Below are 121896 nucleotides of genomic sequence, written 5' to 3' on the forward strand. Positions count from 1 at the left end.
GGCACAGATGTAACCTAGCATTGGTACACTCCGGCTGTGGCAGGTATTTCAAATTGACTCTTGTTCTCAGGGTTGTTTTTATGAGCACCTTGGATATTCCCCTGGGGGCTCCTCTGACCACAGCTTCCTTGAAACAGGCAAGACCTCCACCTTAGCTGGACACTTCTACCCCCACCCGACCCCCAGCCTCACCTTCAGCCTCTGAATCTGATGGCACATCTCCCCCTTCTTTGTGCTAAGGCTGACTGGTTTAGGCAGAAGGCTTCTTGGGCATGATTCTTTTTAAATGACCCCAGGCATATATTCCTACTAAGGGTTTCATACCTTTAAGATGCCAAGGAAAAGGTTAAAGTTACTTTCCAAATACAGTTCCTTATTCTAATACCAGCAAACTTTTCCAAGTATTTCTGTGTCCCATGGAATCCAGAGGATGCAAGTCAAATTCTCCATGTTGTCTCCCTAAAGCCTTCCTTACTAGGCCTGAGGCAAAGTAAAAACACCTGTCCCACCAGTCTCCCAGGGATGCAGGCAAGACGCACGACACATTGAAGATTCTTTCCATGAGAATCTTCCAAATCTCAACTAGCTCCTCAGCCCCTTCGGTTTTAGCCCTTGTATAGCCTTAAGATAGGCAGGGGAGTAAGGATCCACAGAACTGGTTTTTAGACCTTCTTTGTAATTCTGGCATTGATGATCTGATTCTAACGCTGAACTCTGGAATATGGGGATAAGTGGGGCCCTCAGCTGAAAGTAAGTTAGAAAGAATCCTGTTTTAACATCTGGTTAGAAATACAAAAATATTATGTCTTTCCATGGCTATTAGGAGTAAATGCCAACTCCTTAACATGTTCTATGGAGGGCTGCGTGATGTGGCCTCTGCTTGCCTCTCCAGCCTTGTCTCCTGTCACTCTTCCCTGGGCTCAGTCACACTGGGCTTGCAGGTCCTTAGATTCTCTAAGCCTTTCCTACCTCACAGCCTTCAAAAATGCCTGGAATGGTCTTTCTCCTACCATTCTTTGTCTTCTCATTTTTCAGGTCTCAGTTTAATTATTACCTCATTACAAACGACTTTCCTGAAATAGCTTCCCACCCCCAATCCATTATTCTCTCTTATATATACTATTTTACTTTACAGCATTTATCACAAGTTATATAATTGTGTCTTTACTAGTTTGTGGCCATATGGCCACAGACTGCTTACCTATTTACCAAGAATTTCCATTTTCCTCCAGGGCATACGATTGGACTGCATTTCCCAGCCTCCCTGCAGTTTAGAGGCAGCCACATGACGAGTTCTAGCCAATGGAATGGAGGCAGAAAAAGACCACTTCCAGGTATGAAAGCCTTCCAAGTTTGACTCAATTACCATTGTGAACCTCATCTAGGAAAGCCCAGGGGAAAGGGGTTTTGCCACTTACTGACTGTGTGACCTTGAGAAAGTTGCTTAATCTCCCTGTTCCTCACTTTCTTCATCTGTAAAGTAGAAGAATAATATCTACCTCACTGAAGGGTGAGGTTTAAATAAATGAATAAATGAAGGTGCTTAGACTAGAACAATGGCTAGTACATAGTAAGTGCTCAATAAATGCTGATAATATTGTTATAATGGGATTTTATTATTATGGAATAACTAATGATATCAGCAAACATATGAAATAAGAGAAATACAGATTTGCAAGGCTTAAATTGATAAGGTAAAGAAAACAGACCTTTTTCACATTATAAAGGAATTTTTAAAATCATAACCAATAAACATGTATTAGGATGAACAGAGCAGGACTTGACTATGTGTGAGGTAAGAAGTAGCAGAGAAATTTAGAATTAAAGGCTTAGAAACTTCTGCCAATTAAAGATCAATCAGCAATAAGAGTAAAGGAATTCTGAGTAGGTAACATAGCCATTCAGATTTGATTAAAAACCAAAAAAATCAGTTTATATACCACTTTTCAAGAACACATCAGTGTAAAGTTAAAGCACATCTGTATTTTTCAATACCAAACACCCACCTAATCAGCAAAGACAGATGGGAGCCCTTTCCTCCTGCCCCTGCCCCTTCTACATCGCATAACCACCATATCCCCCTTTTACTGACGACTTCTATCTGGGAATCAGCAACATCACTTATACTGTAGCCCAGGCTTATCAAACTAGTGCAAGGCCAATATATTTGGCCGAAAAAAAGAGTTTCCACAACTGCAGGTGCTTGAGTAGCTAAGATATGTGTTAAGAATCAAGTCTTCTCTAAAGATAAAACCCAAACTTGAAGCAAGTCACTGGATAACTTTGATAAACTTGCTTTTAAATCTGTTGCTTGTGCGTTTACCTCAGTTTCCTTTCTTACATGTTATTGGAAAAAGATTTTTTTCCTTTATTTTTTATCATCCACATTATTATTGTTTCGGGTTTTTTTTTGTTTTGTTTTTTGTGGTTTTGTTTTTGTTTGTTTTGCTTCATAGTAAAACCATCAGGGTGAGATTTTGACACAATCTCCTTTGGCCAAACTGACTTGCCACACACGTAGTGGTCTTCTTGTTCCCGCAGAGCAACTTCCCATCTTTTCTTACCTAGTATTTTGAAGTGTGCCAAAGAAGGGAAATGATACTGGCTGTCTCGACATACCTTAAGTCTTGACCCCACTCTACCTCAAAAAAAAAAAAAGCATTTTTATAAAGATAGCTCTTAGGATTTAAAGGATAACTTTACACGAGTAAAATTAAATGTAGCATTAAAATATCAGACTAAATGGGCCCACCCCATATTACTACTGTAATTCTTTTCAGTTTGAAAGTGAAAAACCACAGATATGGACTAAGGTTCTGCTTAGAACAATTTGTGTTATAAATGGACTCACTTTTCGTAACAGATCTTCCCTATCCACTTATTTAGGAAGTACTCTGGTAAAACAATTGTTAAACCCTTAAAAAATGTTTTTTAATCTTAACCAATTCTACTGAAACCTAAATATTCCTTGTTAGAAAGATTATAAAAATTATACTTTCCAACTGTGAAATTATATTGGATTGCATTAGTCATGATAATGACAGTAATTATCTATGGGCTATTTATTTGAAATATATTAACTGCATCAGATTTAAACTAGAAAGCCCCTGAGTTTAAGTGTTCAAAGAATATGTAAGCTAAAAGTTTAAATCCAGTTCATCATTCATTTTTTGTTGTTAAAGAAAAGATCTTTTTGCTATTTTAAGAATCTCCTTGGTTAAAGATTTTGAACACAGTGAAAAATCTATATGTCTCAGACACTGGGCTAAACAAGAAGGTCAGGTTAAGGTTACAAGAGGCACTTCTCCAACTTCTCAGTTTTAAACCATAAATATACTCAAGTAATAAAGGAAACAACATTGAATATAAGTAACCTGGACACTCATTATTACCATAGTGCAAAATTCAAGGTGTCCCCTAGCACACTTGACATTTTCATCACTGGCATCAGTTAAAGTGAAATGAATATATAAATTTCAAGAATATAGTATAAATATATTTCTTCCCTACAAGAGCATACTTTCTGTATCAATCTTAATCCCTCCTTCCCTAAAATTGCTTGAAGTACCACCATCCTCTCTGTCATGGAGGTTTATAATATTGGAGTCTTTTTTTTTTTTTTTAACTTCTTTCCTTATTCCACCACCATATGCAATGAGTTGCCAGGGCCTATTGATTCCAGCTTTACAATAACCTCTCATGAGTCTTCTCTTTTCTAACGACTCTGCTAATATCCTAACTCAGAGCCTCATAACCTATTGTCTGCACTGCTGTAATAACTAGCCTTCTAACTGGCCCTTGCATTAGCCTCTCCCTAGCCCAATCTATCTTAAACACGCCTGTCAGGTTAACGTTCCTAATGAACAACTCTGATTTTTCATTCCCTTGCTCAAATACTTCACAATCTACAAAATAAAGTCTAGACTACCCAGCCTAGCATTTAAAACCAGGTTCTGGCCGCAGTCTATGTTTCCAACCTGTTTTTTTCTACTCCTTTTCATAGCTATTTTTTCCTTTGTTTCAACTCAGACTCTTCTCCTCCCTAACTTCGTGCTTTCCTGCCTCTCTCTGTTGGCTCAAGGCGGAAATGCCTTTCCTTCCTCCTCTGCATTTGCAGATCCTACGCTTCCTTCAAGGCTCAAGGTCCAGCCTGATGCCACATCCTCCACAAATCCTTCTCTTAATGTCTTCTCTGGAAGTAACTGCTTCTTCTGAGGTACACTGGTAGTTATGTAAATGCCTCTTTCTCAACTTTCTTCTGTTTTATTTTCCCTACTCTCAACTCCTTGAGAAGATCCAACTCTTATTTGCTCTTGTATCCTTGAATTGAATATTTGCATTTTGGTCAACTAAACAAATAAGACTTGAATAAATAAATAAATAAATCCAATAAACAAGAGGCATTTAAGGCAAATACGAATTTCATGTAAAAGAAGACATGATCTAATGCACAGAAAAATACTGAACGATATTATAGCTAGACACCAGTTAAAAAAAAGAACATTGGAAATGAATAAATATTTATATCTAGGTAATAATATAAAATAATATTTTCTGAGAAATATCTCCTCAGAGTATTTATTCTAACTGATGCAAAATTTTACGAGGAGTTTTTAATGGACAAACATGCCTAATCCTTTCATTTCTACTTTCTTTATTATTAATACTAGCTGGTGCTGCTGATTTGGCTCTAGGTAGTTGAAATAACATTTGAAACATCATCAGTTCATATTCAGGCCAACAAATATAAAATTGAATTGAATTGAAACACCATCAATCCAAATATAACCAAACCCATCACCTGGTGATTTATTTCCTGAAAAATAGAGTCAAAGTCTGTTTTTGTTTTACTCTAAACTTTTGAGATCACCTTTAAAACATCATCAAATTCATTTTTTTCACACATGCCCAGCAAAGAGCTTAGTACATAGAGAAACAGTCACTAAATATTGAATGAATGAATCTACAAAATAAGAGTGCTGATAGAATTTGTCAGCAACAAACTCTGAGTAATAGTGCTGTACTCAGAAATCAAGCCAATAATGAGCTGGACAGAAAATAGGTGCTCAGTAAATATTTGTTGAATTTAATTAATATAATTTTAGAGCTGGAGAGGATCTTAGAGATGATTTGCCTTCTGTTAATTTCTCTTTCCTCAATCTTTACACAGTGCTTTTGCATATGTTTATTGAAGCACAGTATTAGCAAGTATTTATTTAGCTTTTCTCCATGTTAACTCCTTGAAGGCAAAGACATTGTGATGACCCACCTTCCCCAGGTAGCCTGATGTCTGGCAGATTGTAGGCGCTCAAATGCTTGCTGAGTGAGTGAGAGCTGGTCTAGACCTCTGACACCCAATATGGCAGCCATTAGCCACATGTAGCTATTTAAGTTACTTATAATTAAATAAAATTTAAAATTCAATTCCTTAATCATACCAGCCATATGTCAAGTGTTCAGTAACCACATGTGGCTAGTGACTGCCATATTGAACAGAACAGAGAATATTTCCATCATTGCAGAAAGTTCTATTGGACTGTGCTGGTCTAGACTATTTCCCTCATTTTGCAGAACAAAATGAGCTAATGGAAGTTGTCACCTGCTCAAAATTAAACCATCAGAAGCAGAACTGGGATTAAAACCTGGAACTCCTAAGTCAGTGTTCATTGTTGTTAAGTCGCAACTCTGACATTCTAACTTAGGGCTAGTGATATTATGAGAAGCGTGGTCTTTATCTTATGATTGCCATAGAAGCTATTTAACTTTTGCTTTGTAATTGATCAATTTGCAGGTGTTATAAACAAGAAGTTCTCTGTACCTCTGGCGTAAAGGAGAAAATAACACTAGTTTTAAAAATGCTTTCCAGGTGCCTAGCTACACAAAATATCATAATATTCTATTGTGCCAATTTAATTAGAAAATGCATAGAATAGGTTCTGGTTTAATGGTTGCTTTTTGGTTTCATTTCTTTAAAGCATTCCTCTTTGGTTTACTAATTTATAAAAATTACTTGGATCTAAATCAACAAATTAATAAGGTTTGTTCAGATTTGAGATTCAAGGTTGATTTGGTTTGAATTCTTAGAAGATTTTCTCACCTGCTTTTGAGAGCTTCAGTAACTTCTAAAATGCTCTTAGAGAAAGAGCCTCATTTTCTACAACTTCCATAATCTGTTTATGAAATTAGTATTTAGTGTTCTCTGGAAAGAGAAATCTGGTTCTGCCCAATAGGAATAATTATAAAGAGGTAAGGAAGTAATCATTCCCATGGCAACCCTTATATTAGACTATGAAGGAGACATGGAAAGGAAGGACCAAATCAAAATTTAAGGATCCCCCAAGTGCTATCAGTCTAGGGCACTTAGGCTATCACACTCGCCCAGTGAAAGAACACTTCTTAATCCACTCTAGTTATGTCCCGACTGGAAAGAGGTTGTTGAATAAACATTGTGGTTTCTGATAGAAAAGTATACAATCTAGTGTTTGTTTTTAAGAATCACAAAGGCAATTTGCTATCTTTCCACAGAAATTTGAAAAAAGGTAAAAAGAAGTACTGAAGAGATCAAGTTTCAGAATTAAAGGAGGCATCTCAGAAAGTAATCTGTTTCTTTCGCTGAAAGCTTTTATCCTTTTATCCAGGCAGACTAGTATTCAAGACAACTAAATGTCAGTACTTAGGTATCAATAACGTTCTTATTTAACTACAGAACTAAAAAAGGAAGATGTGTTTTTATTGCCATATTTCCTTTGATGTGAAATTAAAAAGATTTTGCTTGGCTGGGAATGTTATTATTCAAACTCCTGTGTCATTCTCCTATAATCATTCCTCAATAAAGCTAGTATAGTTTGGTTTTAGACAATGGAAAATTAAGGCAAGTATTTGATTTACCATCCTTAGAATGTATGCTTTTGCAAACAACCCAGTATAGGAGTGCTTCCCAAAAATGAATAACATATAGGAAAAAAAGCCATGAACTCCCAATGTTAATTTAAATTATTATAAGATTTCATAAATGGGGCTTCCCTGGTGGTGCAGTGGTTGAGAGTCCGCCTGCTGATGCAAGGGACACGGGTTTGTGCCCCGGTCCGGGAAGATCCCACATGCCGCGGAGCGGCTGGGCCCATGAGCCATGGCCGCTGAGCCTGCGCGTCCGGAGCCTGTGCTCCGCATTGGGAGAGGCCACGTCGGTGAGAGGTACGCGTGCCGCAAAAAAAAAAAAAAAAAAAAAAATTTCCCTTGACATCAAATTCCAAACAGTAGATGCCAGAAGAGAGGGAGGACCACCTGTGGGAGGTTTTATGGGCCAGGCCTGGAATTGGTGCCATCACTTCTGATCACATTCCATTGGCCAATGGAATGCAAGTAAAAGTAGGGCATGCATATTCCAGGAAGTGTTCTTAAAGGGAGGGAGCATACCTTTCTTCCTTCTGAGCATGCCTTGCATCTTCTTGCTGGTTGGAATTGAGAAATGGCTGGAGGTAGAGCAGCCGTCTTAGACCACAGGGTAAAAACCACATGTTAAGGATGATGGAGCAACAGAGCTTGGGTTCCTGATGATCATGGAGCTCTCCTACCAGCTCTGGACTCTGTACCTCCTGTCTTTACTCAATTAAGAAAGAAATGAGCTTCTGTCATATTTAAGCCACTGTTGTTTTGAGTTTTCTTTTATTTGGAGCTGAACCTAACTTTAACTTACATAACTATTCTCTAGCTGTTCGGTACGGTTACTTTTTCTTCTGCCCACTCCTCTTAGTTGGAGACCACTTATACTTCCTTCTCACAGTAGAGGGTACTATAAGATCTGTCAAATCTCTGATACAAGTAGTCTTAGCACATGACTAGCACCTTTATCGTTTTACCTGAGAATTAAAGCACTTAGGATTGGTCCATAAATTCATATCATTTCAAGAAACACTTATTGAATACCCACTAATGCCAGGTATTGGGCTAGATACAAGAGATACAAAGATGATTAGCAAACCATCCCTGCCTTTGAGGAAGTTTATTATAGGTATTGGGGTAGATATTTAGATCTGCTGCCTCAATTTCCATTCCATTATTCTATTTGAAGAAGTTGGAAAGCTAAAAATTATATTCCTCAGACTCCCTTGCCACTTGAATTCTAGATGCAAATAAGGTCAGCCAAATAGATGCACTTATGAAAAAAATAGGTGCAAGTGAAATTCAGGCTATCTTCTGGCTGCTGTGGCAAGTGGGTGCTCAAAAGCTTTTTCAATCTTATTTCCTTTTCTTTGAAGTACAGAGCACCTTGCAAGCAAGGTGTGATGACATGTTTGTGGCATCTAGACCCTTCATATGGGCTCCATGGTGGTGGCAACAGCAGCAGCAGTGTCCTATTGTCAGTTTCTCATCCCAGCTACATTGTAAATTAGTCAGAATAGGCTAGCCTAATGCTTTAGTAACAAGCAATCCCCCAAACCTCAGTGGCTTAACACAACAAAAGTTTCTTTCTCACTGACAAAAGTTAACTGCATGCACAGCAAAGGAAACCATCAACAAAATGTAAAGGCAACCTATGGAATGGGAGAAAATATTTGCAAATCATATATCTGATAAGGTGTCAATATCCAAAATATATAAAGAACTCATACAACTCAATAGCAAACAACAACAAAAATCCAATTTTAAAATGGGCAGAGGGAGAATTCCCTGGCAGTCCAGTGGTTAGGACTCGGTGCTTTCACTGCTGGGGACTGGGTTCAATCCCTGGTCGGGGAACTAAGATCTCGCAAGATGTGAGGCACGGCCAAAAAAAACAGTGGGCAGAGGAATCAAATAGACATTTTTCCAAAGAAGACATACACATGGCCGACAGGTACATGAAAAGGTGCTCATCATCACTAATCATCAGGGAAATGCAAATCAAACCCACACTGAAGTATCACCTCACACTTATTAGAATGGCTATTATCAATAAGAAAAGAAATAACAAGTGCTGGCGAGGATGTAGAGAAAAGGGAACCATTGTACACAGTTGGTGGGAATGTAAATTGATACAGCCACTTCAGAAAACAGTATGGAGTTTCCTCAAAAAATTAAAAATAGATCTACCGTATGATCCAGCAAGCCCACTTCTGGGTATATACTTGAAGGAAAGAAAATCACCATCCTCAAGAGATATCTGCACTCATGTGTTCATTGCGGCATTATTTATAATAGCCAACTCATAGAAAGAAACTAAGTGTCCACCAATGGATGAACGGATAAAGAAAATGTTATATATAGATATAATTCGACCATATAAAAGGGCATTTTGCTATTTGCAGCAACATGGATGAACACTGAGGGCATTATGCTAAGTGAAATAAGTCAGACAGAGAAAGACATATACCATATGATCTCACTTATATGTGAAAACTAAAAAAAAAAAAGACACAGATACAGAGAATAGATTGGTAGATGACAGAGGCAGGGGATGGAGGGCTAGGCAAAATGGGTGAAGGGGGGTCAAGAGGTACAAACTTCCACTTATAAGAGAAATAAGTTCTGGGGATGTAATGTACAGTATGATGACTATAGATTTACTGTATTGTGTATTTGAAAGTTGCTAAGAAAGTAGATCTTAAAAGTTCTCAACACGAAAACACAGAATTTGTAACCATGTGAGGTGATTGATGTTAACTAAACTTATTATGGTAATCATTTCACAATGTATACCTATATCAAATCATTATGTTGTACATCCTGGACTAATACAATGTTACATGTCGATTATATCTCATTAAAACTGGGGGACAAAAGTTTATTGCTGCTGTGGGCAGTTGTTCTCCAGGGGCTGACTCAGTGATCTGGGCTGCTTCAATCTTGTGGCTACCACATCTTAACACAAGGTTTCCTCCATGATAATTGTAGCAGGGAAGAGAAAGTCTAGAGAACTGCTCAAAAGCTTGTCACTGTCTCATGCTGGAAATGACATATTACTTCTCACATTTTATTGGCTAGAGCTAGTCACATGGCCCTACTGAACTGCAAGGGGATTGGGAAATGTAAACTCCCATATGCCCAAGAAGTAAAGAAGGACCAGATATTAGTGGCATCTGATAATGTTTGCCACAAATGATGTGACTTGAATTCAACAGTCTGTTGACTTCTACTCCACCAGCCCTTCCAAAGGTTTCAGAAGCACTGCATTGCCTGACTGATATCCCTTTGTTTCAGGTTTCTACAGGGAACCCTGGCTGAATCAGGTGTGCGCTGGTAGCCTTCTGTCCCCTAAACTCCATCACTCTCCACCCTTCTGTGCCTCAGGAGGCTATCCTCTACCAGCTGCATCTTCCAGGTTCCTTTGCCCTCTTGCTTTGGTTGGTTTTCGATCATGCGAGGTACCAGCAGGAGATCAGAAAGCAGGAGGTGAGAGAGGTCAGGATGTTTATCCCCCCTCCTTTCAACTCCCCACCAGACTATGGGTTCCTTACTCTGCAGTTCTGTAAAGAATCCTTTCATTAAAATTTCCTCATTTAAACACTTTGAGTATGATGTCTGATTCTTGCCTGGACCTTGACTCATACGCGCTGTTTAATAATCAAACCACGAGTCTAAAAAAAGAATACTAGACTCCCTTCCTTCAGTTTTACTGAAGCTGGAGATCTTTATATACTTCAAATCTGAGTAGATCATTCCTGTTTTAAAACTTCAATGGCTCCCTATTATATTCGCGGCACCACACACCACTCTAAGTTGCAGCCAGACTGAACTACTTTCAGTTCCTCCTGCAGCATGGTCTCTCTTCCTCTGAGCCTTTGCACACGCAGTACCTTCTTCCTGGAGACTGCTCTCCACCCCCACTCTCGCCATTCAGACATAAGCCCAGAAAGTTTTCCACAACCCTACTTATCCTAGTTCAATGTACTGTATTCCCCCAGCAGCCTCTATTAACCCACTGTCATGTAAAGATAGAATTCAATGTTACACTGTACCGCAACTGCCTGCTTACTTACCTGTGTCCTCCGATAGACCCTAAGATTCCGCACAGAGACTGCATCTTAGATCTGTAGGACTTATCAAGGTGCTTGGCACATATTAAGCACTCAGTAAATCTTGGATAGTTCCTGAATGTCGTTGAAAAAGCTTGAACCCTCCTGCTCTAGCTACTGTCCTTTCTCTTTTCATTCACTGACAAAAATCAGAAAAAAAAAAATTAAGTCACCTACCCCACATGACTACCTACCATTCACTTCCCAGATTGTTACCCAAAAACTGGGTTTGCCTCTTGGTGGGTGTTGAGCCAAAAGACACAAAGAGGAGGAAGGATTTATTACTTGCAACAAGTAAGGAGAATACTGGGGATCTTTCCCAAAGCAGTATCTCCCCAACAGCAAAACTGGGGAAATTTTAAGCTAAGGGTACATGTGTATTCATGAAGGGGCTTGAACAGAGGAGAATTCAGCATAGAATTGGGGCAAAGGTGGACAGAGCCCAGGCTTTAGTTGGTCGAAGCCAGAAAAAGTCATCATTCCTTAGGTTCTGATCAGTCTGGGGTCTCAGCATGTAGTTACCATCCTCCACCTGGGTGAGGGGCCTTAGTTCCTGCAGAACTCAAAAATAAGTATCAGATTGTAATGTACATCCCTTGAGGAGGAACTGGGACTCTGTTTTATTGCTGAACTATTGTTACTTGACTGCTTTCCCTTTGTCCTGCATTCCCTCACTTCCCTTAAGATCATTAATTACTGACACCTGTTCAAGGGCAATTATTGTCTCCAGGCTTAGATCCCAAAATGGCTTAGGCCAAAAAAGGGCTTCTCTTATGTTAAGAAAACCATGCCTGGTTCTTTTTTTCTCCAGGGACCCCCTACCCTATCTGCTTACAAGACCATTTTAATCTTACTTTGCCATCACCTTTTATGGAGGCTTCTCTTGCCAAGATTACCAATGACCTCCTAGAACTTCAATTTAATAGCTTCTTTTCAGTCCAAATCCTCCAGGATTGCTCCGCAGCAATACAGACTACCCTCCTCTACTCTCCATAGATCATAGACCTACCTCTCTCTCCCCCTCTCTAATTGATCTGCTTGCGTATCTGTATTATAAGCCCCTGTGTGTCTTGTTCATTTGTATCTCTAGTCCCCAGCACAGTGCCTGGTACACAGTAGGTATTAATAAATATGAATGTTAAATGATTAAAACTCTTTCTTGGTTTCCAGGCCATTTATCTTCCTTGATCTCCTCTTTCTCTGTTTGTTCTCAGGCGCCTTCACAAGCTCCTCTTCCTCCATCTACCCATTAAATATTCTTCAGAGCAACTCATTTTTATCCATTCTTGGGACTTCAGCCATCAGGGAAAATGCTCTAAATCCCAAATGCATATATTCAGGCTTAACCTCTCCCCTGAGCTAAGGCTGCCCTTCTCTCCCTGGATGTCTCCCAGTTCAAATAAATGTTCATTATCGCTTCCAGTTCCAACCTGCCTTCCTCCTGCTTCCAGCCATCCAACTAGTTTTCCAAGTTACAAACCTCAAAGTCCCGTTTAACTCTTCTCACTTCCTCTTACCCTTGTCCTGCTGGCCAACCAGCTATGTTCACTACCAACCCCCCAGCTCCAAACTCCTAAACTCTGTCCCTGGGTCTTTACCTTCATTTCCTCCACCTGGAACACCTCCCCTCCTCCCACACCCCACCTTGTCCCAAATCCTATTCATTCTTTGAAATTTAGAACACTGGTTAACTTCAATTAATTGCTGCTGCTTCTGAGTTCGAGACAAACTGCTTCTTCATTCTAAACACACATGCTAGGTTTGTTTTTTAACGACAGATTTGTATGTCTCTCACTAAATCATAAAACTCTTGAGGTCAGGGTTTTTCTGTTTTTTGAGGGTTTTTAAAATAAATCATTGGGTCTAGACAGTGACTAATATTTTAGGCGATTAAAAAAATTTTATGTGAATGAATGCATGAATAAATGAGTGAACTGGGAACGAGAATCTCTTCTATGGTAGCCTTTCAGAGAGATTACGGAGAGGGTTATAACTCAGACTGAAAACACGATTATGTAACCAAGTAGGCAATATACATTGTAACAACATACACCTACCTGCCTATAGAGGGCAGGTAATTGCTATGCATCTATGGAGACTTTATTTTTAGGCTTTTCAGTTCCCGGTATAGACAGACAAATTTTAGAAAGGAAGGTACTATTTTCATCCCGTCTGTACTCTTTTATCCGGGATGACAGGAATTAAAGAAGAAACAAGAGAATACGCCTGTAGCAGTACAGTGCCTGAGTCCTCAACACATTTTAATCCTTTCCTTGTTCTTCCTCGTTTTATATTAGGAGGCACATGAATTTAGAGTACCTAAAAGAAATTTTAGTTTTAGGATTTCAATTTGACGAAAACAACGTCGTGGAGATTCTGATTAACCCTATTAACCCATGACTCTCAAACCCAAGGGAAAAATATATCAGTGGAGGGGAAGGGGAAGAAAGGGGGCGGAGCAAAAACTGAAAGAAAGGCAGAGAGGAAGCTGTAGAAGGAAGTTCGTTTTTGGTAGGATTTGTCTTTTTTTAACCCCAGAGAGGGGTGACGCTCTAACGCCCAGAACCTCCACGCCCGCCCTCCCTCTTCCGCCCGGCAGTGCGCTGCTGGACGCTGCCGCTAGGGGCGCCTCCGACCCCGAGGAGCTGAGGAGGCGGCGGCAGCGGCAGCGGCGGTTCTCGGAGCTTCGCCTCCCCTCCTCCCAGACGGGCGGCGGCGCCGGCTGCAAGCTGCACACCGAAAGGGCGCCCACCGCTCAGACGAGCTGCAGCACGACCGCTCCCCGTGGGTGGGCGGGGTCCGCGCAACGGCCGCCGCCGCGCTCCGGCCGGGGCTGCCGCTAGAGGCGGCGGCGGCGGCGGCGGCGGCACCGGCCCCGGCAGCGCCTCCACGCGCAGCTCGCAGCCCCGGCCATGGGGCTGGGCGGGCCCGCGGCTCGGCCGAGTTGAAGCGGCGGCGCCGGCCCGCGCGCCCCTTGGGGCCGCCCCCGCACCCCGCTCGCCGGCGTCTGGCTCTCATGATGATGAAGAAGAAGAAGTTTAAGTTTAAGGTGGACTTCGAGCTCGAGGAGCTCTCCTCGGTGCCCTTCGTCAACGGGGTCCTCTTCTGCAAGATGCGGCTGCTGGACGGCGGCAGCTTCACCGCCGAGTCCCCCAGGTAACGCGCCGGCCGCTGCTCCCGAGCAGCTGCGCCCTCGCCTGCCCCGCAGGGGCTTGTTGGATGGGCAGCATCTCTTGTCGTGGCCCATTTGCTCCAGGAGGGCGGCCAGCCTCGTGAGCTCTTCTTTCTCTAGGGACCCGTCTGAGATCTGTCGGGAATGTATCGATCTGCGAAAGTGCTTTGCAAATGGGTTCTCGGCTGGGGTAAGCCACCTGTGCTCGTGATTCCAGATGGTTCCTGGTATCTGTTCTTCCCTCCTAAATTCTCTTGGAATGGGAGCGATGGTCAGAAGGGAGAGGATGCTTCTGGTTTCTCTTTTAGACCTTTCCATATTTGTGAGATGCAAAGTGGAACTTGAGCTGTTGTTAAAACAAAAATAACCCAAACTGCTCGAGTTCCAAGAGCGCCCGCTCTAAACCGAAGCCTGTGCTTTTAGCCTTTCTTCTTCTCCGTGTTGGTTACTGGGGGGCGCTGGAGTCCAGGACGAGGCCGGGGTAGGCCTGGTCAGGCTTGAGTCAAGTGTTCCCTGGCACAGACAGCACAACAGTTTGTGCCTCATCTCAGAGCTGCGTGTCCAGTTACGCGCTAACACGCACTGAATTGCCCGTCTTGAGGCGACCGCTAATGGCTCTCAGTGGGGAGGAATTAGAACCAGAAGGAGAGCCAATGCCCTGCTCTCATTTTGAAATGAGCCCCTGGGCACTCCCAGGGAGTGTCGTTGGCAGGTTACAGAATCAAGTTAGGAGTGGTAGTGTTCCTTGAGTCATTTCAGGGATATTTGTAGGTTGACAGATCTCTCCTAGGGTAAATGTTCCTTAAGAAAAGAGAAAATTTGCGGAATTTTAAAAAATGAACTTTTAAGTTCCTGAGATCAAGGAATAAGGCTCATAGTTAATGCTTATTTTGCTTAGATGTGCTGTTCATGGACTTCATTTTTACCCTAAAAAATATTCTGCTTTACTTTTATCTGTCACCCCTATTAATAATGTAAAGGAAATAATGTCCATGGGTTGTGGAATTGGGACCAGAAAATTGTCCGCAGTGGCAATATTGAAGCCTATGAAAGCCAAAAAATGTAAATGTCTAGTTGGCCAAAGCAAAGGACGTATGAAGCAATACTGATTCTCAGAATTAAAAAAAAAAAAAAAATCAGCTGAGCGTAGTTTTTTAGATTAAACTATGATGACACATCTACACAGTCATTTTTAACACATTGGTAAGAGAACACTGTAACTCAGAATGGTTGAGCAAATATTGTACCAGCTCTTAAGGTGCTGAAGTCCAAAGCCAATTCTTGAATGTTCTGTAGGTGCAAATGAGAGTCTTACCCCGTTCTTTGGCAAAGTCCCACCCACCACTCTGGCAGTTAGACCAGCTCTTCTGGGCCAGTGGTGACACCTGGTGGTCAGGGTACTTCCCTGCTCCCTCCTTTCTCCCTCAGATTATTGGTTTGGCTTGCTTGTAAATCAGTTATTCTGGTATTGCAGACAGTCATTTATTCAGCAAATAGGTATAGGCTAAACCTTTTAAATATCATATTTAATTCTCACAGCAAGCCTATGAGGTAGGGATCCCCATTTTGTAGATGAATAAACTGAGATTCAGCATAACTAACTTTCCCAAGGTCCCCACATCTGGAAGGTGAAAAGCCAAAATTATAATACAGGTCTCTCTAATTTCAAGCAGATTGATGCCATGTAAAGGAGGAAATTGTGCGTTGTGCTGAAGATGGAGTTTCCCAATGGTTTTAACAAGCAAGGGGTGTAATCTGATTTGGAATTTGCAAGATTGGAAAGGAAAAAGCAGAGTATCCTGTATTAAATTTACCCCTTTTTCTTCCAACTAAACTGTGACTTTAATCAAAGTCAGTTAGGTTAAGAGTAGTGCTCTGTATAACCAACCAAACAACACCCATATAGTTTGGAGGGAAGTGATTCATAAGAAGGAGCATGTTCCTTGTTAGGTACAGGTAGTTGGTGTAAAGCTAAGACCAAGATTTTGGAATGAGGTGGATCTGAACCTAAATCCTAGCTCCACAATGGCAAACCTGGGTTGGTTACTTAGCCTCTCCAGGCTTCCATCTATAAAATAGAAACCATCACTCGCTTATGGGGGTGTTGTGAGGATCTAGTAAGACGATGCATCTAAAACAGCTACCACAGTGCTCTGGCACCAACTGACATTTAAAAAGAAGACAAGGAGCTTGTCTGAAAGGGTTTGTTTCCTTTACATGTTATACTTAATTTTTTTCTCCTGGCAACTATGCAAGTTTTGATTTCAAAAAGCTACCTCATTTTAGAAGAAAAAAGAAAGAAAACCAGAAATACTTAAGGATGTGAATTATTTAAAAATTGCATAACTTAAGGCAGAAATGTAGAGAACAAACGTATGGACACCAAGGGGGGAAAGGGGAGGTGGGATGAATTGGGAGATTGGGATTGACATATATACACTAATATGTATAAAATAGATAACTAATGAGAACCTACTGTATAACCCAGGGAACTCTACTTAGTGCTCCGTGGTGACCTAAATGGGAAGGAAATCCAAAAGCGAGGGGATATATGTATACATATAGCTGATTCACTTCGCTGTACAGAAACTAATACAACTTTGTAAAGAAACTATTCTGGGACTTCCCCAGTGGCGCAGTGGATAAGAATCCACCTGCCATTGCAGGGGACACAGGTTCTATCCCTGGTCCGGGAATATCCCACATGCCACGGAGCAACTAAGCCCGTGGGCCACAACTACTGAGCCTGCACTCTAGAGCCCACGAGCCACAACTACTGAGCCTGCGTGCCGCAACTACTGAAGCCCACATACCTAGAGCCCGTGCTCCGCAACAAGAGAAGCCACCGCAGTGAGAAGCCCGTGCACCTCAACAAAGAGTAGCCCCCGCTCGCCGCAACTAGAGAAAGCCCGCATGCAGCAACGAAGACCCAACACAGCCAAGAATAAATAAAATTAAATCTTTAAAAAAGTAAAAAAATAAAGCAACTATACCCCAATAAAAAAAATTTTTTTAAAGGCATTTAAGTTTTAAGTGTTAAAAAAAATTGTCATAACTTTTCATTCTTGGGTACCAGCCTAGGCAGTGCATCTCTAAATAAATGCTAGATTTTAATTTTTTAAAAAATCACCTGTACCTCTCAAAAATCAAATATAGTTAACACTTAAAATTTCTCCCATAAAAATATGCAATGAACTACACAGAAAAGGGTTAACTTAGCAGGCCCAAGACTGCTTTCCTGAGAAAGGCCTGTTTACAGTGTTTTTGCTGGCATCTGGGAACCTGAATGTTCAGCAGTTGCCTACAGTGAATCAAACTTTGGAGTGGCTCATTGTGCCTAGACTACAGTGTGATTTGTGCTGAATACTTTCTGGGAGTCTGGAATTTTGGCCTGTTCTAGGCAGAGGGTGCCTACGTGACCAGCCCGGAGGTGCCTATGTGGGGGGAGGGTACCCTTAGGTACTGCATTTCTAATGAGTTTCCTTGGTAGACACATGTGTTGTCACAATTTGATGTTGGAGAAATTGTGTTCTGGATGACTCCACTGAGAAAGAACTCTTGGAAGCTTGCACTTGGTTTCTGAGGACTTTGTTCTGTGCCCCTTTCTCCTTTGCTGATTCTGCCTTGTATCATTTTGCTGTAGTACATGTACGATATATCTTAGACATGGGTATGACTATATGCTGAGTCCTGAGTCCTCCTAATGGATCACTGAACTTGGGGCTGGTTGTGGGGACCCCTGATGCATGAACCTACGTAAAAGAATAATTCATTTTGTTAAAGAAAAGCCTTGGAGGTACATAGCAAATAATAAATATATTTAAATATATTTTGTTTTGTGCGAAAACTAAAGATGAAGATCATTCATTGTTTACCAAATATTAATTGAACATTTACCAAGTTTCTAGCTGCCCGTCAAGGGCAACAAATATAAGTACAACAAATATAAAGGCCTATAAGGCAATTACCTCTACTTAATGAAATTAGATCATACATGGATAATTGCTTGGTGATAGGAGACAGTATGATTTAGTGCCTAATCAGTGGGTCACACAATGTGAGTGTTGTTGAAATTCTGAAGGTAAAGAGTTTGTTTACAGCTGTAAAGGTTACTGAAAACCACATCACCTTTTCAGTTGTGCATGCTGGAAGGATGAAGTGGCGTTGACAGGGAAGTGTGGGTGGGAGGACTGATTGAGCAAGTTGGCAATAGCAGTTGGTGATAGATCAGCCTGACTGCTGAGAGAGTTCACATTCAACTTCTAGCAGAAGATAGAGACATTGAATGCAATTATAAAGAATTTACTTTCCACTGCTTATAGGATAAAAGTCAATCTAATTACTCCAATAAAGATGTTAAAAAAAGTCAATCTAAGATTCTTGCACTAGGTTGTAATGTAATTAAAGTGATGTTTAAGCTGGCTGGTGGGCTGATGCTCTTTGGATTCAAATGGGGATAGATTAGAAATGAGGAGACAAATTAGGAGTCTATTAAAATAACCCAGGCAGAAGTGAATAAGAACCTGAACTTGGAGGCTTCTCATGGAAGTAAGTGATGAAATGAAAATTCTATGACAGATGCCTTGATGACATGACAGAGTAAAGAAGTCAGGAAGAATCTTTGTTTTATTTTGCAAGGGGAATATACATATCGTTGGGGAGATACGAGGAGGTCAGTTATATGTTTAACATACTACACTTAGTGGCAGCCTGATAAGCAGTTGGAGACATATTTACTGTGGATTTCTTAGCTCTGGTCTATTGTAAGTAAGCCTGTGTACTGGATTTTTCATTTAAAATTTCCTTACACTGTTTTGCCCTTTTAAAGATTATTAATGAAAATTAATCTTAGAAGGATCCAGTTTCTCCTGGGAAGGTGTATCCAGTGAAGATGTTAGAAAAAAAAAATAAAGACTTAAAAGGTACTTATTTGTATACCGTATGCTAACACATATATATGGAATCTAAAAAAAAATGGTTCTGAAGAACTTAGGGGCAGGACAGGAATAAAGATGCAGACGTAGAGAATGGATTTGAGGACACGGGGAGGGGGAAGTGTAAGCTGGGACAAAGGGAGAGGGTGGCATTGACATATATACGCTACCAAATGTAAAATAGCTAGTGGGAAGCAACCGAATAGCACAGGGAGACCAGCTTGGTGCTTTGTGACCACCTAGAGCGATGGGATAGCGAGAGTGGGAGGGAGACGCAAGAGGGAGGGGATATGGGAATATATGTATACATATAGCTGATTCACTTTGTTATACAGCAGAAACTAACACAACGATGTAAAGTAGTTATACTTCAATAAAGATGTTAAAAAAGGTATTTATATGTAATACATGTTATTAAAAAAGGTCAGATTTTTACATATGATAGTTAATAAAACACTCAGAAAATACATTGTATGATTATAATAATCTAATAAACTGAAGCCAAATTATTGCCTAATAAAATATTTTTGAAGACCTTTCAAAAAGACAGAATGTTACATTAAAATCTTTTCAGAGCACTCTTCCTTTGTAAAAGCATTCACATCACTTTAGAGGTTTACTAAGACTATCAGAACAAGTTAAATAATTTCTGGTCTGCTTTAATAAAGAAATATAATGAGAAAATTTTCCTGTATTTTTTTAGGATTTCCAAGTTTGCTTTATTTTTTTCATCTTTTTTTGTGCTCATAGCTAAATCCTTCTCTAAGTTTCACATGAGCTTGTGGCAGAAAACCACATGTGAATTCAGGGAGTGTCTGGGAAGTTTATGAGCGTATCTGTGTTGGATCTTTTACTTTGGAAACAAGTTGAAGGCGTTTCTTTCTCTTTGGCCAGAGTCTCTTCATGTTTTCAAGATTTTAGTTCACTGCACATTGTGTACTTCTTTTTAGTAACTTTTTTCCTTATTTCAAAAATAACACATATTCATGTGGAAAACTTACAAAATAGAAAAGCAAAAAGAACAGAAATTGCATATAAATGAACCAGCTAGAGATAATCACTTATTATTTTGATGTATAACCTTGGAGACTTTATTGATCCGTACACACACATATATATACACACACACCCTCCACACACACTTATCACATACTTTTTTTTAAAAAACCAAAATGGGATCATACTATACTTATATTTTTTTTCATTTAATATATCTTCCCGTATCATTAAGTATTCAATTACAGACTTATTTTTAATAGATGCATACCATTCCATTGTATGGATTTCCATGGTTTGCTGGACAAAGCCCCTTTTGAAATAGTCTTCTTTGCTTTCTTTTTTATTAACATTTTTATAAACACACTAAATTGAGCATCCTTAAAGATGTGCACATCATTGTTATTTTTTTAGGATTCACACTTAGAAATGGAATTATTGAGTCAAAGGGCAGTTTTAAGACTTCTGATATATGTATATTATTAACTTGCCCTTTGATACATTAAATTGACTTTTTTAAGATGAAAAAATTAATAATAAGTAACAAATACAAAAAATAATGCTGTTTGACCATATGGCACAAAATTATTTATACCCTGACCAGAAATGAGGTCATCTATTCGCATTATTATAATAGCTATAAAAATGGTAGCTGACGCTTAATTGAGCTAGTACTTTTTCAAAAGTAGCTAGCACTTTGCCCATGTGTCAGGAACTTTTCTAAGCCTTTACAGCCTCAAAATAATCCTAGGAGGAAGGTACTATTACTACATTATCACTACTATTACTACTGCTATTACTCTCATTTTATACCTGAGGAAACAAGCCCAAAGAGGTGCTGAAAGTTAACGCAGCTAGTAAGTGGCAGGGCAGGGAGGCAGTCTGGCTCCAGGGTATGCTCTTAATCACAAAACTCTGTTGCCTCTCAAATTTTATGTTACATGTTTTCTCATTCTTATGTTTTAACAAAACAGTAGATAAATATATATAGTATGACTTTTTCTGAATGCTAGTCTGAGAAAACTGGTTCCAGTGTGTGACACCACTAAACAAGTCATTAGACCTGGCCCCTTTAGATTTGTCCAAAGTTATTGTATATGAAAGATGAGAAACATAGTACTCATGCACGTACTGTTTTTTTCAAGGTGTGACTTTCCAGTTGTAAGTCCTCAAAATTGTTTCATTACTGGATTGTTGTACCTTGTAAAACTGTTATTAATGCCATTTTCCACTAGTAAGTTAATAGTCACTATTGTATGTCTAAGCCTTGCACACTAGGCAGTTTATAAATATTTATTGAAAGAATGCAGATATTTGGAGAAAGGATCTGTTGTAGCTTTGCTAAGAATGACAAATACACAGAGATTCCCAAATTAAATACATGGGGAAGTCATATGGGGAAGTATATGCTGTCCTATGTACACAGCTTATAAAGAATTAATGTTCAATTTGGGGTGTCAGCCTTTGAGGGATATTATCAAGTAGAGATCCAGTAAGATCAAGTAAGATTCTGAGGAATCCCGAACTGTGTTCATAACAGGAGACTGGGGTGAGTCTCAAGGGAAGATGATGGTGTTCAAATACTAAAAATTGAGCATGTGTACATGTATATTTTACATTCCTAATTTTATGTATTACAAAATCCTTTTTATAGATGTGTTACCTCCTGTTGGGTTAAGATATAGATCAAGTTCTGTAACACATATATTTGAAAAATAACAAGTGGCTTAAACTAGGTAGAAATTTATTTCTCTCACATATAAAAAGCCCAAGCTGATGTGGTAGCTCTGACCCATCAGGTTATCAGGGGCCCTGACTCTTTATCTGGTTGCTCTGTTATACCCAACCAGATATTGTTCTCACCCCCAGGGACTAAGTTGGCTCACCCCGCGTCCGAATTCCAGCCACTGGGAAGGAGGAAAGGGGAATGGGAGATCCTTTTTGCTCACAGCCTGTTGACCAGAACTTGAGCACGAGGACACATCCAGCCCCAAGGAAGGATAAGAAATGCCGTCTTTGCTGGGTGTCCATGTGCCCAGCAAAAGAGTCAGTTACAATAAAGAGAAGGGGAAGACGGCTATCAGAGGACAGTTAGCCTCTGCCACTCCTCTCTTTTAGAGAAGAGAAAGTTGATCTGCAGAAAAGCCACACAATTTGTTCAAGATCACACGTTGATTAAATGAAAGATATTTGAAAGACTGTCCCATAAAGAGGGAATAGACTTATGCTGGGTACATCAGAGGAGAGAACAGGACCAGTGGGGAAATGTTGAAGATGGCATGTTTCTATTCAATATAATAACAGAAAAGATAATCTGTAACATTTAAAAGAAGACGGTAGTTAGTGAATTGGCTACCTTGTCCATTTGTCAGGAATGTTATCCTTCATTAGAAGGATGGGTGATCTAGGTGATTCTTAAGGCCCTTGCTAACTCTAGGTTTTCTATGATTAAGCTTTCAATTTTATTTCCTAATACTACTCTTTCTAAACCTCCCATTTTAGCCAAGACTGGTCAGTTTATATTAGCCAAATATGTGTGCATTTCTGTCTCCTTGGTACTCTCTCCTATTTCCACCTCTTCTTTACCATTCTTTTAGTTGATTGAAATTCCAAGCATTCTTCAAGATCTAGAGCAAATGTCTCATCAGCTTTATGCCCACATCTGTCCCAGCCTACAATCCACCCACTGCTTTCCTCCAACACTTACTTCATATACTAAGTCCTTAATAAATATTCGTTGTTTGTTGAATGAACGAAATCTTTTTTCATCGTCCCTACTATGATTTCACCTCTTACTCAATTCCTGTACTTCTTGTTTCTACCATTCATTTCACCCAAATTTGTTCTTTTAATTACCTATAAAAATTTTCCATGCAGTGTAAAATTTACAGTAGTAGAAATACAAGAAAAGGTAGGAAGAAGTGTTTAACTGGTTTGTTTTTTTTTTTCTTTTTTGGAGGGGGTGGGTCAGGGGAAGTGTCATGGAAGATAATTTTTTAGCAAGGTTTCGAAAAAAGTCTAGCTGGTGAAGGAGATGGAACAGTAGAAGGAACAGTACACACAGCGGCAAGGAACAGCGGCATGGTGTGTGCTGGAAGTACTGTGAGTATAGTGGTGTATTACTGCTGCCACATAAAGAACAGGAGAGAGTGGTCATTTCACGGAGTCTGGGCTTGCTTGGATACTCAAGCATCTACGGAACCAAGAGCAAAGGAGTGACTTATGCAAAGTTAGTAGGTTAGCTTAGGTAGGGCTGGAATTTAAGAGAATTCTCATCTGATGACCTTAGCTTTCTCAGTAGGAGCCAAAAAAGATGAAGTGAGGGATATGAGGATAATGATAAAAAATCAGAAAAGCTTCTATAAGGAATGAGAGAAGCAGCTGACCAAAGACAAGGCCTAACTGAAATTTAGAACATGAATTTTAGTGATGGCAACATGCATGTTCCTGCATCTTTCTCTAGAGAAAGTCTAGAGAGTAGGCAAGGCCCCGGGTATAGGTGTTACTGAAATGGTATGAGGATAGGCATAGGGCAAAGAACTCTGGGTCTAGGGTGTTAGGTTATTTGCACAGTGTTAAAATAGCCAGTATGATTGCAGGTGTTGGAGTGAAGAGAGAGAGAGAGAGGGAAAGGTACTTCTGTGTGACATTAACCAGGAGAAGAAGAGTGTGACATAGCCATATGTCATGTGCCTCAAGCTGAAAGGAAAAGAGGTAACAGCCTGTAAGTGGCACTGAGGAGTTTGGAAAATGCTATTGCTGCCTCCAGTGGAAGATGGGAGTGGAGAACACTACCCCCTATAGAGCTTCAACACAAGTAGTGTGCTCACGAGCTAGCCAGGTTTCACTTAGGCAGTGAGTAGACTGTCAGGTGAAGAGGTTGAGAATGTAGAGTTTGTTCAACCCTGGAACCCGGGTTTCAGGTGGTGTGGTAGAATGAGTTGGGAAAGAGAGCAGCCACAGAAGAATGAATCAGGGTGAGGAAGAAAAGAACTGTAGGAACGAGCAGTCTGGAGACTTAGGGAGAATAGGTGACCAGGACTTGCACTATGGTCTTTTCCTGTGGATTACAGGGGTGAAAAGTATACATACAACTGAATGGCCTTAAGATTTCTAATATGGATATAAAATAATTTAGTGTCACTTAGTAATATACGTTTAGATTTCTCCCATGTCTTCATGGCTTGATAGCTCGTTTCTTTTTCACACTGAATAATATTCTCTTATCTGGATGTACCATACTTTATCCATTCACCTACCATTCACTGTGTGATTCCACTTATATGTGCTACCTAGAGTGGACAAATTCACAGAGATAGAAAGTAAAATGATGGTTGCCAGGGGCTGAGGGGAGGGAGCATTGGGGAGTTGCTGTTCAGTGGGTACAGAGTTTCAGTGTTACAATATGAAAGGGGTTCTTGGCGATTTGGTGCACAACAATATGAATGTACTTGAAACTGTTGAACTGTGCACTTGCAAATGGCTAAGATAGTAAATTTTGTTATATTTTCCCACAATTATTAAAAATGAATAAATATCTTACACTCTTCCCCCAATTTTTATTAGGCCAAGCCAATTATTTACATGTTAATATATTCAAGTAAAGTGAATTAGTATTAAAAAGAAAGTTTTCTCTCTCTTTTTTAAAAAATTAATTTATTTTATTTTTGGCTGCATTGGGTCCTCGTTGCTGTGCGCAGGCTTTCCCTAGTTGCGGTGAGCAGGGGCTACTCTTCATTGCAGTGCGAGGGCTTCTCATTGCTGTGGCTTCTCTTGTTGCAGAGCATGGGCTCTAGGCACACAGGCTTCAGTAATTGTGGCACGGGGGCTCAGTAGTTGTGGCTTGCGGGCTCTAGAGCGCAGGCTCAGTAGTTGTGGTGCACGGGCTTAGTTGCAGCATGTGGGATCTTTCCGGACCAGGGCTTGAGCCCGTGTTCCCTGCATTGGCAGGTGGATTCTTAACCACTGTGCCACCAAGGAAGTCCTGAAAGTTTTCTTTTTTTTTTAACTTCGCAATTTAGAGACATTTTGCCCTGAATTTTCTGCAGATTCAGGGCAAAATGAGCATTGATGAGTCCGTTCAGTCATTCTACCAACTAATATGATTTAACAAAATATAGACATATTGGCTTATTTGGTAATTAATTTTTATTGAACAGTTTTAAGAAAGTCCCTCTTTTTTCCCCCTACTTGTGTTTCTGCTTATTTAAGTCATTATTTTTGCTCATTATATGTCTTGAGATATATGTTATTTGTTGCTCATCAACAAATGTCAGCATTTGTTGATAAAATTATCTCTAGTTTATCTTTTATTAAGTATAGTACCTTGAAGATAAGTTTGTTCTGTGAAAATAGTATGTATGATGCTTACTTACATCCTTTACATGAGCTCTTTTCATCATCTCAAATGATATCTCAAATCTCAAATGATATATTCTTTACGATAATCATTACTGTAAACATTGGTATAAAATATAATTTTTACCATCCAGGAGCCTGCACTTTATTGGGAGATATTGACATATATTGTTAAATGCAATATAGGGCAGAGTGACAAAGCCTATATATAGTAAGTGTACAAATAAAATTGTTACAGCAGTTGAAAGGAGGAATGGAGCTATTAATTCTGAGAAAGTAGGGAAGACTCCTTAGAAGAGGCGGCCTGTGAGCTGAGCTTCGAAAGATTAGTAGGATTTAACCAGGAGGGGGGAAATGGGATGAAAATGTCAGACATTTTGACTCTGATAATGTTTTGACTTGTGTTTATTATCAAAAACTATTTTTAAGAGTGGTACATTAATACTGTATCTTCATCAGAAAGCATTTTCTAGTGCAACGCTTTAGAAAACAGACTGGCAATTCCTCACATGTTAAACAGTTACCATATGATCTGGCAATTCCACTAATATACCCCAAAAGACATGAAAACATATCAACACAAAAACTTGTTCAATTAACACTTGAACAACACAGGGGTAGGGGGTTGGAGCACTTGCCTGACACACAATGAGGCCAAACAAACTGAAAAGTCAGACTTCGGAGGGTTTGGAGCAGAGAAAGGTTTATTGCAGGACCATTTAAAGGCAAAGTGAGGGAGAAGCGTGGTTAGTTGTTGCAAACTTCTTCGTGAAGGAATCCTTTGTTCTTGCAGCTGTCCGGGTAGGTCAGGTCATGATCTTCCTGTGTTTAACAAAACAAATATTATTCTCTGTTCTACAACTTTTTATCTCTGTATGAATGGACTCTTAGAGGTCAGAGCCCTGAGAATAGGCTATCCTGTATATTTCAGACTATAGGCAACATTCTTTTACAAAAGGTTCAGAGCCAGCATGACTAAGCACAGGCAACAAAGCACAAAGGTTAAAGCAAAAGGAATAAATCTAATGAGTCAGATTTGTTCTTCCCTATTACACACTGACTCTCCATGCAGTCAAGTCAACTTATCTTAGTCGGCCCTCCTTATCAGAAATTCAGTATCTGTGGTTCCACATTCGAGGATTCAACCAGCCATGGATTGGGTAGTACTGTAGTATTTACTACTGAAAAAAAATCTGTGTATTAGTGGACCCGTGTGGTTCAAAACCATGTTGTTCAAACTGTACATGAATTTTCATAGCATTATTTATAATAACCAAAAATCCGAGACAACCGCATTGTCTGTCAGCTGAGGAATGGGTAAATAAAATCCATATAGTGGAATATTTTGGCAATACAAAGAAAGTACTGATACATGCTACAACATGGATGAAACTTTAAAACTTCATGCTAAGTGAAAGAAGCCAGTCACAAAAGACCACATATTTTATGATTCCATTTATATGAAATGTCCAGAATAGGCAGAGTCTACAGAGGCAGAAAATAGATTAGTGGTTGCCTAGGATTGGGAGGTTGGAGGGAAATGGGGAGTGACTACTCATGGTATGAGCTTTTTTTTTGGAGGTGATGAAGATGTTCTAAAATTGATTGTGGTGGTGGTTTCGCACTCTGTGAATATATTAAAAACCATTGAGCTGTAAATTTTAAATGGGAGAATTGTATAGTATGTGAATTATATTTCAATAAGGCTAAGCATTTTCTGACAAAACTCCATTAAGCCAATCTAATTAACTCCTTGGATAATTTTCTATACCAGTTTATTCTTTTATTTAACAAATATCTGTTGAGTGTCTGCTATGTGCCAGGCACTGTTCCAGGCATTTGAACTATTTCTATTATTTTTCAGTTCAGGCCTTTTTTTTTTTTAAATAAATTTATTTATTTAGGCTGTGTTGGGTCTTCGTTGTTGCACACAGGCTTTCTCTAGTTGCTGCAGGAGGGGGCTGCTCTTCATTGTGGTGCGCGGGCTTTTCATTGCAGTGGCTTCTCTTGTTGCGGAGCACGGGCTCTAGGCGTGTGGGCTTCAGTAGTTGTGCTCGTGGGCTTCAGTAGTTGTGGCACACGGGCTTAGTTGCTACGCGGCATGTGGGATCTTACCGGACCAGGGCTTGAACCCGTGTCCCCTGCATTGGCAGGCGGATTCTCAACCACTGTGCCACCAGGGAAGTCTCCACTTCAGTCTTTATTTTATGAAATTATTTTCCTTGGTGTTTATTCTCTTCTCTGTATATTTTAGAATGAACATGAGTTATAAAACAAGTGTAACCTAATCTGTATAGTGGCTGTTATTTTTATAAAGTCCAAATTTTCAGGATCAGATTTTACATTATCTAAATTCTGTTAAGAATTCTTAATTTTTGTGACAATTTATAGTCAATAGCAGTCTTTATCGTGTGATATCTTAACCAGTGAGTTGTTTTAGCTAATTTTATGTTTATTATTGGTACCATTAATATTCATTATGAGCTGGATAAAAGACTTGTAGAATTGTTGTTTCTTAGCTAATCCAACAGAAAATTTTGAGCATTGCCTCCCGCTCTATATTATGGTTTAGGGATCAAAGATGTTCAGGGTCAATATGTCCTGCTTTGGGGTAGGAGAAGAACAGACCTGATAAACAGGAATACAGAACCATAAAAGTGGACGGTGTTGAGCACTTGGTGGCTAGGTGGTGGAGCGGAACAGAGAATGTTCGGGGCCTATAGTTAAGGACAAGACTGCACTGGGGGCCAGATTTTGGCAGGCCTTGGATGCCATTCGTGAAGACCAGGTTTTATTTTGTAGGCAATATGACCCTGAATCCCTCTTATTTTCTGATTCTAAAATTAATTCAAGATCACTGTAGAACATTTGGAAAATACATAAAATTACAAAGAAGAAAATGTTACCTATCAGAGACAATTACTGTTAAAATTTTGAAATATTCCCTTCCAGTTTCTTCCAATCCATTTTTATCCTGCTTTTTTCTTTTACTGAACATTATAATATACGCATTTTCCATGTTATTAAACACTTCAGCATATTATTCTGATAATGCCATATGTAATATTCTTTCATGAATGTACTATAAGTTAAGTAATAATTCTTCTGTTTTAGATATTCCTATTTTTTCAATTTATTCCTTCTCTTGCCAATACTGAGCTCTTTCCTGTGAATATTTGAATGTGAGGTGCAAGCAGGGTCTGTGATGATGTGTGGTAGGCAGCTCAGAGTTTATATCTTTTTTTTTTTTTGCGGTACGCAGGCCTCTCACTGTTGTGGTCTCTCCCGTTGTGGAGCACAGGCTCCGGACGCGCAGGTTCAGCGGCCATGGCTCACGGGCCCAGCCACACCGCGGTATGTGGGATCTTCCCAGACCGGGGCACGAACCCGTGTCCCCTGCATCGGCAGGCGGACTCTCAACCACTGCGCCACCAGGGAAGCCCCCAAGAGTTTATATCTTAAACTGAGCCTGGTAGTCAGGATTTCTTTCATACCTAGATCTTAAGATAATCCACATGGACAAGATAATTAAAGCCCAGGATAGCATATAGAACAAAATGCAAGGGTCAGAGGATAGAACCTTGGTAGAAGAAGTCATAATTAAGAAAAATGAGACCAAAACATTGGAGAGAGTTTGGCATCACAGAAGCTAAACAAGAAAAAAACTTGACGGGGGTGTAGGGTGTTCAGCCCTGCCATAGAGTTGAAAGGTGGAATGGTGTGAGAACTGCTCTCTTTATTTGACAATTGGCAAGTCTTTGGTGAACTTTTTTTTTAATTATTGAGGCATAATTGACATACAACATTATATTAGTTTTAGATGTACAACATAATGATTCAATATCTTCATATGCTGCGAAATGATCACCACAATCAGTCTAGTTAACATCCATCACCATACATAGTTACAAAAAACTTTTTTTTTCTTGGGATGAGAACTTTTAAGATCTACTCTTAGTAGCTTTCAAATATGCAATACAGTATTATTAACTGTAGTCACCATGACCTCATGACATTTATTTTATAACTGGAAGTTTGTACCTTTTGACCCCCTTTACCCATTTCACCCACCCACATATCAGTGAGATCATGCACTATTTGTCCGTATGTCTCTGACTTGTTTCACTTAGCATAATGCTCTTAAGGTCCATCCGTGTTGTCGAAAATGGCAATATTCTTATTCATGAGTGAATAATATTCCATTGTGTGCGGGGGGGGGGGGTGTGTGTGTGTAGGTATCTCACATTTTCTTTGTCCATTCATCCACTGATGGACACATAGGTTGCTTCCATATCTTGGCTATTGTAAATAATGCTGCAGTGAACATGGAGGGTGGGGGATGCAGATATCTTCTAGAGTTAGTGTTTCCTTTTCTTCCCCCTCCCCAGATAAACACCCAGAAATGGAATTGCTGAATCATATGGTAGTTCTGTTTTTGATTTTTTGAAGAACATCCTCACTATTTTCCATAGTGGCTCCACCAATTTACATTCTCACCAACAGTGCACAAGGGTTCTCCTTTTCAACATCCTCACCAACAGTTATTTCTTGTCTTTTTGATGATAGCCATTCTAACAGATGTAAGGTGATAGCTCATTGTGGTTTTGATTTGCATTTCCCTGATGAATAGTGATGTTGAGCACCTTTTTGTGTACCTATTGGCCATCTGTATGTCTTTGGAAGAATGTCCATTGAGATACTCTGCCCCTTTTTTAATTGGATTGTTTGTTTTTTGCTGTTGAGTTGTATGAATTCTTAATATATTTTAGATATCAACCTCTTATCAGATATATGATTTGTAAATATTTTCTCCCATTCAGTAGGTTCCTCTTTCATTTTGTTGATGGTTCCCTTTGATATGCAGAAGCTCTTTAGTTTGATGTAGTCCCACTTGCTTATTTTTGCTTTTGTTGCCTTTGCTTTTGGTGTTAAATACAAAAAATCAGGGGCAAGACCAATGACAAGGGGCTTACCACCTATGTTTTCCTCAGTAAGTTTTATGGATTTAGATCTTACATTCAGTTTAATTCAATTTGAGTTAATTTTTGTGTATGGTTTAAGATAGTGGTCCAGTTTCATTCTTTTGCATGTGACTGTCCAGTGATGAACTTGAGAGAGTAGTTTCATTGGAGTCATAGGAGTAGAAACCAGGTTCCAAGGGGTTAGGGAGTGATCAGGTGGTAAAGCAGCAGAAGCATTGTGTGTAATTGTTCTTTTGCAAAGTTTGTTAATGAAGAGAAGGAGAAAAGGAGAATTAGTTAAAACGGGGAAATCAGGAACAAACAATTTTATTTTATGTTTTTATTTTTAGGATAGAGATTTGAACATGATTATAGGTCGGGGCAAAGGAATAGTGTAAGAGAAAACAGGGATACAAATATTAAAAACAAACCCATGATTGAAAGTCTTTCTTTTGTCTTAAAGAAAAATATTTTGTTCTGACCTGAAACCTGTTTACTGGTTTCAGAAGAAATTCTTAGGCTTTTCCTAATCAAATGCTATTTCCAAGCACCGTGGCTTAGAAACTAGCTTACACCCAAGACTTATTTTATCTTAATGAAATAATGAACTACCCATAGTACTGATTTTCGACTTTACATGTTTGCTTCATTTCATCATAGTGAATCATCACTAACATAGCATTAGAGTGAACTCATTTAGTGACATTTTCTTTCTAGTTACAGTTTTATATATTTCCTTGTTCAGAGATTGCAGCCACATTTCAATAGCAATTTCTGGGAATTCTCTACTGCTGGTGTTTAAACATAAAGTTATTAACATTTTATCTCCTATGGTTATCTTTTGAGGCCAATTCAGAGTCCCTTAAGGTTTTTTGGTTTGTTTGTTTTTTTGTGTTTCCTCTGGGTACCATCTCGACATGAAGGTCTCCCCATTTTGGTCATTCCTTATGGTTAAGGATTGACTTCCAGAAAGTTCAAATGAGTATCTTACTTGAACTGTCCTGTGGACATTACTATTTACTCTATGTACAAGGCAGAAAAAGTTTTAGAAATAACAGCCCCAGGAAGGTAGTTAGAAAAGATTGTCTCCTTGCAGAAGAAGGTTATTGTTTCCAAAATTGCTTGTAGGCTGCATCAGTAAACAACGTTTTATAAGCAACCATAAGTTACCTTAATAATTTCTGTTAATGCATTTCTATTAATGGAAAAAATAAACAATCATTGCATTTTTAATGCAATGCTAATATGCATTTTTAATTATCATATAATAATATAATGTGATTATAATTATACTATAATATAATTATAATTTGTAATGTAATATGCATTTGTAATTATATGCAATTGAGAACTGTAAACTCTCTCATTATACTAATTAAGTAAGTCTTCCTGAAGCAATCAGGAACTCAGTAATAACTGCAGTATTAGCACTGGCTATTTCCTAATTTGAGAAACTGTAAATTAGAACCAACTGATAGTAAGTCAAGAATCTGCTAAGGTTAACCCTTATAAAACCAGCACACAAAATAATTGAGAAGCTATGTAAAATATTTATTGCAGTTTCTCTAACTCACCTACTCTGCTGCCACTGGGGTTTCCTTCCATGTGAGGAATGGTATCAGACATGTCAAGTAATGCAATGTGATGCATAAACATGAAGTTTACACTGATTGTGGTCAGAGTCAGCAGGAGTTACCTCAGCAGGTCTGTGCTACTCAAGAAACATCCCACCGTATTCTCAGTACAGTCCTTTTATATACAACCTCCTTGTAGTCTCATTTTTCCGTTGCTGCACAGATCTCTTCCAATCTATTCCCCAGACCTCCCTTCAAGTAGAGTTATCTAGACTGTGTTGCTGTGCCTTTGATTTTAATTTACTTCACTTGCGTGAGTTTTCCTCATTATTGTATCATTATCATTATTTTACAGATAACCAAGACAGCCAGAGTAGAGCCTTCATAGTACATTTTTAATATTAGTTTGTGCTATTTTGTCATATTGCAGCTGTGTTATTGGCTCATTTCACACTGGATCTCAAGAATGTAAACATTCTGCAGTTTTCTTCTCCTTATTTATATCTCCAAATAGGTCTTCATGACCTATGCATGGCCTTTGGACTTCACTATTTAATATTACTCTGCCAGAAAACCTCCTCTGATACTATAGAGCAATGGTCCCCAACCTTTTTGGCACCAGAGACTGGTTTCATGGAACACAGTTTTTCCACGGGGGTTGGTGGGGGAGGGGGGGTTCAGGCAGTAATGTGAGCAATGGGAGCGATGGGAGCAGCAGATGAAGTTTGCCCGCCGCTCACCTCCTGCTGTGTGGCCCAGTTCCTAACAGGCCAAGGACTGACAGGTAACAGTCCGAAGCCTGGGGTTTGGGGACTCCTACTATAGAGTTCCCTTTCAATAATTATACCTGTGAAAATACCAAAGGAGTACTTTTTTTTTTTTAACATCTTTATTGGAGCATAATTGCTTTACAGTGTTGTGTTAGTCTTGGCTGTATAACAAAGTGAATCAGCTATACGTATACCTATATCCCCATATCTCTTCCCTCTTGCGTCTGCCTCCCTCACACCCTCCCTATCCCACCCCTCTAGGTGGTCACAAAGCACCGAGCTGATCTCCCTGTGCTATGCGGCTGCTTCCCACTAGCTATCTATTTTACATTTGGTAGTGTATGTATGTCAATGCTACTCTTACTTCGTCCCAGCTTACCCTTCCCCCTCCCCGTGTCCTCAAGTCCATTCTCTACGTCTGCGTCTTTATTCCCGTATTGCCCCTAGGTTCATGAGAACCTTTTTTTTTTTTTTTAGATTCCATATATATGTGTTAACATGTGGTATTTGTTTTTCTCTTTCTGACTTACTTCATTCTGTATGACAGACTCTAGGTCCATCCACCTCACTACAAATAACTCAATTTTGTTTCTTTTTATGGCTGAGTAATATTCCATTGTATATATGTGCCACATCTTCTTTATCCATTCATCTGTCGATGGACACTTAGGTTGCTTCCATGTCCTGGCTGTTGTAAATAGTGCTGCAATGAACATTGTGGTACATGACTCTTTCTGAATGATGGTTTTCTCAGGGTATATGCCCAGTAGTGGGATTGCTGGGTCGTATGTTAGTTCTGTTTTTAGTTCTTTAAGGAACCTCCATACTGTTCTCCACAGTGGCTGTATCAGTTTACATTCCCATCAACAGTGCAAGAGTGTTCCCTTTTCTCCACACCCTCTCCAGCATTTATTGTTTGTAGATTTTTTGATGATGGCCATTCTGAGGTATCTGGCCATTCTGAGGTATGATGTGATACCTCATGGTAGTTTTGATTTACATTTCTCTAATGATCAGTGATGTTGAGCATCCTTTCATGTGTTTGTTGGCAATCTGTATATCTTCTTTGGAGAAATGTCTATTTAGGTCTTCTGCCCATTTTTGGATTGGATTGTTTGATATTGAGCTGCATGAGCTGCTTGTAAATTTTGGAGATTAGTTCTTCATCAGTTGCTTCATTGGCAAATATTTTCTCCATTCTGAGGGTTGTCTTTCATCTTGTTTATGGTTTCCTTTACTGTGCAAAAGCTTTTAAGTTTCAGTAGGTCCCATTTGTTTATTTTTGTTTTTGTTTCCGTTTCTCTAGGAGGTGGGTCAAAAAGGATCTTGCTGTGATTTATATCATAGAGTGTTCTGCATATGTTTTCCTCTAAGAGTTTTTTAGTGTCTGGCCTTACAATTAGGTCTTTGATCCATTTTGAGTTTCTTTTTGTGTATGGTGTTCGGGAGTGTTCTAATTTCATTCTTTGACATGTAGCTGTCCAGTTTTCCCAGCACCACTTATTAAAGAGGCTGTCTTTTCTCCATTGTATATTCTTGCCTCCTTTATCAAAAATAAGGTGACTATATGTGCATGGGTTTATCTCTGGACTTTCTATGCTGTTCCATTGACCTATATTTCTGTTTTTGTGCCAGTACCATACTGTCTTGATTATTGTGGCTTTGTAGTATAGTCTGAAGTCCGGGAGCCTGATTCCTCCAGCTCTGTTTTTCTTTCTCAAGATTGCTTTGGCTATTCAGGGTCTTTTGTGTTTCCATACAAATTGTGCAATTTTTTGTTCTAGTTCTGTGAAAAATGCCATTGGTAGTTTGATAGGGATTGCATTGAATCTTTAGATTGCTTTGGGTAGTAGTGTCATTTTCACAATGTTGATTCTTCCAATCCAAGAACATGATATATCTCTCCATCTGTTTGTATCATCTTTAATTTCTTTCATCCGTGTCTTACAGTTTTCTGCATACAGGTCTTTTGTCTCCTTAGGTAGGTTTATTCCTAGGTATTTTATTCTTTTTGCTGTAACGGTAAATGCACATGTTTCCTTAATTGCTTTTTCTGGTTTTTCATCATTAGTGTATAGGAATGCAAGAAATTGCTGTGCATTAATTTTGTGTCCTGCTACTCTACCAAATGTATTGATTAGCTCTAGTAGTTTTCTGGTAGCATCTTTAGGATTCTCTATGTATAGTATCATGTCATCTGCAAACAATGACAGTTTTACTTCTTCTTTTCTGATTTGGATTCCGTTTTTTTTCTTTTTCTTCTCTGATTGCTGTGGCTAAAACTTCCAAAACTATGTTGATTAATAGTGGTGAGAGTGGGCAACCTTGTCTTGTTCCTGATCTTAGAGGAAGTGGTTTCAGTTTTTCACCATTGAGAACGATGTTGACTGTGGGTTTGTCATATATGGCCTTTATTATGTTGAGGTAAGTTCCCTCTATGCCTACACTCTGGAGAGTTTTTATCATAAATGAGTGTTGAATTTTGTCAGAAGCTTTTTCTGCATCTATTGAGATGTTCATATGGTTTTTATCTTTCAATTTGTTAATATCGTGTATCACATTGATTTTCATATATTGAAGAATCCTTGCATTCTTGAGATAAACCCCACTTGTTTGTGGTGTATGATCCTTTTAATGTGCTGTTGGATTCTGTTTGCTAGTATTTTGTTGAGGAATTTTGCATCTATGTTCATCAGTGCTATTGGCCTGTAGTTTTCGTTTTTTGTGACATCTTTGTCTGGTTTTGGTGTCACAGTGATGGTGGCCTCGTAGAATGAGTTTGGGAGTGTTCCTCCCTCTGCTATATTTTGGAAGAATTTGAGGATAGGTGTAGCTCTTCTGTAAATGTTTGATAGAATTCGCCTGTGAAGCCATCTGGTCTTGGGCTTTCGTTTCTTCATAGATTTTTAATTACATTTTCTATTTCAGTGCTTGTGATTGGTCTGTGCATATTTTCTGTTTCTTCCTGGTTCAGTCTCGGAAGGTTGTGCTTTTCTAAGAATTTGTCCATTTCTTCCAGGTTGTCCATTTTATTGGCAGATAGTTGCTTGTAGTAGTCTCTCATGATCCTTTGTATTTCTGCAGTGTCAGTTGTTACTTGTCCTTTTTCATTTCTAATTCTGTTGATTTCAGTCTTCTCCCTTTTTTTCTTGATGAGTCTGGCTAATGCTTTATCAATTTTGTTTATCTTCTCAAAGAACCAGCTTTTAGTTTTATTGATCTTTGCTACTGTTTTGTTTCTATTTCATTTATTTCTGCTCTGATCTTTATGATTTCTTTCCTTCTGCTAACGTTGGGGTTTTTTTGTTCTTTGTTCTCTAATTGCTTTGGGTGTACGGTTAGGTTGTTTATTTGAGATGTTTCTTGTAGTAGGATTGTATTGCTATAAACTTTCTCTTAGAACTGCTTTTTGGTGTATCCCATGGGTTTTGGGTCGTCGTGTTTTCATTGTCATTTGTTTCTAGGTATTTTTTGATTTCCTCTTTGATTTCTTCAGTGATCTCTTGGTTATTAAGTAGTGTATTGTTTAGCCTCCATGTGTTTGTATTTTTTACACTTTTTTTCCTGTAATTGATATCTAGTCTCCTAGCGTTGTGTTCAGAAAAGATACTTGATATGATTTCAATTTTTTTAAATTTACCAAGGCTTGATTTGTGACCCAAGATGTGGTCTGTCCTGGAGAATGTTCCATGAGCACTTGAGAAGAAAGTGTATTCTGTTGTTTTTGGATGGAATGTCCTATAAATATCAATGAAGTCCATCTTGTTTAGTGTGTCATTTAAAGCTTGTGTTTCCTTATTTATTTTCATTTTGGATGATCTGTCCATTGGTGAAAGTGAGGTATTAAAGTCCTTTACTATTATTGGGTTACTGTCAATTTACCCTTTTGTGGCTGTTAGCATTTGCCTTCTGTATTGAGGTGCTCCTGTGTTGGGTGCATAAATATTTACAATTGTTATATCTTCTTCTTGGATTGATCCCTTGATCATTATGTAGTGTCCTTCTTTGTCTCTTGTAATAGTCTTTATTTTAAAATCTATTTTGTCTGATATGAGAATTTCTACTCCAGCTTTCCTTTGATTTCCATTTGCATGGAATATCTTTTTCCATCCCCTCACTTTCAGTCTGTATGTGTCCCTAGGTCTGAAGTGAGTCTGTTGTAGACAGCATATGTACGGGTCTTGTTTTTGTATTCATTCAGCCAGTCTATATCTTTTGGTTGGGGCATTTAATCCATTTACATTTAAGGTAATTATCGATATGTATGTTCCTAGTGCCATTTTCCTAATTGTTTTGGGTTTGTTATTGTAGGTCTTTTCCTTCTCTTGTGTTTCCTGCCTAGAGAAGTTCCTTTAGCATTTGTTGTAAAGCTGGTTTGGTGGTGCTGAATTCTCTTAACTTTTGCTTATCTGTGAAGGTTTTCATTTCTCCATCGAATCTGAATGAGATCCTTGCTGAGTAGAGTAACCCAGATCCTTGCTGGGTAGGTTTTTCCCTTTCATCACTTTAAATATGTCCCGACACTCCCTTCTGGCTTGCAGAGTTTCTGCTGAAAGATCAGCTGTTAACCTTATGGGGATTCCCTTGTATGTTATTTGTTGCTTTTCCCTTGCTGCTTTCAGTACTTTTTATTTGTATTTGATTTTTGAAAGTTTGATTAATATGTGTCTCAGCGTGTTTGTCTTGGAAATATCCTGTATGGGACTCTCTGTGCTTCCTGGACTTGATTGACTATTTCCTTTCCCATGTTAGGGAAGTTTTCAACTATAATCTCTTCAAATATTTTCTCAGACCCTTTTTTTCCCTTCTTCCTCTGGGACCCCTATAATTCAAATGTTGCTGCGTTTAATGTTTCCCCAGAGGTCTCTGAGACTGTCCTCACTTCTTTTCATTCTTTTTTCTGTATTCTTCTCCCTGGCAGTTATTTCCACCATTTTACCTTCCAAATCACTTCTCCGTTCTTATGCGTCAGTCATTCTGTTATTGATTCCTTCTAGAGTATTTTTAATTTCAGTAATTGTGTTGTTCATCACTGTTTGTTTCCTCTTTAGTTCTTCTAGATCCTTTTTAAATGTTTCTTGTATTTTCTTCATTCTGTGTCCGAGATTTTGGATCATCTTTACTATCATTACTATGAATTCTTTTTCAGGTAGGTTGCTTATTTCATCTTCATTTGGTCTTGTAGGTTTTTGCCTTCCTCCTTTTTCTGTAACATACTTTTTGTTGTTTCTTTTTTTTTTTTTTTTTTTTTGATGGGTGGTGCTGTATTCCTGTCTTACTGGTTTTTGGCCTGAGACATCCAGCACTGGAGTTTTCAGGCTGTTGGATAGAGCTGGGTCTTGGTGCCGAGATGAGGACCTGCGGGAGGCCTCACTCCGATTGATATTCCCTGGGGTCTGAGGTTCTCTGTTAGTCCAGTGGTTTGGACTTGTAGCTCCCACCACAGGAGCTCAGGCCAGACCTCCGGCCTGGGAACCGAGATCCCGCAAGTTTGTGGCATAGTAAAAACGAAAAACAAAAAAAAAAAAAAAAAAAGAAGAAGGAAAGGAAAAGGGAGCAGTACAGTATCAAAGAATAAAAAAACAAAATAAAATTAGAAAGATAAAAATTGTATTTGGAAAAATAAAACTATAATTGAAACAACTGCAGCAAAGTAAAATAAAACCTCAACAGAAAAAAATAAAAAGTGGTGGTGGGGTGGAACAAGCCAAAAGGAGAGATCACTAACAAAGTATAAAGAATAAAATAAAGTTAGAAAAATAAAAGATTTATTAGGAAAAATAAAAATATAAAAGAATCAACAGCAGTGAATCAACAAGGTATAACAGAACTTCAATCTAAAAGAGGAAAAAAGAAAAGAAAAAACAAGCCTTGGCTATAGGGGTGGAGTTTAGGCAGGGGGTGGAACTTAGGCAGAGGCAGGGTTTTGGATGGGGCGATGTTCAAGTGTGGGGCAGGGCCTCTGCTTAGGACCTGTGCAGAAGGGGAAAGGCAGCATCTGGAAAGGAGAGCCTCTGGTGTGTGGAGTTCGGAGTTTGGAGGTAGGGCGCGCTGAGTGAGGGTGTGTGGGTGGGGTTTAGGCCCAGCTCCTTGGAGGGGGTCTCAGAGGGGGTCTCCGAGTGTAGAGGTAGGGCCCTGGGTTGGGGCGTAGGGGCGGGGCTTGGCCTCTGTGCAGCAGGAGGGAGGCTCCGAGGGCAGAGGATTAGGTCTGGGAGCCCAACAGGCTTCTTAGTGCCTCAGTTCACAGGGAAGGCACTGGCCCGGTTCTTTTCCTTTGTGCCCCTCCCCCACCGTCTCCCCCCGGGTCTCCCCCCTCCCCACTGGACCCCTAACCGTGGGTGGATCCCACTGGGTGTAGGAATTCCTTCCCTCCCCCAGCCACCCCTCAGGGGTGCCGGTCCCGGAGGTCCGGCCTTTACTTTTGTTCCCCCTTCCCTCCCTCCCACTCCCTCAGGACCCACGTCACTGGAAGGGGGCCTTGATGGGCAGAGGATCAGACCTGGGATCTCAACAGGTCCCTGGGAGCCCAAGTGGGCAGGGGAACCTGGCCACGCTGCCTTTTGATGCTCTGCCCTCCCAGTGGTTCCCCAATTTCCCCCTTTGGGTGTGGGATCCCTTCGTCTCCCCCAGCCGCCCCTCAGGGGCGCCAGTCCCGTCCGGCCTCCACTTCTCCTCCCCCTTCCCTCTCCCCACGCCCCACATCTTACCCAGTCGTCCCCTTAGGTGTCCGTGGTTCCCCACCAGTTCCTGGTAGGTGCCCTAATTGTTCATAGGAGTACTTTTTTGACACACAGCAAAACTTTGTAAAGTCCTATTTCTCTTGCTCTCAGTATCTTTCATTTGCAAGGCAGCTCCAGATGTGCAAGTAAAATGTCCCAGGAGTTTATAGGAACAAGAGAATAATCTTGCCCAGGGGCTCAGGAAACGCATCATAGAAAAAGCTTTTGAGTGAAGTCTTGATTCGTAACTCTTTGTAGTTTACACAGTTATATAGATATATATAGATATTTACACAGTGATATATGTATGTTTGTACATACATATATATTTTTAATTTCAAATCACCCTTTTTTTGAGTGACTAAAACAATGGATTCTGGAGGCTGGATGTTCAAGATCAAGGTGTGGTTGAGTTTGGTTCTGGTTTGCAGATCCCTGCCTTCTTGTTGTGTCTTTTCTCTGTGTGCCTGCATCCTTTGTGTCTCTAAATTACCCTTTGCAGTAAGTTTTTATAGATTCAGGCAACATGTTTACCAATTTATATGGTATATAAGTATGTATACATATAATTTATATTAATACATTTAGCTCAATTCAAAGCATTTCATAAAAGAGGAAACTTATGCAAAGGAAAGTAATTTGTGCAACATCATTCAGTGTTGAAATTAGACTTGAGCACAGGTACTCTGAGTCTTAAGATTTGTTCCTTTCCTATATCATGTGGATGAGGTTGGATCATAGGAAAAGGCTAGAAAGCATCCTAAAGGAAAAGAACAGCATGCAGGCAGGTGTGCAGAGTCTGGGTAGGGAGTAATGGATAATTCAGTTTGGTGAAGTCGCCGAAGGTAGTCAGAGGGGGTCAAATTTGAGAGGCTGAGGGCAGACCTTGGAGGGGTAAATGTGTAGTTGAAGAATTTGGCCTTTAGTCTTCAGACAAAAAAGGGGCCAATCATTTCTTGATCTGGAAACTGGCTGATTGAATAAGTGATTGAAGAAACTGTATACAGCTGTTATTTTCACACATGCCTTTAGACAATTCAGAAAGGAAAGGAAAGGAAAAAAAAAGTCCTCTTGTTCAAAAGTAAAATATTTTTTAGAGAACAGGTAACCTACTGAATTGGTTTCTTGCCTTTTTTTGATTCTTAAGCTCTAACTTGTAATTCATTTTTCTTGTTCTTGCACAATTCTTTAAATGTCTTATTCAGAAAGGGTACCTGTGATAGTTTTTTGCAATAGTTTTTTGCTTTGTTTTGTTTAGTTTAGTCCTTGCATACCTCACAAAATATTTCTTTTTCCTTCATACACAATACATTTTTTGGCTAGATACAGAATCCATAGTTCACATCTGCTTCTGAGTTCTGTAGTTAGTCCCTTGTCCCTTTGTTTTTAAGGGTTGTGGAGGACATATTTTCATTCCTATGTATATAACCTGATTTTAATTTTCGATATATTGAAGGACTTTTACCTGATGAAAGTTGGGAAGCTTTGTATAGTTTTCTTTTCATTAAAATTTCCTAGACTATAATAGTATTCTTAAATTTTTAGTATGGGTCTTTTCTTAGATTAGGATATTTTTTCCTGTTATTTCATGTTTTATTGTGACGTTTTCATCTGTACTGTCCTTTCTAGAAACTAAAGAAGTGATGCTATGTAGAATGTGTATAGTTACAGAAAAATAAATTAATTTTCATGTATGATAAAATATTTGTCAAAAATATTCATTTTGGAGGCTTCCCTGGTGGCGCAGTGGTTGAGAGTCTGCCTGCCGATGCAGGGGACACGGGTTCATGCCCCAGTCTGGGAAGATCCCACATGCCGCGGAGCGGCTGGGCCCGTGAGCCATGGCCGCTGAGCCTGTGGGTCTGGAGCCTGTGCTCCACAACCGGAGAGGCCACAACAGTGAGAGGCCCGCGTACCGCAAAAAAAAAAAAAAAAAAAAAATTCATTTTAATTCTACATAGCTCCTAATTCAACACTTGTTACTCGATGAGGAAATTGAGGTCCCAACAGGTTAAATGACTTGTCCAAAGTCACTTATATAGTTTATACTAGAAAACATCTTGATTCTCTGTCCTTTTCTCTTTCCATTATGCCATCCTGCTTTTCTTTTGACTGGCTGATAGGCTGAAAAGTTATGAATAGGAAACTATGTATTAGAGGACAGACTTGTGGTTGCCGGTGGGGCGGGGGTGCAGAGGAATAGGAGATTGGGACTAGCAGACGCAAACTATTGTATATAGGATGGATAAACAACAACGTCCTGTTGTATAGCACAGGGAACTATATTCAATATCCTATAATAAACCATAATGGAAAAGAATATGAAAAAGTATATATATAATTGAATCACTTTGCTGTACACCAGATACTAACACAAGTATAGTAAATCAACTATACTTCTATTAAAAAAAAGAAAGAAACTAAACTATATGTAAACTGACCTGGGTGCTAGTCTTCCTTTTTTATATTATTCTAATTGTATTAAATGTTTAGAAATGTGATCCAAAAGTTTATAGAAAGAGTGATCTGTGAGTATATATGAGGGAACTTAAATAATACATGTCTCTTTAGGTAAACATAAATTCATGTTTGAGTTTAAACATTTTTACTCATAAAAACAATTATTAACTAGTCAATTATCATACTATAAATATGGGCATAATTTTACATACTTTTTTAAAAATGAAATTTTTCATTAGGAAATCTGCCAAGTCACTGAATAGCAGTCTTTCAAACATTTTTTTGTTACGTACAGCAGATTATTAACAAGCAAGTATTCAGCAAACATTTATTTGAGGACCTACTATATACCAAGCAATACTGTTTTTTATATGAAATTTCTCATTAGAACAGTTCTGGGCAATGAACAGTGATCTGGGCAATAAACAGTGTCAACAGAGTTGACAAACTCACCTGCTTTGGAGCTTGGTCCTTTCTCTTCCCCTCCTCATGATGCAAGAGGAGCCCCTTCTGTCCAGGGCCAGTCCCCCCAGCTATTGTCTGAATCCCATCCCGTCTGACATTCGCAGCAGTGAGTCCCCTCTGGCTCCATCATTCATATCCTCTCAGATCCTTGACTTTTTCTCTTTCCTGGTTCTCTCCTATAACACTAAAGCATGTTAAAATGAAATCCTCACTCTACCCCATATCCCCATCTGGCTTCTACCCTAATTTTTTCCACTTTATCACTAAAATATTTGAAATCAATTGTCTGTGTTCCCTGTCTCTACTTCCCATAGTAATCTGCCTTCACCCCCACCTTTTCACCGACACTGCATTTGTCATTGTTATCAGTGACTTCATTGTTGCTTCTTTTTAATCTTTATCTGACTTGATCTCTCTGCCACATTTGATTTTGTTGAGCAATTCCTTCTTAAAAACCTTTTGGTGATAACATGATCTCCTTTGTTTCTCTCTGTTACACTTGAATCTCCTTTGCCTGCCCCCTCCTTCTCCTATATCTTATGTGTCAGTGTTCCATAGAGTTCCAGACTCTAGCATGGTGGCACATGGAAACATTCTGGTTCCCTGATGTGGAAGCTCTCAGGAAAAGGACCAAAACGCGATCGTTCTGGGTTTTTATGAAGCCTTCATTATATAGTCTGGATTGTCTAAATCATTGGTCAATGGCTATTGATTCAACCTTAAAGCCTCTCTCCCCTCCACAGAAATCAGGGGGTGGGACCGAAAGTTCCAATCCTCTAATCACATGGTCAGTTCTCCTGGCTACCAGCCCCCAACCTCCCTCGAAATCCAAAAGTCACATCATTCACATAACGAAAGACAACCTTTATCAATATCAGCATAGGACATTCCAAGGGTTTGGGGAGCTGTGAGCCAGGAATAATAGATGAAGACCAAATATAAATGAGAAGTATATTTTGGTCATCTGAGTGAACAAATATATATTTCTGATAAGTTACAGTATCACAGGGACTCTCAGGTTCCTCAACCTCAAGATGTCCAAAACTGGATTATCATTTCTCTCACTAACACTACCAGCAAAATGAATGAATGTACAACTGAGTGAATGAATGAATGAAAAAAAATCTTGTGTTCAGTTTTTTCCACTGAATGGTGGTACTGTCCTTTGAGTTCCTCAAGCCAAAAATAACCTCTGGGGTATGAGAGATTCATTAATCCTTAGTGTTGTATTTTAAAGTCACAACTTTATAGATCTAATTTATCCTTTGAGTCTCAAAGTATTGTTTTTGCCTCAGTTTCCAAAGGTTCATTTTTTCAGGAATCTATATATCTTTCATAAAATAGAAATCTCCATTAATGCTGAAGAAAATTCTCACAAATTTAACCATTATTTCTCTGTGGAGGGCAAATGTAAGTGGACTTAGAACTACTTATATCCTTGACAGTAACAATTTCTAGCATTTATTATTGAGGTCCATTATAAACCAGGCATTATTTCAAATACCAAGTGTAATAATTCACTTGGTTTCCCAAAATTCCCATGAGGTATAAGTACTATTACCATCCCTGTTTCACAGAGGAGGAAACGGAAATGCAGAGAGTTTAAGGACTGTGTCCAGAGTGACAACCGGCAAGTAGCAGAAGCAGGATTTGAACGCAGGCAGACTGGCTCTGGATACAAGCTCTTAACATGCGTGCAATAATGCTGTCTGGCAAAACAGCTTGCATTCCTCATAGCAGTTTTTTATCACTGTTTTTAATAAGTTAAAAATGCTTTAACTAGCACAACATTGTAAAGCAACTATACTCCAATAAAAATTAGTTTAAAAAATATTAAAGAGAAAGAAAAAAGTCCAGAAAAAAAATTGCTTTGCGTTACCAAGATATGGCATAATTTTATGCCTAGAGTATACATGTGCAAGTTATTCTTAGAATATTAAGTAATGCAGTTCGCTGGTACAGTAACTAAGCAGTCATAAAAAATAGATCCATAATTTTCATTTCATTTTATATTATTTTTATTTTTTAAAGACTTTTTAGATTTTCTTTGACTCTTTGAAGTATAAACAATGGCAATAGCAACATTTATCTTCTGTTAAGTCCCCTGCTTACATACTTCACAATCAACAGCTTTATCATTTTATCTTACAAATACTTGGCTTTCCACAGTATCAACACGAATCATATTCTGTTCCTTTGTTGCTTGAAAATGGTTAAGCAACCATATAAGACTCATAGGAAATCAATGAGTCACAAAATGGAAAGCATTTACTAATGTGACTTTTGTCTCGGTTGCCAAGTAGTCTGAGTTTGTTTCCATGGTAACCCATCAGTATAACAAACTGTCACAAACTAACTTGGCCACTTTGTTTGTTTGTGTTGTCTGGACAGCTTTCTGCCAGCTGTTTGTGTGTGTGTGTGTGTGTGTGTGTGTGTGTGTGTGTGTATGCATTAAAGATTACCACAAAAAAAAATCTGAGTAATTGCCTTAAGCACACAAAAATTTTTTTATTTGGATAAATTGTTTCAGACTCCAAGGCTATTATTTTGATAGTACAAAATCTAAAAGATTATTTAAGTTAACATATTTATTTCTACTTGAGTTCCTGTTAAGAAAGAGCATAGTCAGGAATATCTTAGGCTTATAAATTTTTTTATTTACAATATTGGTTCATTTGAAATATATAATCATAGGAGAATCTGCCAGAAACAAGGCAAGGATAAAGGAAATTAGGACCACATCCTGGGGGATGAGGACTGAATGTAATGATGAAGGAGGCCAACTCAGCCAGTTCCTGGCAGCCGCTCCCCTGGATGGCAGTGCTCTAGGACAGGGAATGGTAGACGCTGAGGTATTCAGGGGACCAAGGCAGGCCAGGTCATACAGGACACCAGGCTTTCACCTGGAGGCTGAGTCAGGGAAAGATTCCTAGAGTGGGTAATAACTAATCTAAATGAGTTAAAATTAAACTGGTGAATGTAGTAGTTGGAAGGGAGAGTAGATAGAGTACGAGGGAAAGAAAACATCATGAACAAAGGCATACAGATGAGAAATAGTGTGAAGTAAATGGAAAATTACAATTAGTATGAGACAGAAAGCATCAAACCATGAGACTAAAGATAGTCAGGGGCCTAATCATGCAGATGCCATGTGAAGGAGGTTGGACCTAATCTGAGATGGGGAAGCCGTGAGGAATTTTAAACAGAGGAACAACATTACCAAATTCGTATCTTAGAAGAAGCTCTCTGGTAACATGAGGAAGGTAGGTTTGAATGGGGGCCATTTAGGAAACCTTTGCCGTATTTCAGGGAAGAACTATTGAGGGACGGAATTAGGGTAGTGAGGCTAGACACATGAAAGAGGTTGATTTAGGAATAGGTGTGAAGTAATACAGGCAGGAATTGGTAGCTGGGACTGTTCATTTGTAGCCCATGAATGACATTTATGTGTTCAGTTCACAAATATTTATTGTTTACTGTGGTTGGCAGTGTATTGTCCAGAATATTATGCTCTGCCTTCATCATTTTTGGGTTTCTCCTCCAGTAAGGATTCTTTACTGTGCCACATTGTGAGTTAATTAATAGATTAGTATACTTTTCATAGCCCAATTCATCCCAGCCTGATCTCTTGGCTCCTTAGACGTTCTTACTCTCACATAAGAATCTCTTCCGAAGTCCGAGCTCACATGTCAGTCTGCTGCTTGGGAGGCGATATTCATGTGTCATAGTGTCTTAATCCCTAGCAAGTGGGCCTGAGTTTATCTGTGACTTCATGAGGTGAGGCTATACAAGTCATGAAAAATATGGATAGGTTCCAAAGCATTACATTCAAACAGTAACTCTTTTTAGCTTTATTGAGGTATAATTGACAAATTTAAATTGTTTATATTTAAGGTGTACAACTTGATGTTTTGATATACATATACATTGTGGAATGACTGCCATAATCAAGCTAATTAACATATCCATCACCTCACCAATACGATCTACTCTCTTAGCAGATTTCAAGTATACAGTGCAGTAGTGTTAACTATAGTCACCATGCTGTACATTAGATCTCTAGAACTTACTCATCTTGCCTAACTGAATTCTATATGCTTTGACCAACATTTCCCCATTTCCCCCACTTCCCAACCCTGGCAACCACCATTCTCTGTGCTTCTGTGAGTTTGACTATTTTAGATTCCACATGTAAATGAGATCATGCAGTGTTTGACCTTCTATGTCAAGCTTATTTCACTTTGTATAATGCCCTCCAGGTCCATACATGTTACTGCATTCCCTTTTTTGTGGTGGAATAATATATATATATATATATATATATATATATATGTATATATGTATGTATGTTTCTTTATCCATTCATCCACTGACAAACACTTAGGTTGTTTCTATATCTTGGCTGTTGTGAATAATGCTGCAGTAAACATGGGAATACATCTATCTCTTCAAGATACTGATTCCATTTCCTTTGCATGTATACCCAAAAGTGGGATTGCTGGATCATATGATAATTCTATTTTTTAATTAATTTGTTTATTGGTGTATAGTTGCTTTACAATGTTGTGTTAGTTTCTACTGTACAGCAAAATGAATTAGCTATACATATACATATATCCCCTGATAATTCTATTTTTAATTTTTAAGGACTCTTCACAGTATTTTCTATACTGGCTTTACCAATTTATATTTCCACCAGCAGTGTACAAAGGTTTCCTTTCCTCCACAGTCTTGCTGACATTTATCTTTTGTCTTTTTGATAATAGCCATTCTAAGAGGTGTGAGGTGATACCTCATTGTGGTGATTTGCATTTCCCTGATGATTAGCAATGTTGAGCATCTTTTCATATAGCTGTTGGCCTTTGGTATATATTCACTTGAGAAATGTCTTTTCAAGTCCTTTGCCCATTTTTTAGTTAGATTATTTGGGGTTTTTGCTATTGAGTTGTTTGAGTTCCTTATATATTTTGGATATTAACCCCTTATCACATAATATGGTTTGCAAGTGATGGTTTCACTCTGCTGATTGTTTCCTTTGCAGTACAGAAGCTTCTTAGTTTGATGCAATCACATTTGTCTATTTTTGCTTTTGTTGCCTGTGCTTTTGATATCATATCCAAAAAATCATTGTCCAGACCAATGTCAAGAAGCTTTTTTTCTGTTTTCTTCTAATAGTTTTACTGTTTCAGGTACTGTGTTTAAGTCTTTAATCCATTTTGAGTTGACTTTTTTTTTATGGTGTGAGGTAATTACAGATCCAATTTCATTCTTCTGCATTGGATAACCAGTTTTGCCAGCACCACTCTGCTTTCTCCACTGTGTGTTCTTGGCACCCTTGTCAAAAATCAGTTGAGTGTACATAGGTGGATTTATTTCTGGGCTCTCTGTTCTGTTCCATTGGTCTATATTTGTTTGTATGCCAGTACCATACCATTTTGATTATTGTGGCATTGTAATACGTTTTGAAATCAGGCAATGTGATGCCTCCAGCTTTGTTCTTCTTCCTCAAAATAGCTTTGGCTATTCAGGGTCTTTTGTGGTTACATGTGAGTTTTAAGATTGTTTTTTCTATTTCTGTAAAGAATGCCTTTGGGATTTTTGTAGGGATTGCATTGAATCTGTAGATCACTTTTGGAAGTACAGACATTTTAAGAATATTCATTTTTCCAATCTATTAAAACAGGATATCTTTCCATTGTGTCTTCATTAATTTTCATCAATGTTTTATAATTTTCAGTTTACAAGTTTTTTACCTCTTTGGTTAAGTTTATTCCTAAGTAGTTTATTCTTTTTGTTGTTATTGTGAATAAGATTGTTTCCTTAATTTCCTTTTTGGGCAGTTCATTGCTTGTGTCTAGAAAATACCCTGATTTTTTTAAATGTTGATTTTTGTATCCTACAGCTTCACTGAATCCATTTATTTGTTCTAATCTTTTTTGTTGGTGGTGAGTCTTTAGGGTTTTCTACATATATGATAATGTCACATGCAGATAAAGATTATTTTACTTCTTTTTTCTAATTTGGATGCCTTTTATTTCTTTTTCTTATCTAACTGCACTAGCTAGGATTTCCAGTACAATGTTGAAGAGAAGTGGTGAGACTGAGCTTTCTGACCTTGTACTAGAACTTAGAGGAAAAGCTTTCAGTTTTTCCCCCATTGATTATGGTATTAGCTGTGGGCTTTTCACATATGGTCCATATTGTGCTCAGGTAAGCTCCTGCTGCACCTCTTTTGTTGAGAGTCTTTATCATAAACGGATGTTGAATTTTGTCAAATGCTTTTTCTGCACCTATTGAGATGGTCATGTGTTTTTTTATCTTTCATTCTGTTACTGTGGTATATATATCACATTGATTTTGCATATGTTTATCCTTTTAATATTTTGTTAAATTCGGTTTGCTACTATTTAACTGAGGATTTTTTTTTTTTTTTTTTTACTGTAGAGCACAGGAAACTATATTCAATATCCTGTAATGAACCATAATGAAAAAGAATATGAAAAACAAGATATATATATATATATATATATAATCACTCTGCTGTACACCAGAAACTAACATAACATTGTAAATCAATTATACTTCAGTAAAAAAAAAAGGAGGAGTGGTTGGAGCCTCTGGTTACAGTTGGCAGACTGAACCCTCATAGTTAATTCCACTTTAATCTGAAATCTGAACAAAATAAATCAGGGAAATAATAAACAAACCCATAAGGGAAAAAATAGCAGGAAGCAGAAACACTTCTGGTCCACATTCTATCTGGTGAAATTTTAACCCCTTTGATTTTTTTCTCTGTAAACATGACAACAATTTCTTGCCAATAGATTTTTTTTTTTTACATCTTTACTGGAGTATAATTGCTCCACAATAGTGTGTTAGTTTCTACTTCACAACAAAGCGAATCAGCCATACATACACACATGTTCCCATATCTCCTCCCTCTTGCGTCTCCCTCCCTCCCACCTTCCCTATCCCACCCCTCCAGGCGGTCACAAAACACTGAGCTGATCTCCCTGTGCTATGCGGCTGCTTCCCACTAGCTATCTATTTTACATTTGGTAGTGTATATATGTCAATGCCACTCTCTCAGTGTGTCACAGGCCCCCCCGCCCCCTCCCCATATCCCCAAGTCCACTATCCAGTAGGTCTGTGTCTTTATTCCCGTCCCACCCCTTGGTTCTTCATGACATTTTTTTCTTAAATTCCATATATATGTGTGTTAGCATATGGTATTTGTCTTTCTCTTTCTGACTTACTTCACTCTGTATGACAGACTCTAGGTCCATCCACCTCATTACAAATATCTCAATTTCGTTTCTCTTTATGGCTGAGTAATATTCCACTGCATATATGTGCCACATCTTCTTTATCCATTCATCTGATGATGGACACTTAGGTTGTTTCCATCTCCTGGCTATTGTAAATAGAGCTGCAATGAACATTTTGGTACATGACTCTTTTTGAATTATGGTTTTCTCAGGGTATATGCCCAGTAGTGGGATTGCTGGGTCATATGGTAGTTCTATCTGTAGTTTTTTAAGGAACCTCCATATTGTTCTCCATAGTGGCTGTACCAATTCACATTCCCACTAGCAGTGCAAGAGTGTTCTCTTTTCTCCACACCCTCTCCAGCATTTATTGTTTCTAGACCTTTTGATGATGGCCATTCTGACCGCTGTGAGATGATATCTCATTGTAGTTTTGATTTGAATTTCTCTAATGATTAATGATGTTGAATATTCTTTCATGTGTTTGTTGGCAGTCTGTATATCTTCTTTGGAGAAATGTCTATTTAGGTCTTCTGCCCATTTCTGGATTGGGTTGTTTGTTTTTTTTTGTTATTGAGCTGCATGAGCTTCTTGTAAATTTTGGAGATTAATCCTTTGTCAGTTGCTTCATTTGCAAATATTTTCTCCCATTCTGAGGGTTGTCTTTTGGTCTTGTTTATGGTTTCCTTTGCTGTGCAAAAGCTTTGAGGTTTCATTAGGTCCCATTTGTTTATTTTTGTTTTTATTTCCATTTGTCTAGGAGGTGGGTCAAAAAGGATCTTGCTGTGATTTATGTCATAGAGTGTTCTGCCTATGTTTTCCTCTAAGAGTTTGATAGTTTCTGGCCTTACATTTAGGTCTTTAATCCATTTTCAGCTTATTTTTGTGTATGGTGTTAGGGAATGATCTAATCTCATACTTTTACATGTACCTGTCCAGTTTTCCCAGCACCACTTATTGAAGAGGCTGTCCTTTCTCCACTGTACATTCCTGCCTCCTTTATCAAAGATAAGGTGACCATATGTGCGTGGGTTTATCTCTGGGCTTTCTATGCTGTTCCATTGATCTATATTTCTGTTTTTGTGCCAGTACCATACTGTCTTGATTACAGTAGCTTTGTAGTATAGTCTGAAGTCAGGGAGCCTGATTCCTCCAGCTCCGTTTTTTGTTCTCAAGATTGCTTTGGCTATTTGGGGTCTATTTTGTTTCCATACAAATTGTTAAATTTTTTGTTCTAGTTCTGTGAAAAAATGCCAGTGGTAGTTTGATAGGGATTGCATTGAATCTGTAGATTGCTTTGAGTAGTAGAGTCATTTTCACAATGTTGATTCTTCCAATCCAAGAACATGGTATATCTCTCCATCTACTTGTATCATCATTAATTTCTTTCATCAGTGTCTTATAGTTTTCTGCATACAGGTCTTTTGTCTCCTTAGGTAGGTTTATTCCTAGATATTTTATTCTTTTTGTTACAATGGTAAATGGGAGTGTTTTCTTGATTTCACTTTCAGATTTTTCATCATTCGTGTATAGGAATGCAAGAGATTTCTGTGCATTAATTTTGTATCCTGCTACTTTACCAAATTCATTGATTAGCTCTAGTAGTTTTCTGGTAGCAACTTAGGATTCTCTATGTATAGTATCATGTCATCTGCAAACAGTGACAGCTTTACTTCTTCTTTTCCGATTTTGATTGCTTTTATTTCCTTTTCTTCCCTGATTGCTGTGGCTAAAACTTCCAAACCTCAGTTGGATAAGAGTGGTGAGAGTGGGCAGCCCTGTCTTGTTACTGATCTTAGTGGAAATGCTTTCAGTTTTTCACCATTGAGGACGATGTTGGCTGTGGGTTTGTCATATATGGCCTTTACTATGTTGAGGAAAGTTCCCTCTATGCCTACTTTTTGCAGAGTTTTTATCATAAATGGGTGTTGAATTTTGTCGAAAGCTTTCTCTGAATGTATTGAGATGACCATATGGTTTTTCTCCTTCAATTTGTTAATATGGTGTATCATGTTGATTGATTTGCGTATATTGAAGAATCCTTGCATTCCTGGAATAAAGCGGCCTTGATCATGGTGTATGATCCTTTTAATGTGCTGTTGGATTCTGTTTGCTAGTATTTTGTCGAGGATTTTTGCATCTGTGTTCCTCAGTGATATTGGCCTATAGTTTTCTTTCTTTGTGACATCCTTGTCTGGTTTTGGTATCAGGGTGATGGTGGCCTCATAGAATGAGTTTGGGAGTGTTCCTCCCTCTGCTATATTTTGGAAGAGTTTGAGAAGGATAGGTGTTAGCTCTTCTCTAAATGTTTGATAGAATTCGCCTGTGAAGCCCTCTGGTCCTGGGCTTTTCTTTCTTGGAAGATTTTTTATCACAGTTTCAATTTCAGTGCTTGTGATTGGTCTGTTCATATTTTCTATTTCTTCCTGATTCAGTCTTGGCAGGTTGTGCATTTCTAAGAATTTGTCCATTTCTTCCAGGTTGTCCATTTTATTGGCATAGAGTTGCTTATAGTAATCTCTTGTGATCTTTTGTATTTCTGCAATGTCAGTTGTTACTTCTCCTTTTTCATTTCTAATTCTATTGATTTGAGTCTTCTCCCTTTTTTTCTTGATGAGTCTGGCTAATGGTTTAGCAATTTTGTTTATTTTCTCAAAGAACCAGCTTTTAGTTTTATTGATCTTTGCTATCATTTCCTTCATTTCTTTTACATTTATTTCTGATCTGATTTTTATGATTTCTTTCCTTCTGCTAACTTTAGGGTTTTTTTGTTCTTCTTTCCCTAATTTCTTTAGGTGCAAGGTTAGGTTGTTTATTGGAGATGTTTCCTGTTTCTTAAGGTAGGATTGTATTGCTATAAACTTCCCTCTTAGAACTGCTTTTGCTGCATCCCATAGGTTTTGGGTCGTCGTGTCTGCATTGTCATTTGTTTCTAGGTATTTTTTAATTTCCTCTTTGTTTTCTTCAGTGATCACTTCGTTATTAAGCAGTGTATTGTTTAGCCTCCATGTGTTTGTATTTTTTACAGACCTTTTCCTGTAATTGATATCTAGTCTCATAGCCTTGTGGTCAGAAAAGATACTTGATACAATTTCAGTTTTCTTAAATTTACCAAGGCTTGATTTGTGACCCAAGATATGATCTATCCTGGAGAATGTTCCATGAGCACTTGAGAAAAAGGTGTATTCTGTTGTTTTTGGATGGACTGTCCTATAAATATCAATGAAGTCCATCTCGTTTAATGTATCATTTAAAGCTTGTGTTTCCTTATTTATTTCCATTTTGGATGATCTGTCCATTGGTGAAAGTGGGGTGTTAAAGTCCCCTACTATGAATGTGTTACTGTCGATTTCCCCTTTTGTGGCTGTTAGTATTTGCCTTATGTATTGAGGTGCTCCTGTGTTGGGTGCATAAATATTTACAATTGTTATATCTTCTTCTTGGATCGATCCCTTGATCATTATGTGGTGTCCTTCTTTGTCTCTTCTAATAGTCTTTATTTTAAAGTCTATTTTGTCTGATATGAGAATTGCTACTCCAGCTTTCCTTTGATTTCCATTTGCATGGAATATCTTTTTCCATCCCCTTACTTTCAGTCTGTGTGTGTCTCTAGGTCAGAAGTGGGTCTCTTGTAGACAGCATATATATGGGTCTTGTTTTTGTATCCATTCAGCCAATCTGTGTCTTTAGGTGGGAGCATTAGTCCATTTACATTTAAGGTAATTATCGATATGTATATTCCTATTCCCATTTTCTTAATTGTTTTGGGTTCTTTATTGTAGGTCTTTTCCTTTTCTTGTGTTTCTTGCCTGGAGAAGTTCCTTTAGCATTTGTTGTAAAGCTGTTTTGGTGGTGCTGAACTCTCTCAGTTTTTGCTTGTCTGTAAAGGTTTTAATTTCTCCATCCAATCTGAATGAGATCCTTGCTGGGTAGAGTGATCTTGGTTGCAGGTTTTTCTCCTTCATCACTTTAAATATGTCCTGCCAGTCCCTTCTGGCTTGCAGAGTTTCTGCTGAAAGATCAGCTGTTAACCTTATGGGGATTCCCTTGTGTGTTATTTGTTGTTTTTCCCTCGCTGCTTTTAATATGTTTTCTTTGTATTTAATTTTTGACAGTTTGATTAATGTGTGTCTTGGTGTATTTCTCCTTGGATTTATCCTGTATAGGACTCTCTGTGCTTCCTGGACTTGATTAACTATTTCCTTGCCCATATTAGGGAAGTTTTCAACTATAGTCTCTTCAAATATTTTCTCAGTCCCTTTCTTTTTCTCTTCTTCTTCTGGAACCCCTATAATTCGCTTGTTGGCGCGTTTAATGTTGTCCCAGAGGTCTCTGAGACTGTCCTCAGTTCTTTTCATTCTTTTTTCTTTATTCTGCTCTGCAGTAGTTATTTCCACTATTTTATCTTCCAGGTCACTTATCCGTTCTTCTGCCTCAGTTATTCTGCTATTGATCCCATCTAGAGTACTTTTAATTTCATTTATTGTGTTGTTCATCGTTGCTTGCTTCATCTTTAGTTCTTCTAGGTCCTTGTTAACTGATTCTTGCAATTTGTCCATTCTATTGTCCATTCTATCTCCAAGATTTCGGATCAACCTTACTATCATTATTCTGAATTCTTTTTCAGGTAGACTGCCTATTTCCTCTTCATTTGTTAGGTCTGGTGGGTTTTTATCTTGCTCCTTCATCTGCTGTGTGTTTTTCTGTCTTTTCATTTTGCTTATCTTACTGTGTTTGGGGTCTCCTTTTTTGCAGGCTGAAGGTTCGTAGTTCCTGTTGTTTTTTGTGTCTGTCCCCAGTGGCTAAGGTTGGTTCAGTGGGTTGTGTAGGCTTCCTGGTGGAGGGTACTAGTGCCTGTGTTCTGGTGTATGAGGCTGGATCTTGTCTTTCTGGTGGGCAGGTCCACGTCTGGTGGTGTGTTTTGGGGTGTCTGTAGACTTACTATGATTTTGGGCAGCCTCTCTGCTAATGGGTGGGGTTGTGTTCCTGTCTTGCTAGCTGTTTGGTATAGGGTGTCCAGTACTGTAGTTTGCTGGTCGTTGAGTGAAGCTGGGTGTTGGTGTTGAGTTGGAGATCTCTGGGAGATTTTCGCCGTTTGATATTACATGGAGCTGGGAGGTCTCTTGTGGACCAGTGTCCTGAAGTTGGCTCTCCCACCTCAGAGGCACAGCACTGACTCCTGGCTGCAGCACCAAGAGCCTTTCATCCACATGGCTTAGGTAATTAAAAATCCACTGGACACTTTAGAAGCCCAAGCAGCTCATGATGCAGCTTTCCAGTGGCAGTCTTCAATTCCACAACACGAAGAAATTTCAATGTGGATGCTGCAACTTCATTTGGGACACTTCATGTATAAGGGTTCTATATCTTGAAACATTCTCCAATGGATTCTCTTGCGACGCGGTTAACTCTCTCTTGTTCTTAAACTCCAAAGCCAAGGATGCGATGTACACAAGTCCAGAGGGTTTTCCTTGACTCCCCCCCCCGCAGCTGGGCTGACTTTTCCTTCCAGAGGGCTCAGGAGAGGGGTGGCAGTTTAAAAACCCTCACACTGGAGGTGCCTCTAAATCTTCACGCCTTCATTTCACACAAAAGTTGATTCAGCTGTCTTCATGGGACAGCTCTCTTACGTGGCTCTCCTCTAAGTGATGCTTCCAGGTATTCACCCTCCTTTCTCTTGTGACTATGCTTTCTGGAGTCCTTTGATTTCAGCCTCCTTGGGTGGCGCCAGTCTCCTCCAAGTGAACACCGCGATGGTGAGTCCTCTGCACGTGCTGGTGACACACGCCTTGTGGCCTCCTCCCTGTCCGCCATGCGCCAGAACCGCGACCCGTTGGAGCAGCTCTAGGAGCTGAAGCGGGTCAGGATCACAGATGGAGAGAACGTGGTCATTGCCCTGAGGGTGGACACAGGCTGGCAGCCGTGCGGGCGGAGGGCATCCAGAACCGACGGCCGGGAGAGCTCTTCTTACTTGAATATCAACTCCGTGGTGCCCACAGGAAACACTCTTACTGAGGATTTTTGCATCTATCTTTATCAGGGATATTGGCCTGTAGTTTTATTTTCTTGTGGTGTTTTTGTCTGGCTTTGGTATCAGGATGCTGCTGCTTATAAAATGAGTTTCAAAGTGTTCCCTCTTTTCTGTTTTTTGGAAAAGTTTAAGAAGGATTGGTATTCCTCTTTGAGTATTTGGTAAAATTCACCCATGAAGCTAGCTGGTCCTGGGGTTTTTTTTGTAGAGAGGTTTTTGATTACTGACTCAATCTCCTTATTTTTTATTGGTCTGTTCAGGTTTTCTTTTTCTTCTTGATTGTTTTGATAAGTTGTGTATTTCTAGGAATTTATTGATTTCTTCTGGGTCATCCAATATATTGGCATGTAATTGTTCATAATAGCCCCTTATGGTTCTTTTTATTTCTGAAGCATCTGTTGTAATATCTCCACTTTCATTTCTGGTTTTATTTGAGTCTTCTCTCTTTTTTCAAATTTATCTAGCCAAGGGTTTGTTGATTTTGTTTACTTTTTATATAGGCAACTCTTATTTTTGTTGATTTTTTTCTATTGCTTTTCTATTTGATTTATGTCCTCTGTAATCTTTATTATTTCCTTCAGTCTTCTAACTTTATGCTTAGTTTCTTCTTCTTCAGGTTTTGAGGTATAAAGGTAGGTTTATTTGAGATCTTTCTTTTTTAATGGAAGTGTTTATTGCTGTAAACTTAGTATGCTTTTGCTACAATCCATAAGTTTTGGTATGTTGTGGTTTTGTTTTTATTTGTCTTGAGATCGTTTTTTAATTCCCTTTTGATTTATTCTTTGAACCAATGGTTGTTCAGGGGTATGTTGTTTAGTTTCAACATATTTATGAATTTCCCCATCTTCTTACTGTTATTGGTACCTAGTTTCATTCCATTGTGGCTGGAAAAGATACTTGGAGTGATTTAGATCTCGTTAAATCTGTTGACTTCTTTTGACCTAACTTGTGATTGATCCTGAAGAATGTTCGGTGTGCACTTGAGAAAAACGTGTATTCTTCTGCTGATAGATTGAAAGTTCTGTATATATCTGTTAAGTCCATCGGTCCCATAGTGTTGTCCAGTTCTGTTTCCTTACTGATTTTCTGTCTGGATGATCGATCCATTATAGTGAGTGAGATATTGAAGTCTTCTGGCAGGAGAAGGTCTTTACCTGCCAAAACCAGTCTGTAAAGACTGGAAGAGGTATCTTCTCTTTCAAACGCACAGACACCATGCAAGACTACACGATCACGAAGAGTCAGGTAAACATGATATCACCAAAAGAAATTAATAAATCTAGTACCAACTGCAGTGCAGGCCTGCCTTCTCAAAGCAGCCCTCCTTAGTTTTTGGGCTCCATCAGAGTGTCACAGCCTCCTACCCGGACCCCAAGGTTCCCACAAAGCCACTTTTGTTTGTGGATGTCTGCTAAATAGTTTTTTCTGTAAGAGGATGAGGGCTAGGAACCTCTTACTCTGTCTTGCTTCATACAGTAATTTTAAATGAGGAGAACAGAACTCTGGGATTCCTGGAGCACCTACCATGATGAGAATAACATTTGAATTTTACAGATTCCTTTATTTGGGAATGATCAGTCTTAGGCTATATCAATTAGGATTTGGTTAAGCTGCATATAACAAAACCCCAAATAAGCATTTTAAATAATAAGGTGTAAGTTTGGAGGGAGACAGGGCTGCATGATTATTGGGACCCATCTTTCTCTGTCTCTGTGCACTATCATCACATTGCTTTTCCTCAAGGTAACCTTATGGTCCAAGATGGCTATTGACACTCTAACTGTTGTCATTACAGTTTTCTAGGTAGAGGAAGGAAGTAAAGAGGAAAGGTAAAAGGACATATCTTAACTATATTTCTTTTCTTGTGTCTTTCTAGAAGTTATACCCAGTAACTTCCATTTATATCATTGGCTTGTACTCAATCCCATGGCTACCCCAAGCTGCAAGGAAGAATGGGAGAATGCAGTCTTTTAACTGGACACATTGCCATTCTGAATAAAATCAGGTTTCTGTTTGTTTTGGTTTTTGTTTCTTTTAGATTTTTTTTTTTAATGTGGACTTTTTTTTTTTTGAGTCTTTACTGAATTTGCTACAATATTGCTTCTGTCTTATGCTTTGGTTTTTTTGGCCATGAGGCATGTAGGATCCTAGCTCCCTGACCAGGGATCGAACCCATACCCCCTGCACTGGAAGGCAAAGTCTTAACCACTGGACTGCCAGGGAAGTCCCAGGTTTCTGTTTTTAAAGAAGAGACAAGACTGGATATTAGATAAGCAACTGGCAAGCTCTATCACATATGCACCTGGGCAATCCATTGACTAGTTTAGCTAACTAGTTAAGCTGGTGGGTAACCAGCCTACTGGTGAGTACCATTATGGACAGAGGTCAGAGGCCTAAAGCCTTTTCTAGAGACTAAGAGTTCTAGGTGGAGATTGCTAGTAAATTGGTGGATATATTAATCCAATGACTAAAGTAGAAGACTTCAAATTTATATATTCTCAGTGTATACATAGTAGTTAAGGCCATAAAAGTAAAAAGAAAAGAAAGCTAGAGATAGAGACATCAACATTTTAAGTGGTGGACATCAGCATTTTCAGGTGATAGAAGAAGCTGAGAAGAACTAGTCACAGAAGTAGAAAGGGACTAGAGTATTTCCAGAACATATAAGAGGAGTCAACTACGATAATAAAAAAGAACTCATTGGATTTGGCAGTTAATTGTTCACTGGTGAGCAGTTTCAGGGGAGTGGTGGAGGACAGGAGCCTGATTGAGGGCATGGAAAAGTAACTAAGAGGTGAGGAAATGGAAGGAAAATGTCTACACTGTAGAAGGTCTTCAAATTCCAGTTCCAAACAAGTCACTGACTTTCTCCTTTTCTTTTATCTATAAAATGGAGCTAATAGTACCTTCCTCATAAAGTTGTTTTGAGGTCTCAATGAGTTAATACATGTAAAGCATTTACAACAATGCCTGTTGTATAATAAGCACTCAATAAATGCTGTCGTTGTTGTCATTATCTTCAAAGAGCTTGGATCTGAAGGGAAAGAGGATGGTAGTAAGTAGATGGGAACACATAGGGTTATAGAAGCGTACTCTTTTCCCTTAAGATTTAACATTATCTCCTTTATGAAAACTTATTCTTTATCTCTATTCTATACTATGATATCAATTATCTACCTGTGTTTGTAATGGTAAAGTTTTTTAATCTCTTGTTTCTTCCCAAGTCTACCAGACTTAATGTTGCCTTCCTCCACTCTCTAGCCAAACTAGACCAATGTTTCTGTAGATACTCCTTTCCTACTTCTGTGTTTTTTGTTTGTTGGTTTTTTTTTTTTTCTTGCGGTACGCGGGCCTCTCACTGTCGTGGCCTCTCCCGTTGCGGAGCACAGGCTCCGGACGCGCAGGCTCAGCGGCCATGGCTCACGGGTCCAGCCGCTCCGTGGCATGTGGGATCTTCCCGGACCAGGGCACGAACCCGTGTCCCCTGCATCGGCAGGTGGACTCTCAACCACTGCACCACCAGGGAAGCCCTACTTATGTGTTTTTTAAAGAAAAACACCCACATATGAAGTTTGCTTGATTTCTCTTTATTTTTATTACTCAGGCCAAAGCTGCCCTCCATTTGTGATAGCATATACCATTTGGTATGTAAAGGCTGCTACATTATAAGGGCGTTTTAAACTAGGTAAAAATCTACAGATGTATTTCTGTAATTAGTATTGCTGAGGAATTGTTTCACAAAGTAATAAAAAGTAGCAGAATATAAAGCAAAGTTTTAGGGTTTTGCATTGAGTATTAATGGATTTTTTTATACTTATGACATAATTTCTAGAATAATTGGCTGAAAAACATTTTAAGATACCATTTAATTTTCATGTATTAGCCAATAAAGAAGGTTCTTGGGTTGTTTTTTTTAAGCAGTTAGAAAAAAATGGCTGGCAATGTTATATACTTTTGTTCCCATTTTCAGATTATTCAATACTAGACAACTTTTTAAATTTGGTTTTTATTTTAACCAAGTTATAAATACATATAGTTTATTTTTTTGTTTGGCTTTTTTCTGGCCACGCCATGCGGCATTCAGGACCTTAGTTCCCCAACTAGGGATAGAACCCATGCCCCCTGCATTGGGAACATGGAGTCTTAACCACTGGACCTCCAGGAAAGTCCCTAAACGTATATAGTTTAGACTCTAAGTTCTACAAGGTATATTGTGGAAAACTGCAGTCCCCAGCCACTTCCCTGTTTTTCACGTGGCCTGACAGGGAAGGAGCAGGAGAAAAATACACCAACTTCTCTCTCCTCCTGCACTCCATCTTTGCGTTGTTTGTCCCTTTAGCACATGCAGAGGCAGAGGGCAGGGGAGCCTGGTTGATATAGTCCATAAAAGTCAGCCTCCTGGGCCACAGCAAAGGGCAGAGTGGATCTGGAATCACAAACAGAATATCAAGCCCAGTAGTTTTGTTTTCCATGAGTACTTTTTAGTTTCCTGTATATTCCTTTTTTAAAATTTAACAGCATCCTATTCCTGTATGGTAGATGTACTTTCTTTCTCTCTGAGAATCTTTTCTTCTTCCAGCATAGACTTTGTTTTCTTCAAGTTGCTTTTTGCTCTTTTTTTATCTCTGTCTCTCATATTAAGATAAGTGTCTGCTCATTTACTACGAAGCACTAAAAGTTAATTAGCTTTGTGCATATGGCGGGTGCTCATTGATTCAGATTTTCACTGTAGATTGTTTTGTTGGGAACCCTCTGCATCCATCTCATTTTCTTTGGGGCTGATTGGCTTCCCCAGGGAATATTCTTTCCACATCTTGAAGAATATGCCCTGGCTCCAGCATTCTGAGGAGGCAGGTTAAGGGAGAAGATTGGAGGCTTCAACATTCAGTGAGTCATCTTTAAACCACCTCCCCCAATATGGTCATGCTGTCATGCCATTTTCAATACCTTGCCCTCAAGTCAGGTGTTTCAGAGATCCCTTTGTCTTACCTAGTCAGGAGAATGATCTCAGTCTTCTGCAGGAGTCACAGGATCTGAGGTTCTGTTTCTAAAACAGTTTTCAATCAATCCTTCTGCCTTTTGGGCTTCCTTCATTCTACTTCAAGACCAATTTTAGATTCCTTCTCATGGCTTTCATTATTACCAGCTTAAGGTTCAGCTTTCTTCAGTTTGCTTAGTCAGTTATCACTTGTCTGTCCCTGTCCACTTCTTTTTGTCTCCTGTCTGGTTCTCTTTGTCCTTGGTGATGGTGACTTCAAATTTTTTTTTTTTTAAATTTAGAAGCTTTTGGGGAGGGAGCAGAGGCTAATACAGGTACCCAAACTGCCATCCTTAACCAGAAGTTTTAATGTAATTTTATCAGAAAAGTAAAATAACAGGTGTTTTTTTTTTTTTTTTACTGTTATCTCTGATTCTTGATCATTATATCGGTGGTCTCAGTAACAGGAACAGCAAAGTGCCTTGCAGCTCAGCATACTCTTGAAGGGTCCAGGAGTACTGGGACATTGTTATATCTGCATACCTTTTTTGGGAAGCTTCAGAGGCCATGGCTGATGTCTTGACCCAAGTCTTGAGGCCAAGAGAAAGAAACAAAAATAAAAGAATTCTGGTTTTAGTTTTTCTTGCTTGTTATTTTCATTATTATTCAATGATTTTTTTTAATTCACTATTTTTGAGTGTACAGGTTAGCTACTTCTCATCTTACTGTGGATGCCTTAGGTTGCCTGACAAACACCTTCAGATCTGTCCTTTGCCAAACAACTCTCAATCTGCCTGTGTTGTGACCATACAACTTGCACCCCTGCTGGATTGCTAGGGAAACTCCCCTAAGAACACATATACATTCTCGTCATATCATAATTCATTAAATCACCTAAAGCTTCCTAATGAAAAAAAAAAAAGCTAAAGTTATGACAGTTAAACCTATGATAAAACACACACCCTCCTCTCTGTTTGCATGTCTGTTTACATGTATATAAGTAAACATATGTGCACGTACCACACACAAACACATACTTGGTTTTTAAATTATATTTGTTTTTGCACTTCTTGTTCTTGGATTTCTGTGCATTGATGGAGAAATCCATAAAACCAAATTGATTTGTCCCAATACAAACTCATTTTATTCACTGAGGCAGCTACTAAGTTGACTCCCTGTCACATTCGCCGTCCTCAGCCTTTATCTAAACTTACTTAGTAGCCCATCAGCTACTATCAATCATCCTGTAGAAGTAACCTCATCTATTACTTTCCTAAGAAAATGAAAACTAACCTGGGCTCTCTTGCCTTTCCTTTTTGCTTTCTCCAGCTTTGTCTTTATTTTTTCCCACTGCCTTTCTTTTCTTCTGATGTTAGAGGAATAATTATCCTTCCTTTCTAAGGGAATGGTAGAGGGAACAGCATGTACAGAGGCCTGGAAACTTGAAAGAGCAGAGTTGTTGGACAAAATAGACAAGTGGACTTTTGAGTTAAATGAGCCTAGTTTAAATGCTAGTTATGCTACTTCCTACCTAAATGACCTAGAGTTATCTTCTCTCCTTGTGCTTCAGTTTCCTTACCTGTAAAGTGAGGATAATGCCAGCTACCTCCTAGGGTTGTTGTGAGATTAAATAGCATGTGGTAAACTGTCCATAAATGGTAGCTGCTGTTGCTCTTATGGCTGGAATAGGAGTGAAACTGTGACAGTAGCTCATTTTAGAATAAGTATTGTTCATATTTCTGTCTCTTACACTAACTAAACTATAAGCCATATAACGTTAGAAACACTGTCATTCTGATCTTCGTATTTTAATCACCTAGCACATACTCATCACATCTAATACAAACAAATGTGTAGTGTGTGTTGAATGAATGAATAGTGAAGCATCAGTTTATATTGATTAAATTGATAAGTAAATTCACTTTTTTTTCAGTTTCCTGTGGATAATAAAACTTTCTAAAGATTTTCAGATCACATTGTTAGGCATTTGTTTTCTTCAAGTTTCATTGTTTCCAAATACTGGTTTTTAATATGTCATGTTTGCATTATAGACTTGAGTGAAAGAGTGTGTGTGCTTTTTATTTTTTAACATGTCATCAATACTAGTTAATTAACTGGTTCTTTTTTTTTTTTTTCCTCAGGGAGGTGGTGCAAGCAAACTGTGTTCACTGGAGAAAGAAGTTCTCATTTATGTGCAAAATGAGTGCAAGTGCCACCACAGGCATCCTAGACCCTTGTATCTACAGAGTATCTGTGAGGAAGGTATAAAAACAGCCTAGTACTTCTCCCCTTTCAGAAACCATGATAAGTTCCATAGTCACTGACTCACTTTATTTAGCTGTACTTTATTGTTAGAACTGTTATATGTAATTTCACTTCACACTTGCAGCATAATTTAAATTACTATGACAAATATGAGGAATCTGAAGTTATAAATTAAAATATTATTCAAGAACCTTCATCTCATCATCACTGTACATATAATTATTTGTATTAGTTTGGGGGCTGTAAATGTCTCTATCTTGCCATTCATTAAGTCTCTCTTCTTTATTAGGCACTGGTTTTAGGGACTTTACGTATTTTGTGTCTAATAACAACCCTGAAGATATGTGTTATTTTTTCCATTTTCAGGAAAACCAAGGCTCAGAGAGGTTGTTACTTGCCCAAATTCACTTAGCTAATAACTGACAAAGTAGGAACTCAAGCACAAATCTTTCTGATTCTAAGTCCATGTTTTCTTTTTTATATAGTTCCTTTTCCACTTATTAAGTGGAAGCATATTACCAATAATTAAAAAAATTGCAATCTCAGATTGTTTCAACTTAATATATATCATATATATATATCCTACCTCTTTTGGGTGAAAAAGAGAAATCCATTAGGAAGCCACTACTGGTGAATTAAACTACTTGCTTTAAAATGTAAACTTCATGTTTTACATTTTATATACATTTTTTAAATAGCCAAAGTAATAACATATACATGTTCAGAAATTAAATAGAGAACTATTTAGAATGAAAAGCAAGAGTCCCTTGCCTCATTCTTTTCCACTCCAGTTTTGCATCCTTCTGTATTGGATAAAAAGTTGTGTTTTTGGCTTTTTTATTCTGTTTTTTGAGTGAACTGATAGCACTATGATGTATATGATTGTATTTTAATTTCTCTTATACTGCTTAATTTACTCAGTTAAAATATATCACAAGCACATACATACGTTTTATAGGTTTTAAGCCTTTAATGAAAATAGACCTCTAAAATAGTCATTTGGAGCAGCAATAGTTGAATGGAGGCTTTTTTTAAGGGAAGGATGGTGCTGTGAAAGTGTGTATGGCATCATATTGACCTGGGTTTGAATCCCAGATATATCATCTATTAACTGTGAAACCTTAAGCAGTTCTCCTGACTTTTTTTTTTTTTTTTTTTTTTTTTGCGGTACGCGGGCCTCTTACTGTTGTGGCCTTTCCCGTGGTGGAGCGCAGGCTCAGCGGCCATGGCTCACGGGCCTAGCCACTCTGCAGCATGTGGGATCTTCCCGGACCAGGGCACTAACCTGTGTCCCCTGCATCGGCATGTGGACTCTCAACCACTGTGCCACCAGGGAAGCTCTCTCCTGACTTTTAAGAATCAGTTTTCCTCATCCAAATAAGGGTATAATAACTTCCTCATTGAGTTATTAGGATTAACCAAGATATAAGTGAATCATTCTACCTTCTGCCCTTGCTACCTTAATTCCTGCTGTGACTCTTACTTTGAAACTTTTTCTTTTTTTCTTTCTTTTTTATTGTAGTAAAATTGCTTTGCAATATTGTGTTAGTTTCTGCTGTACAATGAAGTGCATCAGCTATATGTATACATATATCCCCTCCCTCTTGGACCTCCCTCCCACCCTACCATCCCACCCATCTAGGTCATCACAGAGCACCGAGCTGAGCTTCCTGTGCTATACAGCAGGTTCCCACTAGCTGTCTATTTTACACATGGTAGTGTATTTATGTCAAACCTAATCTCCCAATTCGTCCCACCCTCCCCTTCCCCCCGTGTCCACATGTTCATTCTGTACGTCTATGTCTCTATTCCTGCCCTACAAATAGGTTCATCTATACCATTTTTCTAGATTCCACATACATGTGTTAATATACGATATTTGTTTTTCTCTTTCTATCTTACTTCACTCTGTATGACAGACTCTAGGTCCATCCACATCTCTACAAATGACCCAGTTTCATTCCTTTTTATGGCTGAGTAATATTCCATTGTATATATGTACTGCATCTTCTTTATCTGTTCATCTATTGTTGGACATTTAGGTTGTTTCCATGTCCTGGCTATTGTAAATAGTGCTGCAGTGAACATTGGGGTACATGTGTCCTTTTGAATTATGGTTTTCTCAGGGTATATGCCCAGTAGTGGGATTGCTGGGTCATATGGTAGTTCTATCTTTAGTTTTTTAGAAACCTTTTCTAAATGGAGTTTAAATCATGATTTTTGAAAGATGATCTGTCTTTGAATTTTAAGAAAAGGAAAATATGTAACCAATTTATGGTAGAGGATAACTCAGAATTCCTTTTTTAACTTTTCTTTTTTTTTTTTTGCTACTTAAGGTAGGGCTTATTCAACTGAAATAAACCAGTTCTTCAGACTATAATGGTTTGGTGTATTAGTTAAGGCATATATGATAAGTTGCTAAAACAGAGACCCAAATATGCAATAACTTAAACAAAATAGAAGTGTATGTCTCTCTAGGGTAGTAGCCAAGGGATCCAGAGCTGGTAGAGCAGCTCTGCCATCTTCACTCTATGGTGCCCATTTTTAGATCCAAGGAAGTTGCTCTAGTCTTGTTATCTCTCCACCAGTGAGAATGAAGAAAAAGCCACATGAGAACAAATGTATTCCTTTTTAGTGCGTGACTCAAAAGTGGTGCTAATGGCTTTTGCTCATGTCCTACTGGTTAGAACTTAGCTATGTGATCGTGACAAACTGGAAGAAAAGCTGTGAATGTAGTCTCTAACCAAGTGGCTGTCAGATTCCAACACTGAAGAAGGAGAGAAGAGATATTGGTGAACCACTAGCATTCTCTTACCATGCTTGGTAAATGGAAATATTTACTGAACTTACTCTACCTATCCTATCTAATTATTATGTAAAAGTGAGAACCCATAAAGCAAATTTAGTAAAGTCAACTGTATAAATACTTTCTGCATTGCAAAAAATACCTTAAGATATAATATTTAACCAAATATCTGGGCACCCCATGACCCAGTCAAGTTGACACATAAAATTAACTGTCACAGACCTGAAAGTTAAAAAGCCCTTTGTTAGATCACTAGGGCTGCTGTAACAAAGCACCACAACCTGGGTGGCTTAACACAATTTATTGTCTTACAGTTCTGGAGGCCAGAAGTCCAAAATCAAGGTGTCAGCAGGGCCATGCTCCCTCTGAAGACGAGGCTTTCCTTGACTTGTAACTGTCTAGCTCCAGTGCATGTCTATGTTCAGATTTCCCATTTTTTATTAAGACACCAGTCATATTGGATTAGGACTTCATTTTAACTTGATTACCTATGTAAAGACTCCTCTGTTTCCAAATAGGGTCATATTCTGAGGTACTGTGGGTTAAGATGTCAACATATTTTTGTGGGGAGCACAATTCACTCCATAACAGGCACTAAGATTATAATAAACCTGGGGATTTATGCTTCTGAAATTAATGGACTGGCTTGTTACAGGCCACCCTTCCCTCTGAGAACAACCAGAAAAGCTAGACAAAATATTAAAAATAGCTGCTTGAAGACATCAGAAGCTGCTTCAGTAAGGATTTAAGAGGCTTAGAATCATAGACCAGGGAAGCTTAAAGAGATGAGCCTGACATTTGGCATTGCTTTTACCCTCAAAGCATTTTCTCATTTGTAAGCAGTAGCTAAGGAGCTGAGCCAAAAGCAGTGATGGAGAGGCTAAGAAGCTGAGCTAAGATTCTGGCAATTTTACAGGACTGAGAGAACAAAAATGGAGTCCAGGGCCCACCAGCAGAAGGAGCCTTGGTAAATACCCCAAGCTTTTAGTTGGGACTCTCTAAGCTTTAATTTGGGACTCTCTTAGCTTTTAGTCTAAGACTCTCTAAGAGTTTCAGCCTAGAAGAAGGAGTATAGTGGCTATAGATCAACCCTTACAAAAACTGAAATTCAGCTTCCAATCAGCTCAGTTGCTGCTTGGATGAAGGTTAACTCAATCCCTGACCTTACTACTTGCCAGAAGCAAATGTATCAATATATTTTCTCTGGAGGAGAATAATATTACTCTGAGCCTAAAATTATTTCTTCAAGTTGTCACACACACACAGATTACCAAGCATACTAAAAGACATGACTACATGACCAAAATCAAAAGGAAAAATAGATAATAAAAACAGACCCATGGAAGATACAGATTTGGAGAAGATCTAAGATAGACTTTTTACAATAAGTGTAATTAATCATCAATACAGGAAATCAGAGAACTTAAAACTATTTAAAAAATCAAATTGAATTCTAGAACTGAAAAATACAATAACTGATATTCAAAGCTAAGTAGATGAAACTAAATCTCAACAGATGTATTTAACAGCAGGTTTGTCACAACTGAAGAAAACCTTGGAAAATAAGACAAAGTAAAATATCCAGACTAAATCATGGAGAGAAAAAGGGTGGGATACACATAACAGAGTGTAAGACATGGGAAACAGTGTAAAGGTTTCTCACACACACACACACACACACACACACACACACACACACACACATAAAATTGGAGCCCTAGAAGGAGATGTGAGAAATTGTGACTGAGGATCTTCTAAAACTGATGAAAGATACTGAGCCACAGATTCAAAAGTACCGTGAACCTCATGCAGGATAAACAACAAATATGACATGTTTAAAGATAGAAGACCAGCCTAGCTGGAACATGGAAAACATGGAAAGGGAAGTCCTTGATGAAGAGGTTGGAAGCACTGGATCAGGTAGAGCCTTATAGGAGTTTAGATTTTATTCCAATTAGATTTGGAATCAATTTGAAGATTTTAATAAGGAGAGACATGATCCTTTATGATCACTTTTGCTGATCACTTTGTGATCTTTTAAGATGAAGGATGAATTACAGAGACCACTTAACTGATTGGAATAGTTCAGGTGAAGAATGCTTATGTTTTGGCATGGAGTTATAACAGTGGAGGTGGTATGATTCAGGATGTATTTTGGAGGTAGACTGCCACTAATGGATTGGATATAGTGAATGAGGGAAACTGAATTGAGAATAACTCAGACCTTTTGCCTGAGCATATGGGTCGATGATTGTGCTATTTATTGAAATCGCAAAAACTCAAAGTGGAGCAATTTTGGGGGCAGATAAATAGAGATCAGTAGGCCTATCTTGGCCATGTTAAATTTGAGGTGTCTATGTGACATCAAGTGGACATGTCATGTAGGCATTTAAAATACTACTCTCGGGAGAAGTTCAGACTAGAGATAAAGATTTGAGAGTCATCAGCATACAATTTTTATTTAAAGCCATAGACCTGAATGGGATAAACCAGGGAGAAAGTGTAGATAGAGAAGACAAGAGGCCTAGACCAAACACTTAGAGGTAGTATAAAAGTACTTAGCAGGTACAAGAAAGGAGGAAGAATTCATATATATCACTTTTTATACACTTTTGGCCAGATCTTAGTTACACTGCCATAGTACAAAAAGCAAGTGGAAAATGTAGTCAGTTACTTTATTTTGGGTAGCCAATGCCCAACTAAAAATAGAGGATTCTATTATTATGGAGACGGGGAGAATGGATAGTTGGGATACAACTAGCATTCTTTCCACAGAGGTTGAATAAAGGAATAGGTCTTGCCAAGGAGAGTGAGGAGAAGCCAGAGAGGTAGGAGTAAAACTAGGCAATGTTGCCACTTGGAAATTTAAAGAGCAAAATGGTATAAGGAAGGAGGCAGAGTGGCCAAGCCTATCAAATACTGTTGTGAAATTAAGTAAGATAAGACAAAGCCTTATTTGGCCTTGATAAAAATGGAGATCATTGGCAATCCTTAGAGCCACTGCAGAGGGAAAAATGAGGGCAAAAGCCCAATTCGAGTAGATTGAATAGAGAGTGGGATACAGCATATTTGGGTAAATCTTTTGAAGAGTTTGGCTGTAAAGGGGAACAAAGAAAAGAATTAGCCACTAGAGACACGGATCACCTGGAGAAAGTTTTGTTTTGCTTTGTTTGATGAAAGGCACTATTAATGATATGACAGTGACCTAATAAAGAAGGAAAATTTGGTAATTCATAATGGAGTAGATCTGGTGGCATGGCCGCAGCCTCACTAAACGGGCAGGGAAGGGGAGGGATAACACATATTCACGAACAATAGAATTTACCATAGATTACTCTTCAGCTTATTTCAGTTTGCCTCTTTAAAGATGGAAATGGTAGATAATGTGTTGTGTATCTGGTTTAGATAAGAGACAGCTCCATTCAGCAAACACATTTTTAAAAGTGAGGGAGGGAGAGCTGTGGCGGCGGTTTCCATCCTGTTGATGAGTGTTTCTTCCTTGCCGGAGCGACTACACAGACCATGGCGTCATGGTCGAGGAGGTACAGAAACATTCTGTGCACACACTTGTGTTCAGGTTATTGAAGAGAACCCATGTCATGTTTGTGGCTGATAATGGAAAACCTGTGCCTTTGGATGAACAGTCACAAACGAGAAATGGCAATCAAGCTGCATAATGAGTATGGTCCTGTGTTGCATATGCCTACCTCAAAAGAAAATCTTAAAGAGAAAGGCCCTCAGAATGCATCAGATTCATATGAACACAAACAGTATCCTGCCAATCAAGGACAAGAAGTTCAATGTTTGGTGACAGGTACACATCCATATCCACCAGGACCTGGGGTTGCTTTGACAGCGGACACTAAGATCCAAAGAATGCTGAGTGAATCAGATGCACAGTCCTTAGCTGTGGCATTACCTACTTCCCAAGCCAGGGTCGATGCAAACCATAGTGCACCTGCTGGAGGTGAATACCGACACCCTGGGGCTTCTGACCAGTCACAGCCTGCTGGGGCAGTTGTTATGGACGGTGGCAATGCCAAGACCTCCACACTGATGGCTAAAAAAGCCCCTACAATGCCAAAACTTCAGTGGCACCCACCGTGGAAACTCTACAGAGTGATCAGTGGGCATCTTGCCTGGGTTTGATGTATTGCTGTGGAACCTGGAAATCAGTGGTTTGTTACTGGATCTGCTGACAGAACTATAAAGATCTGGGACTTGGCTAGTGGCAAGTTATAACTGTCATTAACTGGCTAGTGGCAAGTTAAAACGCACATCAGTACGGTGCGTGGTGTGATAGTGAACCCAAGGAGCGCATACCTGTTCTCCTGTGGAGAAGACAAACAAGTCAACTGCTGGGATCTTGAGTATAATAAGGTTATAAGGCACTGTCATGGACACCTGAGTACAGTATATGGTTTGGATCTGCACCCAACAATCAACGTGCTGGTGACCTGTAGCCGAGACTCAACAGCATGGATTTGGGATGTGAGAACTAAAGCCAGCATACACACGTTATCTGGACATACTAATGCGGTGGCTGCAGTGAGGTGTCAAGCTGCATAACCACAAATTATTACTGGAAGTAATAACCTGGAGAAATAACTGGAGATACCAATGGACTTATTTGAAGCTATAGCAAGGGCTGCAGTCTTTTGTGAAGACTTCATAGAAAAGTGTTACTTAAGTTTCTGATGCCTGTGCCTCTTTCTGGCATATACTGAGTTTTACAAACCCTGTCCTTAGCATCCTGATTCCCTATCAGGCAAGAAAATTTGTCACACTTCACTTTCTATAGTTAGAAAACAAAATTACAGGAACAATCAGTTTAAAATTTGTTTCAAATTAAGAAATTATACCGTAATTTTGAATAAGCATTTCCAAATATACATATCCCATCTTGCATGCTGTAGGTGGGAGTGTAGTTGTTACAACCTTTAGGAGGGTAGTTTTCCAGAATATACCGAAGATGCTTGGAATCTTTGGCTAACTCTTCATTAGAAATGAAATTACTAGGAAACTACCTAATGGGAATAATCTGACAACTGTACACAGCAAGTTTATTTCACCTTTGTCTTTAATTAAAGCTAGCCCAGATGTCCTAACAATAAGGGACTGGTATAATAGATTATGGTATCTTCATGTAGTTTCTCTCCATTAAGAGTGAGAAATATCTCTGGAATAACATGTCCAAATTTTACTCTTATATAAAAAAGGAAGCTGTGCAAGCATTTTTTTTTTTTTTGGAAGAGTAACTTGTTAATGCCTAAAAAATAATGGAAAAGTAACACCACATTGTTATCAGTGGCTTTGTGAGAGTGGGATTATGGGAGAACTTTCATGATTGGCTTTATATATTTCTATAATGTTTTAATTTTCTATAAGCATGTATTTTGTAAACTTAAAGGAAAAAAACCCACAAGAAAAAAAAAGTGAGTGAGGAGAGGAGAATTTGGCCCTAATTTTAATGGCAAACACATAATACAGAGTACCTATACTGTGCGCTAAGCAGTGTTCTCAGTGTTTTACACTTAATTCTTGCATCTGTGTGATGTCCTAAATTGAGGGATTTGGCAAATTAATGTAGTTATATATTTTAAAGTAAAATGTTAAGAGATATATATATATATATATATATATATATATATTTTACTTTTCACTTTTGCCAGTCTCCTTCACTTAGATAAGAATTAGATAAGGGAGTTTCTACTGTATTACCATAGAACAATGCCATATATATTAAGTGGAAAAAAGTAAGGTATAGAACAGTATATGTAGTGTGCTATCATTTGAGTAAAGCAGAAATGTATATACATGTCTTTTGGACAGTTCCTAAAAATTCATAACAGTGGTGTCTCTGGGGTGGGGGTTTCAACTCTTGTTGAAATCTTTGTACAGTATATTATTAATATGCTTAACTCAGTAATTAATTTAACCTTTCTTTGGTGACTCATGTTCTTGCAATGTGTCCAGGACATTTTTGGCAGTTTCTTCTTCAGCAAATAGATTAAATATTAGCTTGTCTTCTCACCGTTTGTCTCCTTCAGATTTAAATTAAATTCTAAATAAAAATTCTGGTTATTTTCAGGGGGGCAGGGGACATCCAAACAGTTGGATTTAAGATCATCAGAATTTTACTCTGTATTTGCTAGCCTGTAAATATCTACCTCAAAATTATTTGACATATATTTAATTTTAAATCTTTAGTCATATGATATCCTTATAGTGTTTTTTATCTTTGGCAGGAATTAAAAGGTGGAAAAGCTTATGCAAAGGTAAGTTGGTGTTCTTTAACACCTTTGGAATTTGTAATGTCATTCATTGCTATTTATAAGCTTAAAAATTAAATGGTTTGCTTTTCTAATTGCTGTTTAAGCTTGGCTGTTTTTAAATAAAGCAACTCAGAGATTGAATAGTTGGATCCAACAATAAATTATAGGCATATTCTTTCTAAATGTTGATTATGGGATGTTATTCTTAAGTTTCAGTTTCCTTACTAGGAGACAGTCTCTGGTTTGCATTAAACAATTGCAACTGTTAATTCAGTTTCCCTTGGGAAGTATTCTCAGTCCCACCCAACCCCCAATGGAATAGGACTCCCCCTCTGTGCTCTCTTAGCACTCTGTATACATGACCACTACTATCCTTTATACTTTTACTAGCTGTATGGAATTACTAATGAATGTGCTGACTTTTTTGCTGCATAGAAAGAATTAGTAATTAATAATACTACCAGAAACCCAACTCTTTTATTTCTAAACCTCTTTAATTTCTAAACCACTTTTTTTTTTTTTTTTTTTTTTTTTTTTTGGCCACGCTGTGTCACTTGCAGGATCTCAGTTCCCTGACCAGGGATTGAACCTGGGCCACGGTAGTGAAAGCCCGGAATCCTAACCACTAGGCCACCAGGGAACTCCCCACATACTCCTCTTGTATTTCTCTGTGATGGTAGCTCCATCAGTCTAGTCATCTAAGCATCTGAGCCAAGAACCAGGGCATTAGTTTCAACTATCAAATCTACCTACCCCTCTAAAACTAGTTGGCTGCAATATCAGTTAGGATGCTCTTTGGTACAAGTAACAGAAAACCCTCCTCACCTAGAGATTTTTTTAATCTCACAAAACAGGTAGATATGAGATAGAGCTATAGATGTGAGATAGAGCTGCTCCAGGATTGGTTAATCCACTGACTAAAGAACATCATCAAGAATCCATGTTACTTTTCTCTTTTTTTCTTACATTCTCTATGTGATGGCTTTCTCCTTGGCTAGCTCCCTTCATGGTCAGGAGGTGGCTAGCTGCTCAAGTTTTAGTCAACACATTCACATATGACAAAGCTCAGCTGTTTCCCCATTTATGACTTTTTCAAGTGAGAAAACTTTTCCTACATGGCCCCCAGAGGATTTCCCTGTACTTTTGATTGTACACAACTGGATCATATGCCCACTCCTCAACTAGTCATGGGCAGTAGGAATGGATTGCCATGGTTAGCTTAGACTAATCACAATTTCACAGTTGGCTAGAGGTTGGGTTACTTTCGTTGTGTACATGGATGAGCTAAGAGTGGACACTTGAATAAAATTAGGACTTGCTAGCAAGGAATATAAGGGCATTGAATGATGGGTAGGCAAAAAACAGTCTGCTTTGACTGACAGATCTTGATTTCTCCCTTCTAAAAAGCTTTTGAAACCATCTCTTCTCTCCAGTCCCAAGACCACTGCCCTAGGTTATGCCTTCATTATTTCTTATTTAAAACCTGCATTGGCCTCCTATCTTTTCTGTGCCTCTGTCGTCCCCCACCAGTTCATCCTCTATATTATTGCCAGAGGGATTGTTCTGAAATTCAAAGATGATCATATCCTTCCCCCACTTTTAGTCCTTCAGCAGCTCTCTATTGCCTGTAAAGGAAAATGAAATGAAAAGTCTTTAACCTAGCGTATTGGACCCATCTTGGTTTGCAAATCATCTGTCTGCATACTCACCCACTCACTCAGTCATCCTTATGCTTCAGACATACTGCCCAGAGAACATTCCTGGAGTGTGCCGTGCTGTTTTAGCCTTGTTGCCTTGTGACTTGATGTTTTCCCTGCCATGCATGTGCTTCTGTAGACTCATGTATCATTAAAAACTCAACTTAGTCATCCCTCCCCACTGAGAAATTTTCTTTTCCTCTCTTTCTTGTAATTGTGCCTTCCTTTATCACAGCACTTATACTTTTTTATAGGAATTTATTTCCTTTTCTAGCTTCCCTTATTAAGCTGTGAGTTCCTTGAGAATAGGAATAATATACATTCCTAATACCTAACATTATCTGGAATGAAGATGCTCAAAATTATTTGCCAATTGAAGGAAGCTCTACCACAGTTATACCTACAATTTATATTATATATATATATATATATATATATATATATATGCCATTTTACTGAGACAGTTATCTCAGTGAAACCAAAGAGAAAATCATAAGGAAATATGGACTCTTGTACCTCATTACAATGTAAGCTCTTGCAAGACGGTTCTTATCTGTCCTGTTCATCACTGTTTTCCAGTATTTAAAGCAGGGCCTGGCACATAAAAAGTGCTCAGTAAATGTTGACTTTAGCATGCTTTCTTAATGGGGACTGACCAGATTCTTTTTTTAAAAAAACTTGCTTTATGCTTAGTGACTGTAATACCAGCATTCCAACAGTGGATGGTGAGCCAAAGAGCTGTCTTTTATTCAAAAAATACATGTTAACTGCTTACCATGTGCCAAGCATTGTTCCTGCCACTATTTTAAGTATTAGAAATACAGCAGTAAACAAAACAGACAAAAATCCCTGACTTTGGGGAGCTTACATTCTAATGGGGGATTGAGGGAGGGGGACAGACAATAAAATAAATATGAAATGTGTATATACATGATGTGATGATAACTACTAAGAAAAATAAAGCAGATAAGGGGTAGACAGTGACAGCTACAGGGGAAGGGAGGGGGGAGCCAGGCATGTTCTAGAATGGTCAGGGGAGGCCCCTGTAGAGAGATGACATTTGAACATAGACCCTAATGCAGTGAGGAAGAAAGCTGTGAGATCTGAGAGAGAATGTATCAGGCAAAAGAACAGTAAGTGCTAAAGGCCTTGAGGTGATCTTGGCATTTTTCAAGGAAGAGGACCTTGTGGCTGGAAGAGTGGATGAGGAGGAGAGGGGGAAATGAAGTAGACGAGGTGGCCATGGACAGAGGAATCAGAGACAGTCAATATAGACAAGTCTTTTGAGGAGTCTTGCTCCAAAGGGGAGCAGAAGAATATTGCAGTAGACTGGAGAGAGGTATGGCGTGAGGTTTTGTTTTCTTTTGTTCATTAAGATGGGAGAAAATCCAGCATGTTTGTGTTCTGGGAATGATCCATAGAGAGGGAAGAATCCCTGAAGCGATGAACTTGAATAGGCGAGAGGAGAGTGGTTGGCCTTGGATGGGAGCACAGCCAGCTCACTTACAGTAAGTGGGAAGGTAAACATGTGGGCACAGGTTCAGGTAGGCGAGTAGATGTGGCTGGTGATAAGAGCTTGCGGAAGTTGAATGCTCTTTTGATTGCTTTTATTTCTGAGTGAAATAGGAAGCAAGGCATCAGCAAAGAGTGTGGATGGAAAAGGTATTAGAGGTTCAAAGAGAAAGGATAATGTATGAAATAAGGCATGTGGATGATGTGTGATCACACAGCCACAGGAGTCTTCCCATGTTCATTTGGATGTGGCTTTGCCCTGGACATATCCAGGCTTTTTGCTGATCTCTTGGACCCCTAAAAAAGGCAGTAAGACCAGAGTAATCATGTGAAGATTAGGTAGATATTACCTGTGGCTTGATATGTTCCTGACTTACTGCTTTTGGAGCTTGTGGTCCTTCAGCTGGTCTCTTAAGTTCTTATTCTTCATTCTTCTTATACGAATTAAAAACCACTAAAATAATGCTCCATCCTACAATAAAAATCTTCATCTTAAATGCCATTCATATGTTCTTCACTGCATGTTTTAAAGCATTAAAGCAGGCAACTTAAAATCACAGCACTCAACTTAAAATCAAGCAGGGTTTGACGTGTATAATACTTTTTATTATATATTCAAGGAGATGTACTTGCAAGCTCAACACATTTTTTTGTTAATAAAAGACTGTATACACTTAGTCATATAGAATAGACTGTTCAAAAAATAATGATATAAAGGAGTGATTTTTTGTACCACTTGGAAATGAGAAATAGGGTTGAGCAGCATCAGAGGAAAGACCATAGGGTAATCTTTGGTAGATGCAGAAAATGGGGACCAAACCCGAGTAGTAATAAGAGGGAGGAATGCGTTTGAGCTGAGCTTCTGGGTAACAGCAGAGAAGGTTGGCGTGGGGAAGGAAGGAAGAAGGCTTCATAGAGAGATTCAGCTCATGGGGGACCAGCAAGGCAATTGTTGTGGAAGGTGGTAAAGGAGGAGGAGCTTGTACCAAAGGAAGTATGTGATACACTTAAATCATTTCGCTCTTGGGTGGGCAGTGAGAACTTAGTAACCTGCAACTAACTATCTGCAGTCACCAGTGGTTAACTGGGAATAGAGCCAAACCAGAACAGGGAGAGGAGAGTCTGATTGGTTTTCTCTATGTGTGTGCAAATGACCATGATTGGTCTGCTAGTATTTCCCATAGAGCGGTGTGAGCACCACTGCTAACTTGCAGTGATTTCAGTTGTTTAATATGCATTATTTTTACGTTACGTTATATATTTTAATGTGTGCAGAAAAATACATTTAGCAATCAAATATGTGATTTCAGAGATCATATTGCTTAAGACAAGAGTAGAATAGGTGGTACATTTTTGCAAAAAGGGAGCCAATTTTTTAACAAACATTTGGGGTGGCCAAAAAGTTCATTCGGTTTTAAGTAAAAAGACACATTTTTCATTTTCACCAAGAATTTGATTGAACGACATATTCATTAATCAAAGAAACTTTTTGGCCAACCCAATATTAAGCAAAGAATAGAACAGGTGTTGTTAAGTTGGCAAAAACTGCAAATAACTGAAGTTTAAGACCACTTGGCTAGAGCATGGATTGAATGTTTATTTTAAAGATAATATGATAGAAGCCTAGTAGGTATTCTATTAATATAATTATCTTTCTTTTCACAGCTGGGCTTTGCAGATCTAAACCTGGCAGAGTTTGCTGGATCAGGAAATACCACTCGTCGCTGTTTACTGGAAGGCTATGATACCAAAAATACAAGACAGGATAATTCCATTCTTAAAGTAAGCACGTTTCTAGATTTACATGTCAACAAATGAGATTCTCTGCCTTTAAATAATCATAGGTATATACTGCCAAGGGCAAGATGGGAATCAGTATTGAAATCATGAGCTGAACATACCACTGAAATACTCACCATGTAGAAGAAAAAACTATCCAAATCACAGAAGCACTGAAAAGTAACAAACGTTCACCTTCACGATCACATGGTGCTGTAAACGTTCAGGGAAGAGTACACACAACCACTACAGCATAAGGGCTCGATGAGTGGAAGGGAAGGAGCATCGTAAATGAATACCTTATACTATGCTTGTAGCTCCCAAGAGGTGATTTCCAAAGCAGCTGTGGTGGGCACATAGAAGTCACTGGGTTCTCTCGCAACAAGTGAAACTCACTTTGGGCATCTGCCCTACTGTTTCCAAGTACCTTCAGGAGCCATGTATTCTGGTGAACCCAGAGGGAATACACACTTCAGAGAGCTGGAGTATTAAATGAAACCAGTAGAGAAAATGTTTGTAAGGTACCTTGCATCTGGTAAAACTCACTGGATAAACCTTTTGCTGTGTTTTAGTTAGGCTTACCCCATTATGGTAAGTTATCTCATGATAAGAAAGGAAAATAATCCTGAATAAAAACTGAATGGTCAGAAGTTAGTGGACAAAAGAATTACCCTATATCTAACAGTTTTCAAACCCACTTAGTTTATGCCTGGCACTTAATAGATTCTTAATTCATGACTCCTGTTAAGGTTTTTGTTACTATTACCATTATCATTATTATTCCCAGAACACAATAAGCTCCTATGGCTGATTCTTAAAAGGCAATCAGTACCTAGAGAATAGCAGCATTTCAGAAAGCATTAGCAAAGCTTTAAATTCTGGTCCAACAAAAATATACCATTTCTGAATAATAGTACTCTAGGTATTCATTCATTCATTCAACCAGAATTTTTTGAGTAGCCAGAGGTTTAGGGAGCTTAAGGAGCATAACCCCAGCCATGTGGCAGGAGCGTGGATTATGGCATCAGGGCTCTGTGTTTGTTCTTAGATCTCTGGAGCCCTGTGTAAGCACTTCACCTCAGCCCAACTGTTTCCTCCTCTGTAAAAGGGGAGTTGCAGTACTTACCCCAGGGACCTGTTCTTGAGGCCTAAATGAGTTACTGTATGTGATTTTGCCAACACTAGTTGGATGGAATAGAAATCCCTCAGGTTAGCTCATGTAGAAGAGAACTTTAGTTCAAACACAAGGACGTTTCATAGAGCCCTAGGGTGGGAAGTGACAACCAGACCTGAACTCCCAGGAGCTAAAGGAGCTTTCTAGGCCTCTCAGGGACTGTTCTTGCCTCTCTGCATTATCATTCTGTCTGTAGACCAACTTCCTGTGGTTACTCACAGCTTCCCTGCCCTCCCTAGAAATTCAGCTGCTAAGTGGCATTGGCTTGTGATGACGTCAGCAGAATCTGGGAGGCAGGGGAGGCTGTTTCCAGAGACCTTCTCTAAAAGGTCTTGGCCTGATAGGTTTCCCAGAATGTGTTTGCAGTAGTGTCCTCACAGAGCCTAGTATACTCTGGGGCAGGGTGGATATTCTACAGATGCTAACTCCTTCTTTCTAGAAGGTGGCAAGAACATTAAAGTCACATAGTAAGTACCTTGAGAGAGAAGCTGATGCATTTGGTAGGTAGAGAAGGACATTGAGTACTTCTAAATTTTTTATAGCTTTATTGAGCTATGATTCACTTACCATACATTTCACTCAAAGTACACAGTTGAATGGTTTTTAGTATATTCATAGGTGTGTCCGACTATTGCCATAATCAATTTTAGAACATCTTCATCACCCCAAAAAAGAAACCTCGTATGTGCCCAATAGCAGTCACTTCCCACTTTGCCCCAACTCTCCTCCCTTCCCCCCAGCCTAAACAACCACTAATCTACTCTGTCTGTGGATTTACCTATTCCAAACATTTCATATAAATGGGATTATAGAATATGTAATGTTTTGTGTCTGGCTTCTCTAAACTTAGCATAATGTTCTCAAGGTTCATCCATGGTGTAGCATGTGTCAGTACTACACTCCTTTTTGTGGCTAAGTAATATTCCATTGTATGGCTATACCACATTTTATTTATTCATCCGTTAATGGTCATTTGGCTTGTTGTTTTCACTTTTTAGCTATTATGAACAATGCTGCTATGGACATTCATATACAAGTTTCTTTGTGGGCATATATTTTCTTTTCTCTTGGGCATGTATCCAAGAGTAAGTACTCTAGGAGCAGAATTCTTGGGTCACATGGTAACTCTGCTTTTAACCTTTTGCAGAGCTACCGGACTGGTTTTCAAGTGGCTGAAACATTTTACATTCCCATTAGCAGAGTGTATGAGAGTTCACATTTCTCCAAATATCGGGTCCTTTTATTCTTTAGCTTCTTAGAATGGGGAACTGCAGAGATAACCCTGTGCATTTCATATTTCAGATGCTGCTAATAGGTATGTGGAGACTTGAATTAAGCATTTAGTCTTCAGGATAAACACATATAGAGATCCTCCAGAGGAAATGCCTCTTACTGTGGGTGAAAGGTCTTGAATAGCTCGGGTGTCAGGAAGATCAGATATTTCTAAGCCTGATCTTTACAAAATATTATAATTGCTTCATGAATGAATAAAATCATGAATGATTAAAAACTACATTCATTCATTCTTGTCCAAAGCTAGAGCAAAGGCCAGAAGCATTCTACTCTTACAGGCCACCAGCAGGCACCCCTGAAAGCATCATTATGGCAAACATGTTGGAGGAAAACATTCCAGACACTTAAACACCACAGGAGTCTGGGAGGAAAGACAGATAAAATAGACCAGAACAGCACACACCCAGAATATTGTTACTGATGAAGCCCTTGCTTTTTGTTTCCATCTTTTCCACTCTTATTTTTGCAGTGACAAAGTTGTTAATGTTGAAAATGATTTTTAACCTATGTCTGTATAAAGCAGCAGTTCAATATTGGATATAACCCAATTCAGTAATCATTTTATTTATAAATAGGAAATACTGGACTAGGTGATGTGGAAGGTGCATAGATTAGCAGAATGTGGCTTCTCCTCTCAAGATTTTTATAATTACAATATTTCTTTTTCTTATGTTTAGGTTTTAATCAGTATGCAACTGATGTCTGGTGACCCATGTTTTAAAACGTAAGTTGATGCTCAGCAAATGAGTTATTTGTCTGAAAGTTTAATAGTGATTTATTTGTTTGAATTTTCACATTCATATTATGTAGTGTTTGTAGGCTAATACCAATGAAGGAATAGTTCCTCTTTTAGGAGACTGACCTGACCCTTACAGAAGTTACTATTACTTATTACCAAACAAACTCTCCATGCTCTAAATTATTTAAGCCATGGGTCTTTTGTCATCTTCAGGTTTTGGGTGAAATTATACAAATTTAACTTTTTAATTTGATCTCTGTAGATTTGTCATTTCTTCAATAAATACCTATTAAGTGCCATGTGCTAGGCCCTAATCTATAGACACTAGAGCAGGGGTCCCCAACCCCCGGGCCGCGGACCGGTACCAGTCAGCAGCCTGTTAGGAACTGGGCCGCACAGCAGGAGGTGAGCGGCGGACAAGCCAGCGAAACTTCATCTGCCGCTCCCCATCGCTTGCATTACCGCCTGAATTCCCCACCCTCCCACCCCCGTCCATGGAAAAATTGTCTTCCGGGAAACAGGTCCCTGGTGCCAGAAAGGTAGGGGACCGCTGCACTAGAGAAACAGCAGTGAAAAAAATAGATCAAGTCCCTGACATCTTGGAGTTTGTACTCTAAGAGGAAAACGAACAACAAGCTAACAAGTAAATATATACTATAGAGATAGTTATGAATGCTTTGGAGAAAAATAAAGCAGGGTAGGAGAGGCATGGTGCGAGAAGTGTTGCTATTTTATATAGTCAAGGAAGTCCTTCCTGGTAAAGGTGATATTTGAGCAGAAACCTGAGGGAGGTAGGAAGCAAGCCATGCAGATATTTGGGGAAAGAGCATTTGAGACAGCGGTAACAAGGACAAAGGCCTTGAGAGAGGTGGGTGTTTGGCATATTCAAGTAACTGTCAGGAGACCAGTGTGTCTAGAGCAGAGTGGGTTAGGAGGAGGGTGATAAGAGATGAGACCAGATGATAAAGGATCTTGTAGGCCATTATAGTAATAGTCTCATAGGCCACTTATAATCTGAGTGAGATAAAAAGCTACTGGAGTGTTGGGAATTCCCTGACAGTCCAGTGGTTAGGACTCCATGCTTCCACTGCCAGGGCCCGGCTTGGATCCCGGGTCAGGGAACTAAGATCCCGTGTGCCGCACGGCGCAGCCAAAAAAAAAAAAAAATGCTACTGGAGGCTTTAAAACAGAGGAGTAAAATGTAAGATTATCAAACTTCTGGCTGCTAGGTAGAGAATAGACAATTTGTGGGAGCAATGAAGGGGCCAAGGGCAGAAATAGGTAGATGAGTTAGGAGGCTGTTTTGTAATCCAAGGTTTTGGGCCTGAGTAAAGAATGGTGTAAATTTATTGAAATGAGAGAGCCTACAAGAGGAACAGGTTGGGAGCTTGCGTATCAGACATGTTAAGTTTGAGATGTCTATTTAACACCCAGCCAGGCATTTTGAGTAGGCAGCTGGATATATCACTACAGGGTTCAGTGGGGAGGCCTAGACTGGAGATACAAATTTGGAAATCATGACATCATCAGCACATAGGTACTGGTTAAAGCCATGAGCTTTGATTAAATGACCTACAGGGAATGAGTATAAATAAAGAAAAGGGCCACAGACTGAGGTGTGGGACACTCCTGCATGTTAGAGGTCGGTGAGATAGGGAAGAACCAGCAAAGGAGCAATCAGTGAGGTAGGAGGAAGGAACCAAAGGAGACTACTGTCCTGAAACCAGGTAAAGAGTGTGTTTCAAAAAGGACGGAGTAATCAGCTGTGCCACACACTACGGAATTAGGTCACGGAAGACGTGGCCTGAGAATTGACCTATGGATTTTGCAGTATAGAGACCGTTGGTGACTCTGACAAGCACTGGTGGAGTGCTTTTAGACTATGGCCACATTGATTGGAGTGGATTAAAGAAAGTTTTGGAGGAGAAAAATTGGAGACAGTGAGTGTAAACAATTCTTAGGAGGAATTTTGCTACAAAAAAGGAACAGAAAAACGGGGTCATAAATAAAAAGAGGATGTGGGGTTAAGGGCAGATTTTATCTTTTTTTTTTTTTAAATGAGAGATAGCACAGCATACTTGTATCCTGATATGAATGGTCCAGTAGACAAGGAGAAATGTGGTGCAGAAGACAAAAGGGCCAATTGCTAGAACAGTGTCCTTGGATTGTCAAGAGGGATGAAGACAGAGAGTGTGGATACAGATGCATATATATGAGAAGTGGAAACATATAGAAGTTATTTTCAAATTGCTCCTTTTCTTAGTGATACAGGAAATGAGCTAATCATTGAAAAGCGAGGATGGGAAAGATGGAGGTGGGGGTTTGAGCAAAGAGGAAAAAAATGTGTAAAAGTCTTCTCAGAGAGCAAGAGAGTGAGCTGAATGGGAAAAGGCAATAGGATGCCTGTCAGCAATCTTGAAGACACTTAATAGTTAAAAATGAAAGTTAAGGACTTCCCTGTTGGCACAGTGGTTAAGAATCCGCCTGCCAGTGCAGGGGACACGGGTTAGGTCCGGGAATATCCCACATGCCACGGAGCAACTAAGCCCGTGCGCCACAACTACTGAGCCTGTGCTCTAGAGCCCGCGAGCCACAGCTACTGAGCCTGCGTGCCACAACTACTGAAGTCCGTGCACCTAGAGCCCGTGATCCGCAACAAGAGAAGCCACAGCAATGAGAAGCCCGCGCACTGCAAAGAAGAGTAGCCTCCGCTCACCACAACTAGAGAAAGCCCACGTGCAACAACGAAGACCCAACGCAGCCAAAAATAAATAAGTTTATACCAAAAAATAGTTAATCAGAGATCATTTAAATATCTGAGAAAAAATATACATCTAGAAAAGAAAACAATTAATTCCCTAAGCATCAACTTCCATGTAGCAAGATCCATGTAGTTCTCTATTTACATACTACTTTATAAAGATGAAAATATATATATTTAACACAAATCAATTCTTGATTAAAATTATGCATTTTTGTAAAACTTAGCCTTCCTGTGCTGTTTTCTCTCAAACCATAATTTCCTGGCTGCTTTCTTTATTTCCTGCTCTTTTGAGAGTAAACAATTTTTGGTTTCTTAGGTAACAGTATGTTTTCCTAGTGGAATATGTTTAGGGTGAAATGAGAAAATGAGCATTAAAATTTAGTAGAATAAAATGTATTCATCATTCCTTCTTAAGAGCTTTTTATGAATGTTCGCTTTCTGGCCCTTTCTCTGCCATTTTCTCTCTCTATCTGTGAAACTCAAATACTGAAGAGCTCAAAAAGTAGATTCTCTTATGTGCTGTATTATCTCCACAAATTCTGATAATTTAGAGATCATAGTTATAGAGAAAGACTTTTTTGGGGGTAAACTTTGCTATTTTTATTACTTTTAACAAACAGGATATCACATATTAGCCTTTTCCTTTCCTAGACATGCACATACATCAGAATATCTTCACATAACATATTACCCATCCCTTCCTTTCCTTTAGGACTGTGCCGTTTTGGGTTTTTTTTTTTTTTAAACATCTTTATTGGAGTATAACTGCTTACAATGGTGTTAGTTTCTGCTTTATAACAAAGTGAATCAGCTATATGCATACACATATCCCCATATCCCCTCCCTCTTGCATCTCCCTCTCACCCTCCCTATCCCACCCCTCTAGGCGGTTACAAAGCACTGAGCTGATCTCCAACTAGCTATCTATTTAACATTTGGTAGTATATATATGTCCATGCCACTCTCTCACTTCGTCCCAGCTTACCCTTCCCCCTCCCCATGCCCTCAAGTCCATTCTCTACATATGTGTCTTTATTCCTGTCCTGCCCCTAGGTTCTTCAGAACCATTTTCTTTTTTTTTTTTTTAGATTCGATATATATGTGTTAGCATATGATATTTGTTTTTCTCTTTCTGACTTACTTCACTCTGTATGACAGACTCTAGGTACATCCACCTCACTACAAATAACTCAATTTTATTTCTTTTTATGGCTGAGTAGTATTACATTCTATATATGTGCTACATCTTCTTTATCCATTCATCTGTTGATGGACACTTAGGTTGCTTTCATGTCCTGGCTATTGTAAATAGAGCTACAGTGAACACTGTGGTACATGACTCTTTTTGAATTATGGTTTTCTCAGGGTATATGCCCAGTAGTGGGATTACTGAGTCATATGGTAGTTCTATTTTTAGTTTTTTAAGGAACCTCCATACTGTTCTCCACAGTGGCTGTATCATTTTACATTCCCACCAACAGTGCAAGAGGGTTCCCTTTTCTCCACACCCTCTCCAGCATTTATTGTTTCTAGATTTTTTGATGATGCCCATTCTGACTGGTGTGAGATGATATCTCATTGTAGTTTTGATTTGCATTTCTCTAATGATTAATGATTTTGAGCATTCTTTCATGTGTTTGTTGGCAGTCTGTATATCTTCTTTGGAGCAATGTCTATTTAGGTCTTCTGCCCATTTTTGGATTGGGTTCTTTGTTTTTTTGTTATTGAGCTGCATGAGCTGCTTATAAATTTTGGAGATAAATCCTTTGTCAGTCACTTCATTTGCAAATATTTTCTCCCATTCTGAGGGCTGTCTTGTGGTCTTCTTTATGGTTTCCTTTGCTGTGCAAAAGCTTTGAAGTTTCATTAGGTCCCATTTGTTTATTTTTGGTTTTATTTCCATTTGTCTAGGAGGTGGGTCAAAAAGGATCTTGCTGTGATTTATGTCATAGAGTGTTCTGCCTATGTTTTCCTCTAAGAGTTTGATAGTTTCTGGCCTTACATTTAGGTCTTTAATCCATTTTCAGCTTATTTTTGTGTATGGTGTTAGGGAATGATCTAATCTCATACTTTTACATGCACCTGTCCAGTTTTCCCAGCACCACTTATTGAAGAGGCTGTCCTTTCTCCACTGTACATTCCTGCCACCTTTATCAAAGATAAGGTGACCATATGTGCGTGGGTTTATCTTTGGGCTTTCTGTTCTGTTCCATTGATCTATCTTTCTGTTTTTGTGCCAGTACCATACTGTCTTGATTATTGTAGCTTTGTAGTATAGTCTGAAGTCAGGGAGCTTGATTCCTCCAGCTCCTTTTTTCTTTCTCAAGATTTCTTTGGCTATTCGGGGTCTTTTGTGTTTCCATACAAATTTTGAAATTTTTTGTTATAGTTGTGTGAAAAATGCCTTTGGTAGTTTGATAGGGATTGCATTGAATCTGTAGATTGCTTTGGGTAGTATAGTCATTTTCACAATGTTGATTCTTCCAATCCAAGAACATGGTATATCTCTCCATCTGTTTGAATCATCTTTAATTTCTTTTATCAGTGTCTTATAGTTCTCTGCATATAGGTCTTTTGTCTCCTTAGGTAGGTTTATTCCTAGGTATTTTATTCCTTTTGTTGCAATGGTAAATGGGAGTGTTTCCTTAATTTCTCTTTCAGATTTTTCATCCTTAGTGTATAGGAATGCAAGAGATTTCTGTGCATTAATATTTTATCCTGCTACTTTACCAAATTCATTGATTAGCTCTAGTAGTTTTCTGGTACCATCTTTAGGATTCTCTATATATAGTATCATGTCATCTGCAAACAGTGACAGTTTTACTTCTTCTTTTCCGACTTGGATTCCTTTTATTTCTTTTTCTTCTCTGATTCCTGTGGCTAAAACTTACAGAACTATGTTAAATAATAGTGGTGAGAGTGGGCAACCTTGTCTTGTTCCTGATCTTAGAGGAAATGGTTTCAGTTTTTCACCATTGAGAACGATGCTGGCTGTGGGTTTGTAGTATATGGCCTTTATTATGTTGAGGTAGGTTCCCTCTGCTTACTTTCTGGAGGTTTTTTATCATAAATGAATGTTGAATTTTGTCAAAAGCTTTTTCTGCATCTATTGAGAATATCATATTGAGATATTCTCTATTGAGAATATCTCCTTCAATTTATTAATATAGTTTATCACATTGATTGATTTGCATATATTGAATGATCCTTGCATTCCTGGGATAAACACCACTTGTTCATGGTGTATGATCCTTTTAATATGCTGTTGGATTCTGTTTGCTAGTATTTTGTTGAGGATTTTTTCATCTATGTTTATCAGTGATATTGGCCTGGAGATTTCTTTTTTTGTGACATCTTTGTCTGGTTTTCGTATCAGGGTGATGGTGGCCTCGTGGAATGAGTTTGGGAGTGTTCCTCCCTCTGCTGTATTTTGGAAGAATTTGAGAAGGATAGGTATTAGCTCTTCCCTAAATGTTTGATAGAAATCGCCTGTGAAGCCATCTGGTCCTGGGCTTTTGTTTGTTGGAAGATTTTTAATCACAGTTTCAATTTCAGTGCTTGTGATTGGTCTGTTTATATTTTCTATTTCTTCCTGGTTCAGTCTCAGAAGGTTGTACTTTTCTAAGAATTTGTCCGTTTCTTCCAGGTTGTCCATTTTATTGGCATAGAGTTGCTTGTAGTAATCTCTCATGATCCTTTGTATTTCTGCAGTCTCAGTTGTTACTTCTCCTTTTTCAATTCTAGTTCTATTGATTTGAGTCTTCTCCCTTTTTTTCTTGATGAGTCTGGCTAATGGTTTATCAATTTTGTTTATCTTCTCAGAGAACCAGCTTTTAGTTTTAGTGATCTTTGCTATTGTTTCCTTCATTTCTTTTTCATTTATTTCTGATCTGCTCTTTATGATTTCTTTCCTTCTGCTAACTTTGGGGTTTTCTTGTTCTTCTTTCTCTGATTGCTTTAGATGTAAGGTTAGGTTGTTTATTTGAGGTGTTTCTTGTTTCCTGAGGTAGGATTGTATTGCTGTAAACTACCCTCTTAGAACTTTTTGCTGCATCGCATAGGTTTTGGGTTGTCATGTTTTCATTGTCTTTTGTTTCTAGGTATTTTTTGATTTCCTCTTTGATTTCTTCAGTGATCTCTTGGTTATTTAGTAGTGTATTGTTTAGCCTCCATGTGTTTGTATTTTTTACAGATTTTTTTCCTATAATTGATATCTAGTCTCATAGCGTTGTGGTTGGAAAACATACTTGATACCATTTCAGTTTTCTTAAATTTACCACGGCTTGATTTGTGACCCAAGAAAAGATCTGTCCTGGAGAATGCTCCATGAGCACTTGAGAAGAAAGTATATTCTGTTGTTTTTGGATGGAATGTCCTATAAATATCAATGAAGTCCATCTTGTTTAATGTGTCATTTAAAGCTTGTATTTCCTTATTTATTTTCCTTTTGGATGATCTGTCCATTGGTGAAAGTGGGGTGTTTAAGTCCCCTACTATTATTGTGTTACTGTTGTTTTCCCCTTTTATGGCTGTTAGCATTTGCCTTATGTGTTGAGGTGCTCCAATGTTGGGTACATAAATATTAACAATTGTTATATCTTCTTCTTGGATTGTTCCCTTGATCATTATGTAGTGTCCTTCTTTGTCTCTTGTCTTTATTTTAAGTCTATATTGTCTGATATGAGAATTGCTACTCCAGCTTTCTTTTGATTTCCATTTTCATGGAATATCTTTTTCCATCCCCTCACTTTCAGTCTGTATGTGTCCCTAGGTCTGAAGTGGCTCTCTTGTAGACAGCATATATATGGGCCTTGTTTTTGTATCCATTCAGCCAGTCTGTGTCTTTTGGTTGGAGCATTTACTCCATTTACATTTAAGGTAGTTATCAATATGTCTGTTCCTATATCCATTTTCTTAATTGCTTTGGGTTTGTTATTGTAGGTCTTTTCCTTCTCTTGTGTTTCCTGCCTAGAGAAGTTCCTTTAGCATTTGTTGTAAAGCTGGTTTGGTGGTGCTGAATTCTCTTAGCTTTTGCTTGTCTGTGAAGGTTTTAATTTCTCCATCGAATCTGAATGAGATCCTTGCTGGGTAGAGTAATCTTAGTTGTAGGTTTTTCCCTTTCATCACTTTAAATATGTCCTGCCATTCCTTTCTGGCTTGCAGAGTTTCTGCTGAAAGATCAGCTGTTAACCTTATGGGCATTCCCTTGTATGTTATTTGTTGCTTTTCCCTTGCTGCTTTTAATAGTTCTTCTTTGTATTTAATTTTTGATAGTTTGATTAATACTTGTCTTGGCGTGATTCTCCTTGGATTTATCCTGTATGGGACTCTCTACGCTTCCTGGACTTGATTGACTATTTCCTTTCCCATATTAGGGAAGTTTTCAACTATAATCTCTTCAGATATTTTCTCAGTCCCTTTGTTTTTCTCTTCTTCTTCTGGGACCCCTTTAATTCAAATGTTCGTCTGTTTAATTTTGTCCCAGAAGTCTCTGAGACTGTCCTCAATTCTTTTCATTCTCTTTTCTTTATTCTGCTCTGTGGTAGTTACTTCCACTATTTTATCTTCCAGGTCACTTATCTGTTCTTCTGCCTCAGTTATTCTGCTATTGATCCCTTCTAGAGAATTTTAAATTTCATTTATTGTGTTGTTCATCGTTGTTTGTTTGCTGTTTAGTTCTTCTAGGTCCGTGTTAAACGTTTCTTGTATTTTCTCTATTCTTTTTCCAAGATTTTGGATCATCTTTACTATCATTACTCTGATTTCTTTTCCAGGTAGACTGCCTATTTCCTCTTCATTTGTTTGGTCTGTTGGGTTTTTACCTTGCTCCTTCATCTGCTCTGTGTTTCTCCACCTCTCATTTTGCTTAACTTACTGTGTTTGGGGTCTCCTTTTCGCAGGCTGCAGGTTCGTAGTTCCCGTTGTTTTTGGTGTCTGCCCCCAGTGGCTAAGGTTGGTTCAGTGGGTTGTGTAGGCTTCCTGGGGGAGAGGACTAGTGCCTGTGTTCTGGTGGATGAGGCTGGATCTTGTCTTTCTGGTGGGCAGGACCACGTCCAGTGGTGTGTTTTGGGGTGTCTGTTACCTTATTATGCTTTTAGGCAGCCTCTCTGCTGATGGGTGGGGTTGTGTTCCTGTCTTGCTAGTTGTTTGTCATAGGGTGTCCAGCACTGTAGCTTGCTGGCCGTTGAGTGGAGCTGGGTCTTAGCGTTGATATGGAGATCTCTGGGAGAGCTTTCGCCATTTGATATTATGTGGAGCTGAGAGGTCTCTGGTGGACCAATGTCCTGAACTTGGCTCTCCCACCTCAAGAGACACAGGCCAGACACCCAGCCAGAGCACCAAGACCCTGTCAGCCGCATCGCTCAGAAGACAAGGGAGAAAAAAAGAAAGAAAAAAATAAAATAAAGTTATTAAAATAAAAAAAATAAAAATTTATTTAAAAATAATTTTAAAGTAATAAAGAAAATAATGAAAGAAGAGAGCAACCAAACCAAAAAACAAATCCATCAATGATAACAAGCGCTAAAAACTATCCTTAAAAAAAAAAAAAAAAATGGAAAGACAGAACCCTAGGACAAATGGTAAAAGCAAAGCTATACAGACAACACACAAAGAAGCATACACATACACACTCCCAAAAAGAGAAAAAGGGAAAAATATATATATATCGTTGCTCCCAAAGTCTACTACCTCTATTTTGGGATGACTCATTGTCTATTCAGGTATTCCGCAGATGCAGGGTACATCAAGTTGATTGTGGAGATTTAATCCTCTGTTCCTGAGGCTGCTGGGAGAGATTTCCCTTTCTCTTCTTTGTTCGCACAGCTCCTGGGATTCCGCTTTGGATTTGGCCCTGCCTCTGCGTGTAGGTCACCTGAGAGCGTCTGTTCTCCGCTCAGACAGGATGGGGTTAAAGGAGCAGCTGATTAGGGGGCTCTGGCTCCCTCAGGCCAGAGTGGAGGGAGGGGTACGGAATGCGGGGTGAGCCTGTGGCGGCAGAGATCAGTGTGACGTTGCAGCAGCCTTAGGTGCACCATGTGTTCTCCCAGGAACGTTGTCCCTGGCTCACGGGACCCTGTCAGTGGCGGGCTGCACAGGCTCCTGGGAGGAGAGGTGTAGATAGTGACCTGTGCTTGCACACAGGCTTCTTGGTGGCTGCAGCAGCAGCCTTAGCGTCTCATGCCTGTCTCTGGTGGCCGCGCTGATAGCCATGGCTTGTGCCCATCTATAGAGCTCATTTAGACAGTGCTCTGAATCCCCTCTCCTCGCGCACCGCGAAACAATGGTCTCTTGCCTCTTTGGCAGCTCCAGACTTTTTCCCGGACTCCCTCCCAGCTAGCTGTGGCACACTAGCCCCCTTCAGGCTGTGTTCACGCTGCCAACCCCAGTCCTCTCCCTGGATCCAACCTCCGAAGCCCGAGCCTCAGCTCCCAGACCCGCCCGCCCCAGCGGGTGAGCAGACAAGCCTCTTGGGCTGGTGAGAGCCGGTCGGCACCGATCCTCTGTGCGGGAATCTCTCTGCTTTGCCCTCCGCACCCCTGTTGCTGCACTCTCCTCCACGGCTCCGAAGCTGCCCGCCTCCGCCTCCCGCAGTCTCCGCCCACGAAGGGGCTTCCTAATGTGTGGAAACCTTTCCTCCTTCACAGCTCCCTCCCACTGGTGCAGGTCCCGTCCCTATCCTTTTGTCTCTGTTTATTATTTTTACTTTTGCCCTACCCAGGTACGTGGGGAGTTTCTTGCCTTTTGGGAAGTCTGAGGTCTTCTGCCAGCGTTCAGTAGGTGTTCTGTAGGAGTTGTTCCACATGTAGATGTATTTCTGATGTATTTGTGGGAGGAGGGTGATCTCCACGTCTTACTCCTGCGCCATCTTGAAGGTCTGTCCTGTGCCGTTTTATCATCTATCCCATATGCAGCTCATCTCAGTGCTGCATGCTGATTATCTGCTCTCCATGTCACCTCTCCTCAGGGGGCTCAAAGGAATAAGCAAATCCCCTGCATCAGAGCTAAGAATCCCCAGCACAGCCCATTCACACACAGCGGGCTGGCTAGAGAAAGACTTTCATAACTCATTAAAATAAACGAACTTTACCTCATCCCCAGAAACGTGAAAGTATTTCTCAGGAGAATCAAACTCCCAATATTTGTTTTCTCTTTTCTTTGAGTATCTGAAATTGTGCAACTGTCAGTAGAAAAGGGACAGCTCTAACATCCATGTACTTACTGAGTATGGATTGAATAGAAAAATGTTTGAACTGCTGATGTGAAAAGTAAATTCTTTTTACCAGGTTGTATTTCAGTGTATATCACATATGTAAAATCACAGTACTTGGGAATTCCCTGGCGGTCCAGTGGTTAGAACTCCATGCTTTCACTGCCAAGGGCCCAGGTTTGATCACTGGTCAGAGAGCTAAGATCCTGCAAGCCGAGTGGCGTGGCCCAAAAAAAAAAATCACGGTACTTAAGAGCTGAAAGTTGGAAGTTGTCTAGTCTGGTGACTTTCCTTCCCAGAATATTTAGCCACAGAATCCCTTTGCACAAATACATTATGAATCCTGTATATAATATTTGTCTATTGAGGGAGAAAAAAGGTATAGTACCCTACTACCCCTGAAGTCCCTAAGGGAGCTTCATGAAGCCAGTTTTTAAGGTATGGGTATAATGCAAGTTCACTTTTTACTGATGAGGACCCTAAAGCACAGAGCAATTGAGGGACTTGACTGTGTATTTGTCTGTAAGACAAAGATGTAAATAACTGCTGGAGAGGGTCATTGTACTCTTCTCTCTGCCTTTGTCTGTCTTTTAATTTTTCATGATACAAGTTTTCAAAAACCTTCCAGAGAAGCAGACAAGAGTGTAGCAGATTCTTAGCACTCTGAGTTAAATTCTAGTTTTGATAGTCTGTGAACAGATCTGTGACTTAGATCGAACAATTTTTCAGAAACACAAATTTTATACTAAAGCCCGTACTTATGAAGAAGACAGCTGGTAAGTCAGCCTCTAACCACTTGCCCTAAACTCCGCTTTATAGTTCTCTACAATTTGTCAAATACCCAGCAGCTCTCAAAAAGAATGAAGCTGACTCTGAAGAGAAAGCCAACCACTAATGCCTATGAAAAGGATATTTTAAAGGAGAAATTATATGTACTGGCAGTTAATGATTTTGTGGTAAAGCAGATCTAGGGATGATATACTCTCTTGAATAGCTAGGATTCTGGAGCGTTCATATTCTAGAAAGGAGGAAATTACCACTTGTCAAAATGATTTAATGAATATTACTGTGTCCCAATTTAATTCTTGAAACAACTCTGTGGTGTGAGAACATTGAGGCTCAGAGGTTACAGAACTAATTTGTCCAACTCCCCAGTATTCTCTCATTCAGTACATGTGCATAGATCGCCTACCCTTTGCTAACATTTACCAAACTCAGTAAGACCAACCCCCTGCTCTGAAGGATTCACTATTTATATGGGAGACAGAGGCACAACATATGATGTTATTGAGGCATAGAGGAGAGTCCTTAACTACTCTTCCTTGAAAGCCAGGAAAGTCTTCACTGAGGGGGTGACACTGAGCTAAGTTTTAAAGGATGAATAGGAAATCACTAAGCAGGGGAGGTGGGTAGAGACATTCCAGGAAGAGAAAACAGCTTGCACAAGTTTATAGCATTGTTACAGGGCATGGAGAGACTATTTATGAAATACCAAGTAGGTAGTAGTGTCATTTTAGGAGGTCATTTTTCACATACTCTTAACATTACATGAAATTAAAATAATCCCATCCCTTTCATTCTGAAATTGAACTACATTAAACAATTTCTGATAAGAGATATAAAAACATTTTCAGAACAAAAGGGATAATAGAATAAAAAAGTGGCACGTGATAGGCACTCAGTGATTATTTATTCAACAATTTGAAATTCTCCTAGTAGCTGTTAGGAGATTTCTCCTAATAGCTGTTAGGAGATTAGGAGATTTCTCCTAATAGCTGTTAGGAGATATTTCCTAATAGATGTTAGGAGATTTCAAATTCTAAATTTGCTAAAATTTTAGATCCTAAATTTGCCTTAATATCAGTCCCTGTGGTTAATGAATTTTCTCCATAATGCTTAGTTGCCCCAGTGTTAGATCAGTTTGTACAGATGGCTGAAATTATCAAGGATTGGGGTTCTTCAGATTTTTTGAGACTGCAGAATGAGTAGCTCCAAACTGAAGGTATTGCTCAAAGTAATATGGCTGTGAAGTCAGGCTGGACAGGGAAGAGCGGAGCCAGAGGGAGACTGATGGAGAGGGAGAAAGGGAAGAGGCCACACGGGGGGAGTTCTGAAGGGCTGGAAAACAGGTCTAAGAGGTAGATGGTTGGAGACACTGTAATCAGGCCAGCTGTGAAAGGAAAAACAAAAGGTAGTGGCATTAGAAAGATAAGTAGGGAGGTTCCCTGGCCGTCCAGTGGTTAGAACTGGGTGCTTTCACTACTGTGGCCCCGGCTTCAATCCCTGGTCACAGAACTAAGATCCCACAAGCCATGTGGCATGGCCAAAAAAGTAAAAATAAGAATTTAGACAGGCAGGAATGCATCGCCATCAGTGATTAGTAATTGTGACTACAGACTCCATTCTTTGTAAGTGTATTTCCTTTACATGTTAGTATTTCTTATAGAATATTGAATGCAGGAGGTTTTCCACCAAGCTGTTTGACATTGTTCAGAAATATGCATTTTGGTAATTGAGAGGTAGGTCTAGGCCAGACTGAAAAGGGCCTTGTATTGCCATTCTGAGGACTTTGAGCTTTATCCCATAGGAAGCTATTGAAGCATTTTTTTGTTTGTTTGTTTGTTTTTTGACATCTTTATTGGAGCATAATTGGTTTACAATGTTGTGTTAGTTTCTGCTATATAACAAAGTAAATCAGCTATATGTATACATATATCCCCATATCCCCTACCTCTTGTGTTTCCCTCCCACCCTCCCTATCCCTCCCCTCTAGGTAGTCACAAAGCACCGAGCTGATCTCCCTGTGCTATGCGGCTGCTTCCCACTAGCTATCTATTTTACATGTGGTAGTGTATATATGTCCATGCCACTATCTCACTTCGTCCCAGCTTACTCTTCCCCATCCCTGTGTCCTCAGGTCCATTCTCTAAGTCTGCGTCTTTATTCCTGTCCTGCCCCTAGGTTCATCAGAACCTTTTTTTTTTTTTTTTAAGATTCCATATATATGTGTTAGCATACGGTATTTGTTTTTCTCTTTCTTTCTTCACTCTGTATGACAGACTCTAGGTCCATCCACCTCACTACAAATAGTTCAATTTCATTTGTCTTTATGGCTGGGTAATATTCCATTGTATATATGTGCCACATCATCTTTATGCATTCATCTGTCGATGGACACTTAGGTTGCTCCCATTTCCTGCCTATTGTAAATAGTGCTGCAGTGAACATTGTGGTACATGTCTCTCTTTGAATTATGGTTTTCTCAGGGTATATGTCCATTAGTGGGATTGCTGGGTCATATGGTAGTTGTATTTTTAGTTTTTTAAGGAACCTCCCTACTCTTCTCCATAGTGGCTGTATCAATTTACATTCCCACCAACAGTGCAGTAGGGTTCCCTTTCCTCCACACCCTCTATAGCATTTACTGTTTGTAGATTTTTTGATGATGGCCATTCTGACTGATGTGAGTTGATACCTCATTGTGGTTTTCATTAGCATTTCTCTAACGATCAGTGATGTTGAGCATCCTTTCATGTGTTTGTTGGCAATCTGTATATCTTCTTTGGAGAAATGTCTATTTAGGTCTTCTGCCCATTTTTGGATTGGGTTATTTGTTTTTTTGATATTGAGCTGCATGAGCTGCTTGTATATTATGGAAATTAATACTTTATCAGTTACTTCATTTACAAATATTTTCTCCCATTCTAAGGGTTGTCTTTTCATCTTGTTTATGTTTTCCTTTGCTGTGCAAAAGCTTTTAGGTTGTATTAGGTCCCAGTTGTTTATTTTTGTTTTTATTTCCATTTCTCTAGGAGGTGGGTCAAAAAGGATCTTGCTGTGATTTATGTCATAGAGTGTTCTGCCTATGTTTTCCTCTAAGAGTTTTATAGTGTCTGGCCTTACATTTAGGTCTTTCATCCATTTTGAGTTTATTTTTGTGTATGGTGTTAGGGAGTGTTCTAATTTCATTCTTTTATATTTAGCTGTCCAGTTTTCCCATTACCACTTACTGAAGAGGTTGTCTTTTCTCCATTGTGTATTCTTGCCTCCTTTATCAAAGATAAGGTGACCATATGTGCATGAGTTTATCTCTGGGCTTTCTATTTGTTCCACTGATCTATATTTCTGGTTTTGTGCCAGTACCATACTGTCTTGATTACTCTAGCTTTGTAGTATAGTCTGAAATCAGGGAACCTGATTCCTCCAGCTCTGTTTTTCTTTCTCAGGATTGCTTTGGCTATTTGGGGTCCTTAGTATTTCCATACAAATTGTGCAAGTTTTGGTTCTAGTTCGCGAAAAATGCCATTGGTAGTTTGATAGGGATTGCATTGAATATTTAGATTGCTTTGGGTAGTATAGTGTTTTTCACAATGTTTATTCTTCCAGTCCAAGAACATGGTATATCTCTCCATCTGTTTGAATCATCTTTAATTTCTTTCATCAGTGTCTTATAGTTCTCTGCATATAGGTCTTTTGTCTCCTTAGGTAGTTTTATTCCTAGGTATTTTATTCCTTTTGTTGCAGTGGTAAATGGGAGTGTTTCCTTAATTTCTCTTTCAGATTTTTCATCCTTAGTGTATAGGAATGCAAGAGATTTCTGTGCATTAATTTTGTATCCTGCTGCTTTACCAAATTCATTGATTAGCTCTAGTAGTTTTCTGGTATCATCTTCAGCATTCTCTATGTATAGTATTATGTCATCTGCAAACAGGGACAGTTTTACTTCTTATTCTCCGATTTGGATTCCTTTTATTTCTTTTTCTTCTCTGATTGCTATGGCCAAAACTTCCAAAACCATGTTGAATAATAGTGGTGAGACTAGGCAGCCTTGTCTTGTTCCTCATCTTAGATGAAATGGTTTCAGTTTTTCACCATTGAGAACGATGTTGGCTGTGGGTTTGTCATATATGGCCTTTATTATGTTGAGGTAGGTTCCCTCTATGCTTACTTTCTGGAGAGTTTTTATCATAAATGAGTGTTGAATTTTGTCAAAAGCTTTTCCTGAATCAATTGAGATTATCATATGTTTTTTATCCTTCAGTTTGTTAATATGGTGTATTGATTGCTTTGCATATATTGAAGAATCCTTGCATTCCTAGGATAAACCCCACTTGATTATGGGGTATGATCCTTTTAATGTGCTGTTGGATTCTGTTTGCTAGTATTTTGTTGAGGATTTTTGCATCTGTGTTCATCAGTGATATTGGCCTGGAATTTTCTTTTTTTGTGACATCTTTGTCTGGTTTGGGTATCAGGATGATCGTGGTCTCATAGAATGAGTTTGGGACTGTTCCTCTGCTGTATTTTGGAAGAGTTTGAGAAGGAAAGGTGTTAGCTCTTCTGTAAATGTTTGATAGAATTCACCTGTGAAGCCATCTGGTCCTGGGCTTTTGTTTCTTGGAAGATTTTTAATCACAGTTTCAATTTCAGTGCTTGTGATTGGTCTTTTAATATTTTCTGTTTCTTCCTGGTTCAGTCTCGGAAGGTTGGACTTTTCTAAGAATTTGTCCATTTCTTCCAGGTTGTCCATTTTATTGGCATATAGTTGCTTGTAGTAATCTCATGATCCTTTGTATTTCTGCAGTCTCAGTTGTTACTTCTCCTTTTCCATTTCTAGTTCTATTGATTTGAGTCTTCTCCCATTTTTTCTTGATGAGTCTGGCTCATGGTTTATTATTTTTGTCTATCTTCTCAAAGAACAATCTTTCAGTTTTATTGATGTTTGCTATTGTTTCCTTCATATCTTTTTCATTTATTTCTCATCTGATCTTTATGATTTCTTTCCTTCTGCTAACATTGGAGTTTTCTTGTTCTTCTTTCTCTAATTTCTTTAGGTGTAAGGTTAGGTTGTTTATTTGAGATTTTTGTTGTTTCTTGAAGTAGGATTGTTTTGCTCTAAATTTCCCTCTTAGGACTGCTATTGCTGCATCCCATAGGTTTTGGGTTGTCGTGTTTCCATTGTCATTTTTTTTTTAGGTATTTTTTGGTTTCCTCTTTGATTTCTTCAGTAATCTCTTGGTTATTTAGTAGCATATTATTTAGCCTCCATGTGTTTGTAATTTTTTACATTTTTTTTTCTTGTAATTGATATCTAGTGTCTAGTCTCATAGTGTTGTGGTTGGAAAAGTTACTTGATATGATTTCAGTTTTCTTAAATTTACTGAGGTTTGATTTGTGACTCAGGATTTGATCTATCCTGGAGAATGTTCATGAGCACTTGGGAAGAAAGTGTATTCTGTTGTTTTTGGATGTAATGTCCTATAAATATCAATGAAGTCCATCTTGTTTAATGTGTCATTTAAAGCTTGTGTTTCCTTATTTATTTTCATTTTGATGTTCTGTCCATTGATGATAGTGGGGTGTTAAAGTTCCCACTATTATTATGTTACTGTCGATTTCCCCTTTTATGACTGTTAGCATTTGCCTTCTGTATTGAGGTGCTCCTATGTTGGGTGCATAAATATTTACAATTGTTATATCTTCTTCTTGGATTGATCCCTTGATCATTATGTAGTGTCCTTCTTTGTCTCTTGTAATAGTCTTTATTTTAATGTCTATTTTGTCTGATATGAAAATTGCTACTTCAGCTTTCTTTTGATTTCTATTTGCATAGAATATCTTTTTCCATCCCCTCACTTTCAGTCTGTATGTGTCCCTAGGTCTGAAGTGGGACTCTTTTAGACAGCATATATATTGGTCTTGTTTTTGTATCCATTCCACCATGCTGTGTCTTTTGGTTGGAGCATTTAATCCATTTACAGTTAAGGTAGTTATCAATATGTATCTTCCTATATCTATTTCTTAATTGTTTTGGGTTTGTTATTGTAGGTCTTTTCCTTCTCTTGTGTTTCCTGCCTAGAGAAGTTCCTTTAGCATTTGTTGTAAAGCTGGTTTGGTGGTGCTGAATTCTCTTAACTTTTGCTTGTCTGTAAAGGTTTTAATTTTTCTGTTGAATCTGAATGAGATCCTTGCTGGGTAATCTTGGTTTCATCACTTTATTTTTTAAACATCTTTATTGAAGTGTAATTGCTTTACAATGGTGTGTTAGTTTCTGCTATATAACAAAGTGAATCAGCTGTACATATACATATATCCCCATATCCCCTCACTTATATGTCTCCCTCCCACCCTCCCTATTCTACCCCTCTAGGTGGACACAAAGAACCGAGCTGATCTCCTTGTGCTATGCAGCTGCTTCCCACTAGCTATCTATTTTACATTTGGTAGTGTATATATGTCCATGCCACTCTCTCATTTCGTCCCATCTTACCTTTCCCCTTCCCCGTGTCCTCAGGTCCATTCTCTAAGTCTGTGTCTTTATTCCTGTCCTGCCCCTAGGTTCTTCAGAACACTTTTTTTTTTTTTAAGATTCCATATATATGTGTTAGCCTTCGGTATTTGTTTTTCTCTTTCTGACTTACTTCACTCTCTATGACAGTCTCTAGGTCCATCCACCTCACTACAAATAACTCAATTTCGTTTCTTTTTATGGCTGAGTAATATTCCATTGTATATATGTGCCAGATCTGATTTATCCATTCGTCTGTCGATGGACACTTAGGTTGCTTCCATGTCCTGACTGTTATAAATAGAGCTGCAGTGAACATTGTGGGTCATGACTCCTTTTGAATTATGATTTTCTCAGAGTATATGCCCAGTAGTGGGATTGCTGGGTCGTATGGTAGTTTTATTGTTAGATTTCTAAGGAACCTCCATACTGTTCCTCATAGTGCCCTTTCATCACTTTAAATGTGTCCTGCCACTCCCTTCTGGCTTGCAGAGTTTCTGCTGAAAGATCAGCTGTTAACCTTATGGGGATTCCCTTGTATGTTATTTGTTGCTTTTCCCTTGCTGCTTTTAATATTTTTTCTTTGTATTTAATTTTTGATAGTTTAATTATTATATGTCTTGGCATGTTTCTCCTTGCAGTTATCCTGTATGGAACTCTCTGCACTTCCTGGACTTGATTGACTATTTCCTTTCCTATGTTAGGAAAATTTTCAACTATAATCTCTTCAAATAGTTTCTCAGACCCTTTCCTTTTCTCTTGTTCTTCTGGGACGCCTGTAAATCAAATGTTGGTGCATTTAATTTGTCCCAGTGGTCTCTGAGAGTGTCCTCAGTTCTTTTCATTCTTTTTTCTTTATTCTGCTGTGCGGTAGTTATTTCCACTATTTTATCTTCCAGGTCACTTTTCCGTTCTGCTGCCTCAGTTATTCTGCTATTGATTCCTTCTAGTGAATTTTTAATTTCATTTATTGCGTGGTTCATCACTGTTTGTTTGCTCTTTAGTTCTTCTAGGTCCTTGTTAAACGTTTCTGGTGTTTATTCTATTTCCAAGATTTTGAATCATCTTTACTATCATTACTCTGAATTCTTTTCCAGGTAGACTGCCTATTTCCTCTTCATTTGTTTGGTCTGGTGGGTTTTTATCTTGCTCCTTCATCTGCTGTGTGTTTTTCTGTCTTCTCATTTTCTTTACCTTACTGTGTTTGGGGTTTCCTTTTCGCAGGCTGCAGGTTCGTAGTTCCTTTTGGTTTTGGTCTCTGCCCCCAGTGTGTGAGGTTGATTCAGTGAGTTGTGTAAGCTTCCTGGTGGAGGGGACTGGTGCCTGTATTCTGGTAGGTGGGTCTGTATCTTGTCTTTCTGGTAGGCAGGGCCAGGTCTGGTGGTGTGTTTTCTGATGTCTGTGAACTTAGTATGATTTTAGGCAGCCTCTCTGCTAATGGGTGGGGTTGTGTTCCTGTCTTGCTTGTTGATTTGCATGGGACATCCAGCACTGGAACTTGCCGGCCATTGGGTGGAGCTGGGTCTTAGCATTGAGACAGAGATCTTTGGGAGAGCTCTCACTGATTGATATTACATGGGGCTGGGAGGTCTCTGGTGATCCAATATCCTGAACTCGGCTCTCCCATCTCAGAGGCTCAGGCCTGACACCAAGGCGGAACACCAAGACCCTGTCAGCCACACGGCTCAGAAGAAAGGGAGAAAAAAAGAAAGAAAAGAAAATTATTAAAATAAAAGTATTTTTAAAATAATAATAATGAAAAAAAAAAGAAAGAGCAACCAAACCAATAAACAAATCCACCAATGATAACAAACACTGAAAACTATAGTAAGATAAACATAAAAATCAGTCGCAGACAGCAGACCCCAAATGTACAGTTGCTCCCAAAGTCCACTGCCTCAATTTTGGGATGGTTCGTTGTCTATTAAGGTTTGATGCAGGGTGCATCAAGTTGATTGTGGGGATTTAATCCACTGCTCCTGAGGCTGCTGGGGGAGATTTCCCCTTCTCTTCTTTGTTCACACAGCTCCTGGGGTTCAACTTTGGTTTTGGCCCCACCTCTGTGTGTAGGCCGCCCTCGGGCATCTGTTCCAGCCCAGACAGGATGGGGTTAAAGGAGCAGCTGATTAGGGGGCTCTGGCTCACTCATGCTGGGGGGAGGGAGGCTTATGGTAGTTATAATTGGAATGCGGGGCGAGCTTGTGGAGGCAGAGGCGGGTATGATGTTTCAGCAGTCTGAGGTGTGCCTTGTGTTCTCCCAGGGAACTTGTCCCTGGATCACAGGTTCCTGGCAGTGGCGTGTTGCACAGGCTCCTGGGGGGGCGTGGTGGATAGTGACCTGTGCTTGCACACAGGCTTCTTGGTGGCTGCAGCTGCAGCATTAGCATTTCATGCTTGTCTCTGGTGTCCGAGCTGATAGCCGTGGCTTACGCCCGTCTCTGAAGCTCATTTAGGCGGTGCTCTGCCTTCTGTGGGCAGACAGGGAAGGAATCCCCTCTCCTCATGCACCCTGAAACAGTGGTCTCTTGCCTCTTCTGCAGGTCCAGACTTTTTCCCAGATTCCCTCCCGGCTAGCTGTGGTGCACTAGCCCCCTTCAGGCTGTGTTCACGCAGCCAACCCCAGTCCTCTCCCTGGGATCTGACCTCCAAAGCCCAAGCCTCAGCTCCCAGCCCCCTCCCGTCCCAGCAGGTGAGCAGACAAGTCTCTCAGGCTGGTGAGTGCTGGTCAGCACCGGTCCTCTGTGCGGGAATCTCTCCGCTTTGCCCTCCGCACCCCTGTTGCTGCGCTCTCCTCCGTGGCGCTGAAGCTTTCCCCCTCTGCCACCCGCAGTCTCCACCCGCGAAGGGGCTTTCTAGTGTGTGGAAACTTTTCTTCCTTCACAGCTCCTTCCCACTGGTGCAGGTCCCGTCCCTATTCTTTTGTCTCTGTTTTTTCTTTTTTCTTTTGTCCTACCCAGTACGTGGGGAGTTTCTTGCCTTTTGGGAGGTCTGAGGTCTTCTGCCAGCCTTCAGTAGGTGTTCTGTAGGAGTTGTTCCACATGTAGATGTATTTCTGATGTATTTGTGGGGAGGAAGGTGATCTCCATGTCTTACTCCTCTGCCATCTTTAAGGTCCCCTACTATTGAAGTGTTTTAAATCAGACAGTAATATGTTCATATGCACATTCAGAAAGACCACAGTAAGAGTAGCGTGAAATAGAGGTAGGCAGACTAGCTAGGAGACGCTTGCACTCATCCAGGTACAAAGGCCAAACTCAATTAATTGGTGGAGGCAGAGAAGAGATCATGAATAGGAAAAATATTAAGAGAGAGGGCTTTGCTGGTGGCACAGTGGTTGAGAGTCCGCCTGCCAATGCAGGGGACACGGGTTCGTGACCCGGTCCGGGATGATCCCACATGCCGTGGAGCGGCTGGGCCCGTGAGCCATGGCCGCTGAGCCTGTGCTCCGCAATGGGAGAGGCCACAACAGTGAGAGGCCTGCGTACCGCAAAAAAAAAAAAAATGTTAAGAGAGAATCTGTGGGGTGTGGAAATTGATTGGATATGAAGAAAAGTGAATAAGAAGGAGACAGAGGCAAATATCTAGAATTCTAGTTTTGGTGACTTTTTTTTTTTTTTTTTTTTTTTGTGGTTCATGCCATGCGGCTTGCAGGGCCATGGCAGTGAAAGCATGAAATCCTAACCACTAGGCCACCAGGGAACTCCTTTTTTTTTTTTTATCGAAGTATAATTGATTTACAATATTGTGTTAGTTTCAGGTATACAGCAGAGTGCTTCAGTTATGTATATTTTTTCATATTATTTTCCATTATAGGTTATTATTAGATATTGTATATAATTCCTTGTGCTATACAATAAATTCTTGATGTTTATCTATTTAGTGTATAGTAGTTTGTGTCTGTTAATCCCATACTCCTAATTTATCCCTCCCTTTCCCCTTTGGTAACCATAAATTTGTTTTCTATGTCTGTGAGTCTCTTTCTGTTTTGTATATAGATTCATTATATTATTATTTTGACTCCACATTTAAATGATATAATGTTAGTCTTTGTCTGACTTACTTCACTAAGTGTAATATTCTCCAAGTTCATCCATGTTGCTGCATATGGCAGTATTTCATTTTTATGGCTGAGTAATTTTCCATTTTATATATATATATGTATATGTATATGTACACCACGTCTTCTTAAGCCAGTCATCTGTTGATGGGCACTTGGGTTGTTCCCATGTCTTGGCTATTGTGAATAGTGCTGCTATGAACTTTGGGTGCTTATTTAAGTCAGAGAATGTTTTGCCTATGTTCTCTTCTAGGAGTTTTATGGCATCATGTCTTATATTTAGGTCTTTAAACCATTTTGAGTTTATTTTTGTGTATGGTGTGAGGCAGTATTCTAATTTCATTGATTACATGTAGCTGTCCAGCTTTCCCAACACCACTTGTTGAAGGGACTGCCTTTTTTTCCATCATATGTTGTTGTCTCCTTTGTCATAGGTTAATTGACTATAAGTGTGTGGGTTTATTTCTGGGCTCTCCATTCTGTTCCGTTAAATCTGTATATCTGTTTTTGTGCCAGTACCACACTGTTTTGATTACTGTAGCTTTGTAGTATAGTCTGAAGTCTGGAAGGGTTATGCCTCCACCTTTGTTCTTTTTTCACAGGATCACTTTGGCAATTCTGGGTCTTCGTGGTTCCATATAAATTTTAGGAGCATTTGTTCTGATTCTGTAGAAAATGTCATGGGTGGGACTTCCCTGGTGGTGCAGTGGTTAAGAATCTGCTTTCCAATGCAGGGGACATAGGTTCTAACCCTGGTCCAGGAATATCCCACATGCTGCAGAGCAACTAAGCCCATGCAGCACAGCCACTGAGCTTGTGCTCTAGAGCCTGCGAGCCACAACTGCTGAGCCCGTGCCACAACTACTGAAGCCCACACATCTAGAGCCCATGCTCTGCAACAAGAGAAGCCACCGCAATGAGAAGCCTGCACACCGCAACAAAGAGTAGCCCCTGCTCACCACAACTACAGAAAGCCTGTGCACAGCAACGAAGACCCAATGCAGAAAAGGGAACCCTCTTGCACTGTTGGTGGGAATATAAATTGATACAGCCACTATGGAGAACAGTATGGAGGTTCCTTAAAAAACTAAAAATAGAACTGCCATATGACCCAGCAATCCCACTACTGGGCATATACCCAGAGAAACTCATAATTCAAAAATACACATGCACCCCAATGTTCATTGCAGCACTATTTGCAATAGCCAGGTCGTGGAAGCAAACTAAATGCCCATCGACAGACAAATGAATAAAGAAGATGTGGTACATATATACAGTGGAATATTACTCAGCCATAAAAAGGAACGAAATTGGGTCATTTGTAGAGACATGGATGGACCTAGAGACTGTCATACAGAGTGAAGTAAGTCAGAAAGAGAAAAACAAATATATATTAACGCATATATGTGGAATCTAGAAAAATGTCACAGATGAACTGGTTTGCAAGGCAGAAATAGAGACACAGATGTAGAGAACAGACATATGGACACCAAGCGGGGAAAGCAGGGTGGGTGGTGGTGGGATGAAATGGGAAATTGGGATTGACATATCTACACTAATATGTATAAAATAGATAACTAATAAAAACCTACTGTATAAAATAAAATAAAATTCAAAAAACTTAATTAACTTTTTAAAAAATCCATTTAAAAAAAGAAAGAAAATGTCATGGGTATTTTGATAGGGATTGCTTTAAATCTGTAGATCGCTTTGGGTAGTATGGCCATCTTAACAATATTCTTCCAATCCAGGGGCATGGGATGTCTTTCCATTTCTTTGAATCATCTTCAGTTTCCTTTATCAGTGTTTATAGTTTTCAGCATGTAAGTCATTCACCTCTTTGGTTAAATTTATTCCTAGGGTTGTTTTTATTGTTTTTCTTTTTAGCCAGTTTTAAACGGGATTTTTCTTCACTTTCTCTTTCCTGTATTTCATTGTTAGTGTAAAGAAATGCAACTGATTTCTGTATATTAATCTTGTATCCTGCTACCTTTGAATTCACTTATTTGTTCTAATAGTTTTTGTGTGGAGACAGAGGCAGTATCTAGGATTCTAGTTTTAGTGACTTTTGGATTATAATGGCATTCACAGAGAAGAGGAATATAGGAAGAAAACAGATTTGGGGAAAGAGTATGAGTTTAGTTGGACAAAAACTTGCAGGATAAATATCCTGCATATTCCAGTAGGATATGTAGTTTTGAAATTTAGGAGACCCTGGGATAGGAATAATCTATCAATTAAATAGGTTTAATGGCAGTCTTAAATGTCTATATTCCCAAGGACCTGACTAGCCTGAATTGAACTAATACAGTAAGATTTTAAGAATTGCCGCATAATGGATCAACTTCATGATCCCCCTTCAATCGCCTTCCTGTTTTATTTCAGGTGACCAAGGGATAGTCTCTAGGAAGATGTGATTTTCCTCTCAGTAACCAACTCAAAAGATTAAGGATGTCCTCTTAAAAAAAAAAAAGAAGTTCTTAGAACTCAGTCTTGCTCCTCCCTGCTTCACACCTTCTACGTGGAGATGGGAGCCTTGAATGAGCCAGTGAAAATCTATCCATCATCTACTCCCAGAGAATCCAGCCCAAAATATCAAATCTAAATAACTGGGGCTCTTTACAGACTCTCTCTGAGGCAGGTGGACTGTTTACAGGGAAGAAGGAAGAAGATAAAATCATGGATAATTTAAGTTAATGGAGCCAACAAGAGATCTTAGGCACCGGAGCCAGAGGCATGAGGTATTCCCTCCAGCCTCAGCTGCCAAGGGGCTTGTGCCACCACCTCCGTCTCACAGAAACATCCCTGCCTGGCCTGAGAGTAGAGCTGACAAAGCGCCCTCCACCGACACTGCTGAGAACATACCTCCTCTCTTTTCCCAAAGCAGTGCCCTTTCTGGTCTCACTTTTTTTGTTGTGTAAAAACCCATTTTTCCCCAGTGAATTTTATTCAGGTTTTGAGGATGTTCATACATTATTTGTTGATTTTTGTCACTTTCATCCTCAAGGAGGCAACATCACCTGGCACCTTACTAAGGCTGTGTAGTAACTACGCAACCAATCTCTTAACAATATTTCGAACTTTCAGATTCACCAGAAATCAAGTTCTGACCCTTAGAAATGTTTACTTACAGGCCTCCTTCTACATCAACGTCTATACCAATTGCTGGTGAATCTGAATCTCTGGAAGAAGATAGAAAAGGTGGAGAGACTCTCAAAATTCATCTTGGGATAGCAGGTATGGATGTGTCGCTTACTGGTTTTTCAGTTTGTAAGAAACAGTACTACCCTAAAAGTATCCCAAAGTCCCTCCCAGATTTAAAATTCTGTGGGTATATGTAACTTGAAATGGGCCAATAATTATCAGCAGTTTCAATTATGCAATTTTTGTTTAAGCCAATGCTTCATTTTGTCTAAAGCATGTGTTATCCTCTGACCAATTAAAAGCTAAATGTTGCAGTGACACTCCCACCCCCACCATTGTATGCCTCTACTCCCCACAGAAATGACAGGACACGACAGGATTGTTCCCGTTCCACATGCCCAGCAGCTTCTGCCAGTCATCTCTCAGGTGGTGCTTCTCTTCCATGAATCACATACCCTCTTTCACTGGTTCCCAAACATTAGTGCACATCAGAATCACCTGGTGGCTTGTTAAACCATAGATTGCTGACACTGCAGCCAGAGGTTTTGATTAAGTACATCTAGGTTGGGGCCTGAAAGCTGCATGACTAAGTTCCCAGGTGATGCTGCTGTTCCTGCTGCTGGGCCCAGGCCACACCCTGGGGGCCACTTCTCCAGGCAAACACCCAGTCATAGGCTGCTCCCCGAGCTAAAAGCAGGTGGGGGAATGTCAAGTTGGCTGGGGAAAAAGCATTTATGAGCTTCCTTTTTTCTCCCACGCCATGTGACCAGGGTTATTATTTGAAAGAATGAAAAGAAAGGTGTAGTGTTGTGGTTAACATTTTCACCACTTTTCAGATTGCAAAGATAAGATTTCTTATGCGTAATAAGGATTCTCAAATTTCCTGATTTGGGATCAGTGAATCCTTTGTGTACTTTTAACTCTTGCATTAGCTCCTTGTCTTCAGTATTTAAATATTATGAATTCTTTCTCATGTTGGAAACCAAACACTCATTAGCCCTACATCCTTCTCCATGTACTGCTCTCCCATAGGCTCGCACTCTCCTTCCCCCACCATCCCCCGCCCTCTTTCTCTCAGACTCAGGGGAGCAAGTTATAGCCAAAATTCTAGGAAGAATATACTGCCCATTTATTCCTAAACTCATGTGTGGTCTGGCTTCTACATTCTGCCCTCTCCTGATGATGTCTCCCAGAACATGACTGTCAAATCCTGTGGGCATTTTTTCTGCTCTCATCTGAATAAATTGACCATTTATTCTTTCTGGAAGCTTTCTCTTGCCTTGGCTCCTACCTCTTTTCTCTGGCTTCTCAGAGGCTTCTTTATCTTCTTCCACCTTCCTGTTAAAATATCGATACTGTCCAGGATTTGGTTCCCTCCACTCACTTTCCCTGGGTGATGGCATCTGTACCTGGGATTTAACTATCACAAAAATGTAAATGTGATCATGTAAATATGAGTTAATATGTTTGATTTACAAATTCATGTTGCCTCCAGGCCTCCGTCCTGACCACAGGCACATATTTCCAAATGCTTTTTGGAAAGGTCCACTTTATGTCACATTAGACTGAAACCCATCTGTTTATCTTTTTTTCTCAGCAAGCTTCTAAGTTCTTCGTGATCAGGTCTTAATTTTTCTTTGTATCAACAGCATAATGACCAGGGACACAGTAGAAATTCCATGAATAGTGAATGGGTGTCCTCAGGTGTCTCAAATTCCACATACCCAGCACGTCGTCTTCCTAACTCTTCCCCCTGTATTTTCTGTTGCAGTTATCCTGGCACACACTTCTAGTTAGTAATTAAGTACTGTCATTTGTGTCTGCTCAACATATCTCAGCTGAATTATTATGAAAATCTTCACTCCTTCACCCCCTGTTCATCCTGCTGCCAAAGTGATCTTCCCAAAATGTCAGTCTGGTCAAGCCACACCCTTTCTTAAAGCCATTGAATTATTTCCTTCCTTAAACCCATAGGAGAAGGTCCTTCATTAGCAGGCATCTGCTCATCTCTCTCTTTCCTTCAGTCATCTACACCACTACCCTATATGCCAACTTTACCAAACTGTTTGCTTTCCTACAGACAAGGCATGCTTTTCCCTGCCTAGTCTAGCTGAGAAATTCCTATGCATTGTTAAAGACCTGGAGTTAACCTCCTCTATGAGGTTGTTCCTTCATTACCAAGTAGTGTTCAATGCATTTGTCCTTTGGAGCTCTTGATAGCTTCTTTTTGGTGCTTGTATTTTGGTACTTGCCACATTGTATTATAACTGCTTCTACTCTAAACTGTGAAGCATATATTTTATCTTATTTATTTTGTACCCCTATATCTTGTACAGTATTGGGCACTGACCTGGTAAGAGCTTAATAAATACTTATTGAATGAACACATTTTAAAAACCAATAAATAAATGGATGAATTAAGATCTGAGCCAATGCTAGGAGTAAAGTATATAACTCTTGATATGAACCAACTCTTTTAGTTCAGAATTTGCTGTAGCCAAACATTTGGGCTTAGGACCACTGTCAAGCAGGACTAGGGATGCTGGTTTGGATTTGTACCTTACAGTCTGTCCAGAAATGAGAAACCCTTTGCAGAAGGGCCAGGTCGCTCCAGTAGCTTACTTATTTGGCAGGATTCGTTGGCCCATCTGTGTTCAATATCATTTATAGAACTGCTGCTATAATTGCTGTGTTACTCAGTTGGTTTCCTTTTGCCTCTAAGTGAAAAACAGTTCTAGTTTCCAAATATTTCACCCTAATGAAAATGGTCACCCTTCTGCATTCTGTGGAAGAAGCCTAGTTCTGGAAATACATAATTGGCATCTGGAATATGCACATTATTAGGAAAATAATAGAAATAGCTTTGACACTGCTTTTTTTGTACATTGACTTTGAAACTGAATACTATAATCAATTTCTGAAGAACCTCATTCTCAGTGCTACATCACACGCTGTGTTGATTTAAACCACAGACATTTGTCCAAATTATAGCCTAGCACCAGCATCACTAACGCAAAAGTAACAAAGTGTCTACTGTCATGATGGATTTGGGGAAAGATTTCCTCAAAAACCACCCAAAAACCTGGCAATTTTGTGAGAATTTATAAAAATCCATCTGACTCCTTTTTATAAGAGAAATACTAAATATAAAAACTGAAATAGTTTTATTTAAGATAGAGTGCTATTAAATCTTATGAAAAGCACTATAGCACTTCAGTAAACTGAGGTATTTAAGTTCTTTGCACAGTATTTCTTGCAGCAAGTTGTGTACATTGTACTGATTGAAAGGGATTTCTTTCACTCTGTAACTTGATAATGAACTTAGTTTCTAAAATACGTAGATTAGAATACAAATTGACCATTGACTTGTTGACAGTAATAGTAACATTATGTTATGACATATTGCAGATCTCTCAGCAAAGAGTGCCTCTGTTCCAGATGAACTTGGTGCCTGTGGACATTCTAGAACATCAAGCTATGCAAGCCAGCAGTCAAAAGTATCAGGTAGAGGCTAAGAGTGAAGTTGAATTGCTCTGAAGGGACTTGGAATTGCTATGGTGCGGGAGGAGAATGTTTGGTTGCAGTGTGTTTGATAATAGTGTTACATCCAGAGTGATTTTCTCTGACAGGGTATAGCTCTTGCCACTCCCGGTCATCTAGTTTCTCTGAGTTCTGCCACAGGAGAAATACCTCAGTGGGAAGTACATCAACAGGAATTGAAAGTATTCTAGAGCCATGTGATGAAATTGAGCAAAAGATAGCTGGACCAAGTCTTGATACAGCTGATAAAGAAGATACAGCTTCCGAAACACTCAACAGGTATCATTTTGGTCTCAGTTTAAATGGAAAAAAGAAAAAAAAAAACCTTTTTTTTCATAACATAATAAAAAAGGAAATTTTTAAAAATTATTTTCAAAGATGCCCAGTGAAACAAGATTCTGTAGAATCTCAGCTGAAGCGAGTTGATGACACCAGAGTGGATGCAGATGATATTGTGGAGAAAATATTACAAAGTCAAGACTTCAGCCTAGATTCCAGTGCAGAAGGTGTGTAGATAACCATTAAGTATATATGGATGTATGTGACCCGGGTTTGTATAATCAATGTGGTCAGCAGTAAAGAGTCAGTACATTATGATACTGAGTGTTCGGTATTTGTAAAATAAATTTCACACCCATAAAAATCTGAAGATAACTTTTTAGTTCTTGGATAGTTTAGTTTAATGGATATTAAATTTGGAAAAGAATTAACTTTAGTTTAAAAATATCAATTTTAAAGAAAGCTTTTATTGTATTTTTTAACTATGCATCAATGTCTGCCATGATTATATACCTTATGACAGATATCTACATCTGCTTTGTCATAACTGGGCATGAGTACCTCAAGTCACTATTGCAATTTGGAAGGTTAGGTGGTGATCTTAAAATGATAGTGAGTAACAGAATGCCTCATTCCCTCCTTAGCATTTTCACTGAAACTGAAAATTTACGTGCCACCAATTTGAAAGTTATAATTATTCATGCTGGTGTGAATAGAGAGCAGTTAACAATGGACTTAGTTTCATTATGTAACTGGTTGTAAAGAAAAATAATTAAACCCTGCTTGAGGAAGTTTGTAGGAACAGCTGTCTTCTTTACTGGGCTTAAAGAAAAATACCTTTAAGAAAGTTAACAAGAAGTAACTATTAGGATATCTTTTAAACTGCCTGTTTTAAAACATGTATGTAGTTCTTTTTATAAGTTTTTATTTCTTTAACAAAACTGAATGTAAAATGTGAATTTATTATAATATGAATATTATTTGACAATCTAATAATTGTACCTATAACAAATATTGTAAATGTATATTGCAGAAGAAGGACTGAGGTTATTTGTGGGTCCTGGGGGAAGTACAACCTTTGGCAGTCATCATCTTCCAAACAGGTATGTAGTCCAAAGAGTATCTCACTAAAATAAAGAATAGACTGACTTTTTCTTTCAAATGCTCGTGAGTAGAAGATGAAGGTTACAAAGTTTGTATTAGATTGAGGCTAGAAAGCACAATATTAGTAGTTCCATGAGAAGAATTACAGCTCTTAGTGTAGCTCTTAGTTTTCCTTATCCTGAGTATGTTTGAAATTGTATTTTATAAGTTTATGTGTTGATTTCCTTAGATATATTTTTAGAATATATTAGTAGAGAACTGGTAGAGCACTGGGCAAGCTGCAGTATACAAAGGACATTTAGAAAAGAGTTCTTAGTCTGATATCTTACAGCAAAGCAAAATCATATTTTCAATCAGTGATCTTGTCTGTTATGAGCAGTTACACAACCACTCAGTAGCAGACACTGATATTAATCTTTTATGTACTCTCTTTTCTACGCCCCACTAGAGCCTAACATACATATTAAGAAAAATAAGTTTGGAAAACTAATTTTCATGTTGGTAATTATTTAGATTCAGATGAAGAAAAGGCACCTGCCAAACTTAGCATTCTGGTTCCCAGCACTGCAGCAGATGATAGTGAGCACAGATGCTGAGGACACCTTAGAAATTCTGATCACTCCACTGCTTCCCCACAGCCTGATCCCTGTGCATCCAGTACCCAGTATTTCTGTGGAGTATTTATGTAGAATTCCAGCACAACGACAGTCTAAGTCAGAGTTGCAGGGGGAGGGAGCCCCCTTGGTCCAAGACAGTTATTTTATTCTCTAATGCTCAAAACCAGAAAGAATGTTTAATTCATTTCTTCTACCAATACTCATTTTATTGAGTACCTCCTATGCGTCCATCACATTGCAGGGCCCAAAGGATACAAAGGAGCAAACACCTACATCAGCAACTAACTACCTTCAGATGTGATAGGTGGGAATAAAACTGTGCTGTGGAGAATAGAGGAGTCACACAATTTAGACCTTTTGTAACTTTCATTTACTTATGCACTTATTAAATTCAGTAACAATTTATTGGGCCAACTTGTGGTTAAGGGTGCAAAGAAGAAAGACCCAGCTCTTACCCTCAGCTAGATTATAGTCTAGCATGTGAGTTTGGAAAACTACAGCCCGTGGGCCCTGTTGGCTCACTGCCTATTTCTGTAAACAAAGTTTTATTGGAATACAGCCCACCTGTCTACGTATTGTCTACACATATTGTCTGAATTGGCTGCTTTGTGCTACAGTAGGAGCCATGAGCAGTATAACGGAGACTATGTGGCCCTCCTAAGATATTTGTTATCTGACCCTTTCTAGCAGGTGAGATAGACAGGCTAAATTTTATAGTAGTATGATAAATTCTGTAACACAGAGAAGTAGAGGGAACTGAGGTGGCACCTTACTCAGACAGAGAAAAGTTGACACTTGAAGAGGGTCTTTGGGAGAATAAAAGATAAGTGAGCGGTTACGAAGGGGTATGTGGAAGACAGATATTCCTGGTAGTAGGGACAAATAGAAGGAACTTAACAGGCATAATAATTATAATATATAATTATATAGTAGTGAATATATAATAATTATAGGCAATACTTATTGAACTTTTATTAGTTATGTGCTGAGCACCATGTGTATGTTTCATTCAATTCTCACCTCTTTCAACACTATTATTAGTTTTTTAAAATAGGAAGCAAAGATAAAAAGAGGTTAAGGAAGTTTACCCAAGGAAGGCCTTAAAGCTAGTAAGTGTTAAAACCAAGGTCATACCCATGTCTCTTGAGTCTAAAGCCCATTCATTGTACTTAATCATTTTATCTTACTGGTTTATGAATAATATCACCTACTTAGAGAATGCCCATAAACAGGTTTTTCTAAGGAGGTGGGGCATGTGAAATGGAGTTGTGGGACATGAGGCTGGGAAGTATCTTGAAGACAGGTTGTAAAGAGCCTCCGTCCCCATAACAAAATGTTTACCCTTCTTGTGTACACTGGGGAGCCATTGGTCATTCTTCAGCAGGGAACTGACCTATCAGATTGGCATTTTAGAAAAGTAACTGGCCATAATTTTGAGGGTAGATGGGAGCAGGGAAAGACTAGTAGCAGGGGACTAGGTAGAAGAATGACATTTATAAGGACAATGACATGTATGGTAGAGAAAATGTGTTTTTGAGTTAAAGAGACAGGTTCACATCTTAACCAGACCACTTTGGGAATAAATCATTTAACTTCAGTTGAACTGAACTCTATTAAAAATGTGATCATATGCCTACTTCCTGGAGTTGTTATAAAGTATAAATGACATATACTCAGTAAGCCCTAGCTATTATTATTTTAGGTGGAGAAACAGCAAAAGCTACAGTTCCAACCAAAAGGAACCAAAATAATAAACGCATGGGCTATCTCATTAGACTACTCAGGGTCCAGTCATAGCTCTTCCACTATTGACTTTACAGTGTTAGTAAACTCTCTGTAAGCCTCATTTTCCTCACCTGTAAAATGGGAATGGTAAATAAGTTAGGTAACTCATAGGATTTTTGTGAGGGTTAGGTTTAGATCACTTATGTAAAGTTACTTAGCACAGTACCTGGCACATAAAAGGTTCTCAATATATGCTAGCTATTTGTGTTGTTACTCAGAGAAAAGAAAGATAATTTCTAGTTGAGAGAGAATCTAGAACCTAGGATATAAGGGCATTTATGTAGTTAAGAATTCTGGCTCCCGTCCTCCCGTCCTCCTTCCAAATGAATGTTAAAAAAAAATCACCCAATACGTGAAAGCCTAAAGGGACAATTAGGGGTTGAAGTAGATTCATATTACATGCTGAAGAATGTCAGAAACAATGTGTCATGGTGAAAGGAGGATGGGCCATGGAGTCAGATATGGGTTCTGTTCCTGGCTTAGCCATAAATACCCAGCTTAGCCATGATCTTGACATACTGCATCTCTCACTTGCTACCAAAAAGACAGATGCATCCCTGGGAGAACAACACACGCTCTGGAGTGGGCTGCCTGTGTTCAGTCCCAAGCTCCACCATTTATTAGCTGTGTGTCTTTGGTAAGTTACTTCACTTCTCTCTGCCTCAGTGTCCTCACCTGTAAAATAGTGATGATAATAGAACCCACCTCATAAGAGTTAATAGTGTTAAAATTAAATGAGGGAAGACATGGTAATGCTTAGGACAAAATCTGGTATGCAGTAAACACTCAAGTACTTTATATATACTAATTAAAGGTCTGTTTTTCAGAGTTCTTATGGCAGTTAATTTGAACTGTCCAGCAAGTACTTGTACACATAGGCCCTCCATAAATAGTGGGTATTCATCAGAGAAGCTAATGTGTTAGTGTTAGATCCATTATGTAAGATAAACTGGTAGCACAGGATGAAACCAGAATCATTTACCTAGGGCACAGAAGAGGCACAAGAACCACAGTTCCAAAAGGGAACCTGTGAGATTGAAGAGAACAGGGCAACAAGGGATAGAGACTTGGGGAGGACTGTTTGCAGTAATCCATTTTAAGTCTAGTGGATACAGCCTGGCCAGCTCAGGGCTTCTTACAGAACCCTGCATGTACCTCCTTGCTTGCCTTGGGCATTTAATTTCTGACAAGTAGTCTGCTTTCATTTCTACTTTTATTCCTCTGTGATTTATCTTTCATCTCTGACTGCTTTTAAGCTTTTCTCTTTATCTCTGGTTTTTAGCAGTTTGCTTATGATGTGCCTTGGTGTGTTTTTCTTTGTGTTTATATTCTGCTTAGGGTTCATTGAGCTTTTCTTGAATCTGTGGGTTTAAAATTTTCATCAAAATTGGAAATTCTGCAGCCATTATTTTTCTCCACTCCTTCTGGTACCCCGGACTTACAAATTGTAGCTCCTGCATCCCTGAGCTCTGACCTGAGTCCTCCACTGACAGAGACCACCTAGCTGTATCTGGGTCCTCCCTCCCTGTGCTGTAGGCTGGGAGGGTCCAGAAGGAGATGGCTTTAGGCAGCAAGCTGAGGCAGTTTGTCTGGCTTTTCTTTCTTTCTTTCCCTTATCTCAGGGCCAGTCCCATGCTGCCTGTTGTCCAGTGTGTGAAAACTGTTGTTTCATATAGTCTATCCAGTTTTCTAGTTACTTGAAGCAGGAGCGAAAGTCTGGTTCCTGTCACTCCATCACTGCCCGAAGCAGGACCATTTTAGGGCATCTAAAAGCCTATGTGCAGTGGTGCTCACCAAGGTTCCTTCAAATTCTGATTATCTGCAGCTGTGAAAGAGTGTTCACTGGTATTCTGTTGAGGATGTTCCTATTTCTTCTTTAGAATGAATCTGTAAGAACAGAAGTCTCTGAGCAATCAACTGAGAATTCCAATTCAGTCCTGGTGGACTAGTAACTACTACCTTACTTCCATTTTTTAGAATTTCCCCTTAAAATTCCATTAAGGGCAGAGACCAGTCATGGTGGTTGCTTCTGGTCTTACTGATCTCTGGCATACTCAGAGTGAAATGTCAGGTAGTAGTCCCTGGCATCTTGACAAATGAGGAGATAGGCGCCTGGTGATAACTTTAAGCAGTAATACCCTCCCACCATGCAATACCACTTTAGCTTTCCTCCTTATCACTCAGGAGGGGTCAGTGAAAGGGTAGAATGATCCTCATCCAAAAATAAATCCAGCTCCCTCAAAAAGACACTGTGTTTATAGGCTCATAGAAAACCTTTATCAGGGGAGTCCGGGGTTTTTTTTTGGTTTGGTTTGGTGTTTTTTTTGTTTGTTTGTTTGGTTGGTTTTTTTTTTGCCGTGCTGCAAGGCTTGCAGGGTATTAGTTCCACAACCAGGGATTGAAATTGAACCCGCGCCCTTGGCAGAGAAAGCACGGAGTCCTAACCACTGGAGTGCCAGGAAATTCCCAGTTTGGATGTTTGGGGCACTACCTGCCCTGGACTCCTTACGTGGTGTACTGCAATAAACGCTGCACTTTCCTTCAGCACCAGAAAAACAAAAACAAAAACCTTATCCTCCCAGACCAAGAAACAATAGACGGAACATGTGTTCATTCCATTATAACGTAAGGCCAAGGTGCCAGGTGAATCAACAATAGAAAAAAGAAAAGCCTATTGTTGAGGGCTTTACTTAATTTAAGTATTTCTAAGTACTTTATTCACAAAGCTTGCAAATTTTAAGTCTTTTAGTATTCTCCATATTTCATTAATAGAGGTCAGTTAGTACCTGGCATATTAGGGCAAAGGCTAAGCTGCTATAATAAGGAGACCCAAAAATAAAATGGCCAGCCTGGAGGGACAGCTTTGCCCCAGAAATGATTCATTGGTGCAGGTACCTCCATTTTGTCCTTTACCATCCTCCTTACCTGTGTTATCAAAATGGCTACCAGTCCGAGGCAAGCAATGTCCCTTTAAAGCAAGTGAGGCAGAAGTTGGCATATCTCCATTCACGTTCCCTGGGGGTGAAACTTAGTCACAAGGCCACACCTGTAGACAAAGGAGTTCAGGAAATGTGGTCTTTAACCAAGCAGGCTGTCCCTAGCTAAAACCATGGAAAAGGGGAGAGTAGATGTGGGAGGACAGCCAGCAGTCTGACAAACCATGCTCGTGAAGAAATAAAGCCCTCTTCAAGATCATTTTCCCTTTTAATCTGCATTAGCATAGATATAATTTACAATACTGACCACCTATAAAGACATTTGCATTTGACTAAAATAATTTTTGCGCTTCCTTGTTAAGTACGTTAAGACGCCACAATACTAATGCAACTAAAAACTATCATCCATTAAGTCAGCGCAAGACCTGAACTGCTAGAGTCAATATATGCTCCTGGATTTACATATAAACATGTTTGCCACAGTGTGTTGATAGTTAAGAATTTGGAAACATTACTAGATTACTGTGGGAATAAGTATGAGGTGATCAGGGACTAGACTAATCCCAGTGTATCAATTATAAACATTCAATACTTCAAGTACTTTCTCTCTGTGATATCTAACATAAACCTCGTGGATATCAAATCAAGTAGAAAATGCCTAATGCACTATCTCTTTGGGGACAAAATTAAGTGGAACAATCTCAAACACTACAGCTCACAAGTTTGAAGTTTTGTTTTGTTTTTTCCCTACTTTTAGGGTGGGGTCTGGAGCTTATGAACAAGTTGTGATCAAACGCTAGAAATCAAGCTGGTGAACTGAAGCTTCCCTAGGGGTTTAAGATGTGGTCAGTTGAGCTGTCAAGGCACTTTATTCAAGCACTTATGAGAAAGTGAACCTATTAAAAAAAAATGCGGCATGTTCATCTATCAAGAGGAAAGCCAACACTGATTTCTTCTCTGAAGGTGCCCACCACTCTCCTTTCTCACCCACCCACAGGGAACATCGGAATGGTAGTATCAGGGCAGTGTGCCGCGTGTACTTAGAGGTACACAGCTTCTGTGGTCACTGCACATAATAATGAAAAGCCTTCTTTTTTTTTTTCAAAACATCCAGTGGGAAAAACAGCACTATACATCTGAGTATAATTTTAATGTTGAAGTGTAAAACGTGTGACAGAAGTGCTTGACTGATTTGGGCTCTAATTTTTTAATTTTATGTTTGAGAGACAATAAGTGAAAATAATTTAAACTCTATAAGCTTTGCCAAGAATAGATATAATTCCTGTGAAGGAAATCTTCCATATTATACTATCACGGTATTGTACTAAGTTCATTCACTCTTTTTGATGCAATATTTGATATAAAATGTGGGTGTTCGTGATTTGGGAAGGTGTTATACTACATTTTAAACATGTAAAATGCTTAATTCTAAATGTATTAGTCATAAATTGAATAACAAATGTGAGTTATTTAAGTCTGAGATATGTGAATGGGTATAATGCTATTATTATGCAGTATGTATCATTACTTGTTAATATTAGATGAGCTACAGAACTCCCGCTAGCACTATATGAGAGACCGAAGTTTAAGACTCCATATTGTTAGGCTACCATAAGACACCCTAATGTAAGAGCTCTGTTAACAGAATAATATCTGATGGTTTCAGGAGTCAAAATTTAGAACAACAGGAGGAAAATTGTGATATGGTCAGAAACAGAGCTGCCTTTTCTCTGTAAGTTCAGGCTTACATGAAACTGAAAATTATTCCAAGGAGGTAGTGGATAAAGGACAGGGGACAGCCACTTGACATCACTGACATGGACCCATGGTTTTCTGTTTTCTTCTTTACTGTATCAGAAATTAGTTATTTTGAGGCAAGAATAGAATATAACATACATCAAATAGAGCTTTTAAAATAAGAATATCTGATCTGGATCCAGTTAAATAGCACAGCAGATAAACCTTAAGAGTTTTTCTGGTCTTACATGACAGTGTCTGTATGGAAAGATCTTAATTTTCTTGGAATCACTCAGTCACTGAAGAAAAATATTGATTCTGTAGAACCAGTCATTCCCAGTCCTTACTTTCAAAACCATGTCCAAGAAATGTGCTGTGTTAGAATTACTTTGGTCTAATATTTCCATGTTGGCAAAGTCAGAGGGAAAAATATATTATTTTTTTTAATTTATTTTTAATATCCAGATTTAGAGGTTTGAAAATTTTTGAATAGTTCATGTTAGGGTTTTTTTTTTTAATATTTCAAGGATTGGGTATTCCAAATTAATTCAATACTACTTTTATAAATAGATTCTGATATTTTTTTAAAGAGATAACACCCCGTTTTAGAATATCTTGAATGTTGAAAGATAGGATTTTCTGACTCATTAGTCATGCTTTTTTATTTTTTAAGATTTGTTTTGAAGAAAAAAAATTGACCTGAACATTTTAGTCTAACCAAGGAAAATATTACCTTAATGGTAAAGACATGCCGTCTGCGAATAAACAGGTGAATTGATCCATTCGTTATATATCATGGGAAGAAAAAAACAATCAAAGAAAGTTTTTAATAGAGATGTGAAGATATTGTTTAGAGAGATATTTATTATGACGTCTTAAAAACATATTTTTCTATTTTCAAAGTATTATTTCTAAGCTATGTTTTTTATTGGCACTTCTGCAGATGATTTTGCAGTTTTGAAAGTGATAATAAAAACTAGATTGTAAGTTAGGTTCAGTGAGGACATTTTTCAGATATGTAAAAGATGCTGTGATTAGGGCACTGCCCACATCTTACTCATCCTTGGCTGCCCTTGGCCCAATACCTTTATACAAGACTGGCTCTTGGTATTTAAGATGATATAGCATTATTTTTTAAGAACAAAATGTGGAGAGATTTTGAAAATCGTGCCTTTACAATTTGAGCAGCCACCAGATACATCTTGCTTAAGGTACTAGTAAGTATAACATATGTTTTGATAAGTAGAAACATTAGGAAGAAAAAAGATGACAGTGTCCGCTTTCTTCAGTGAAAGTCTGGATTTATTTTATTCTATTTTGTGTTCTATCATAATACTTTGCAATCAGATTTCATTACAGTCCTTGAAAATATTTGTTAAAGGACCTAAGCGTCTTACTTTCTAGTTTTTCTTAGAGTATATACTAGTAATATCTTAACCATATAGCTATTGAAAAAAATCTGCTTATTAAATACCAAGTCTACTTTTGGTTCCATTTTGAGTTTCAAAAATAAATCTGAAAAATTAATTAATTAAATCTTAATAAATTTTCAACTTTTAAATATTAAATATTTTATTTTTTTAATATTAAAGTCGAATTTTAAATCACCTAGTCCTGGAGAATTTGCAGATATATAACATTTTCTTTTTCTAATCTTACCCTAGAGAAAAAGATTGATGGTATTTTTAAAGCTAAGTATTTCTGATCAGATAATGAAGTGTCTTAAATACCTTGTTTGGGGGAAACACAGAGACCAGTCAGGAGCCCACTTCCTGTGACTTGTGCTGGTGACCAAGACTAGAGAGGATGTGAAGGGTAGCAGAGGGCAGAGAAGGCCCTGGGCCATTAATTTACACTCTGATGGTTGACTCCCCCTTTGCGATGGTGGTGGTGAAGGCTTCTGTATACAGACGACTAATTTGGACTGGTACTTATAATCTGAGAAAGTCTTGGCCAAGAATCCTAAAGTCCACCAACCCATTTCAGCAAAATACTATCAGAGTAATGATGTCCTAACTAGATTCTTCTGTATATGTGCTTTTTGGTTTTTTAAATGGAAACCGTGAGCCACAGAGGTCCACCACTTAGCCCATTTGTTGCTAGAAGGGAAAAAAATCTCCTACTAGCCTCCAGTCACCCACACATTCAGGTATCAATGAGTTTTAATATATTAAAACATCCAGAAGTATTTTTAGAATTTAAGATTTCCATGCTAACTAGACTACCTTACAAGTTCAAGCTGATGGTATTATTAAATACTTCGTTGAAGTTCTCTGAAGTGTTAGGCTTCCATTATATATGATAATGCTCTAAAAGATACTGGGCTTATATGACAGGGTTGCATTTTATTTTAACAGACCTTTAACTGGGGCAGTTCAGAAATTATGCTTGGTCAGTTCTCTTGGATGGTATGTCATGTTAATGTAACCTAGTACTGTAGTTGAAATTGTGTTGTGCCGTTACCCATGTGTTGGCTTAGGTACTGTACATAGTCTTAATAGCTGAGATGTTAAAGAAGATGAAGTCTAAAAATACAAAGGATGAAACATGCCTATATTAACCTGTTTTAAGACTGCTTTAGATATAAAGGCCTTATTCCCTTATATATGTGACTTTTCAGAAGATAGTACATACACAGTATATTTTAAATGGTCATGTGGGTGGTCTCTAGCTACTCTCCATATGACAAAACTGGCAAAATTTTTTATTTCCGTGGACAACAAACTCCACATTTACAAATGTTTATGTTCATCTTATGCATATAACAATGAATTCTCTTGCTGATATTCATTGACCAAATCCCACATACAGGAAGACATTTACGGTATATTCAGTTTGTTTTTTTGGAAATACATCTTACTTGGGGGATCACCTTCCTCTTAGGCATTTATTTGGTCCTCTGGAAATTGATACAGTTGTGGGTAATCATGTAAATGTTTATGAAAAATTTTTTATTGAAGTGATTCCATTAGTATTCTAATCTCTAATACATGGAGAATGACCTTCATATTTATATATTTCTTTATTTTAACCTCCCAGCTATTAATCCAGGAAATTTTTTCCTTTTCTTCGCCAAATTTTTTTATTGTAAAATATTTGAGTAATGTAAAGGTGAATCTTATACATGTTCAATAAAAATCATATCTTTAACTTTAGAATGTTGTTTATACTTTAAATTTTCAGTTAAGGGGCTTCCCTGGTGGCGCAGTGGTTGGGAGTCCACCTGCCGCTGTGGGGAACACGGGTTCGTGCCCTGGTCCGGGAGGATCCCACATGCCGCGGAGCAGCTGGGCCCGTGAGCCATGGCCGCTGAGCCTGCGCGTCCGGAGCCTGTGCTCCGCAACGGGAGAGGCCACAACAGTGAGAGGCCCACGTACCGAAAAAAAAAAAACATTCAGTTAAGATTCTGTCAGAAATCTGACAGTTGCTTGCCAAGGAAAGAAAACCGAAGAGAAAAGACCAGCATGTAACTCCTCCCTGAGGGCTTCCCTTTATTTATGACCAGGTAGTATAGCCAGTTTACAGGCTTGAACGCCTCCAGTGAAAGACCTTTCTCTGAGACCTGAGGCAGCCCCTGCCATCCTGTGGGCATGGACTTTGGAGTAAGACAGACCTGACTCTGAATTCAAACTCATCTCTGAACCTGTTTTCTCATCTAAGATGGTGATAATACCACCAACTCTTTTGGGTTGTGATGAAGAACACAAAAGCTAATGTAAGGAATGTGCCGTAGGCACTCAGTGTTTGATCAAGCCAAAAATTTGTCTTTGTGTAGCATCTACATACATACCTGAATTCTAGTGTTAGACATATGGAAGATGGTCAATAAATGTGGCACTATTAGAGGTTAAAATCATGACTTAAATGACATTCATAACCACCACACCCTTGTACAGACTGCTTTTCCTTTCGACTAGAATGTCCTCACAGAGCGGAAAAACAATGCCAACAAATTCTCTCTGCTGATATTCAAATTACAGCAGCAACTTCAAGTTAATAAAGAACTATGATTCAATATGAGTTTGAACCTGATCTTTCTATGTAGACTGTCATGATTTCCCTGGACAGTGCAGATTAAGAAAGGTTACATAAGGAGAAAGTACCCCACTTGCTGGCAGAAGCAGGGTGGGGTTATGGCCACTCTAGGGGAAACCTCCTCCCCAGTACACAGGATTGTACGGGAACATCTGGGACGACTTTGTGCCGATCACAGCAG

At 39.0% G+C, this 121896-nt stretch overlaps 1 protein-coding gene and 1 pseudogene across 3 annotated transcripts; both read left to right on the forward strand.

Annotated features, from left to right (window-relative positions):
- The first annotated feature begins 13522 nt into the window (after positions 1–13522).
- EEIG2 (EEIG family member 2) lies at positions 13523–120896 on the forward strand. 3 transcript variants are annotated; one of them, XM_027096224.1, is made up of 11 exons: positions 13523–14150; positions 62822–62942; positions 72000–72029; positions 76901–77017; positions 80159–80205; positions 105672–105775; positions 109091–109186; positions 109312–109501; positions 109601–109728; positions 110535–110604; positions 113553–113646. In XM_027096224.1, the coding sequence occupies exons 1-11, from the start codon at positions 14011–14013 to the stop codon at positions 113629–113631; spliced, it is 1122 nt and encodes a 373-aa protein (XP_026952025.1). In that variant the 5' UTR covers positions 13523–14010; the 3' UTR covers positions 113632–113646. The 3 variants fall into 3 exon arrangements, with proteins under 3 accessions (XP_026952025.1, XP_026952027.1, XP_026952026.1); XM_027096226.1 differs by lacking the exon at positions 113553–113646 and adding an exon at positions 120864–120896 and having other exon boundaries at positions 13525–14150; XM_027096225.1 differs by lacking the exon at positions 113553–113646 and adding an exon at positions 116701–120835 and having other exon boundaries at positions 13919–14150.
- Positions 69064–70359, forward strand: LOC113614575 (pleiotropic regulator 1 pseudogene; annotated as a pseudogene).
- Positions 120897–121896: the final 1000 nt, after the last annotated feature.

Source organism: Aethalodelphis obliquidens, unplaced genomic scaffold, assembly GCF_003676395.1.
Source record: "Aethalodelphis obliquidens isolate GAN/ISIS:26980383/991018 unplaced genomic scaffold, ASM367639v1 scaffold100, whole genome shotgun sequence".
NCBI lineage: Eukaryota > Metazoa > Chordata > Mammalia > Artiodactyla > Delphinidae > Aethalodelphis > Aethalodelphis obliquidens.

Bases quoted from the DNA above. Each gene is read 5' to 3' on its own strand.
- EEIG2 (XM_027096224.1), top strand. From the start codon at position 14,011: ATGATGATGAAGAAGAAGAAGTTTAAGTTTAAGGTGGACTTCGAGCTC. The intron at 105,776-109,090 runs GTATGGATGTGT...GACATATTGCAG, and splicing joins AATTCATCTTGGGATAGCAG to ATCTCTCAGCAAAGAGTGCC. The intron at 109,502-109,600 runs GTATCATTTTGG...TTATTTTCAAAG, and splicing joins GCTTCCGAAACACTCAACAG to ATGCCCAGTGAAACAAGATT.